Source organism: Tubulanus polymorphus, chromosome 10 (assembly GCF_964204645.1).
Source record: "Tubulanus polymorphus chromosome 10, tnTubPoly1.2, whole genome shotgun sequence".
Classification (NCBI taxonomy): domain Eukaryota; kingdom Metazoa; phylum Nemertea; class Palaeonemertea; order Tubulaniformes; family Tubulanidae; genus Tubulanus; species Tubulanus polymorphus.
The window spans coordinates 5835248-5939516 of record NC_134034.1 but is presented as its reverse complement, the minus strand read 5'-3'; the positions used below and the strand labels follow the sequence as shown (position 1 = coordinate 5939516).

Sequence of the window (104269 nt, the reverse complement as noted above, 5' to 3'; positions counted from 1 at the left end):
GTGCTGCTAATGGAACTTCACTAAAAGTCTTTGGTCATGTTCGCGCCTGTATTAACATTTTGAATAAACCGACGCCCTGGAAATTTGTAGTAGCCGAGATTTCAAACAAAGCCATTATAGGGATGGATTTCCTCGAGCACTATGATTGTAAAATCTATGCAGCGAGTCACAGCATTGTATGCGGAGATAGCCAAATTGATTACAAGAAACACTGCCATCAAGACGATAACGATGTCTACGTTAGGAGCCTGGAGAAAATAATCATTCCTCCTCGGTCTGAGAAAATAATCCAAGGAACCATACCTGACGGAACGATTCCATGCAAATGGTCAGTCATCGAGCGTGCACGAAACCAGTCAAAGTACAAATATGTGACGGCTAGAAGTTTGATAGATACCGGAAAAGATTACTTACCAGTCAGATTGATGAATCCAACCCCTGATCCAATTATTTTCTACCCAGGTTCTACCATAGGTGTATTGAGATCCGTCACTAAAGTCGCCCCCAAGGACTGCACAAATCATGTCAGGGATGAACAAATGTCGAACTCGGAAATGGTTCCAGATCATCTGAAATAATTAATTGAACGTAGTAGTGCGAATCTTGATACTTCTGAAGCTTTCCGTTTAAAGAAGTTGATTGTAGAGTATTCCGACATATTTGTGACATCAGATTCGGATCTCGGTGTAGCTCGAGGTATCCAACATGATATTGACACGGGTTATGCTCGACCTGTGCGACAGAAAGCTCGACAACTAGCACCAGCTAGACAGGTCTTAGCAGACGAATTAGTTAAAGACATGCTTCCGCGAGAGGTGATTGAACCTTCTACTTCGCCATGGGCAAGCCCTACCGTTTTGGTTAGTAAAAGAGATAGCAGTACTAGATTTTGCTTCGACTATCGAAGATTAAATGAACTTACTGTTAAAGATGCTTATCCTTTGCCCAGAATTGATGATTCTATCCGTTCGTTATCGGGTGCAAGGTAATTTTGTACCATGGACATAGCTTCAATTGCCAGAAGCTATCTGAAAAAGCCCGCGAGAAATCAGCACTTGTAGTGAGAAATGGACTCTATCAATGCAACAAAATGCCGTTTGGTCTATGTAATGCTGGATCTACTTTCGAGCGATTGATGGAGCAAGTTTTGGGTGGTTTGCAAAATGAAATCTGTTTAATATACTTAGACGACATGATAGTTTTTGGAAAGGATTTTGATTCAACTTTACATAATCTGGGACACGTATTTTCAAGACTAAGACATGCTGGTTTGAAGCTTAAACCGAAAAAGTGTGACTTTTTCAAACGTTCAGTACTATTTTTGGGACATATTGTGTCGGAGTCTGGAGTTTCCTGCAACCCGAGCAAGGTGGAGTCCGTACCCAATTGGCCAGTTCCACAGTGGCAGAATGACGTTAGATCATTTCTTGGATTAGCTTCCTACTACAGACATTTCTGCGAAAATTTCCGTACTATCGCAAAACCGTTACATAGACATACCGAGAAAGGCCATCTATTCGCTTGGGCTGATGAATGCCAAACGTCATTTTCTTCATTGAAGAGTATGCTTTCTTCAGCTCCGGACTTAGCTTATTTCACTCCAGGGTTGTCGATTCTTCTAGATACAGACGCTTGTGGAGTCGGCTTAGGATGATTTTTATCCCAAACTCATGATGGTGCAAGAGAGTTGTCGCCTATGGTAGCCGTACCCTATCTAAACAAGAAAGAAATTATTGCGTGACCAGATGAGAATTATTAGCAGTAGTCACCTTTATAAAGCATTTTCGACATAACCTATTAGGATCGAAATTTCTACTTAGACCAGACCACGGAGATGGCTCATGTCGTTCAAAGATCCGGAGGGTCAGGTCGTACGCTGGCTCACGGTTTTTGGCGGAATAAAATTTTGGTATACAACACCGTACTTCCGGGAAGAAATCACTTGAACGCGGATGCTCTGTCCAGAGGGGAATGTGCACACTGTCTTTCAGCTTCGAAGAGAGGAGACTAAGCCGTATCTCCGTGTAACGTAGCATCTAGTAGTCCACCCAATAGTGTTGGAATCTCTACTGCTCTGTCTAGCACAGGCCTAGTCACTATTTCTTGTCTCAATTTAAACGAATCTTTTCCTTGTTAGAGTATTGCTGAAGAACCAGAAAAGGACACCGAATTTTCATGGATAGAAGCAGCGCTGAAGAGTGGAAAACCATCGTGGCGGGATGTATCACATCGTGAGGATAAAAGTAAATTTTATTGGTCTAGGTGGCAAGATTTAGAAGTTTCCAACAGCGTTTTATACATCATTAAGGAAAGAGACGGTTTACCTGTATCAAAGTTAATCCGCTTACCTGAGATTTTCTGACGCGATGTGTTTTTCAGTCTTCACTTCGCCCACACTGCAGCTCATTTTGGTTTCCGTAAAACTCTAACTACTGTTCATTCTAGATATTTTAGGTATAGCATTCGGTCGGACGTCAAGTCATGGTGTAGTATTTGCCGGATGTGTGGTTCCAGGAAGACGTCTCCAAGGAAAATGAGAGCTCCATTAAACGACTACAGGGTAGGACTACCCTTGGAACGCATCGCTCTTGATATTCTCGGTCCACTTCCAATCAATGACAGGGGTAATGCTGTGATTTTGGTCATAAGTGACTATTTCACTCGCTGGGTGGAAGCTTATCCCTTGCCGTTTTTGATCCCTTATTGATGGTTTAGTCGAAAGATATAATCGAACACGATAAGATGGTCTGGCAATGACAATGAACAAGAACCAGTCTAATGGGGTTAAACAGATTTCTTCAGCCCTAAGCAAAATATATAGCCGGGAGCTACAGGACAGGTTAAGATCCGCGTTTCATCAAACTCGCAAACACCTGGCTCTCAGAGCATAACGCAACAAGAAAAACTACAACATGAAGGCCCTTGATCAGAGGTACAGAGTTGGCGATCTGGTCTGGGTACACAAACCAGCAGTCAAGGCAGGCCGATTGTCAAAATTGTCGTGTCATTGGCATGGGCCGAATGTCGTCAAGAGTTTGTTTAACGATGTCGTGTACGATATCTCTGAACTTGGTGCTCACAGATCGATTAAGGTCCATTATGATCGGCTAAAGCCATATGGTTCTGAGCCGACAGTCGATGATGATGTCGAAACGCAGACCCTGCAACAGCCGGTCGTTACATCCTCAGGCCGACAGACGAGACGCCCAGATCGCTTCGGCGAATGGCTCTTATAAGTCTTAGCAATTCAGGCTGCTAATTAATACTTGTATGTATTTTTATTTTCCAGTACTATGAAGTCGGAAATTAAAAAATGGTCGTGTAAATACTGAAAAATGAGCCGAAGCAGACATCTAAGGGTATGTGAAAAAAAACCGGTCGTGTGAATGAAAAGATCCGCAACTACTCGTCCAGAGCATACGATACCACGCGCACGCATATCAAAAAGAATCATCGAGACGATACCATTGGTAGAAGCATTTCAGAATTGATTAAAATCGGACGATTTAGCACCGATTGACGACGTGTCTGTTTCGGAGCCAGTTTTTCCGGATGAGTCAGGTCCGCCGCCACCGAAGACCTCGCTTTTGAATTTTGTTGCGGCCAAGACGAACCATTAATACAGAAAGCAGCCGTCACGCCTGAACGTCGTGTCGTTACGAAGAACCCCGTTATTGACAATATTTTAGCCACATCCGCACTTCCGTTCATAACTCCGTCATCAGAACTATAGAAATCTGCGACCATTTCTCGACCTTCCGTCACTCCGTCATCTGAATTACAGAAACCTGCGACCATTTCTCAACCTTCCGTCACTCAGTCATTAGAACTACAGAAACCTGCAAATATTTCTCAACCTTCCGTTATTCCGTCATCAGAACTCACTTACCATCATCCGAATGTCAAGAAACATGTACATTCAATGTACATGTCCACCATCAAAATTATGCAGCACCTAGATGATTTTCCTCAGTGTATATTCTGCATGATGTGCCGAGAAGTCGCCGGACTTTCTCAACGACTCGCCAAAAAGACGGGACAGAAGCTGCACACTCATGTAATGTTTGAATCGGAGATAACGACCGAGTTTACGACGACCCACGACATCGAGTGTGAACTCTGCAACATCTGTAGGGAGATTCATCAACGTCGCCGTGAAGAATGATCGCCCAGGCCTTCTTTTTATCGCGTTACATTGTGTATAGTTTTATCTCATGTTCTTTATTAGTACGGTTATGTTGTTAGTGAGTATTGTAATATATTAGTAGAGTATTAGTATGCGTTAGTGTTTAATTAGTGCGTAGATCGGATTCGGACGTTCTCTTGTATTTTGTAGTGTCCCTGCCAATTTTTAGCCCATGGAGTCTCATTTTTACTGGATGTATTTTTATATGTTTATAATCCTTTTTACTGTATTTGTTAACTCGGCCAGTTCACGCCTGCATGATATTCTCTGTAATTAGTAACAGCATACTATGCATAGTTAGTATCTTTTCATGTCATTTCTTGAAAAGGACTCGTAAGAGATGAGTCGAAATCGATCGAAATGTTTGAACACGTAAATAAACTTATTATCATCATAAAGATTGTGATAGTTGCATTTTTATTATTATTCAACTATCTGGAAACTCTTCCAAAATTATAACAATGAGTTATCCTGTGACTCGTGCATCGCTTGCTCGCATTATGCGTAGTAAAAGTTCGGAAGATTTATCAAGTCCAGACGGCCTTGTGAATAACGAGACGTCTATAACAGTTCAATGTGATGTAGGTCCTGTTAGTAGGCCCGCATCGTATCGGTCTAGTATGACCAGTAATCCGACAGGCCAAACGTTCTCTGGCGAGAGTCAAGAAGGAACGTGGTCTCGAAGTAGTGGTTCGGCGGATGTAGGTAGAACAAATTCTACCGGCTCCCGCAATGTAGAACCAAACGTGATCGGTAAGATGAAACCAGAACATTATTCAGGTGACGGATCATGGATCAAGAATACAGATTAGGATTTGAAACAGTAGCGAAAATTAATCACTGGTCAAACGATGTTAAAACCGACTTCTTATTCGCTTCATTACGAGGCGCGGCTAGACAATTAGTTTGTACCAAGCTGGTTAACACGGAAGATTAGAGTATAATAATAATAATAATAATAATAATAATAATAATAATAATAATAATGATAATAATAATCGTCTCTTATATAGAGCGCTATTCCAGGGACGAGGTCCATGTTCACTGCGCTGTCTCTCCGTATGCCCTCACAAATAAAAATGACTTCAGGGAAGGTTTGAACTGATCGATATTGTCTATAAGTTTGATTTTGTGTGGTGACAGATTCCACAATTTAGCACCATACACTGTGAAGCTCCTATCACCAAGACATGATTTTGTCCTCCTTAAATCAACGACTAAACCAGATGACGATCATCTGGTGGTTCTCGCGGACTGTCTCAGAACAATGAGGTCTTTAAGCTATTTAGGAGCCGCAACATGGATACACTTAAATACTTGAAGTGCAATCTTATAGTCAATCCTTTCTCTGACTGGCAACCAGTGAAGCTCACGTAATGTTGGTGTGATGTGTTGAAACTTCTTAACCTTGCACACAACTCGTGCAGCTCAGTTTTGCACACGTTGGAGTGGAGCTAACATGTTGCTGGGAAGGCCAGCTAAGATACCATTATTACAGTCGATTCGCGAAGTTACAAATGCATGTATCAACCGCTCGGTACTACACCTGTCCAGGTATTTTCTAAGGCGGCCGATACGGTACAGATTTGCGAACGCCGATTTGCAACCAGACTTTACATGCATGTCCATTTTCACATGTTTATCAATAATGACACCGAGATCTTTTACACAGTCTGACGTTGGTATCCAAACATCATCAACATAGATACCAGTCATGGAACCGATTCTACGCGACGATACTAGATTAACGACATCAGTCTTCGGAGAATTTAGGGATAGTTTATTTTCGAACAACCAACTCTTAATCTCACCGACGCAGTGTTCTACAGTCGAAACCATTTCCATGGTCTCTTTCCTATCTCCGCACTTTCAAGTTGATTGTCATCTGCATACAATTGGTACTGGACATCATTTTTACACATCACATCACCTAATGGGATGGTATAAATGATAAAAAGTATAGGTCCGAGCACGGACCCCTGCGGAACTCCACACTCTACAGGTGTAGGACGTGAACATTCATTAGCAACCATTACAGACTGCTTCCTCTCAGACAGGTAAGAGGCAAACCACCGTAGTACAGAGTCCTTCATGCCGCAGGATCTCCCGAGCCGATTTAACAATATTCTGTGATCGACCATATCAAAAGCAGCGGACAAGTCCAATAACACCAATATGAACTCGTTGCCTTTATCAAAAGAACACAAAATATCATTCATGACACGAAGGAGAACTGTCTCTGTGCTATGGCTTTGTCGGTAAGCCGATTGATTGGGATCATAAAGACAATTTGAAGATAAATGCCTTCTGAGGCGAGACGCAATAATCCGCTCGATTAATTTCGACAGGACTGACTAATATCATCACGCGTAATCCTTTAAATATGATAATCTACCGTAACGTTGGATATGATAAAACCTCACTGCAAAGGCTAGAAATCACTATAAATGTCCTAGAATTATCAAAAAAGATTTTGCAACGGCTGAAGATGTAAAGACTGGTTGCCAGGTATCACATGGTGGCAGCACTTTACGGCTCAATTTCAATTTTTGGTTCGAGTCTTGGTACCTTTCAGTTTTTTTTTAATTATGGATCTACAAGCGTAGTCCTTCTAAAATCAATTTTATTTCATAGTATTATTTCATATTGATCAGTGCAGCCTGCAATAAATTCACCTTAAGAGTCTTGAACTCAACAACAAAGTGATGACACCCGGCACCAGTCTTTTCTTCCATTAGCTGCTTCGAGCATCATCGCTAAATTTGTGATTTTTGGTAATTTTTTGACACTTTTAGTAATCTTTAGCGTTCAAAGTGGTGTTTAATCGAATCGCATTGTCAGGATATTATACTTATAGGATTACGCGTGACGATGTATAGTTAGTAAAATATCGCTTACGAAAACCTTGAAGCGAGAGATTCTTTTTGCAAATGAACTAGAACATGGCGGATTTAGGTTTCAATTTCCGGTTATGACTAGCGCAATCAAACAAGTAATTCCAGAACTTGATTTGTCGATACCCCGTATTGGGAAAATCTGTCCTCTTCGAAGAGTTATGCCTTAGTCATTCATCAATGCAATCAATTTTTATCAATCCAATCAATTGACTCTGCATAATGTCTTAACGTGACCTCTTACACTCTAGAATCATGGACATGGGTTTAACGAGGTGTGTACCCCAATATTAAACAAATTCCACAGGACAAAAACGTTGCATCAATTGAAAAATGGACTATTGAAGTAAAATTTCTTGAAAATTTCTAGCTTTTTATAAAGATAAGTAAGCATATCATATAGTGTGATTAGGGAATTTGGCCAGAGAAATATCGGGAAATTTTAGATTTCCTGATCTGTATGAATCTTAGTCGCCAGGGCAATGTATCAAACGGAACCAGTAGAATATCACAGAATATCACACGGGTACATCATACAACAATGTAGTTTGACGTTCGGAAATTTTCACAAAAAATTCCATCCGATTGTAGAAGCTTACCACCAACAATTCGGTAATTTGACTTTGTAGAGCATCGTTGTTTTTATATGTCATTCTCTCTGGATCTGAAGTCAATGATTCTCACAATCAATCTTTCGAAGATATCATTCAAGAATTCTAATGAGTCTGCTGGCATACATATTTATGTTGTTCCACTTGGTCGATTGTTAGACTAGCTCAAGGCCCTAAGGGTAAAGCTAGCAGTTGGCCTAAGGTTCAATCAGTGAACAGCTTTAAAACAACTGTGTTAACACATGGATGTTAAGCTTGCACCCCATGAACTGCATGGTCATTGGCCTATGTCATGGGTTCTTGCTGATTGTGCCAGGAACAGACTGTGCCTGGTGGTCATGGTAAGTGGATACTTTGTAACCTTGATATGGCTTAGAAATGATACCTTCGTTTCTCAACCCCTCTAATCTTCTCTATTTTGCCTCAAATCTCTGGAATACCTTTAACTTAGCATTGTATGTTGACTATAATCTCTCTCTGTCTAATACGGACTATTGGAACTTCGTTTGGACCTGGCTTGCATACATGTTTGAGAAGCATTATAGTGTGTAAGCCTCACCAAGCAACTCGTATTTACCCTGAGTTCGAGTTTTGATTTCTATGTCTCTGTCGTTCTATAAAAAGTATCTTTCTTATTGAAGTCATCTTCTGCCCTTGTATATCTGGTGCCTTACAATTTTGACCAAGGATTAATAAGGAGCATCATTTAAAAATGTTTGCATACTTTTGTATAATAGACAGATAATATGTGAATTTTGGCGAATGAAGTCATATCTCATATACGTTGTAAATATTCGGGGCAAGAGGTGATGCTTATATTTTCTTGAGTCTCAAATGATGGTTTTGAATAATGAAATGTATTGCATCTGCGTTTATTTCATGTCGCCTCATTGTTTAGGAATAATAATAGTCTAGTTACTCACACCTACAATCTACCTGCCATGCCTCATAAGAAAAGAAAAATAGTTAAACTTCTCAAGGGACAAAGAAATGTAAGTGTATATCAAAATTTGATATAGATTTGTCCTTTTCAAATGTTTATGTCGTAATATTTCTAATTATAAATGCATTTTATATAACACTGCAAGAGTTTGAAAATCATTTTTTATTTTCTAGTACCATCAAGCTGAATCTATGAAAAATTTTCTTACAATCTGCACAGAGGGACATTTGCAGGATGGAGTTGTTACTCCCTGCACTGATGAGCAGATGCGGGATGAAGTTGTTACTCCCTGCACTGATGAGCAGATGTGGGATGGAGTTGTTATTCCCTGCACTGATGAGCAGATGTGGGATAGGATTAAATACACATATGATAATACGATGCACTAAGATGCGAATATTTTGTTACCGCACAAGTACATTATTGGTTCATTTCATCAAGTAAGTCCAATTTTTGATGATGGATATGGTGGGATGCAGTGTACTTGTAATGCCATTTTTGCATTATACTCCCCCCCCCAATGAAAAAGCTTAATGCAAATGTACTGGATAATTCATTAATGGAAGGCCTTAAACTATTTAAAACTATCATGAAAGATAGGAATACTGTTTCCTATTTAGCATTCAATGAGTTGCCTGAATCCATTGATTTGTATGGAATGAACTTCACTGTGACTTATCATGCGCACATGAGCGGTAAAATTGGGGTATCTCAGAATGATTTCCTTTCCGATGTATAATCATCTTTTGATTTGACGTCGTATCTGCTGTTAATGTTCAACACAATAGCGTGTTCAATATTTTTTAATTTGGATCTAGGACACTATACATCATTCATTAAAGTGCAAGAAAATATGTATTAGCAATTAACCTTGTCATTTTGGTAAACATCATATTGGTCAACAATATTTCACTAACGAATTCCTCTACATTATCTTCATAGGTACCCACAACCATTTATTTGACCCTACATATGATCCCTGAACTGCCCAAGCCTTTTATACCAATTCTTTGCTCAAACTCATTTCTAGTACACTTTCATTCAAGCAAGTTTCATATGTAGCTAATTTTGTGAGTTGAAATAATTTTGTTCACATCATTTATGCCAACTCACTGGTAATTTAAACAGTGACCATTAAAAAGCATAAATCAAATGTATTTCAACCATATTGCTCCTGATATTCCATTGCAATATCACTAAGCCTCTCTTTGCCTCAGGAAATGCTTATTATTGTCGCCGATAAAACGTCGTCGATTGAATTAACCCTTTGGGGAGAAAGTATTGAAACTATACAAAGCGAATCTTCATATCGATTCACCAACGTTTCAGTGAGGAACTATCAAAACATCAAATCGTTGACAACTTCTCCAGGAACCCAGTTCGTACCGATTGCAAACATTCCTAACATCACTTTTGAATTGCCTCTACCAGAAGAGCACGTTATTGTGGGGGAAATAACGCACATCAAGATCGCGAAAAATTATAACTGTGCTGCGTGTAAAACAGTAATGCCTCTTCCTCCAGGGAAAATTAAATGTCCTTCATGCAAGATGAAGCAGTTACAGGCTAATTTAACTCCTTCAGTTGTTGCTACAATGCACATCAATAATAATCAGATTCGTTCAACAACATTCTCAGTGACTTTTTATCCTCATTAGGCAAATCTCAATTGATTGACCACCCTGATCAACTTGAGGATTTTCTCCTTACATGTGGAAAACTCAAATTTTCCATTGGTTCTGAAAGTACTGTTAACACTATACAACTTGAAACCATTGTGTATTCTTCTTTACCTATGCATGTTGCTGCTACCGCTACCCATTTACCATCATCAAAAAAATCTCCAAAAAACCAGCTCCTCTGGCTGACAAATCTTCAAAGAATTAGGTCAATTGTTTCTTACCAAAGCTATGATACTTATGGGTCCTGCTAAAGTACGAAACTACGAAATATGAAACGAAATTACGAAATATGGAGCGAAATTACGAAATACGAAACGAAATTACGAAATGGAAATTTTTTTGCCAGTAGTGTTAAAATACGAACCGAAATACGAAACGAAATGGTCACATTTCAAACACACGCCCATACTATGGTCAAAGCTCGTTATGACGCTACGGGACTGTAAAAATCTCGGCGGTGCATGTAAATGATCTTTTGAAAGTACCATATTCAAGAATTTATTTTCTTAAACTGGAGGGTTTTAAAAACGTCTACAATTAGTAGAAACTTGTAGGATGTTCTCAAAAACAAATAATGAATACGCTGCGCCATTTCCACGAACTCAGACGCGGTAAAGCATAGTGAAATGATAGGCCCTACACGGACTACATGACGATCTTTTTACCGCTTAACAGCGTAGTGAAGAGCAATTTGAAAAAAATTCCGGCCGTGAATTTTCTTTTCGAATCCGCATCCCCTGCAGAATCCAGACTTTTAAGCTCCTCAGCAGAGGAGAAACGAGGTATCAATTTTTTAGCCTAAACACTGCAGGATATATTTTAAGGCACACTTCGTTCTCTAACCCGTAATTTATTAATCGCTACCTTCCAGTTGTATATGAGCATACGCAGATCATTCTCCCTGATGGCATCGCTAAACTCAGTCGCGGCACGAAACCCTGCCACACTAGACCGGGTGCGCATGTTTAAGCCAGCTCCACGAATCCGCTGCTATAGCGCAAAAAATTACAAAATTTTCGTTTCGTATTTCATTTTATACTTTAGCAGGACCCGCGAAAAAAGGACCATTTCGTTTCGTAGTTTAGCATTTCGTATAGTATTTCGTTTCGTACTTCAGCATTTCTTAATTTCGTTTTGCATTTCGTAATTTCGTTGCATATTTCTTAATTTCGTAGTTTCGTACTTTAGAAGTACCCGATACTTATTGAGTACTGAGTACTACATTCTGTTGTGTCATTTTTCACAACCATGCAATATTTTAAGCAATTCGTGTCTAGTGTTACAGTCAGTAATTGCATAGTACAATTTTCTAGTTCCTGTTAATTTTCATGATACGTTGCAATACGCATTTTATGACTAAACTAGATGCTAAGTGTAATTTGGCTCATCTATTTCATGATTTAATTAGAAATTGATTGTCAAGTCGTTCGTCAGATCTTATCAATGTCAAGCCTAAAATGTCAACATTTTCTCGTTTATCGCTATGTTATCTAATCCAGATGTATTTCAGATTAATCTCCATTTGATAGTATGACACAATATTATATGCATTATATAAACAGGACAAATCGATCCGTCTTGATGCATATTGAAAATTGATGCATAAATTGTTTATCTACATGTAGTTATAAAGTAAACTTAAAAAAATAGCGTTAACTGCTCCATGATGGTTTTGCCATATTTTTCAAGTTGACAATAAATCTCAACTTAATTATTTAACTATAGAGAAAGAATGCTTATCTCTTCGTTCATTTCGAAGTGTACGTAACTAACGGTCTACCTGTCTATATTTTTATAGATCATAACCCTCTAGTTTTCTTGCAGAAGATTAAAAACAAAAACAGGAGACTAATGCGATGGGCGATGTTGGTGCAAAGTCACAACTTAGTAATTCAACACATCAAAGGTCGATATAATATTGTGGCTGATGCTCTATCGCGAGTGTAATCAATATAAAATGTATCATTATGAAATGTGCATTTTTGAGTTGTCTTGAGAATAACTCACTTTTGCAGAGGGCATGTTATATGGTTCATGTTAAATATGATACGATCGCTGATTCTGTTAATCATGTATTATGATACGTATGAATGGTTTCCGTCACTCGCAGGACTCGGTCACCTGACCTATTGGGAAGATAAAGGAGACCTGCGCATGACGTGGCCAGTTTTATAGTTGTTTCGAATAAATGTGAATGTAAAGAACGTCGTCGTCTAATAGTTTTCGTATTGTCAAAATTTGGTAATTTCTACCGTGACGCCATGAAATATCGGAGTTGAAACATGGACCAAAACCACTGGAAGATAAACTTAAAGCAAATTCTCAGCTCGTAAAAAGTACGTCTCATAACAAGTAGAATTAGATCTGCGTCAAACTGTTATTGCTGAGGACTTGTCTCATATCATCTTTGACGAAATTAAAAACATGCATAGAAATTGATTGGATCGAGCAATTAGAAAAATTCAAACGAGATTTAGAAGAAAGAGACAAGCGAAAAACACACATCATAATACACAATGCGAAGGGACCTTAAATTACTAACAGTATCGATCAAGAAAACTCTAATTGAATATCATATAAGACATAATAAAAGTATTAGGACTTGAAGGAAAAATCCACAAACCCCGGCATATAACACTGTTAGGTTAACGCAAAGACCATGGTACCCCAAGACCTTTACGGGTGATTTTTAGCACCACAGAAAAAGAAGGAATTTTGCAGGCATTCTTTAAACTACGCAAACGCAAGGATTGTGAATTTAAGATAGGAATAACTCCGAATTGGACACAAGAACAAAGACGCCAATACAAACAACAAAAAATGTGGTAGAGAGGCATGTCATATCACCAACAAAAGTCTGAGAGATGAGGAAGGTAGTACTAACGAACTGAAAATTGGTACCGAAAAGCTAGGAATAAAGAATATATTGAGAAATGATGTCAGGTATCAACCAGACGTTACGTCAGATGATGAATGGATTGACATTAACGCAAGTGAAACAACGGCGGCTCTTCAGCCGAGGAGTCTAATTCTACAGCCATATCTTTGCCATCCACACCACAGTACAATCAGGAAAACTTAAAAGCGCGTAGAAATAGATACAGAGAGCACTAGTATTTTCAACAGCAACACGAAAAAACTATTTTTATAGAAAATTTTAGACAAATCTTTGAAACGTTACGTAAGACTTATTTTATATAGCGGCACCCTCATAATGAACAGCAAAGAGAGGTAGTTTAAGTAGGTACTTATATCAGAAAGGACATTAAGACTCTAAAATAATGAGGCTGTCTGTACATGGGCCTATGGCCTTCTTTGTTGGTAAATAATGATATGATATGATATTGTATGCTCGTTGATTGAATCTAAACACTGTCGGATGTTTCAATGTTTCATAAAACGTCTAGTCAATCCAAACAACGCACAATCATAAATTCATTTCTCATTCCAGAAAGCAAAGCGAAGGGAAGAAGATTTACACAACAGGATCTCCTTAATGAGCATGTGATCTTCATGAAGGCCAAGACGAAGAAAATTGAAATGGAAATGTACCTCTTCATAAAAGAATCTGCATTGCGTATTCGACTGTTAAAATTGCGTATAGAATTTTCTTTATTTTTCAAAAGTTTCATATATTTGAATCGACTGGCACCTCTTGCAAATTTGAAATTTTGCCAGATGGCATAAATTCGTTAATCCTGAAATAAGAGTGAGGGTGTCTCTCATTACATTAGATTAATTGGCATTGATTTATGCCTAATCTAATTTAAAAGACTAGTTTTTAATTATGTCTAACAGGTGTGTCATTGAGGCACCACTTGTCCAATTAGTACACTAATATTTGAATTAATAAATGAGCTGAACAATGATATATTACATTTCTTCGAACCAATAATATTCAAGGACTTACTGTATAAAGTGGGACCATTATTGAAAACTTTCAGTAGACAGAGAATTGCAAACCGATCATCATCACTTCGAATAGACACTCGTATTAGCGGATCATTGATTATACAGAAGGATTTTTAAGAATTTAGATTGTACATTTAGATTATCCTGAACGCTCTAACTGTTTTACTGGGTAAGTACATAGAGATTATCATGATATATAATTGAATATAGAATTTAATTGCAGTAACATGGCAAATGATATATAACATATCATCTAAATATTTATGCTATATATTTTGCTATTTATTCTATATCTTTTGTGTAATGATGAACCCATTGAAGTTAAATTGCATCGTAGATTTTGGAAATTTCTTCAATCATGTATTAACTCCGATAACCCAGTATTAAGTTTTTGTGGCAATAGCAGTTGTCAGTAGCAGTTTAAATCATATTTCTAATAGATACAAATTTAACAGATTTCTATTCCAAACCAGTATTCCTGATATCCAGTTCTCACCATCCACAGTTGAATATATTGAAGCAGCCCAGCATATATTGACTTAGTTTATGTACTGTTCTATCCATCCCCTAACTTTCTATTCAGCCAAAATGAGATAAAAGACCTAATCAATTATTACTGTATCTATTAAGTCATGTAGCCTACATTTATATTTGAATCTATGTTCTTTAATTATTCAGTCTGTAAAAATGTTCTTCATGTGAATTTTTGCATTTTCGTATTCTTATCTTTCCTCTTACAGTCTGTACTTTTTGTACGAAATAAAGACTTATTATTATTATCATTATTTTTTAGAGATGGCTGGCAATAATGAATTTGGCGATGCATTCAGAGTACGTGAAAATTATACAGAAAAAAAACGTAGAACACAGTGGCTAGAAGGATTTAATTTTTCTCTCGAAATCGTTCGCCTCATAACGTCTAGTGATGGTTCCGGCATGATTTTGAATTTCTGTTCTCCATATGAACCAGACCGTGAAGTGTAAGCAAATTTTTGCAGATTTTCATCGGATTTATCGGGACATGATCTTTCATTTAGTTTTTCATATATGTTTTAGGAAAGTGTTTATTCAGGAAAGGGATGCGTATCACCCACATACCCTTGAGAGAGCCTTGGTTGAGAGCAACAACGAAATAGCAGGGGTATTGGTTCAAATGACGCCGATGGAACTACGCAGATACTGGCAGTTATCCATCCAAAAGTATTTTAGATCGTTTCATGTTGTGTACGGGTGAGTAGTTGAAAATATACCAGTACATAATGTCCATCTTCTATTGCTTTAAAATGATAGTTAGATAGAATCGCCGTATCGCTGAGAAATCGTGTCGCTCCTAACCCGGAAATAAGTTTTAGTCGATTTCGATCATCATTCAAATTCGCAGTATCTTTATCTTTATAGGCCTTGCCTCATTTGAACACCGAATTTAGTGATATCCATGAGAGATAATTCATATTGAATCGTATGTTCAATAGTAGAGAGGCCTGATTCATGTCCAAAAGCAAAGCCAAATCAAATAGTAGTCCCCTTTTAGACTTTCTGTTCGAATATCCACTTTTCTCTTTCAGGATATTTTTCGTCGTTTAAATTCCTACTGTACTCATAAAATAAGATATCGTCTCGTGAGGTAGGCTCAAAAATCAGTCATTTTTCAAATCGAAAACTTTTTCTTGGACTTTGAAATAAAAAAATTGATCAATCATGCATGTAACTTCAATAATTTCAGATTTTTCGTGGTCCTTCAGTGGCAGGCTGCCGTCGGGTGGGGCCCTTCAATATCGTCTAGTGAGGTAGGCCGAAAAATGTATTTCATACTAAAAAGTTCTCCTCGGGCTAAAAATTCCTTGATTAAGCTGTACTTTTGTTTATAATTTCAGATTTTTCGCAGTCGCAGTGTCAGTCTATACCAAAAAGTTAAAAATTCCTTGATTAAGCTGTAGTTTTTTGTTTATAATTTCAGATTCGCAGTGTCAAGAGTCCAACCGCAAGTGTTGATATTGATATCGTTTAGACTGCAGTCTAGCCATATTTTTAATTTAGTCAGGTGAGGTAAACCAACAATTTAATTTCGTATGCTAAGTTGAAAAACCATCTCATGCTTACAAATAAGCGGTTACTTTGTTACTTGAATTGGCATGATTTCAATTTCAGAATGGCAGAAAATTTTGACAGGAAAGTTGGTCAAGGCAAACGTAAGCTTTATTATGGGTCCAACCAGAAAAGTAAGAAAAATAAAGCTAAAGTAAAAAAAATGATCGAAGCAAGTACGTATATCAATACAATTCTTTTTATGTCCCAGTAGTTTCATTCTTCACTCCCAAAATGCCAACTATGAATCATGCCTATGCCTCGGCTGTTCCCATTGCATTTTGCTGGCAAGTTAGTTATTCATGAATAAGGTATACATTTTCGATTTTTGATTTGTAAGTATATTTGTTAAAAATATAATCTATAGCTGCATTCAAATGAGAGTGAAAAATAAACTTTGGAATTTGTTATTTAAATTAAGTTTATTTTCTGATTGAATAAAAACAATAATTATATTTTCTGACTTTTTAAGTTCTGATTTATTTTTCAAAAAGGAACTGATTTCTAAACATGCTCTGAATCAAAGTATCTAGGGATCATGAAGATCTTAAATGGCAATTCTCAAATAAATGTGTTTCGTGTATAGTCTACTCCTGTTGTGCCTATTAACCCATTCCCCCCTAAGCCAATATCAGTATTGAAACATTAATACGAGTCTCGTATGTATTCTTGGAAAACAGGCCTCAGGTTTACAATGTATACAATGCACATGTTCATATTTAAGAATTGTTCAGAAAAAGGAGGTGAAGTAATTATATTATGATGACTGCCAGTGAGTGAGACTGAGAATTTGAGGGTTTATGAGTGACAACAACCCACAATAAAAAAAGGGTAGAACTCTCACCACTATTCCATTGGCATTTATTCTGGATTGTTGTTAACTACAAACTTAAGAACTCAAATGAACCCTAGCAAGTGTAAAGACACAATGTTCTACGTATAATGTTATTGTGGGTCTTATATTTGAAATGGAAAGAAATTATGATAAAAATGGTTAGGTAAGTTGAATTATATTTACTAACTGGTGACTAATACTTCCTATTTATGAATATATGGATTAATGAGAAAACAACAAAACTAAATTAATTAGTACCATATGTACACTTCCATTGATCTTTTATTTCAACTGATAATGATCGACATTGGTTTATAAATGAAGGGACTCGTATGCATGAAAATTAATTCATTGAAATTGATTGTATTTTACCATCTATTGATTCAATAGGAAATGCAAAATGGGGAAATACGAGCCTATTGAGTGAAAGTGTGTCTAGCCAGTTTTCTCCTCAATCGCAAACTTCATTTGACGAAAAAGAATCAAATATTCAGCCTCCATTTACCAGTACTCCATTTACGTCCCCTGTTATGTATGTACCAAGTACCAACGTTGAAACATCTGTACCGACCTATCATTTCAAAGAGGATCGCAGCTGTCAAACGGAGAACACCGCAACTGAAAATAAACAAGAAATTAAGATCAAACTACTTGAGTCGAAAATGAGACGGATAGAAAGTGAGGAATTGGTTTTGCAATCAGAAAATGTAAATTTAGCAGAGCAAATCAAAATTAAAGATCAGAAATTAGAAGAGTTACAAAATCAGATATTGCAATACGAACAATATGAATCTCTAATCAGAAATAAAAGCTTATTAGAAATATGCGGAGGAAATATGAATAGCATCTTCGATGCTCGTCACTTAACGAAGTCTCGCCCTGAAAAGTTTTGCAAATTGAGCATCCCTAATGTCCCATCATCAGCGGCAAGTTCCCAAACTCTAGAAGCTCGAGCATTGACAATGAAAAATGTATTAGACACAATATCAGCTAAACCAATCAATTCATATCAGAGCAGCATCACGCTTTCAACATTTCTATCACACAATCCCAAATTATCTAAATCTGCAATAGACCATTCTCAACAATTACATCTACTCAAACCATTAACCGCATCGCAATCTGTTGAATTAAAACTTGCTCTGCGTCTGCCGATGAGACGACTTTTCGACTTGAAACGGGTTCTAAAAAGCTATGGAACGCCAATCTTTCCATCTGCAAACAAAATCCGACAAGAGATCTTGCAGAGGGGAAAATCTTTCACCCCCTATATCACTGTAGGCCAAACAGAATTAGAAGTTAATTCGAGAACCCATGAAAAAAAGACAGCTCCTCATGCAACTCTGACTAATTTGAAGTTACAAATTCAAAGAACTGTACAAAATCTATCTGACCGAAAGAAAATGAGTTTTCATCCAAATTTTCACAATGAAGTTTGGGTCAAAGTGGGTATTGACAAGGGAGGGGGTAGTACAAAAATGATATACTCGGTTATAAATGGGGAAGGGAACAACAGTGCAGATGCCAGCGAAATGATTGGCTATTTTGAAGGCACTGATATTGTTGAGAATATGAGAACGGTATTCGGGATTTTCAAAGATGAAATCGATGCTAATGATATCACTATATCAACAATGATTGATAATAGAAAATTAGATTTGCCTGTTAGGATGTTCCTCATTGGGGATTATGCATATCTGTGTAACTGCATGGGTCACCAGGGGCCCTCGGCTACCTATCCCTGTTTATGGTGCCAAGTAAAACTTGAAGATCTTAGGAAAAAGAACAGAACACCACACAATCCATCTTCCCATCCATATCAAAACCGTACTATCGCATCATATCTCGAAAATTCATCAAAATCACCACAATCATTCGGCCCAGAAACCTTGAGTATTTCATCATCAATGCTATTCAAACCATCAGACATGCTTCATCTCGTTCCTCCAGTTCTCCATATTTCCCTAGGATTAGGCCACTGTTTCTTTGAGATGATGGAAAACAAGTGCAAAGAACACGACCAGACAAACTTAAGGGAATCGAACCCTGAATTAAACAAAAAATGGCAAGACCAATCAGAAGTAGTTTCAAAATTAAGACTAGAAATCGAATCGAAACAATTGTCTTTTGAATCATCCAGCCAATTACTTAATCTCATGAAAATTTCCCACCGTAAAGGTTCATCGGTAATTGACTGCACGGCATCCATCTGCTTCATTCGCTCTATTGAAAATGCAAACCCAAATGAATATACATACTGCGTAGATTGCAACTTACCCTTTCATAAACAATGCGTATCGAATCCTGATGAATTTAGGTGTATAGAATGTTTTACTGGTCGCAAACCATCAGCAGATTCTATCATAAAAAAACAAAACATCATCATCACAAAGCTAAAAAAAGACATCTCAACTTTGAAAACACAAATAGCCCCGGAACAATCTCTTCTGAATGAAATTTTCAAAGAAATTAATAGTATTCAAGGACCGACCCAAAAAAAACTCAACAATATCCTATCTGAGATTGGTATTGATCGACAGGCCTACCATTCGAATAGTTTTGTCGGCAATCATATCCATAAAATGTTCAAAATCGATGAATCAAAAGGAATCAATAATCCGCGTAAATTATGTGAAGCACTAGAATTTGACCCAGCTACTCAGTCATTATTCCAACTTTTGTTTGAGAAATTTCACTCAATCTATACATTATATACGGCAAACCGTTTCCTTGAAAATTCTGAAGTTGAAGAACTAGGTAGGCTTTGTGATGATTTCGGTATGTGGTATCCGAACGCGTTTCCGGACACAAACATCACTCCGAAAATGCACATGCTAATTTATCATGTACCAGAATTTGTTCGTGTCTGGAGGACAATTGGCATGTTTGGCGAACAAGGACTGGAATCTAAACATGCTAGTGTCAATAAAGATGGACGAGTTTATTGCACTATAAGGGACAATATTCTACGAACCAAGTTAATCTTCATTAATCAGGGTCTATATACTACGAAAACGCTAAGTATCGAAACTGTTCCACGCAAATGTCTGTGCGGTGGATTTTTTATAACTAAACAAAATGAACGAAAATGTCAAAAATGTAGTAAGAGCTAAATTTTCAATCAAGTACCAAACATCTAGGCCCTATACTTTGTTATGTGCATTTTCGGAGTGATAGTAATATTTTCACCGTGATGTCTGACAGTAGAGAAGTGGATGGGAAATGGGCAACTTTATGGTTTTTAAACCATAGAGTTATGTTCGGGTTTATTCCCTCCCGCTCGCTCTACTGTCAGTCTATTAACTATTAATGTATTCTGTCTATCTATGTCTGTCTGTCTGTCTATCTATCTGTTTGTCTGACAGTAGAGAAGTGGATGGGAAATGGGCAACTTTATGGTTTTTAAACCATAGAGTTATGTTCGGGTTTATTCCCTCCCGCTCGCTCTACTGTCAGTCTATTAACTATTAATGTATTCTGTCTATCTATGTCTGTCTATGTCTGTCTATATATCTGTTTGTCTGACAGTAGAGAAGTGGATGGGAAATGGGCAACTTTATGGTTTTTAAACCATAGAGTTATGTTCGGGTTTATTCCCTCCCGCTCGCTCTACTGTCAGCCGTAGCCTATAGTCCTATACGAATAAAGTAAACAATTAAGATATAATCTGCTTACCAGTTATTACTTCGTACATGGGGCAGGGAGGTTAAAAAATCAGAATTTCGTGCTTACGTCTGTTCGTAGGCCTATGAGATATTGACTTACCGAGATATAACTGTGGCCACAGCCACATTATCAGCCAAATCATCTTTCCTGTTGGTGAATTCCATCCTTTTCTTAAAACATGAAATTCTGGTCCACTTATTTTCGACTGGAAAGTCTTTACGGCATAGCCAATCTGAGTTCAGTCCTGGTACAGTCTGCAATAGACCTATATTCGGATAAAAATTCATGTCACATATTCTGCCGAAACAGCTTCGGTGCATTAGGCCTTTTCATTTCAAAGTATCAGCATGAACTTTTTAGTATTGTGGAGCTGCGGTGACCTACGGCTACTACACCAGGTCCAGTCCTCCAGGACAGGAGGTCTTTCGAGTATCATTTTACTATTGAATGTCGAATTATCTGCCATTATACAAAGAGAATCTACCATACCTATTTATCATTTTGCGTAAAGAAATGGTTCAGGTGGTTTTGGTAAGCTACAAAGTCAACTAAAAGCCTACACACGTATCAGCAGTACTTACTGTCAGCTGGTCAGTCGACTCGAGAACCCGGAAATAGAACAGAAATATTGCATTTCAGAGGCAAATACAGCATCTATCGTACGCATTTACACCAATTAAGCCATCGTTATCTTCCTTCATCTGTTGCCAATATCAAATATGATATCGTATGCACATAATCCAGTGTTATCCTGTGAAATCTTTGAATTTGACGTCAAAAATTATTGAAAACATCGCCGACGGCGGCCATTTTAGGAAAATCACCACCAGGAGGACCACTGCGTATTTTTATAATGAAATATGATTTTATCAATCTAAAAACCACAAAAACAGATTTCCTGAATGAATATCTGTTAAAGATTTAGAACAATGATTGAAAATTCATATTATGACACACAGCGCAGCGCAAAAATATAATCAGCAAGTTCACGCACGGTAACTAAGGACGCGCACGTACGCCACTGTCAAGGGTCAAGGTCAAATTCAGCTGAAAGCTTGTACACTCGTGGATGGTGATCAGGATTATGCAATGCTATTGACGTATGCCAAGAAAGTGAGTAAAACATATTCTATGATTGAAATATTATTTCATCGAATTAAATGTAAGATGATATCATTCATTTTAAAAAAATCAGTTATGTATAAGTTGTGACTTTTTGCAGTTCAGAGATACAATTGGACTTAATGCAACAGATGAGGAAATTATGGCACATTTTGAGAATGTAGTCTTGAAATCAGGAGTTTTTGCTCATCAGCTGAAGAAAGATAGGTGCCATGACTCCATCTTCTTGGAAGTTTTAGAAATTGCGCTTGGCACTCTGGCAAGAGATAAGGTATGCATATATACACAAATTTTTGATATGTTTTTGGTAGTATTTTGGTATTTTTTTGCTAATTTTGGCGTGTACTTTACTACTAGATAAGTTCTATGATTAAAGTGGTTTCGTGCCATTTTGGAGGAAAACAAATGGATACAGGAATAGCTGTGCGTATTACGGAATTTTACAAAATAATGAAGGATCGTCAGAGTCATGTTCGCTTCACCCAGGCACAGCTTCGCAAAGATGCAAAATTGATGGGTGGAACAACAGGAACAACCAGATTTAATAGAAGAACCCTTTCTGCAACAACTATACCAAAAGACAATGTTCCTGAAGACCTATTTAAAAGAATTGCTGGTAAATTCTTATATTCCCTCTATTTTTCTTTCTTTTTGGAAAGTAAAAATCTTTGAGTACATGTATTATGAAGTACATTCATGTTGTAGAATCAACTGGTCATAAGATATCAGCAGATGAAGAAAACAACACAGTAATAACTACAGTCGAGAATTTGGACGAAAGCAAAGAAAACAACAACACAGTAATAACTACAGTCGAGAATTTGGACGAAAGCAAAGAAAACAACAACACAGTAATAACTACAGTCGAGAATTTGGACGAAAGCAAAGAAAACAACAACACAGTAATAACTACAGTCGAGAATTTGGACGAAAGCAAAGAAAACAACAACACAGTAATAACTACAGTCGAGAATTTGGACGAAAGCAAAGAAAACAACAACACAGTAATAACTACAGTCGAGAATTTGGACGAAAGCAAAGAAGAAAACAACACAGTAAAAACTTCAGTCGAGAATGTGGATGACAGAATTTTTACCGATTTACATGATGCCCAGGATCTAGGTAAGAAAGTTCTCATACCCGTACTCTAATGATGCATAGTTTTGTAGAAAGAGATGAAAATTCTCTAATTACTACGCATCTGTTATTTATATACATATTTATCATTAGTATTTATCTTATATTTACAGGTTTCGATGCACTTGCTATCAATTCGCCAATAGCACTCCGAGCGAAAAAACTTAAACCAGAAGGTAATGAATGATAACTGAAGAATATGTCACTTAACATAGATTGAATTATATATTTTATTTAGTTTCATAGGTACGCTATGCTTTTATCATATGGATATCACCAGTTGCTTCTCAAGTTGGCATGGTGTCCCTGGACCCCTAGTTAGGGGCTGTCCATAAAAGACGTCCACACAAAATATGGAAAATTTGACCCCCCCTGCCCCTATGTCCACATAAAATCCATATCACCTTGTCTACAAAAGGCCAAAAAATCAAACCCCCCTCCATCCTATAGCGTGGATGTCTTTTATGGACGGCCCCTTAGTTATTTCTCCTTATTTTTAGCACATATGCGAAAAACACTGCAATGTGTGGTGGCTAATAAAACCAGAAAACCCATTGAAAAAAAGAAACAATCAACGAAAATCAAAAAATCACAAAGCCATTGCTTCTGTGGAAAGGTATTTTACTTCCGCGTTCACTTGACGACTCGGAATGATGACAACGACAGCAGAGTTTATGCAATTTAAGGTGAGAATCCACTAACCAGGGAATGTTAAGCCTAGCGCACATCGACAAAGCGACTGGAGACAACTAGTTGCTAGTGAGCGAGTACCCCGCGCACATCGAAAATTTAGTAAAAACCAGCAACTGCGTGGCTCATGCCGGTCGCTAGGTCCATAGCGCACACATCGACAGCAACTGAGATGTGGTTTAGCAAATATTCTTGAGGGCATCACAAGTCACATGACAAATAGCTTTGTTTTAGTCAGTTACAACCATGCGTTGTTGATTATGGAGCGCTCACATCGACGGATATGAGAGCAACTGAGTACAACTAGTTGCTCAAAAGTAGAACATGAGCAACTGGGTGGAACTGGAGATAGATGGACGCTAACCAGTCGTAAGCTCGTTCACATCGACAAATTCGAGCAACTGATTGTATCCAGCCAGTTGCTTTCATGCGCCGAAAACTACCTGGCAACTAACTGCAGTTAAGGTTACCTTTCCACTGGGTGGTGCTATGATATGAGTACATATGTTAGCAAATGAGTACTCGGCAAAGCAATGATCATTGTTGGCTACCTACTTCCTTAATGCCTAGCCTTTTGGGAGATACGCCTAGAATAGATTTAGGCCCTTAATGTAGTGTTTAGAGCCATTGGAAAGCCTTAGTAGTTAGTAAGGGACTGGTTTACACTTATGTATACGACTATTTATTTCGATTACTTTCTTCCCAGCTATCAATCGTGGAATAAACTGGTCACTACGGTCTTCAATTCCTTTGCCGATTCTTGCAGCTGGTGGGAATATATTTTAACCACAGTGTACGTTTCAAATTAAGCGTCTCAGATGCTGTATGTACTTGACGTTTTGTGTAGGCCTAATTGTTTTTTTTTCTAATGTCATGTTTAAATATTTGGACCAGTAATCAGTCGTGCTAGTGTACATGCAGAATTTGATTTATTGTTATTATGGGATGATAGTTCACGAGCATCAAGAGTCCTACGATATACCCTTGATATGAAGCTTTTAAAAGTCTATCTTTTAAAGAGACTTGTTTTGGAGTAAACCGAATAGCCCTTAAAATACCAATACCACATGGCTTAACGGTCGGTGTCTATGCTCTACGATATAGTAGTATATCTACGATATAGTAGATGTTTCACGACAAACGCATTATTTAAATATTTATTATACTTTCTTTCACTCCTCTATTACATAACTGAGTAATTCTTACATTAGATTGCTTAATTACAGGTGGAAACCGGTCAGATGGCATGAAAATCGACTGTGGCTGACTAATTGACGCGCGCAGATAAAGTGTTGAGGTTTCAAAAGATGTCGCCAAAATGCTTGTATCATCAGGGGTAGACCAATTATCCGAAGATAAATGAAAACTCCAACTTGTTGATCGTCAGTTGATTTAGCTGTAATTATTTCGTCTGGATCAATCGACACATAATTCATTTCAAAATCTGTGTTCAGTAGAATTTCTTTCAATAAGATAAGAATCTATTTGTCTAATTTTTTACTAATGTATTCAGGAGTGAATTTTAATTTATCCCAAAACCAGAGAAAGCATTCTTCAAAAATTTAGAAAGTCCTAGACTCATTATAAAATTCTGTGAAGTCATTTAAAGTCTTTTCGAAACAAGCCAAGGGCTCAGGTGGCTAAAATTCAATTCCTCACTGTCCTATAATGCAGAGTACGACGGAGTTGACACACTGAAAAACGTTGCGCTGTGTAAGTATAATTTGGATAAGTCAGCAATATAATGACGGCCCTGCCCCGCGCGCTCGATCTGAGACATAAACAGGTTGGACTGTATTGCTTCGATGCTTTGACAAATGGACTCCTAATATCCACATATCCAGCATAATGTTGACCCAGGTTGCGCTTCTTAGCAATAGTCATATGTTATGGGCTAGAATTATTTCGATGAAATCTTCGTACGCTTCCCAGTTCGACATATGAACCAATTAGGCAGAAACCCGTTATCGGTGCTATGCAGCTATATTTGTTTTTATATTAATTTTGCACCGATTTAAAGGATTGATAAGTAGGCCTATTCTCGAAAATTGAGCTTTAAATCGGCGAGAACGACCGCCATCGCGACGTTTATGATGTCGTTGCACACATGCGCAGTGAGGCAGGGACGCGTCAATTATATCATAGGGGAAAGAGCAGCTTTTTGTTGCCAAGACACCAATCAAAAATAATTAGTTCTATCTACTTGTTTAGTTGTTAAATATTTTCCAGCAACTGCCGCACGCGTCAATGTGGTTTGGAAATTATCTGGACCTATGATAGCACAACCATTGCGGTCGGCCCGCGTAGTGAAACACGTGTTGGCAATGTATCTTCCCAATAAAAAAAAATCACCCAGATCACATGGTATACACTGCCCATTTTCATAAAGAGATAACAAACACGAACAAAATGGCATGTATGTACGCCGAAAATAAAGCGAAATATCCCAACAAGATCGACGTCAATAGAAAATAAATAGACTTGTCCGTAGGTAGTTAGTTAAAGGCTGGCTTATGTCGACAAGCAACGCGACGCCTACCGACTCCTACCGACGCAACTGAGAGCAACTGCGATCGCAGCACAGCTTATGTCGATTGCGCTCCGATTCGCAGCAACTGATGCCGACTAGCGGCATATGATATCCTCCCAGTTGCTTCCCTGCTTATGTCGGTTGCGATTACTAGCAACTGCAACGGCTCAAATGGTCACGTGATAAGCATTTTGAGAATAAATTTGAATTATTAGGAAATATATTTCTATTAGAAAAGCTATTTCTTTAAGACTTTGATCTTTCTGATTCTATTTTGAATACAACGTACTAGCGACATTATATAAAGATGGCCGCTCACACCATAATTATACCAATTTCGTTTCTAGATCTTCGGTCCAGTCCCCTGCCGTGCTGAAGGTTTGGTTTACGTTTTGAACTACTTGAATTTGAAAGTTTAATTACGAATGACGCTAACTAGCGGTGAAAATTTGTACTATGCATATGCGGTCTCTCATTGGCTGGAACCCCTGCGCTCAGTTCCGTCGCGTCGCAGTTGAGCTTATGTCGGCTGCGATCGAAAGCTACTGTCCGCCTGTAGGCCGGAGTAGAACATGGGCATAGAACATAGAATATCTAGCCGGATACGGCTTGCGACGAGCCAGCTTATGTCGAACCGATAGAGCAGCAACTGGCGGCCTCTCGTAGGCCGCTAGTTGCCGCTAAGCGGCGATAAACCCAGTTGCGTCGGTAGGCGTCGCGTTGCTTGTCGACATAAGCCAGCCTTAAGAGTCGCGACGAGAGTGGTCCAGACACAGGTGAAAATTTGCTGGAAGAATTGCCAATAAGCTGAAGCAAGAAAAAATGGCTATGAAAAACGTGACAGCGAAAACCTCTTGCGGACTCCCTCCAAAGTCGTTGGACGAGTCAACTTCGACGATAGTCGAACTTTTTTTACGGCATGGGATGGAATGTCGAAGTCAGATGCTTGCTCCTGGTTACATAAAATCAACGACTCCGTAAAATACCCGAAACTCCGCAAATAGCCTCGACACTCTCTAAACACTCTTTTTTCATGGAAAATTACCTGAAAGTCTCTCTCAACATTCTAGCCCACGAGACCCTGACCAAATTACGCCCGAGTGCTCATTCCTTAGCTGTTAAAACGGGCCGGTATACCTCCCCTACTTTGCCCTTGTTTCTCCCAAATTAGAAATGACCATAATCTATGACCATAATCGCCCCTTCGTTTCAGTATCTTGATTTGATTTAGTCATTTTGTCATCAGGGGGCGGGGACTCAGAAATTGCTAAGATTATATTCAATATTGTGAATGATTTTATATCTAAACGTGACAATCAATAGTAATCGCTCAACTTTTTTATTTTTATTGTTTGTATTTTTGTAAATGTGATTAACATAATGTGATTAACATAAGTAATCAACTGTTTGTACTGTTCAAATGTGTTTTTTTTTCTCCTGTTATTTTACCATCAGTGTCAGTGTCTCTTTGTCTTTTGCCATGTCTGTCCCATGTATAAATCTTTGTAATTATACGGAAGCAATAAATCTTGAATTGAATTGTTGGTACGACTGCAGCTTGGGTGTCCCAGAGGAGCATATTTGTTAGTTGAAATCATGTAAATGGAGAATGTTGATTTTGTAACATGTAAATAATGTTTAATTGAATTGGATGAGTTTTTAATTAGTAGCGCCACCAAATCGTTGTACTGAGTTATAGTAGACTTTGACTTAGTGTAATCGACTGTGATAGCGTGGTACCTTGTATATGTACTGTGTGTTGAAGACTTTGATTTTAGTGTAGACATCGTGGACATCGTCAACGTGGTACCTAATTACTATGCTTTATAGTATTATTGACTTTGATTTTAGTGTAGACAGCGTGGACATCGTCAACGTGTTACCTTACTATGCCTTAGAGTATAGACTTTGATTTTTAGTGTAGACAGCGTGGACATCGTCAGCGTGGTACCTTGCCTTATAGTGGACCTTGATTTTAGAGTAAACATCGTGGAAATCGCGTCAACGTGGTACCTTACTATGCCTTATAGTGTAGACTTTGAATTTAGTGTAGACAGCGCGGACATCGTCAACGTGGTACCTTACTATGCCTTTTAATAGACTTAGATTTTAGCGTGGACATCGTCAGCGTGTACCTTAAAAAAGTAAGTCGACTTTGATTTTAGTGAATGAGTTATATTTTTGGTGTTATGTATACTGATGATATTTACAGTGTAGAGATCGTGAACAGCGTGAATTATACTTAACATTTTAAATTAACTTAACATTAACCGGTGGTCCGTTGTATCAAGATAAAATGCTCACTCCTATTATGCCTACACCTCGCCCTAACCCTAATCATTGATCAAACCAACTATCTAAACATGACTGAATCCTTAAATATAAAATGTTAGCCGTAGGTTTTATGCTAATTAAGAAAACTGCGCAATTTATTGATTGGATCTACACTACGATATATGTATTTATTCTAATATTTCAATAAAAAGATTAACTTCTTGAAATCTATTCCAAATCGTTCTTATCTGTAAATTCACTCAATCTATTGACTCAGCGGGTGCTTAAGATGAGTTCTTAATAGGACAGATCCATTTTTAGCGTGGTGATAATACAGGATCATGATGTTTGAATGCCAAAATAATGTCCTGGTCGAATAAATTCATATTTGTTGACTGTATGTCCGCGTATGTTCAGGTTTCAAAGCTGAATCACGTTTGACGTTTACACAGTGGTTGCATATTAGGTTCAATTCTGTCAATGCATTTTATTATATGTATCAGTATTTCAATTTACTACAATTCCCATCATCCTAGTGAATGGCTTTGCAGAAAACCCGTCATCGCTGCTTTGCAGCTAATTTGATATTTTTAGGTTTCGTTTAACCCGGATACCTTATGGATAAATTTGGTATCATGCGAAAGCTTAGTTACTCATCTGTAGGTTATAGGGTGTTGTCATCTTGACAACTGGTGCAGTTTCCCGTAAAACTCCAAGGCAACAACGTCATTCATTTCAAACATCAACATTGTCCTCGTTATACCCAGGTTTCTCGAAAAATATAAATGCTAGCTGAAAAATTCTGTCTCCACGGGGCGACAGATGGAACAATAAGAGGCCGTTGCAACTTTTTTTTCAAAATGGTTGTCTTCACTGAAAGATGTTTTTCTGGTTTAGAATTCTTCTAGTTCTTCCTTAATGTAAGTATGCATTATTTGCATTCGTTAACCTATATGCATACATTTTACTTAACAATTGTCTACTGATTTTTATGACATCCAGTTTTATGATTAAATGAAAACAGCAAAAGTTATTTTCAAGAACAAGCCTATTTCCTGATTATTTGAACTGCACAATTTTACTAAAAAAAGTGTAGTAGAAGAAATTTGGAGAAGAACATAATTTGAAACTGTCCATATCATCAATCTATTTAATCTTAATATATTTGAACTAATTTAAAATTCAGCTCATCTAAAAGCATAACTATAGGCCTAGAATTGTTTGAACAAAAATCAGCCATTTTTACTATCAATATATATCATACTCTAATTTTAGATATTCGACATGGTGATCACAAATCCCTTAACGACAATTTCTATAAATGCTGGTTCGATCCGTGAAAAAGTCCACCGTCGGAAATGTGTGCTATGCCAAAAAGCAGACTCTGTGGATATCCAACAAGCAACGCCAACTACATATGTTGTCCTCAGAAAAAGTGCTGAGCAACGACATGATCATACAAACGTGATTTATCTAAGCCGAGTTCACACGACAACTAGTTAGGCCGTTCTAAATGGGTCCGTACCTGGTCCGGTCTCAATTTAGACCGGACCAAATTTTGGTGAGCGTTCACACGGCGTTTCGACACGCGGTGATAAAATCGCTCGGCACCGGGCCCATAAGATGTCGCCATCTGCTAAAATAATTAATTGCACCTGGATGAAGTCTTGCTTCCAGATTCCAAGTAGAGCAAGACATTCTTCATTTGACCAATTCGATCCTCTGTCGGGTTTAGACATTTTTGCGAATTCGATTTTATTCTATCATGATGAAAATATCATTTAAACACGGTTCAAAGCACGGCAGTAAAACGGATGATGATCGCAATATACGAATACGAATTACGCTCCAAACATTTCCATTGAATAGGGAGGAAAAGAGTACTTTAAAATAAGTACATAAACGGTAATAAAAGCATCTAAAACTTAATAAACTGGACTCACACTCTACCGCAGAGGTTGCAACATCTACCGCAGAGATTCAGAATTACGATTTAGACTGGACCTGGTACCAGTTTCTGTCCACACAAGTATATTTAGACCGGTCCAAAATCTTGTCCGGACCTGGCTCGCTCTTTTAAACCGTGCCAAATTAGAACGGTCTAAACTAGACCGGTCTAATTTGGAACGGTATTTTTGCCCGTGTGAACGCTTGGTCCGGTCTAAAATTGGACCGAACCAAATTTAGACCAGTCTAAATTTCGTCGTGTGAACGCGTGTGAAGTCCGAAAAGCAGAACATTATCTACCACAGAAATTGCTATTGTTCCTATACCAGTCGAACAATTGTAGAAAAAGTTGTTAAACGAAGTTTAGAATTGAGCAGAAGTGTACCCTACAGAAATACACGCACAGCGTCCGAAACGTGAAAAAACTAACTGGGATGTATGCTTCTTTTGTGGCAAACAGTCTTACAAAAAAGAGAAGAAATTATGCACTGTTAAAACCAGGAAGAAAGACACTTTAAATATTTGGATGGATATATGAAAGCTGTGGGTACTGGAGTGTGTAATGGGTAGCGTAGTGTGATCTGTGTACATTTGCGGCCAGTACACAGATCACATTGTTCAATGGGGTTTGGTCCAGGACTCGCGAGATTTTCAACAACACGGAAGTAACGTGTAATAAATGATGACTTGAATTGCATGACTACCTACCACCCCTCATTATTGTTGGAAAACTAAACGTTCGGCACTGACTAAAAATTTGTAATAACATTTTAGAAATGGCCAGAATTTTAACTTAGGTTCTATCTCATTTTTATTTTACAATTGCGATTGGTATAATATTTTTTTAAACGGCCGTTAAGGCTTCATGTTTCGTCTGCAATTCACTGCAAATAGTTACGCAACTACGCACATTTCAGTGTTTTTGGCAGCTGTACACTCAATCGGCACCGTTCGTGACTAGCTTCACTGCGGAATTATCATTAATTAACATCGCCATATCACATCATCAACTTATATTGTGCCTTAAAACCCTAACAGCCGAAATAATTGAAATGCACACACGATTTCTATCATTGAAAATTGAAAGAGTGGCCATGTTTGTGTTTGCTGCTTCGCATAAATCCCGCGCGGTGGCGCAACCGCGCGGAGTGGGGCCGATACGTCCAGTGCCGGTGCAAAAGTAATTTTTGATCGTGCTACTTCTTGTGCCGATTACAAGATGCTTCAGAAAAAATCCTGTGTTGATCTTGTAGCAAAGAATGCATAATATCATTATTAAATGTCTGTTGGTAAAGAAAAGATATGGCGTGTTATTGATGCTAAAGTTAGAAATGATCTGTGCCATGATGATGAAAATTTTGAATTAGAATCCAGTGATTCAATAATAGATCGTGAAGATTATGATAATACAAATCTCGAAGCAGTAGCTCAAATAAGTGGAGAACAGCCGAACGCAGGATTTGAATTTCTTGATACATCCGATTTTAGCTATGATGAAACATCTGAATCTGATAATAACCAAAATACTGTATCTGATCCTGAGTCTGATCCTATTTTGCATGATTCTGAGGAAAGTTCTTCCAGTGTAGTTGATGATCAAGATCAAAGTCTGCATCATCAGTTGGCTACATGGGCTATAGAGAGCAAGTGTACACAGGAGTGCATCAATTAATTACGTAAGATTCTTCGTGATTTCGGTCACCAATTACCAAAAGATAGTCGTACTTGATTGAAAAGGCCTAGGGGTATAACAACTACTAAACTAAGTGGTGGCGATTATTATAACTTTGGAATTGAGTACTGTGTTAAAAGTGTTTGAGTTCAACTAAATATAGACATGTGCAGGAGGAATCATTTCAGTTGATCATTAATGTTGATGGTCTCCCTTTGTATAAATCATCCAAGAAACAATTTTGGCCAATCCTTAGCTCGTTTTCAAGTTTTGAACCATTCGCTATTGCTCTGTGGGTTGGAGACTCAAAGCCGAACAATGTGAATCAGTACCTGCACGATTTTCTTTAGGAGTTTTCTCGTTTACAAGAATCTGGAATCACGATTGATGGAAGGAACTATGCAATATCAATTAAGTCATTGTTTCTGATGTCCGGCGAGAGGATTCATTAAATGTATAGTTAGTCACAATGGATACTACGCCTGTGAACGTTGCAAAATACGTGGCAAATGGGAAGGTAGAGTAGACTTCTATAGTTTCCGTACTCATACATCAAGAACGTATGAAAAATTCAAAAATTGTCAGTATAATGTTCATCAAAAAGCGAAATCTATATAAGATATCTGCTCGCCCTTGAGGTATCAGATTTATAATCTTTACCTTTCAAACTGTATGTTAATCAATATTCGAATTCCATTTATTCAAGAGAAGGACGAGCGGACCCGGACGGACCCACTGACGGAGAAACCCGCGTAGACACGAGGACTCGGGAGTCGGAGCCTCCAAGACTTTTTTTATTGAGCGTCGTCCTGTGACACCGCGAGGCCTACGGTTGCGTACGGGAGGCCTACCGGTGCAGACACAGCTGCAGGAGTTGTCTGTTCTGATGAGTATTTTATTAGCGATTTATCTTAATAGGCGACGCTTCATGGGTTCACTCACGTCACTAGCATCTGGGAGGTAGAGAAGCTAGAAGAGGAAATCCTTTGGTTTCCTCCATGAGATTTAATGCGCAAAAAAACCTGTCAAGCCTTCCTCTGGTGATAATAAGGTTATTGAGTTCAATCCTCAGTTAGAATGGTAATAAATGTCCTCACGAGTCACCCAAGTAAATAATCCTCCCTCTGCAGGGACTCGAACCTGATGGCATCACTACGCTCAGCCACGGCACGAACCCCTGCATCAGTAGACCGGGCGCGCAGATACATGCGCAGCTTTCCGAACGAAAACTGGCGGCACCAATCAGAATGCTCTTTGTATAATCGTTGAGGCAAATTTCAAGGAAGAACTATAAATGGGAAAACCCGGGCTAAAATAAAACCGGATTTCTGATTGGCTAAAAATCACATCATCTGAACTGCGCATGTATCTGCGCACACGGTCAATTATGGCAGGGTTGGGTGCTGCGGGAATCTCGATGCCATCAGGTTCGAATCCCTGCCGGGAGAGGATGAAGTAAATGAGAGTGCATAGATGTGAAAAACTGTGAACCAGGAATTTATAGGAGATTCATGAATAAGTTATATAAAATAAAAATCCTCTAGCTTTTTCCCCGACTGAGGAAATACAGCTTTGTCCAGCACTACAAGCATTTCCGGCCTCCGCAGCCGACCTGCGCAGGCATTTAGCTTTAAAGAGAATAATAGATACCAACCACATAAAATGAGCAGAATTCACCAATTACTGGCCTCTCCCACTAAAGGGAGCCCTCAATGCTTTTCCATTTCCAAAGACTTGCATGATGCCAAAAAAATACTTCCACTCACAAGATTCTCCAGGGAATATAAGGTCACAGAATCCGATAAATGCACACTAAAATCCAGTCCTCATCAGACGATAGTAAATCCGACATATAGTTAGGGAAAAAGGCAAAGATTCAGAATTTACATGTAGATATGATAATATTCTTTAAATACTATTTATCATAATACTCTTTTTGAAATGTTTATAAAACAAACAATATATACAGTACCCCAAGAGGTTATCTCTTATTTACAAGATTTATAGATGGCCAACCGTCCACCAAAGGAGATTATTAACTTATCCAGTATCTTGTGGAGAATGCTGTAGAAGATGCAGTGGAGATCCTTGACTTATTTTAATTCGGTTTATGTAAATGGACTATACAGACCTGTTCGTTCTCCGAACGGAATCCTGCGATTGAGGCGCTCTCCTGTTCCCAACCGAAAAATGGAATGCACACGAGGCTACTCTAAATAGTGATGCCAGGACTAATAACATATGCGAGGTGTGGAACAATAAAACCTAGTTGGACATAAGCACCCATCAGTGCAGAGAACAATTCTGTGCTTCCAACATGATAATACTGCAGTAACCTGTTACTCTAGAACAATAACTGTTACTCAAGAACATGATTAAGCAGGGCAACGGCCTGCGAAACGTCAACGAAAGAAATAAATGGACTTACAAATACGTCTCAGGAATCTGTGCTTGGACTATAATAACAGCCAAAAGACATAGGTCTATTCTTAACGTACTATTGGCCAAATGCGCATTTTAAGTTAAATACATATTATCCGTGTATTATATTCCAGAGATATATATATATATATATGTGCTAGTGACGGGTCATATTGCATTTTATATTTTCATATTAAAATGCTCTGTATATCAATTATATCATTTCTAAAAACTTCTGTATATAACAGGTGAACTGAAATCAGTATTACTCATGGACAAATTTAATGTATCGTTCCATTAGATTAAAGAACATTTTGACCAATACTGGTACCTAATGCTCTATATATATATTATAGGTTTTTGGATATTTCATAACTATATTACCTGTACATATCTATATTCTGGAAAAATCAACAGCGTAAAATTTGATTATTTCTGAAAAATATCTTTGTAGAAACACTGTATTCAATGTATCTCTCCTCTCCTGTATATATTCCCTCTATTTTTATAACTGTAAATCCTATTCATGTAAATAAAATTGATGTAATATATGTTATTCAGCGTATTTTAATCAAATTTTATTCAGCGTAGTCATAGAGGAAAAATGTCCACCCAATGGAGGAATTTTGTCCAGGAGAAGAAATAGCGGAGTTTTGTCTGGGTAAGTTCTGTTGGGAGGAGTTTTGGGCGTTCACCGGATCAGACGGGTTGACTATAGGATTTACGCTGGATTATAACTACACATTATAGAAGAAATTATCGGACAATGGAATAAACATATACTCATATTATACAAGATAAAGGCAAACTACAGAGTTAAGTTAAGTATACTTTTTATATTCCGGATTCTAGGAGCTAGGGCACAATCGTCAACATTATATACAACAATAGGTAAAACGTAAGATATCGACGAGAGATATCGGTTCTCAAAGTAGAAAAGCGTTTCAAAAACCAGGACTCAGAATCCGGGCCAAAATTGACATTTTTGGGCACTAAAAAGGTCATAGGACAGCCATCTTGAGTCCGATCGACCCAATTTTTATCATGCATACGAAAGATCAAGGTAATTGATCAAAGCGTCTTCAAAATTTCCCTCAAAAAGTTCAAAAACGTATAAAAAGTGCTGATTTTGGCAAACAACAATGGTTGCCAGTCGGCCATCTTGATTATGACAGTTTTTGGGCTGAAGATGTGTCTAGGGTAGATACATGTATAACCCAAATATCAAGACCTTACCTTGAAGCGTCTTCTAAACTTCCCAAAATAACTGGATTCCGTCTACGGACGGACGGACGAACGGACGGACGACGGACAAAAAGTGAACGCAATAGCCCGCTGGGACTAAAGTCCCAAGTGGGCTAAAAATTATTTACCTTATAAACCTTATTTCTCATTTTCCCCAAGTTAATGTTACACATAGCCGGCCGCCTTTGTATAAAATTTTTAAATAATTCTACTAACAAGTGATTTTTAGACCAGACAGCTAATAAAATGAGTTGGCTAGCATTTTTTGGAATTGAAGCAGAGGATTTTGAATCGCCTAGTGCATCCGGTTAACACGATCAGTCACCTCGAGCGCTGTATTAACCAGCCAATCACAGCTCTTTGACGGTAAACGTGATAGCAAAATGGTGACCTCCATCGAGTCAACTTTGTCAGCTAGTTGAATCAATTGCAGAATGCAATATCCGTGATAAAACGATACGAGTAAAATCCCACAATAAATGAATTAAGTGATAAAATGTTTATCAAAATATATAAGAAATATTTCGGGTGGTTACTACCACCCTTCCTCAGTCTAAAATGACTTGCCGAATACAAACACAGTATTAATACATGAAATATGAAATAAGACACGAATCGCTGCACATTACATTATGGGGACTAGAGCACTGACATAGCTTGGAATTTGGAAACAGCTAGTGCTAACTCCGAGGACGACAACGACACAAATACACCACAGACTTACGAAAAGGTACGCATACGTAATAGAAAATCACCGAATACCATTAAGCGTGACTAAAATCGAATGAACGCATTTCTAAAGAAACGAATGCAACAAAGCGACAAACAAAAAGATCCGGAGCCGAAAGAGAAATCACCACTAGTTGCAGCTGGCATTCAGACCGATCTTTATTCCGAAGCTAAGTGTCGCCAACTTTCTGTTTCTGCTACACAAACAAAAATAATAAAATCTACAGTTTCCGCAAACAGATCCGACTCATATCCAAAGCATTTCTTCAATCGAAATAGAATCCAACTGCGCATCAGTTCAAACTGAAAATGCTGAACTATCTGAGTTGGAGAAAAGAAAAGCTGATCCAATCGGTGCCGCAGAAAAATGTGAATTTTGCTTTAATTTCATTGACGTTTTTACAGAAGTTGATAAAACAGGCTATGCAACAATAGGCAATTATTATATTCAACCAAAACTGGAATTATGCGATTATAAAATTGAAATGCGTGAACTCGAATCATGTTTCCAGAAATTTAACGACATCTGGGACGAGTTGAGTCAAAATCACACGCATATGCAGGAGCAAATTAATGAATCTATGAATATTAATCGTAATTACGTTCTTCAGCCAGATTATTATTCAGCATAAATATAACACTAAATTCTTGGAACATTTCATCAACCAAACATAATGCGCATGGATTTAAATCTAGACAAATTTAACTGTGTGCCACTCAATGCAACCTTATGTTACTTGCTATGTTTTATTTTGATTTGCAATATCTTTATTAGTTATAGTGTATTTTCATTTACCAACAAATTAATTGTTCTTGCTATGTAACTCGCATTTGTATAAGCCAACTGAGATCTGTCTCATCACCTCAGGTTAACACAAACAGTCATACTTTACGTATGTGCGTATCACTTAATAACTAGCTGTATTTCTAATCATCTTATACATTCAAATACTCTTAGAATCAAACTGCCGACTTTATTCTAGATATAAATTGACGATCTACACATTTACACTTTCAATGTACTATTGCGCTATTGTCGCTGTTTGAAATAATATATAGTTACACCCATGAATTGTGAACTAAATGTGATTAATTGCATCTAAAAAAAAATTATGTAACTAGGAGCATAAGATTATTTTAAGAAAGTCAGTATCTAGGTATCTTAGCAAGTCATTCAGCATTGGCATTTTGGTTTAACCTCGTTTAAGATTAATCTGATCATATATATTTAATCATTATATTCAAACAATTCATGACTTATTCAAAATCTCAATTCATCTTTGTCGCCATACTATTTAATTTATCTTTAATTTGCCGGAGCAAATTTCTCGGCAGCAAAGGGGAATATTATAGTGTAAATTTCATATTTTCTTTGTGTACAGTTTGTTGCTACATGTTGCCTGTGAATTATTAATTAGCCTGTCATTTATCTGTCTGTCGCACCTCATTCCTTGTCTTTGTCTTGCTATGTCTCTGTCCTGCTCAAACTGTTCTATCTGTCGCACCTATGAAAAACATGTTATGTCTCGTCACCCGACAACCATTGTTAGTTTTGCACTCCTCAATTAATCTTGTACATATATATATATATAGCCGAAAATGTAACATTTAGTTAGTTAGTTTTGTCTTGTCTTAGCTACAAGCAAGCATACACCGCTTGGAGTTCCAAGTTGGAAATAAATTACGATACGCAATTTAGAGTAACTCAACTTGTCTCTCTGGACTTTCCAAACCTGTCAAAGGTTTCAGATGATAACGACTGAAGCAAGGTTATAAACGCGCCGCGATAAGTCGTATAATACCTGATTTATATTTATGGAACAGACTTAGATCCGGTGTTAAAAACTTTTGCGATTTTCACAGGAGGAGGAAATCTACCGAATTGGATTTTAAACTTCACAGACTTATCACCAACAGCCCATGGACTAAATATTGCAACCAGGATAATGTGGTCCACCTATCGTCTAAAAAACTTTCAGACTCTCACCTTCAAGTACTCGGACTTGGACTAAATATCTCGTTACCACACAACAAGAAACACATCATTGATTTTATGGAATCACTTGAACAATCACGCTCAGGGAGTTTTGAATACAACTTCGTTTTTATGAACATTTCCCAGATTTTTGACAATTTGACTCGTGTGCAACGTGAATTCTTTCCCAAATGTTTTATGATCGCGCTTTCAGAACTTAAATCCTTTAAAGAACTACAAATTTCTAAAGCTGACAAAGGTTGTAAAATAGTTATCCTTGATTCGACTGATTATATAAGTAAAATGAATGATATCTTATCTGACTCTAATACTTATAAGAAGCTCAAACGAGATCCTTTAAAAGATTGGCAAAAACATTTTAACAAAGATTTAGAAAACCTGTCTAAGAAACATCCTACTGATAAGAAATTCATTATGAAATTTACCAGCCGATTACCCAGTTTACCCTATGCTTACGGCCTCCCCAAGATTCATAAACGTCATGTCCCTTTACGCCCTATAATTTCAAGCAGAGGCTCTCCCTCTTATTATCTTTCTAAATCTATTGCCAAAATGCTTTCTCCCTTACTTGGGTCATTCTCTGGTTCTCATATCAAACATAATATGGATTTATTACAAAGATTACGTCACATTACCCCCAAGGGTAACAAGTTCATCTCTTTTGATGCAGTCTCTCTATTCACCAACATCCCTCTGGAACCAACGTTAGATTTCATTAAACGTAAACTTCCATCCTTAAATTTGAATTTTCCTGTCTCATTGACCTTTTCGAATTATGTGATAGAAGAGCCTATTTTCAATTCGATGGCATTTTCTTTGAGCAAATTTATGGTTTTGCTATGGGCAACCCCTCTCACCGATTTTAGCTAACCTCTTCTTAAAACATATTGAATCGGAAATTTTACCCCTATACACTGGGTTTGCGCCTCTTCTATGGCTCAGGTATGTTGATGACATTTTATGTTTAGTATCAACTGATTTTAACCTCGAATCTTTCTCGACATATCTTAATTCCCTTTATCCTTCCTTGAAGTTCACCTTTGCGTGGGAAATTGACGGAAAAATGCCCTTTCTGGATGTTCTCATACATAATTTTTATTCGAGATTAGGTTTCTCTGTTTTTCGTAAACCTACTAACTGTGATCCTACCTACATTTCTTCTCATTCACTTACCTTAAAGTGGCCGTTGTTCAAGGTTTTTTCCTTTGGGCTTATAGGATTTGTGATAAAACTTTTTAGATCATGAGATTTTGCATATTCAATCCAGTTTTAAAAAACTTGCATACCCGGACAAGATTTTAGTGAAAGCCCTTCACAAAGCCAAAAAAGTATTTTTCTTTCCTGCTCAACCCCGTAATCCTATTGACTCGTCTAAACCAAAAAACAAAATTATAGTTCCCTTTGTCCCTTGCCTTGACAAATTCAAACCGGCTCTTCGTCATTTAAATACCGATTCATTTTTCAAGTATAATAACAAAATTTCTAATTTTTGCTCCAATAACAATCTGAGCCCTAATGTCCATTGTGGAGTTTATAAAATTAACTGTTCTGATTGTAACCATTTTTACATTGGGGAAACTAGTAGGAATATTAAGGAACGTATTAAAGAACATAAACAAGATGTATTCCATGGGGTTAAATTGGAAAGCGGGGTAGTCTCTCATTCTTTGGTTACCGCACACAATTTTGATTTTTCTGGAGCCAATATTATTTTTCCCAACAGTAGTCACACTTAACGACATATAGATGAATCTGCTTTGATTACTACTCATTCAGATCGTTCTGTCAAACTCAATAATGGTTTCAGCCCCCATAATAAACTTCTTTCAAGTTATGTCAGTGCTCTAGTCCCCATAACGTAATGTGCAGCGATTCGTGTCTTATTTCATATTTCATGTATTAATACTGTGTTTGTATTCGGCAAGTCATTTTAGACTGAAGAAGGGTGGTAGTAACCACCCGAAATATTTTTTATATATTTTAATTAACATTTTATCACTTAATTCATTTATTGTGGGATTTTACTCGTATGGTCAGCTAGTGATAATGAAGCCGAACTTATAATTTCATGGGAAGAGAATTCATTATTATATAATCCTTCCCTACTAGAATACAGAGATCGCACCCAGAAGGAAGTGTGTACCTTCTTAGGTTCTTCCATTCGACATAGAAACGATCTTGTGAATTTTCAATCCTCGTTACTTCACCAGTGGATGTTGTGTTCATTAAATAAGAATCGAGTGGATTAGCAAGGGGGATCATCCAAATGATTGCTAGGTGCCTATAGGTACTTGGTTTCAGCATAACTTCGTCAGGGTGTTGATTAATGAAATTCGGTCAGTCGAAAACTGTTAAAATTGTATGTTTTTAGCCAAAGACATTGACAAGACAAAACCAAGACTCTATTGATATTGTCATACGCACTACATGTAGTTTGGAAACTAATTTAAATAGCCTTTTCAATTATATTTCTAACAACAAGATTATGTCTTACAAATAAAATATCTTAACCAGATACATTGAATTAAAACCAAGCTACTGATCAATGGGCTCATTGAGTCTGTCCTTGTATGGTAACAACAACCTGTCTTGAATCTGAAAAGACAAAACATTTTGCTGAAACATTCACACAAGAAAACAATGTAAACTTACTTCAACAAGTCTTGACCTAAAAGAAGTTCCATTCTACGTAATTCGACTATTCGAGAGCAACTGGCTATGTTTATATTAAAAATGTCCTTAATTTTCCATATAAATGTTAAGTTCGATATAATCCATCAATTATTCTAAAAAAAAACATTTTTTACATTTGGTGTCAATTGGATGGTTTCGTGAAGGGTTAGATCCAGTATTGCATTTATTGAGTGGAGATAAAATCGTTAGCGCAAAGGTCTCAAAAAGAACAAATCGAGGGTTTGGTGCGACACGGTGATAAGTGCATTTTTTTGGTCAAATTGAGTAATTGGTATCACAAGCTTCCTATGTATGTCCTGCTTCTTTTGAGAAATTTTATTCCCAATCTAATAATTGATTAATTAGTAAATTAATTATGTACAAATGGATTAAGTGATTTTTAAACATTTGTTTACTGCACAACTGGTTTAAGTGCATGTGGTTTTATGCAACAGAGTTATAAGTGTCACTTATCTCTATTGTGCATACAACTTATGTGTAGCTATAACTAAATTTCTTATCACTTAACATCTTGTGTATCAGGAGATTCATTGCTTAATCCTGTTGTTATGGGGTCAATATAACTATATACATGTATAGGCTTTGCAGTATATATTTTGCAAGCTGAGTAGATGCTGTTCAATTTTCCTTACTCATAATGGCTGAGGTGAGTGAAATTTTAGTGATATTTTAATGTAAAATCATGAATTTTGATTCACTAAATAAATTTTAAGATAAATTTGTGTGTTAATTCAAAGCATTCTGTATTAATGTTAAAAATAATCTTTGAAGAAATTTAACATTTATCATATATGCAACATATTTGAACCATGTAAAAAGACACAGCTTGTATTTCGCCTAATGTGGCTAGCTTAATACAATGCACAATATTACCATCCAATTCCCTAGGCTACAGACGAATCTCCGATCATGCGGCAATTTGTCATTAATACGTTTATGGTTTTTTAAATGAGATTTCTAAAGTGGTTTTTACAGAAATAGATTCTTTCTTAATATGTAAAACTAAACTTGTGCTTTCTGTCACAGATCGAATGGTCCGATAATGGAATTTCAGATTCTGAATTCAACGTCTCTGATATTTTGATATCTACAGTTATTTCTATCAATCACGAATCCTGTACTGGAAACGATGACAGTGGCAAAGATTTAATTCAAGATGGTAAGTTAATTATATTTGCTCAACAAAAAATAGATTATGAATATTAATGACCTTAATATTGCATAATACAAAACCAAATATGTAACCCCAATTATATTTTCTGTTTTGAGAATCAGAATGGAGTAGTGGATAAGCGGATAATAGAGTAGTGGATAATCAGAGTGGATAAGCGTCCATATGAAAATGAATCATCAAATGGTGATGATGATAATAATGATGAAGATTATCATCAGCCAAGCGAGATTTCAGACTCAGATTGCAGCATTGTCCTGGAAGAGACTGATGTCAACATTCGACTGAAAAAGGCTAAAGACCTGTCAAAGAAAGAATCGAAAATCAATCAAATGATGAAAAAATATCACTTAAAACGATTGGATAATCTATTAATTAGCAACGATATGAAACAAATTGAAAGTTATCCCGATGGTAACTGTTTCTTTAAATCATTTCTAAAGACCTGCGATGAGGCCGATCAGTTCAATATTGATCTGTTCAGGAATGATGTGTGTGATCATATTTCTAGTAACAAAAAGAAATATCTTGGATTCAGAACCGGTTCAGAGAAAAGGCAGATGCTAGGACTTGTTAAGGATATTCACAATATCAGACAAAATGGAATATGGAATAATGAGATCACAGATTGTATCCCATTGGCTGTGGCAAATATATTCAATTGTAGAATTCAAATATTCTCCAGCAGCGTACTCTCTCCTGTATGTGAGGTATGCCCATCAAATATGCAGAAAACTGAAAAAGAAATACCTGTAGTTCCATTAGCTTATCTTGCTGTTCCTGGCGAAGAACATTATTATGGCATTATATCAGTAAAAAGTCCAACATCTTACCAATCCATCATATATCAGACATGTATAATAAGATATAAACATCAAAATTTTATTAATGAAAAACAAACCAGGCTAGACCAGAGTAAACAAACAGAACCTTCAAACAATCAACAAACTATAATCGAGCAAATGGACCAAGAGGATGGTACAGCGATAAATAATGAAGCTGAGAGGCAAGAAGAATCACCGGTCACTAATACCGAAATGGATCAAGAGGACGGAACGATGATAAATAATCTAACTGAGGGCCAAAAACCTTCGTTAGTGACTGATGCTCAGATGGATGAAGGGGAGGGGACGTTGATACATAATCTAACTGTGACACAAGAGGGAGGTAACCCGCTTCAGAATGATGAACAAGACCTGCAACTGGCAACTAATGCAGGATTCTAACGCCATATAAAAGAGCTAAGTACCAGTCTCCAAAAAAGACAAAACGAGCAAGGAAAACTAAAGCTGACCCAGAACTGTGGAGAAGAAATGTCAATAAGAGACTGAAAGTGTCAGGTCAAGAATACATCTCGCGAACAAACAAAATTGTTGAAAAGAAATCTGTGAAAAATACTGACTGTAGTAAATGTCGATTTAATTGCAATAATCAGATTCCTGATGAGGTAAGGCGAGAGATTTTTGACTGCTTTTACAGTTTGGGATCGAATGACAGGCAACTGGATTTTATTGCTTCAATGGTCGACAGTGTAACACCAGCTCGTTCTAAAGGAAAAAGAAAAGCTTACAACCAATATAATCTCATGAATGGTAGTACCCGTCATAGGGTTTGCAAAAAGTTTTTCCTTGATACAATAGATATTTCCAGCAAGCCAGTGGAAACAGCAATGAAAAGAAAACAGCATGAGATTGTTGTCCCAAACCAAAATAAAAGGACGCCTCCCCACAATAAGATTAGTGAAAAGATGATCGATAATGTAAGAAAACACATAGAAATGTTCCCCAAGGTCGAGTCGCACTATACCAGGAAAGATACTAAGAAAGTGTATATCTCCGGTGACCTCAACATAAGCAGAATGTGGAAATTATATGTTGAGTACTGCAAAAAGAATAGCGAGACGTACGTTACAGAGTCAAAATACAGGAAGATTTTCTGTGAGGAGTTCAACATTTCTTTCTTTAAGCCCAAGGGGGACAAATGCAGCACTTGTCATCTTTATGAAATGAAATCTGAAGCAGGAAGCCTGGATGATGCCACAGAGAAAAAGTTTATCAGTCATCAAGAGAGGAAAATCGAAGCACGCTTGGAAAAAGAGAAAGATAAGATGAAGGCCATATTGAAGAATACACAGGAATACACAGCGACTTTTGATTTAGGAGCAGTACTGACTACACCCTGTTCTAAGGTGGGCGAACTATACAACTCGAGAAAACTGTGTATATAACTTGAGTGTTAATTCTCTTGGAGATGGCCAAGGCATATGTCATTTATGGGATGAAACCCAAGGCAAAAGGGGTTCAAATGAAATCGCCACATGTTTACACAGGGGCTTGTAAACTGGCTTGGATTTTACTTCCGGGTTGTTGATAATCTCGCGAGAATGGCGCTAAATTTAAACTGCAAATAAATTCAAAATATCACAGAAATACCTCGTGTTGATGTTGTTTATTTATCCACTATAGAGTTTTGATAAACAATTGGCTGTTAAGGATCAGTATCAGCGGGCGCGACACCTTACTATATTAAAATAACAAGGGATGAAACGGCTTCGCTTTTGCCTGTGACCGTATTGATGCGGCGGAAACCACTGCGCATGCGCAGCAACTTCCGAGCGCTTGTGAGCTGTCAATCAAACTACACATTATAGTTTTTCTACATCAATTCAAAAATTGATAATTTCCTTAGAAGTGTGATTGCCTTGGCTTGACATAGGTTTTTGAGAAGAATCAATTGAACTTGAACTGATCTTAACCTTTCGGAAAGTTGCCGCGCATGCGCAGTGGTTTCCGCCGCATCAATACGGTCACAGGCAAAAGCGAAGCCGTTTCATCCCTTGTTATTTTAATATAGTAAGGTGTCGCGCCCGCTGATACTGATCCTTAACAGCCAATTGTTTATCAAAACTCTATAGTGGATAAATAAACAACATCAACACGAGGTATTTCTGTGATATTTTGAATTTATTTGCAGTTTAAATTTAGCGCCATTCTCGCGAGATTATCAACAACCCGGAAGTAAAATCCAAGCCAGTTTACAAGCCCCTGTGATGTTTACTTCGTAATACAGCTTCAGTATGCCAATCAAACAGAATGGTTGATATAATCACGTACTACTCTGACACATGTGGTGGTCCAAACTGGAACCAATTCGTAGCCTGCTCTTAACTGTTGGCACTCAGAGAAAATCCACAACTTCAGACAATAAATCAGAAATTTCTAGAATCAGGGCACAGTCAGATGGAATGCGACAGTATGTGTTGTAAATTGAAGTCCGGTTTGCTGCTATAGAATTTTATTGTAGTCGAGTTTAGCTTTAGTACTGTAGGATTTGTAACCCTTCATTGAACCTCTCCATGCTTTGTTGTTACTAAGTCTAGTACATTATATATACAGTATATATTGAATATCTCACAGTTGAGCATTGGTCATTTTCGTAGAAACTTGCTCGAGGAGCTACAGTAATTGTAAGTAACGAATTTTTAGATTTGCTGTGGGTTAGTTTTCTTTGCATAAATTGAATTGATTACTTATATATATATTTTCATATTTGTAGCAAACCGGCATTATATGGCATAGTGCAGCATCGTTAGTTGCTAAAATAAACACGCTGAGTTTGAAATGTAGCTGTGCTTTCGTGTTCAATAGATTTTCGAGGATTCGTTTCGTCGATTTAGAACATTATAGTTTGAATTACTCGAAAGCTCATCATGACCGATAACGAAGATTCAAATACTAGTAAAAGTAAGTCGTTGAAAGCCACTCGTACAAGTCTCGCTGGTTGGCTTACTCGTGCTATTGATGCTGCGGATTCAGTTCGCATATCGGCGGCTGTTGAACCGGCAAAGCAACGTATCACTGGATGTTTGCAAAATCTGCAAACTGCTCACGACAAGTTCATGTCTGTACTCGAGAATGAAGAAGAAATCGAAACCGCTGGGCGTTGGATGGAGTGTTATTTCGATAAAGCTATGGTTGCTTTAGAAAGGTTAGACAATTTTGCTAAAAGAGACTCGTCTCTTGATCCGAATGCACCCATTTTCCAAGCGTCGTCTACATCTTCCGTGTCGCATCCAGTTGCAGAGGATCTTTCAGAGAATGTCGTGACGAATGCTGTAAACAACTCGTCGCTTAGGACCATTGATGCGTGGATCGATGATTTGGTCGAAGGAGTCGAAACTATAGTAAATGTGGAATCATCAACCTCACTTCAACCTCCCTGGAAGAAGCCGTTATCAAGATGGAGATTGATAGAGATTTACCGAAAGTTGGTCTCCCGATGTTCGACGGTTCACCACTTGTATGGCCAAGGTTCATTGAGCAGTTTTATGTGCAAGTACATAATCGTCCCGGGATCAAAGATTCCAGACGTCAAGACCTTCTGCAGTCGCATGTGAAAGGTGAGGCCAGAGAGCTCATTCAAGGTCTTGGGTTTAGTGGTTGTAATTATGCACGCTCCCTTAAGGAGCTAAAGTTTGTGTTTGGACACAGAGTACACGTAGCTAGGCTTATATTGAATCAATTACGAACGGTCCACCCACAAATTCATATGATTCAATATCATTACGTTCCTTTTACATTAGTGTGAGAGATTGCTTAATTACTCTAAAACAAATGAATTATCTTTCTGAAATTGGCAGTAGTGATTTATTACAGAAAGTTGTAAAACGTATCCCGATTGACAAGCGTTCAAAATGGAACGAATTCGTTAGACGTATATCTCGACAACGAGATCCTACATTGTTTGATCTAGAAAGTTGGCTCAAAGATTGTGTTGACGCTGACTTCGGTCCATTTTCATTACAACAAAATAGGTTGAAATTGAAACGTAATAATTTTTCTAGTAATGCTTTAGGATCACGGAAAATCAATGTGAATAATTCCACGAAACAGATGTCTAGCAGTTGCGTGTCAGGTGGGAAAATATTTGAATGTGTTATTTGTTCAGGTAGTCATTCTGTGAGTAATTGTGGAGATTTCATTGATAAATCGGTAGATGAAAGATTTGCTCTAGTCAAGAGATTACGTTTGTGTATTAATTGTTTGTCACCTGGTCATTTCATTGCGACTTGCAAATCTCTTTCTTGCTGTAAAGAACCAGGGTGTGGCAAGAGACATCATACACTGCTTCATGTTAAACGTAAAATCAAAATTAATGATATTGAACAAAGGAATCAAACTCAGAATCTAGACACTTGTAATAGTGAATCGCAAGCCAGTAGTAGTCAAGGTGTAGCACCTAGCGCAATAGAACGCAATATAGTTCTTGGTCTCGATAGTAATTGTTCTGACGTGTATTTTCAGGTTTTGCCGATTGTGGTTCAGGGTGCTAACGGAAGACGTATATCGACGTATGGTCTGCTGGATTCTGGGAGTGACGTGACATTAATCCGTGAAGATCTGGCTATTGATTTAGGGTTGTCTGGTAAAAAACAAGTATTGACTATCAACACACTTCACTCAAGAGATGCACAGTTATCTCGCCGTGTTTCCTTTACCGTTCGAAGCAATGATCCTTTGTCAGAAATCATTCATGTGTCCCAAGCATGGACTACATCTGGTAATATCAGTTGTCCACTTCAGAAATATAATGAATTTTCTCCTCATAAGTTGAAACATTTAGAGGGTCTGCGATTTCCTGATACATTCCCACGTCAGGTTAAAGTACTTTTGGGTGCAAATGTACCTAGGGCACATATACAATTAGAGGTAAGGGAAGGGACATCAAATCAGCCCTTAGCTATTCGGACTAGATTAGGGTGGTGTTTGTTTGGGAACATGTCAAATGACTTGTGCGATGTTCACGTCCATTCAATTGTTTCGGAATGCTCTCTTGTTGATGAAAATTCACTCTCACGACAAATTGAGAACTTTTGGTCAACAGAATCCTTTGGTGTAACTTACCCTGATAAGATTGGATCGGTTGAAGATCAAAGAGCTCTTAAAATTCTTGAAGAAACAACCCAACTTGTGGGTGATCATTATCAAGTAGGTATGCTATGGAGAGATGAAAATAGTGTTTTACCAAATAACTTTCCATTAGCTAAGAGAAGATTTGACTTGCTAACAAACCGCCTGTGTAAAGATTCTGTAATTAAAAATGGCTATTGTGATACACTTAATGGCTATATTTCCGCCTGGTATGCTCGAAAGTTGACTCCTGAGGAAGAAATTATTTCGACACCTAGAACTTGGTATCTTCCTCACCATTGCGAGTCTCGAGCACCGAAACTCGAAAAAATTTACCCGGCTTGTTCGGGTAGTGTTTGATGCAGCTTCGCAGTTCAGGGGTTCTTCGTTAAACAACTTACTAATGACAGGCCCTGATCTGTTAAATAGTTTGTTTGGTGTCTTACAAAGATTTCGTTTATTTGAAACAGCGCTTGTTGCGGACATACAAGCGATGTTTCATCAAGTGAGAACCTCTGAAAGCGAATCTGAATCATTGAGATTCCTTTGGCGGCCAGATGGCTCATATGGTTCTCCAGAGGTTTTTAAGATGTTGGTGCACATTTTCGGTGCTCGAGACTCGCCTTGTTGTGCGAATTACGCTCTAAAAAGATCAGCTCGTGATAACATTGATTGTTTTAGTAGCATCGCTGTAAATTCTTGCGAAATTTCTATGTGGATGATTTTCCTGGTGATAGCAAAGCGTTGCAATTAGCTTATGAGGTAAAAGATATTCTTGCTAAAGGAGGTTTCCATCTCACAAAGTGGATGTCATCAAGTAAATGGGTCCTATCCCAAATTCACCCTGAAGAACTTGCTAACCCTTCGTTAGACCTAGACTTAGGTGACTTATCAGTAGAACGGACTTTAGGTGTGAAATGGAACGCTCAGAATGATTCCTTTGTATTTAAACCTGTTATCAAAGATGTTAAACTTACTAAACGAGGTATCATAAGCGCTGTCTCATCCATTTTTGATCCATTAGGTTTCCTATCACCATTCATACTTAGGGCCAAGTGTTTGATTCAAGATATATGGCGGTCTGGGTTCGAATGGGATGAAGATATTTCTGGGGACTTATTGGTAACCTGGGATGAATGGCAAAATGAGTTGAAGTTGTTGCATGAGCTGAAAATTCCTCGTCACCATGAGTTGTTTTCTCCTTCTGTTAGTAATGTACAGTTGCATTTGTTTAGTGACGCGTCCGAGAGGGCATTTGGTAGTGTAGCATATTTGCGTTATTTGATTGATAGTTCATTTCAAACTACCTTTCTCGCTTCAAAAACTCACTTAGCTCCTACAAAACATCCTTTAACCATGCCGAAATTGGAGCTGCAAGGTGCAGTTATGTCGGTTCGTTTGGGTGAGGTTTTGAAGCGAGAACTGTCAGAAATTTGTGACATTGAAGTCTCTTATTGGACTGACTCACAAACTGTTTTACGATATATTCGTAATGAAAAAAAAAGATTCAAGATTTTTGTAGCCAATAGAGTGGGGGAAATTCGTGAAATATCATCGGTTAATCAGTGGATGTATATTGCATCCGAGTCGAATCCTGCTGACGATTGCTCAAGGGGGCTTTTAGCTTCTGATCTGACTTTTTCGCATCGTTGGTTTGCAGGTCCAGAATTTCTCCGTGTTCCTGAAAAGCAATGGCCGTCTCAGCCTGATCTAGGTATCATTTCAGATATAGATGAAAATCTCAAGAAAACTAAGCTAGTGAATAAAGTCTTAGCATTTCCTCAGGCTGAGCCAGTCATTGACTTAACGGGTCTTGTACAGCCGGAGGATTATTCTCGTTGGAACCCTTTGTTACGCAGAACAGCTTGGATTTTAAGGGCTATCAGGAATTACACGTTCCACGTTTGGGATATACAGCTGTAAAAGCAAAAACTTTGACAGTGGAAGATTTTGATTTTGCGGAAACATGCTTAGTTTCTCAAGCCCAACGTGACTCATTCCCAGAGGAGTTCTCTTTCCTTAAAAAGGGGAAGTTAAAGGATCATAGTTCTTTGCGCTGTCTTGATCCAGTTTTTGATGGCTCCTGTATCAGAGTAGGTGGAAGGATTCACAATGCTCCAAATGTTTCCGTAGAGGCGCGCCATCAGTTGCTTCTCCCTTTCTCTCATCATATCACGGAGCTTCTTGTACGAAAAGAACACCTTATTCATTTCCATGCTGGTCCAGAGCACTTGATTTCATTAGTTCGTCAAAAGTACTGGCCAATTAAAGCTAGATCTGTCGCAAAGCGTGCGATTTCGCGGTGCTTCAGTTGTCGTCGTCGATTAGCTAAGCCTAGAGTTCCTTTTATGTCGGATTTACCCGCACATAGAATTACTAGTCATTGCAGACCCTTTCAATTTAGTGGGGTAGACTATTTTGGCCCTTTATTCATCAAAAGAGGGCGTTCTACAATCAAAGTATGGGTTTGCTTATTCACGTGTTTAGTAACTCGTGCAGTACATTTGGAAGTAGCTGACTCAATGGAAACTGACACATTTTTACTAATTCTGAGGAATTTCATTGGGCGACGTGGTCAGCCGAGTCATATTTATAGTGACAATGGTTCCAACTTTGTTGGAGCTGAGAGAGAGTTAAGAGAATGTTTAACACAATTAAATCAATCTCGTATTTCTAATTTTTGTCATGAAAAGGGTATTAAATGGACCTTTAATAGTCCCTGTGCCCCCCATTTTGGTGGGGTTTGGGAGAGATTGGTTCGAACGGTAAAGGCGGCTATCAAATCAGTCCTTAAAGGACAATCATTTCCTGAAAACGTGCTGCGAACAACGCTTATAGAGGTGGAAGCATCTGTTAATAGTCGACCTTTAACTTATAATAGCGTGGATCCTGCAGATTTTACACCCATTACACCAAACCACTTTTTACACGGGGGTGCTAGTTCTGTCGTGGCCCTTGGAGTATTTCATGAGCGTGAAATCAACAGTAGAAAAAGATGGCGTCAGTCCCAGGTTCTGGCAGACCACTTTTGGCGTCGCTGGCTGAAAGAGTATTTGCCACCCTTAACCATGAGAAGCAAGTGGCTAGAAAATACAGAAAATGTCAAATTAGGTGACTTAGTGTTAATCAAAGACAAAGACATTCCTCGTGGTCAATGGCCATTGGGTCGTATTATTGAAGTTTATCCTAGTCCTAATGATGGACGAATTCGTTCGGTAAAAGTAAAAACCTCTTCGTCAGAATATGTTCGACCAGTAGTTAAGCTTTGCGTATTGGAAGAGAGTATTGTATAATTATCTTGATTAAATTTGTATTTGTATGTGCGAGATAATTACTTATATTTGATACGACAATAATATGTATTTGAAGTAATCATGTAATCTTTGTAATATGATATCGTTATATTTTCAAACACCGTCTGATACGGATGTTTAGGAGGTGCTGTGTTGTAAATTGAAGTCCGGTTTGCTGCTATAGAATTTTATTGTAGTCGAGTTTAGCTTTAGTACTGTAGGATTTGTAACCCTTCATTGAACCTCTCCATGCTTTGTTGTTACTAAGTCTAGTACATTATATATACAGTATATATTGAATATCTCACAGTTGAGCATTGGTCATTTTCGTAGAAACTTGCTCGAGGAGCTACAGTAATTGTAAGTAACGAATTTTTAGATTTGCTGTGGGTTAGTTTTCTTTGCATAAATTGAATTGATTACTTATATATATATTTTCATATTTGTAGCAAACCGGCATTATATGGCATAGTGCAGCATCGTTAGTTGCTAAAATAAACACGCTGAGTTTGAAATGTAGCTGTGCTTTCGTGTTCAATAGATTTTCGAGGATTCGTTTCGTCGATTTAGAACAGTATGCATTCGGCTATTGAGAAGGCAAAGGCAAGGACTGAGGTGTTTCCTTCTCAATGGAGCACAGTCATCACATATGCCAGGAAAGTTCGACCGTATATTGTCATACCAATGAAATACACGGATGTATTTGACTTCAAAGATTTTGTGAAATCCTGTATAAGAAACACCAAAATTGGCACACAAAAAGAAAAGGTTCATTGGCTTCAAATTAAATGGATACAAGTAAGAAGAGAATCGGCTTGTAGTCTGTTCGTGGGATACGATTTCGATCCAAAACTGATTGAGATTAAAGTGCAACCTGGTACTAGGGCGAAAAGTATTTCGAACTATTGCTTACAGCCAGGCTACAGCGTAAAACTGCCAATTTCTAGCGCAAAGAAAAAGGACCTTATTAAGCTTTGTGAGAAGGAAATCGTTCCTGAGGAGTACCACGATTACTTCTCAAAACTTCCCACGGGTAGTGTCTCTGATGACCCAGACAGTGACATCGATGACTGATGAATTGACAGTACATGGTGTCAGGTGAAAAGAAACTTTAGATATAAGATATTTGACATATAAAAATCATATGATTTAGGACATAATTGCGTTGAATTGTGGTGGAGATACTTGTAGTTAGTTAATCATTTTAATGCTTTTTTATATATTTTAGTGAAGTCATAAATGTTCATTTCCAAAGGTGTTAAGTGTCACTTAAACCGTTTGTACATAAATTAGGAAGTTGTATGTTTCATGCAACATGGTTATAACTGTCACTTGTCACCATATCGCGGAGAATTCAATAAAAAAATGTTTGTACGCAACAAGGTGTTAAGTACATTAATTAATATTTTACTAATTAGTTGTAGATTAATATTAATAAAATTCTGTATAAGTATTCATAAGATGGTGTTGTATTATTTTTAATTCAATTGGAATTGTATCTCATACCGGTATATGGACTCTGTGAATCTTCATCAAATCTTTAAATTCATTTTTCTCGAAAGTGTGAAATAAGCACTTATCACCATGTTGCACCAAACCCTCGAAATTACAAAAAATGTTAGCGCTTTTTCTCCAGCGAATGAGCATTGCCAAACGTTAGATACTTTGTTTAACTTAACAAAGGAGATTTTTAACTTCATCTTGTTGTTTTCAGAAAACAAGAAAGATTTCGAATGAAACCATAGGATTTCAGAGAAGCTAAACAACGAATACCAAATTTGCAATAACAACCAATCAGTGACAACGTGACATTTCTCTTGCTGCGTTCATTCCCCAGTATGAAATTTGAAATTTTTTTTTTCAACTAGTCTGTTGCAGAAACAACTCACGCTTTGAACGCCTGTGTTCGCAAAACCACAACGATTGCCATGTACCAGTAACTAGCTGTCCATTTTTAATAGGTATCGTGACACTTGAACCGAGCAAAGCATTCTTTACATGTGCTGGCTGCAAACAAATTAAATATATTTGTAAGCGGGTACTAAATACTTAAAACCACGCAGATTCTAGATAACAGAGATGGCATATCGGCATTCATACAGCATTAGTTAAGCATTATCTTCATTGCTGATTGTTCAAGATTTTAGATTTTCCACACTCATCAAACACCTTAATGTCAGGCATCGTAAATACTTGTACTACAGTACTATATCGTTAGCTAACATAACAACACCAACTAACCACAATTGTTCACTCAAACCTATTCATATTATATTCGATATTCATTCGATATAATAAACTTCCAATATCAATGAGTTGATCTTGAATCCAACCATTTTCCATTGAACCATAAATAACATTATTACCAGCCAAAAAGAGCGGATGTGTACCGGTGGTAATATTAGTTATAAATGAAGTGGTCAAATAATCGAAACTCATTTGTCATCCTATATCTATTATCACAGGATTGGCCTCAAAAGACATGGACGTCATGACGGTGTGTGGAACTTTACCCACTTACTCCTGTGAAACAGATCCGATCAGTACTTTCAAGGACTCGAATCAATAGCTGTATAGGCAGCTCCATATACATATGCATAAAGTTTATGTATAGGCAGCTATCTTATATCTCAAACTGAAGTCTATTTAAACATTACCATATAGAAGTATATAAACAGAAAGGTGTTCCCCTTACCATATCATCAGCACCTTCTGCTGTATGTTGGTAAGGTGCATTCTAAAATGAAAAGTAAAATAGAAATTGTGGTACGGGAATATACAGGACAAAGAACTAAGTATTTGGTATCATTTTCTTGTTTTGACTTAGAAATATTAATGATTCATTTAGAATAAATCTAAACTAACAATTTTTGACAAAAGAATTTTCCCATCACTTAACCCTAGTATTCACAGAATGTTTTAGTGTATTGTGATTCAGAAAGTTGGCAGTCAAAGGTCATTTATACTTTGAGGGATTTTAGAGAAATCATTGTTTCAAATTATGCCTTTTGGGTCAATATGCAGTGTAAGAAAGTTGTGATGTTTTGAGATTTCATTACATACTTCTGGTGCCAGCCTATCCAGCATCATCTCCATATCAGTCCTGAAAATATGTAGGAACATGTGTTTCTATGAATGGAATACAACCGTATACATCCATAACAGTTTTTTGGTCAAATTAGATTGCTTCCTTTTACCTTACATCCGGATCATATGACTAGAGAAAAAACAAAAAGGTACATATAAGAACCAACAAACCACGAGCAAGTGCCATCATTTACCAATTTTCATTGCAGTGTTCATTTAAACAAAATACACTTGCATTTAAAGACCGCTAGGACTGGAGTCTCACCTCATTAAGACACAAACTGGCTGATGTATGTTTCACTAAAAATAGAACAAAATTGTAAGATAACTTTCTTTTGCAAGTATGTCAGATTTCATCATATACATAGTGATGCATAAATGGAAGACACTCATCAACACTGCAAATACATTTAATTGTAGTCTTAGGTTAATGTTTGGGTATAGAAAGCCTTTCATGAGATCAAAACTTTGTAATATTTATATGCAGGTATCCATTCCAAATTGCTTTATTTTGTCAAGCGCACCAAGGAAACTACAACCAGCCTGCAGCTACTATTGTGGTTACAGCTATAAATACTTGAGAAATACACTGAATGAATTGGATTGAATGTGATTGTTTTTGCCAAAAAATATTGAACTTAAACATGAAATGCAAACCTGTGGCACAAGATTTAATTAAAATATACCTGCCAAGCAGCGAGCAAGATGCCTTGCTGATTTGAATGTCATACTATCTAGTTCATAACTTTTGAAGAGGGTAAAAGCAGCAGTTTTACGTACGATGAACCGGTTCTGAACTGAAAGACGCTAGCTGCCTATGCGCATGAATGAGTGCCGGTCTAATGAGCAGTGCTCAAAATACATTTCTAGTGATTTAAGATTTAAAATTAATATTTCTCAGTAATGGCTGATTGACTGAATGACAGCAAGCGATTAACACGCATTCTCGCGCGCTCTCCAAAACCTCACAGAAAGCTTGTATCATAAAATTCAACAATGGCAGCAAAAAACGAAATCAACGATCTTCGTGAAACCAATTTAGAACTGTACAACAAAATCGAAAAACTCGAAAATATCATCGATGGATTAGTTCAAAGAATCACAACTCTGGAATCGAAAACTACAGAACCAACTACAACGACGACAAATCGCACAATCACGGACACCCAAGACCAACCACGAAATGTTACCGGTATAGTTATCGCGGACAGCAACCGAAAATATGTGTCACCTTCTGGACTTTCTGAAAATAATCGTAAAACGATCATATATCCGTGTCCGACCCTCTCAGAGGTAAAGAACATCGTTGCACAACGAAACGAAGAAAAACCATGCAATCCAGATTCGATACTGATAAACTGTGGAACGAACGACTGGGATACGAAAACTGAAGCGAAAGTAGTACAAGAACTTAAAAAATCCGTAGAAGCAGTTAAGAAAACCTGGCCCGAGGCTAAAATCAAAATTGCGTCTATCCTACCGAGGAACGACAAATCCGAAGAAGAGGTCGCCAGTATAAACCAGGGGCTAGAATCTTTAACTAAATCGAACAATTATCAATTCTACAGACATCATGTTACCAAGGATGAACTATACGACAATAAACATGTAAAAAAAAGACAGTATCTACAAAGTAGCATTAACTTGGAAAGCAGCACTGAACCCACCCTCTTCTAGGAGATTCTCAACTACTCGACGTATGGACAACGCTGGATCAACCCATAAACTAAAATCGCTGTTGCTACAATTACTTGGATAAATCATCTCTCGGACTAATCAACGAACTTTTAGATTTTAATTTTTGAACTGTGATACTACTTCAACTGGACTAATACTACTTCAACTGGACTGTGTTTTCTGTGCATATTCTGTGCATATTTCTGGTTTGATATCTACTCTTTTTACTTGCGCATATACGTACAAACTATCTTCATTCTATCCTATATACAATCTCTCTATTCAATATTTCACTTTTATTCTTTACTCTACTTACTTTACAAACTCTACTCATCCTTCATCTCAAATAATTGATTCCAAATTTAATCCACTAATCACTAATTACCCATTCACCTGCCACATACCAAATTTGCCTTCTCATTAATATGACACCTCCTCACTCTGTGAGTCGAGAGTCGGCGACATAATCATAATTAAACCTAGTGTTTATTATTAGTGCGTGTTAATTATCGTCTGCACCTTTGTTATGGTCTCCACTCAAAACAAACTCAACCACCTTAGAGCTCAAATCTTAAACAATCACCAATATAACAATACAGAATTAAACCTAACTTCGCTTCTCAACGATCAGCATCAAAATCTATCTCTAAATCTAAATAGTTCACCTCACTACGACCTTGAATCTTTGAATCTATCCTATCTTAATGATTCCGACTTCAATATCCTTAGCTGGAACTGTAATGGTATTCTAGGCAAACTAAACGAACTTCAAAATCTCTTAAATATACTTGAAACCAAAAATGAAATACTTTTTGATGCAATAGCCATACAAGAGACTAAACTAAACTCCACAACAGAAATACTAATAAATCTTCAAAACTACAACTTCATATCAGATTGCAGAGACTCCCATGGAGTTGGGATAGGACTATTCCTTTCAAAAAACTTTCAGTATAAAGAATGCACACTCATTAACAAACCAACAACAGACCAAAACACACACTTTCAATGGAAATTCATCAAAATATGGAAACATAATGAAAAGCACAAACAAAAAATAATAGGAATTATTTTCAAGCCGCCAGCATCAAATACACTTAATTTCTTCAGGCTTTTGAAAATGAAATTGCCAAATTAAAATCCATCAACTCAGAAATACTTATTTGTGATGACTTTAACATCGATCTTATCAAATCAACTCAAAATCCACAAAGTTCCTGATTTTTTGAAATTATGACCACAAACTCATTGACTCCTCTTATCACGTTACCAACTAGGGTAACTCATCGAAGTGCCACTCTAATAGACAATATCTTCACCAATTCACACAACAACTATCACTCGGGTATCTTAACTACACCACTCTCAGATCATTTTTTCACATTCGCTTGCAGTCTATCCAAAAAACAAACAAATAATAGCAAGACCTCCAACACAAAACAGATAATCAACGAACAAGGAATGAAAAACATTTGTGAAAAACTAAGAACAACTAATTTCCAAGCACTCCTTTACGATGATGACACCCCAATTAACGATACCTTTGAATCTTTCTCTTCGACTATTAATCATATTATTGGATCTGAAACAATAACCAAGAAATTCAAACACAATAAATAAACACACCCAAAAATCCTTGGATAACGAAAGGTATAATTCAATCAATATACAACAAAGACAAAAAATATAAACATTTACTCTCGATAAAAAACCCTACTCTTCAAATAGTTGAAAAGAACAACTTTAAAATCTATAAAAATAAACTTAACTCTATTATCAGAGCAGCAAAAAAACAGCACTATCAAAAATCTTTAGAATCTGCAAAGGTAACATCAAAAACACATGGAAAATCTTAAAAGAAATAATCAACAAAACAAACAACAAGCAAGACATCACACACTCATTCAAAATCAATAACACTGATACAGACGACCCAGCAGTAATCGCTAACTCTGTCAACAGTCACTTCAACAAAATTGACGAAACCTTGGCTAACAATTTACCTAAGCCCCAGTTTTCATCAGACTTTTACCTAAATAAAGTGCCCAAATCTAATTCAAATTTCTTCCTCTCACCAGTTTGTGAACAAGATGTCATAGATGTTGTAAGGAATCTTAAACAAAAACACTCATCTGGCCAAGATAACATTTCAACGCATACATTAAAACAAATCATTAACTATATCTCTTGTCCTCTCACACACCTTATCAATCAATCTCTCAAAACAGGGGTTTTTCCAAATCATCTTAAAACAGCCAAAATAATTCCCCTACACAAAAAGGATGAGAAGGATCTAGTTAATAACTATCGACCAATATCGCTACTCAACTCAATATCAAAAATATACGAAAAACTCGTTCACCAAAAACTCTCAAAATTCATTGAAAAACAAATATTCCCAAATCAACATGGTTTCGACCAAACCACTCTACGGAACATGCCATTCTTGAACTTATCGACAGAATTACTAATTCCTTAGATAACCACAATTGGACCATTGGTATTTTTTTAGACCTCTCCAAAGCTTTCGACACCCTGAACCACAAAATTCTACTCAAAAAGCTTGAACATTACGGTATTCGAGGAACAGCCTTAAATTGGTTTTCCTCTTATCTTTCTGACAGGCAACACTACGTTTCATTTAATTCTTCAACCCCTTCAACACTCTTCACATCCCCCAAGGCTCCATCCTTGGCCCACTCTTATTCCTCGTATACATCAATGACATCTACCGCTGTACTGACCATTTAAACTACATTCTATTTGCAGACGACACAAATTGCATCTCATCTCATAAGAACCTCAACACTCCCGCACAAAATGTAAATACTGATCTCTTAAAATTAAATGACTGGCTTCTAGCCAACAGATTAACACCTAATCATACAAAAACTAAATACATTATATTTCATAACTACCAAAGAAAACCGTACTTGCATCACAATTTTCACATCAAATTAGGCGATACCGTTATAGAACGAGTAAAGCAAACAGACTTCCTAGGTCTAACGATACACGAAAATCTCAATTGGAAATCACACATCGAAAAAATACACAAAAAAATCTCTCGGATCACTGGAATAATAAACAAAACCAAGAACATACTCGACTATCAACACCTTGTTACACTTTACTATACCCTCATATATCCTCACCTAACCTACGGGCTACTAGCATGGGGTCACTCGCAACACAACAACAAATGCCAACTCGTCCAGAAGAAAATTGTCAGAATCATAACCAAATCAAATTATACCGCCCACTCTGATCCTCTCTTCAAAAAGTTAAACATTCTCAAAATAAACTACATCCTCATACAAAAAACCACCATATTCATCCATCAAACTTTACTATCGTCACCACATCATTTCAAAAACATCTTTACCATTGAAAACCTTTCTCCCACTATCAACACCTACATGATCACACATATTGTCTACCTCTAAATCAACCAAATACAAGCACTAAATCTTTCTCAAAAATTTTCTCAATTTGGGAAAACCTTCCCTTCTCAATGCAAATGCTGCACATGAATAAACATACTCTTAAACGCCATCTAAAGTCACATCTCACCTCCAAATACAATACGAACATAATCTGCAACAAACCAACCTGTTACAATTGCTCCAAATTTGCCATTACATCAACTTAGCTTCTCATTATTATAACAATACAAGTATTCCCTAAACCATTCTACTGTACTTATAAATTCTCTCAAGCACGAGCTCATCTGTTCCTTTTTTCTCTCTGTCTTCTTCTTTATTCTCTCTCTTTCATTGGGTGCCTGCGTTAGAGGCCTTTAAGGCTTTGCAAGGCCCACATTGAAAAGCGCGCTATAACATTTGTAAATTTTTTTTATTTTCTCGTTCTTTTTTAAATATGTTTAGCTTTCTTAGGATTTGATTGTTCTGCTTTTCCGTGAAATAAATATTGAATTGAATTGAAACTGTCGGATTGGACATATTTATTGAACATGTTTGACAATCCTATTATTCTGTTCTATGATCACTATTTCAAATCAAATAAAATTTTATAATTTGTCTTCTTAAAGTTTTCGATACGCTTTTATGTATGGTCATAATAGTTAGTTATGTATGTCTGTACCCTTAACCTTTTCTACAGCCAAATCGGAATCAGGATGTCCAGTTCGGTTGTGTCCAGTTCGGCAAAATCAGCACTTATGCAGAGGTTTTGAATGGGAAATGTTGAAGATGCTTTGATCGATTGTTACCACCAAACAATCTGACAATTGCCAAATGATATCTAACACTACATCTTCTTTATCCTATTTTGACACATTGATCACAAAGCACATTGATCGCTATATCGTGTTAGTGTTGATCTCTAGATAGCGCTCCTATAAAAAACCGTCGTTTATTTACTGATTTAATACTGACTTCGTCCGAATCTAAGTACGACATTTCAACCAACTAGTCAGAAAACCCGTTATTGCTGTTAAAAAAAAACCCGTTAAAACCCGTTATTATATTTTATATTTCAGTCGTGTGGTAATGCAGCAGATGAAGTCCAGGTGTGTGTTCATTCATTTCTTTTAGACAGATGTGATAATTGTGTGTATGTTTTTCAATGCGTTTCAGTCCGTTGGAGAATGTTGCAGATCAACTCTGAGGTGTGTTTTCACTCTGTTTTTTTAAGTCATTTCGGAATTCTCTTCTGATGAGACAGATGTGATACATGTAATAGTTTTTATGTTTTTCAATATATTTCAGTCCGCAGAATGTTTTAGATACATCTCACGCCACTGGGAATGCGGCAGATGAAGTCGAGGTGTTTTCATTCTTTTTTAAAAGTAAATTCGAAATTCTCTACCGATGAGACAGATGTGATGATAGATTGTATGTTTTTCAATATATTTCAGTCCGCTGGTTATGCCGCAGAGGAAGTCGAGGTGTGTTTTCATTCATGTTTTTTTTAGACAGATGTGATTATAGTTTGTATGTTTTTCAATATACATGTATTTCAGTCTGCTGGGAATGCTGCAGATGAAGTCAAGGTGTGTGTTCTAACATGATTTTTTTAAATTCATTTCGAAATTGTCTTCCATGAGACAGATGTGATAAAAGTTTGTATGTTTTTCAATATATTTCAATCCGCTGGGAACCTTGCAGATGAAGTCGAGGTGTGTTTTCATTCGTGTTTTTTCGAGATTCTCTCCTGATGAGACAGATGTGATATTAGATTGTATGTTTTCCAATACATCTCAGTTGCCGGGCATGTCGCATATGAAGTCGAGGTGTTTTCATTCTTTTTTAAAAGTAAATTCGAAATTCTCTACCGATGAGACAGATGTGATGATAGATTGTATGTTTTTCAATATAGTTCAGTCCGCTGGTTATGCCGCAGATGAAGTCGAGGTGTGTGTTCTTTTTTTATTTTAGACAGATGTGATAATAGTTTGTATGTTTTTCAATATACATGTATTTCAGTCTGCTGGGAATGCTGCAGATGAAGTCAAGGTGTGTGTTCTAACATGATTTTTTAAAATTCATTTCGAAATTCTCTTCTTGAGACAGATGTGATAAAAGTTTGTATGTTTTTCAATATATTTCAATCCGCTGGGAACTTCGCAGATGAAGTCGAGGTGTGTTTTCATTCGTGTTTATTTTGAGATTCTCTCCTGATGACACAGATGTGATAATAGATTGTATGTTTTCCAATACATCTCAGTTGCTGGGCATGCCGTATATGAAGTCGAGGTGTCTTTTCATTAAGGTTTCTGCTGCTCTTGCAGAATTGTCATCCATTGATAAAGTGCGCCCTGAAAAGCCTAAAATTATCGGACGACCTTGAGCGTCAACTCAACCGTAAATCACGGATTCGGACTCGTATCAGTCCGGACACGTCAATTCCCGCTATCTGATTCATATGTGAGCCATTCAAAAAAGCCATTTTGTTTTCACGTAATCGGACTGATATAAGTCCTGATCCGTCATTTCCAGTTTCTGTTTCATCTATCGCCACCATTTTGTACTACCAGTATAACTTCTGTTTGGCAGATGAACTCAACATTACCTTAATCGCTTCAAAGACGTCGACACAGTTGATGCCACATCATGTTCGAATCCAGACAATGCAATAATTTTGTAACCTATAATTCCCTCTTTGTGATTGAAGTAAATTTATGTTCATTGAGTATACGTGGTTAAGTTCGTTTTCAAACATATGTGCAATATGTGAACTATCACCGATTAATGAAAACAAAACAACTTTGTTAAAAATCTTTGTTTATTTCTGAATGCAAATTCCTCACTGAACAAATTGATGCATAAAGGTAGATCAACCTAGTATTAACGAAATTATGGATCACAACGCGCAAGGAGAGCATGTGCGACAGACTAGTTCATGCAACTGCCACCAGGGGACTTTGAAAGGACCATATCTTCTACATAGCCATTTCGGTACATCAATACGTTTTATGTGGTAGCCGTTGTATGTAGCTGGATCCACATTATCCAGGATATTGTTGACCCAGGTTGCGCTTCTTGGAGATAAGTCATATGTTATTAACTGATTACAATTATTTCGATGACGCTTCCCAGTGCGATATATGAACCAGTTAGGCAGAAACACGTTATCGCTGCTATGCAGCTATATTTCTTTTTTGAAGTCATTTCGATATTCTCTACCGATTAGACAGATGTGATAATAGTTTGTATGTTTTTCAATACATCTCAGTCCGTTGGGAATGCCGCAGATGAAGTTGAGGTGTGATTTCATTCTTTTTTTGTTTTTAAAGTAATTTCGAAATTCTCTACCGATGAACCAGACGTGATAATAGTTTGTATTTTTTTCAATACATCTTAGTCCGCTGGGAATGCCGCAGAGGAAGTTGAGGTGTTTTTTTCTTTTTTGAAGTCATTTCGAAATTCTCTTCCAATGAAACGGATGTGATAATAGTTTGTATGTTTTTTAATACATCTCAGTCCGTTGGGAGTGCCGCAGATGAAGTCGAGGTATGTTTTCCTTCTTTTTTATTGTTTTTAAAGTCATATCGAAATTCTCTACCGATTAGACAGACGTGATGATAGTTTGTATTTTTTTCAATACATCTTAGTCAGCTGGGAATGCCGCAGAGGAAGTTGAGGTGTGTTTGTATTCTTTTTTGAAGTCATTTTGGTATTCTCTAACAATTAGACGGATGTGATAATAGATCAATACATCTCAGTTTGCAGGGAATGATGCAGATGAAGTCGAGCTGTTATGGTAGGAGTTACTATTACAAAGTCACTGATCACAGGCGGGTGGTTTTACAGTCGCAACAAACTATTTCGACCATACAAATGGTTTAATCTGCAATTTTCATTTTCATAGGTTTAAATTTTTGTTTGTTAGTATAACTGAAACATGAAGATGAATTGGATAAATTTTTATGTGGACAAATATATAATCTCAGTTACACCTGAACTTATTTTGGATGATGATAATTTTTTTCTTTTGGTTGACAAGGTTAACTGTATTTGTGTTGTGTTATTGACTGAACACTGCTCTGATGTCAGATCTTCACGTTACTATCATTGTATCACAAAATTCTGTCACAAAGCTATTTCCAGTCAGTAATCGAAAGATCTTCAAAACAGAGAAATGCGTACTACTTGCTATCACCAACTGGATTCTGGGACGCTATACCTACACAACGCATCGCTAGTTTTGTTCATCGCAGAATCAACTAGAATTCGGGGATCCTCTGCAGATCATTCAAAATTACAGTTAACATATCGTCAACATGTGACTCTTTCGTGAATGACTGAGAATCCGGCCGTAACTGTCCAGCGTTTGCACATTTATCGCGCCCATCATTTTCAGTAAACATCCCCGATGATCGCAAAGGGAGTATATCAGAAATTATCAAATATTTCAAAAAAAACTCTTACACCCGCTCATCAAAATTTATTGTCTGAAGTCCATAGGATCGTCAAATTGATTCTCGTCATGCCAGCGACAAATGCGGAAAGTGAACGAATGTTTAGTGTTTTGAAAAGAGTAAAGACCTATTTGCGATCCACCATGAACCAAAACCGTTTAAACCACGTTATGATGCTTCATTCTCAGCGCGAAATTCTAGAAGGCATGGACCTCGTGGACGTTGCAAATGAATTTGTGGATGCGTCTGAACAGACTTCAGATATTCGGAAAGTTTATTAAATAAATCCATTGGTCATGTTTATATTCTGGTTATTTTTCATTTATTCCTTACAAATAAAAACTGTTCCAGATACTCGGAAAATGCTTCAAATTTTCCAAATTTTCTTGGGGGAGGACCCTCAAACCCAATATAAACCCAATATAATCTGAAATAATCTTGAATACAAATTGCCGGATCTATTTTTGCAGCGGATTTAACCCCATTTATCGGATCTTTCGATAATTCAATGACTGTAAAAAGTTCCAGGCCATGTTGAATTACCACCTCCACAAACCGATCTAATAAAGTACCTTCCCTAATGAAACAGTAAATGTGTTTGTCCAGATAGTTGTTTGAAATGAAATATACCTTATCACAGTTTGTCACTAGCATTAGTCACGTTACTGACTCCACATCCCACAGGCATGAATGCAGTACAGAACAAAAAACGAAATTCTTAGTATGGACTTTCCTAAATTTACATGAGTTATGTTTAATCAGCATCAAAATTTAACATTGGAACTCTATAAAGCAGAACAAAAGAAAAAGAGTGAAAATGGATTAGATTCAAATGATGGGAGAACCCTTTATACAGACAATTAGATCGAAAATAAGGACAGAAAATATCAAGAAAAAAAATGTCTTTTTTTCAAATTATGAATGGAAACATATCTATTTTCGGCATGAAGTTCAATTGGCCGAATTTCAGAGAATCCGTGCTCCAAGTAATCAAAAAGCCCAAGATGCCCCCCCCCCCTGATTGAATGAAGAAGATTTCATCAAAATCTGTCTACTGATACGATCTCCATCACACACAACTGAATGACTATTCACCACGAATATACATGGTAGTGGGTTTTTCCCGCTGACTAATAGACAACTTCACATTCATGGTGTGACGATTCCATTTATTTCATACTCCGTGTACGAAGTTTGTTAGACAATTTACTTTCGTATATTGAACGATTTCCAAGACACTTCACTTCCCCTTTCTCAATTCTACTGCCCATCTATAAAATCCTTTGCTTTTCGCGGCTGTCCGCGACCAACCCTGGCAGTTGAATCATTTGCCGTCCCAGGACAACTTTAAATAGTCCACGCGCGAAGCGCACTTTTCATATACATGCGCAGATCAATAAATCACATAGCAGCGAGTCTGTACCGCGCACATGTGTAAAACATGAATATACGTAAAAGGGCATGTGTTCTTCCGAAACGAAATATAGTTCCAACAACTAATAAATAACTAAATCAATAAATAAGCAACGGATTCCGATGAAATTCAATAGTAGAGCTTTTCTTACTGTATTGAATGTTTTAAAAGTTCCGAAGAGAAACTAAGCCTCAATTGGAAGTTATTTTGTACCAAAGGAAGAAAGTTTCATATGCGATAACAAAATGGACTTCGCAAAAGCGAAAGTTCATAAGAAGCCAACAGATATAGAAGATGTGAACAGGTAGTCATACCCAGGTACCAGCTCATTACATTCAATCAATTTTCTTGAACTCATTACAAACTCTTCCATGATAGCGTTTAAATTGTATCACCTCATTGATTCAGTGCCCCTACACAGTGACCATTAAAATGATTATAATTCATAATGATCTCTTAATAGGCCTTTTCATGATTTAGAAGATTTATACCAGTAGCCTCATCATGCCCAGCAGCCGCTTGTAATGTAACCAGTTTCATTGAAAACTAAACCTGGGCAATGCGTCAAGGCAGGTTTTCACAAAGCTAGCAATAGTGAGTAGATCAATAACCGCAAAGCAACTACCGGGTAATTAAGTGACACATGTTAGAAGCGCATACATCTTCAGTGGGTGGTCGGTTGGTTGTATTTTCTCAAAAATAAAATTTAAGAACGTAGAAAAAATTGTTTTCTCTGTCTTTACGAAAGCATGGTCTGTCTGGTTTAAGGCGGAGACTCTTTTTAGGATGGTGTCCCAATTATGCGGGTGTTAGCTGTGCTATCGTATCGTATCATTCTTGCAAACCAAGGGAAGGCTTTTTTAAAAGCCTATTACTATGAATGGCATATATGAATATCTTACGTGCGCAAAGCCCTGAAACGAATAGTCAATGTTCACTTCCCAGTGATAAAGATGCAAGCGATAACTGAAGTTCGATACCTTGTCAATAAGGCCCCTGACACCTTCCATACAAACAACTATGCAAACGATGTCAGTGGATGGAGCGATGATCAAGTTTGACGGCCGTTTAGCCTGGAAACAATAAATGCCAAGAAATAGGTTAAGAGGGATATGAAAGTTTGGAACAGATTAAGAGGGTTATGAAAGTTCGGTGCCTTTGTGATTCCATTAGCGGGTACTGTTTGCAATGTCTACACGAGGGCAGAAAATGACAACTTACCAGACAATTGCAAAGGTTGCACTGTCATGATGAACTTGGCGGACCATTATAACAAGAGGCCCACAGGCCTTATACCTTCATGGCGCAGTAGAAGAAGAATGATCCAGTATTCAAAGTTTTACAGTAAGATTGACATTGTAACGATGAAACAAGTATATAAAAAGTCAAGATGGTATAGGCTATGTGGCGATGATGTTCATTTTCTGTTCATTTATCCTTACAAGACAAGAAAAGCCCATTTTAGCTGCCCCAAAGATCACACAATACATGAAAAAATGCATGAACAATTGGTGTAGGCATTGTGCTGAAACGAAATCCAAGATGGATAGCAACCCTGGCGGCCATACTTGAACTCAATTTTCAATTAGGGGTAGACATCTCACCTACCAAAATTCTTACACCTTGTATCATGAAAATGTATCAATAATTGCAGGCCATTTCGTGCTAGAAATTAAAGATGGCTGAACTGGCAGCCATGTTTAAAAGCCGATGACCTCCATATACAATAGGCATGGATAACTTACCTACCCTGATCCTCACGCCAAATTTTACGTAAATCCACCAAGAATTGGGGGCTGCATTGTGCTAACAAGAAATTCAAGATGGTCACCCCAATGGCAGCCATATTTGATCACCCATGACCTTTTTTCACAATAGGGGAGGACACCTCGCCACACCCAATCTTCAAGCTAATTTTCAAGAAGATTCATCGCAAATTAGAGGCGAATTACTGTGTCGAATTCAATTCAATTCCAGAGGCTTAGGAATATGCAATAGGAGTCATTTAAGATTCGACTTTTTGAAAAACCAGCACAGACGCCTTTTCAAATCACATGTAATTCAAAAATTCAGTGCTTCTTAGTTTGATGTCCCTGCTTTCATCGCACATGTGCTTTATATTACTGTTTACATCGAACGTCTTCGACAGCTGATATAACCGCACCCGTGTCTGTCAATCATCTTAATTGATTCATATACTAAAATGCTCCATATGCAACTAGACAGAAACTTTCTATATGGTCGGGTTGGCAACAATTTCGGTCGAAGACTCTCAGTGACATTTACTAACTATACCATTCAACACAAGGCCACTGCCACGTGCGAATGAAACTGGTGCGCTGATAGAACTCATAGATGCCGCGACAATCTGTAGCTACTCTGATGGGAAATTGTCTCAACAACATATCTAAACATCATATTGCAGCGCAATTATGACGTAGGGTTAACAAGACGATACCCGTACAGATGCAGGACTGTAGCGATTTAACCGCATCGCAACATGCATTCGATTCCGATTCCAAGTATAAACTACATAATGTTGGTCCACCAGTACGACGTTTTTTAATGCAAATTAGTATTGTTTAAAATTCATCCGCATATCGATACAAAAGTTTTTTTCGTCAAGATGACACCGGACGGATGCATAATTAATTCTGTTCAAATAGTTTCAAACGAATCTTTTTCTATCAATTTACCACAAAAGCAAGTAAATGAAAGCAAGTAAATGAACAATATAACAACTTTTATTCGTGTAATAAATGATATTCATTTAAACGTTATGGAAAAATATTCCCAGATTTTGAATCTAATTGAAATACGTAACATTTCTGGATAAACGTAACACCGTAATTTCACTTTCATTTACGTAATGATTCTGGGGAAAACAGAATGGTTCCCAGGTCTGTGAATATGGGGATCATCAGGTGACCTTCGATTAAGACCTAATGGTCGACGTCATGGAACACACAAGTGCTGTTTTTTGGGATACGATGTCACGTAGTAGATTCTAAATTTTATTTCACACTGCACTACATGTTAGTCAAACTCATCCGAGGGACCACATAAGTCATAAGATAACTCCACTCCCAGAGAACATCATCAAGAACAATCAGCATCATTATATTCCACTTTGCGAGCTGAGTATGTATGAATCGATGAACGGGTACAAGGGCCAAGCGATATTGAAGATGTATTGCCCAAAAAAGCAGACAAAATGGGGCATTATGGTGAAAAGCCTCGTTTGCCCGCATTCCGGGTATTCATTGAATGCAAAGCTATACTGCGGCAGAGACGTTAACGGAGTTTGCGAGACTAGAATTTCTGTTACCAGCCAAACCAAATGTAGCGGCTCCGATTGCTAACAGGGGTCACCACTTAACTGCCGCAGACTCTTTACCAGTATTCCATTGGCTGAAAATCTTTACGAGAAAAGATTCCTCTTTAGCGGCACAGAGAAGTTGAATACCACCTCAGGCCGAGACATCCGAGGTGTGCAGCATTACAATTTAGGCCTACATGATCAGATGAACAACTACTATATCACCAATGCCTATGTATTGGAAAAACTGAAAATACCAGATATCGACAAAAGATATTCCCTGATGAAATTTTGCGAAGAATTACTTCTCCATCTTATGGGAACATTACCCTGTTACCCCCACCAGTTTAACGTGGACGTGCAGCCCAGGGGCCTCCATTAAAACGTCTGAACATTCAATTTCACCAAATAGGTGTGTGGTTTCAGTCTGTAAAATATATCTTTGATACTTGCGTCAACCAGCCAACACTTCACCCAGACAGATTCGATTTCTACCATAGCGGAAGAAGATTGTAATTCGTAAAACACTGAGAACAACGTAATTTGTATGAATTAACATAAATATAATAAATGAAAAAAATGTTTAAAAAAGGTCATACATAAAAAAAAGAATTTAGATTTTTTGGGATTCGAACCATATTTTCACCCCCAAGGACAGATGTTGCTTTTGGACCCCCAAAGTCTAATGTTTACAACAAAAACTTGTTCTGAAGCTTTTTCAACTTTACTAGAAAGAACATGACAAGGATGAGCTTTTTGTGACCCATAATATTTTGAAGATTGACCCCCTCCAACAGCCCTCCATCGACCCGGACCTAAACAAAATGGCTTGTTATTCGCTATTGTTAGATATACTAGCTATTCCCTGCCATAAGCCATTATAATGGCTCATGGCTGGGAAAGAGTTAAGCGGTACAATTTCACTATTCTACTAAATACTATATGTACTCGGATATTTTATACAAAGCTATATTGCGGTTACAAATGAAGACTAAAGAAAAGCTATTGGAATGATCATGTACATGTCTATTGTAAAGTTACCCTTTAGAAGAAATAACTGGTCTGCCAGTTTAGGGCAAAAACATGCTATTAAGGCTCTAAGTGTAAATCGTTATGAAGAGATATTGTCTGTATGGACAAGCAATGATACTACATTACAGAACTAGGGGTCCAGGGACACCATGCCCATTTGGGAAGTGGTTTCAAGTGCTCAACAATCATACAAATTCAATGCGCCCTGGCGACCATATACAAAAACTTATGACCTTGAAACTCACCACAATCATAGAACATGTCACGAGCTACAATTATGCAATTGACTGCAATAACAAAATATGTCTAGGTACCAATATAAAGTGGAAATTATCTCGCAATTGATTATGGAAACAAAATATGCCTAGGTATAATAAGGAAATACTAAGTTATTCTAGTGACCATTAAGAATAACCAATTACCATGAAACTCACTACTATCATAGAACATGTTATGAACTACAACTTAGCAATTTATTGTGGTGACAAAATATGCATAAGTATCAATATATGAAAGTACAAAGTGATTAAACTATGCAGCGTCCCCTAGTGACCGCAAGTGAACAAACCCAATGACCGTGAAACTTACCACAATCATAGAACATGTCACGATCTGATTTAAATTCTTATTTTATAAACCTCAAGCATGAGGGAGATAGTGTACTTATATACTGTTTTTCTTTCTCTATCTAGCCACTACGACTACAACTTCACCGACTATGACAACAGCGATCGATAACCACCATTGCTTGCTTTTTCCAGAATGGTGCAAACTCTGTCCGAAGGTGAAAAGAAGTAGATCACCAAAACCCTCTTCATGAAAACCAAGAGTTAGAAGCCGGAGATGGATCTTAGATGCGTGAATCAGCTTTGGTGGAATCCTCCACAGCCATTGGTACCTGACGTCGAGCTTTACTTGGCCTATCGCCTGTTCGTGTGGATGCGTCGACAACTGTGGCATGTTCAACTTAGATGTTCAGTCGTAATATGACAGTGAGAGAGTAGACAACAGCAGGCTTATACAAGCAGTTGCGGCAGAGCACTTGATATCGATTCGCATTATTTCATCACAACAGAAGTTTGGAATGTCAGAAGCCCATGTTAAAGTGTCACTTGCAGACTACAATGTGTTAATTTAAGGATAATTTTTCATTAAATATTTTGTCTTGTATTTATAGAGGCATATATGTTGGAAAGACTACAGGGATCATTTAACAACTAGGCGTCCGTAACTAGCTGTTACAGTTCCCCAGTATACTAACACAGACATATGGGTGTAATAATAAAGTTGTATGACTGCTTTATCAGAGAGGTCTGGGTTACAGCACTACCCAGATCCAGAAGCTGCAGGGGCAACATGGCGAAGCTTACCTCAAGCGTATCTCACTGTATCTAACAGAGCGTGAAGGCTTGTCTAAGGCTGACCATCCACAGCCTTTGAACATCCCGCAGTTCCAGTGGCTCATGCTTGTGTACAGCAGTGATGTGTTGGTGAGATTGGACGAAGTCAAAGCAACCATTACATCCCTGTTTGGTTGAATTCTCAAAAGTGACTTGACTAAGAAAATAGTCAAGAAGTTTGTTGGTCATGCCAAGTGGACCACGATGCAATGTACCAATGTAGGGAACGAGCATGGCCAGGTCCTGATGTCTGCTTTTAATACTGGCGAGGGCTATGGTCAAATGATCGATGGCCTAATCAAAGGGTATGATACTGCTGGTGTGCTACCCCTGAGGTGATTTACACTGATCGGGAATGTTGTGGCCCTAGGGTCCTGAAAACAAACCAAGCCCCTTGGACAGATATCATTATCATATTGAATGTTTGGAATTTCATGCAGCAGTTCTCTGCAGGGTGTACTACAGATTCATATCGGCTTTACGCGAGTTTTATAAGAGGCCTTAGCCGGTGTTTCTTTGAGTGGGACCCTGAGGATTTTGACTTTTAAAGAGAGCGAAGCGTGAGGAATTAGCCCTGAAAGAGCCTATCACTGGTCTCAGTGACCACCAGTTAGATGAGAAAATTTCCCTGGCTGAGTTTGCTCGACAATGTACGACATGTGGAAGAGATACTACTGTGCGCCTACTCTGTCAGCTTATAGCTCTCTTTTTCAGCGACAAAGGGAAAGACTATTTCGGTATTCCGCTCATTAACAATGAGCGCATGGCGGAGATCTATAAGTCTCAAGTTAAACATTTTGCCTACCTGCAGGAGCCACCTAGCGTTCAGTTGTACATGCTAACCGGAACAACCAAGAAGGGACCGATGACATTGCCTATCTACAGATGTGCTCATGGTCCGACGTCATTAGAATCATTCCACCTTCTTCAAAATCGATTCATTACAGGTATGATAAACAATTTAAACATACAAAATCTTCTCTTGTAGCTTCCTCTAACTAATCAGTCAATCGTATGATCCAGATGTACCTAGTCAATGGTTTAGCAAATTGGCACGAGGATCAAGCGATCATAGCTATTACTCAAAACAGATTTCCTCCTTAAGTCAAACTCTCCTTAGGAAGAAGCTTTTACCAATATTCCAAGGGTGATTGCTTTACACTGGTGAACCTTTAGGTATTGGTCATCTTTACGGCCATAAGAGAAGTACCAGTGTCTCTTCTGACCAAGAATTGAGTGACAGCCCTGTTGATGAGCCGCTGCCTCTGTATGTTGTAGAAGACTTAACAATCACTGTGCCAACTGATGAGGCTAAAGACTTCTGTAAGTCATAATGTTCTTAGAAAATTGTTTGAATAATAATTCAATTCATTTCAGTTCTGTTAAGTGGGGTCCATTCCTATAATTGATTCCTGTTGATTTTGTGACAAGCCCTCAGACAATCACTGAATCCATTTCATTTTGACCTTAGGATAATGGTTTTGTGTATTATTTTCATTGTAGTTTCTCTGAGTGACACCATCAGCACCCTAAATTCTTTCAGTTGTCACCATGTCCACGGATACTCCGATGGTAATGGAAAATTCACTGAGCATCAAGAGCCCAATGATGGTGTGCCAGAATGACTATTACCGATCCTTGATCCTCCAGAGCTGCAACCCTTTGAACTATCCAATGTTCCATCTATATTGAATGTCCCCCAGAGGAGTTGAAGGTTTTCTATCAAAATGGTTTTCATTAAAGTAGTGACAGTATTGTCGATGTTGTTGATGTTGCCATTGTACAGTACATTTTCAGATTCATCTGATTACAACAGGATATAATTTCAAAATTTTTTTTTTTTCGGGATTCTTTGGACCAGACGGTATTGCTGGATATGGAAATGGCTGAGAAACTGGTAAACCTAGATGAAAATTCACTGGCTCTAACAAATAATAAATCTCATGAAATCATCAATCTGTGGCAAAACTTGGACGAATATGACAAGAGCTCCATCATCAAACCACGCCATCAACCGACTCTCAGTGAAGGTAGATTTCGAGCTACAAAGAAACGTTGTGGCTTGCCTTTGGAGTTGAAAGTTCACAGGGTAAGCTTAATCTACTGTTTCATTTCTCTAGGTTTCATTTCAAAATTACTGAACTAATCATCATTCGAAAGTCACCAATTGAATATTAAATGATATAATCTTTGAGCTTAATTTTGACATTACAATAGATTTCACAATTTGAAGGGCACATGGTTTTACCTAAATGAACTATTTGTTTAAGGTGATTGAGTGTTTATGATAACTTTCAAAGCTTATCTGGGACCAAATTCAGCAATTGCTCAGTGGCCAACTTGAAATTGCTACATGGAGACTACAATATGGTGAAGCTCTGTGCCAAGTATCCAGCCTCAAAAACTGTTGCAGGAGTGCGAGTTACATAATGGATTCTTATCTCACATGCGTTCAAGCATATCAGTGACGGCGTTGTCGGAAATCCTGTGGTAATGCATCACTCAAACATTCAGCTTCAAGAGTTAAATATGATGACCATTACCCAATGGTTGGTTAACATTCTATGCCTCACCTCTTAACCATCTAAATAACTATTAATTTCATCAATGTTCATAAATGTTTTAATGTTTTTAGATTTCATATTAGGTAGAATCAACGTAGGCAGGGAATTCAAATCCCGAATCCTCCTTTGGCAAGCCAGTCACCATTGTTGATTGCTTGTCAAAAACACCTTCTGTGCTACCGAGGAGATCCACTGATAATCGCCGTACGAGTAAGCTTCCTACGGACACTGCTGGAATTGAGAACCACTCCTACTGCAACTGCAACACTCGCAGTAGCTGCCAGAACAATAAGTACACGTTCTGCAGAATGCCATTTGTTTGTCCGGCCCTCATCAGTCACTACATACAGATATTACCAAAGATACTACTACACAGATGGATTGCTCACAATTCATGACAGGGAAAAGACCAGGACGTTCTACCAAAAGTCATCCACTCTGAATCTATGGGAAATATACAGGTTGTTCCTAACCAACCTTGGGTGAGTTGCAGAAAGTACACACCACGAACAAAAAATACTTGTCCTTAGTGAAAAAAGGAGAGATCCAAACCGTCCCATCAACAGTTTTTTTTGGAAAATGGTTCTGTGGTGAAACGTCAACGGTGACGCTGGAAGAGTGGAGACAGGAAATGCAAGCCAGAGGATACAAGAAGAAATAGAGCTCGATTTGTGACATGATTCCTGGACTGGAGATCAACTGTGCGCATCATGTTGATATGGGTGTGCCAGGTAAAATCTTGCGATCGGAAATTACTCGATTTTGGCATCTTCAAGCAGCTATCAACCTATTGGACAGACATCCAGCATTTGGCAAAAATGGTTTTTCCAGACTTTGCCATACAAAAGGCGAACGTCTGAGGGGGTAGGTACAGACAGCAGATTGACAGCTGCACAAATATGACTTTGTGGTATCTTATGTGAAAATTTGTGAAAAATCTAGGGACAGGTGAAATAAAAAATTGTATTCACAATTCTCCTTGGATTGAAACAAGTTTTTGAAAAACCCCTCTTGTTTCTTCACACTGGACTGATTGTTTACAATGTTAGTTTATCTATACCAATGAATGAATGAACGATTCTATCTCCCCATCATTCTCCTCGACCTGTGTTTTGACAATATGCGTGAAACCATCTGTGAATCAGAGTCCTTCTATCCAAACTTTTTTGCATTGATTCAGATACCCTGCGCCGGGCCTATCTGCCAATGCATAGGAATTATTTGCCCAGGCAGTTAAGAGTGCACAGGAAAATCAAGTGTCGTCAGCCGAAAGGCCACTTAAAAGGTGAAAGCCAAATGATGAAGGGGTAAATTTCTCAAATGGAAGGCGCCAAATTCAGGAGTAAATCCACATGAGGTATTGTTGTGCAAGGACAGTGATGACGAACGGAACGTACGAGATCTAGTTCAGAGAACAGAACCAATGAAAATCGACAAAGTGGGTCACTTACACTCAGTAAAGGACTTACGATCCGATGATGATGCCTGCAGGCCATCAGTTTAACAGAAATTAGGGAGGGTAGCTGATAGAGGTCAAAAGACATGTCAAAGGAAATAATTCGGAAGAAAGATTATCCAAGACCAGAAAACTGTAGCAGTTTCGTTGTACCTTGGGTAAATTCCAAAATATGGCAGCTGATGGATATGTTCAAGGGAGGTACAGACCTCTCATTATCAAGGCAGGGGCTGAGGACCTGATCAATGGTATCAAGGTATCAACAGTGATACTGAAACTGACCGATTGCCCTGGCCTCATGGGGCATAGTGCTCATGAAACCTACTGGGACACAAGGAACTCATTAACCCTCTTAGGGCGAGTCTCGACTATGGTCGAAACGGTATTCATGTCCGGCAGAGCCGAGTCTCGACTCAAGTCGAGATAAGCGAGACCACATTTTTCGTCGTTTCGTGTGAATTTAGTTTACAAGTTAGCGTTTTAGTTTTTTCACAAGCCGATAGAGCGCCTCTGTGGCAATGTTTCAGTAAGGCATCGCGACCTTCTATGTCCTACAAAAATACTCGAAATATTGAATTGAAGATTACATTACATTTTGCGGACGAAAATACTTAGTAATATGAATGTCGATGACGTTATCGACGAACTTTTTGCGGATCAAGATTCAAATGGTTATCTTAGCGGGTATAGTGAATCTGAAGATGACAATGGTTGTGTTAGTGAAATAAATGAATCGGTTGCCTATGACGAGGTCGCGTCCGACCAGTCTTTTGATGATGATGGTTCTCGGATAGAATCTCAGCAAAATGAAAATGAAAGTGACAGCAATGAATGACTTAGACGGTAATGACGTTTTATTTACCATGTCTGGTTCAAGTAGTGAAAATGATGGTGATGGCAGTCCTGGTAGTGATGATAGGTCTAGAGTAAGTAGGCCTAGAGGTAGGCCTACTACTAGGCAGCCTTTGTGTCGTGGTGGCGCTAATGCGTTCAGACGTAATCGGGGTGGTGTACGTACACGAGGTGGCGGTATAAGACGTGGTGGTGGTGTGCGCACACGTGGTGGAAATAGAGGTCAACATCAAGTCAATAGGCCCGTTAGAGGTGGTGTGGCTATGACACGAGGCACTAGGGTGGGTCGTGCAAGAAATCGTGGTGTAAGGCGTAATAACGGTGAGTAGGCACTATACTGAAAATTTTCTATACTAGTGTTTTATTGAATTACAAAATTGAAAGCACTAAATATTGTCAATATATTGTTATTTACAATTACAATACGGAATAACTGCGGTCTATTTATCAGTGTGTATGTATTTTTTTTATAATTCCAGCTACTGAAAGAAATCTACCATGGATTGATGATGATGGTTCTGTTCCGTCTTGGTTGCCCCCATACCAATGTCCAGCACCGGGTATGCCAGCAATCGATACTGACGGATTCACGCCAAAAGATTTTTTCTTGGCAAACTTCCCAGATGATTTGATCGATACAATCGCTAGAGAAACTAATCGTTACTTTGAGGAGTGGAGAGTGAATAACCCGAATAAAAATCGAAAACTGCAGGATACGTGGAAAGATCTTACAAATGAAGAACTGCGGGTATTTCTATCGATTATTATAATTATGTGTTATATATCAAAACCGGTAAAAGAATTTTGGACGACAGACTGGATTTCAGAAATGCCTGGTTTCCAAACACTGATGAGTCGGGACAGATTCTGTTGTATAATGCGATTTTTACATCTCGTTGATAATTCTAATCAGTTACCGAGAGCTGATCCGAATTATGACCGTTGTTTCAAGGTGCGTGCCTTTATAAATAAACTTGTCGAAACATGGCAATCTGTGTTCTTTCTGGAGCGTGAAGTTTCTGTTGATGAATGTATGGTCGCATTCAAGGGCCGCGTTTCTATGCTTCAGTACATGCCGAAGAAACCAACGAAATGGGGCCTGAAAGCTTGGGTATTAGCCTCATCCAAGAAAGGTTACGTCAATAACTGGGTACTTTACACCGGAAAAGAAGGCGACCAATTTGCTAAAAATCTCGGGAAATTGGTCGTTGAAAATTTGTGTGAAATGTTACCGAGAGGGCATGTTATTTATTGTGATAACTACTTCATGAGTTATGAACTAGCTAAAAGCCTCGAAGACAAAGGGATAGGTTGTTGTGGAACAGTAAAATCTAATCGTGTGAACAACCCCCCAGAAATAACTGCGTTCAATTCTAAAAAGAGTAAAACTATTCTCGTGCAAGAATCGCCAATTTTCAAACGCTGCGGTAACATTCATGCCGTTGGATGGTTCAATAAACGTCCAGTTACTTTGTTGTCTTCCATTCATCCCTCGGGGGTAATAAACAAGCGAATTCGAGACCGCAATTTGGAAGATGGTTTTTGTCAGATCGAGAAACCCGTAGCAATAGATGCATACAACACATTTATGGGTGGCGTTGATGTAAGCGACCAGTTGAACTCGTACAGTGCATGGGATCGGCGTTCGCTGAAATGGTGGAAGAAAGTGTTCCTTCATCTATTTGTGACCACATTATCAAATTCGTGTATTATGTACAAATGCGTAACACCAGTAAAAGACCAAATGCGCCCTCTCACCTTCAGGTTAGAGATAGCTAAAGGTCTACTTGAAGGTTATGAGCGCCCATTGTCCGTTCCCGGGCGACCAAGCTTGAATCCGCCAGAAATGAGATTGGCGGGCAGACATTTCATCTCCAAAGGTGATAGAAAACCAGACTGTGTTGTGTGTTGCAAACGTGCGGAAGGCAAATACATCAGGAGGAAACAGACATCGTATTTCTGCAAAACTTGTGTACCAAATATTCCGTTGTGCGTCATACCATGTTTTGAACTTTTTCATACTGTGCAGGACTATAAACGACATTATGAACTGAATCACTTACAATAAAGAAAAGAATAAAACATGTATTACACCTTGTCGCTTCGAATACCAGAAAATTCTAATAAAAATACTATTGTTCAAAGCAGCGGTTTATATTTATCTTTATCTTCTCAGTGCTTGGGAAAATCACCATTTAGTTACAAAAAAAAAATTTTTGAACATATATATGTATCATGACACTCTAGCTACTTCAAATCAGGTGAAAAAAAACACTATAATATTCACATATATGGAGATTTTATTACTTTTTTGCATCACTTGTACTTCAGGATGGATTCTGTGATTTTGAACTATTTGAGCAGATTTTTCAAAACGCTGTAAAAATCTTCATATTCAAGATAGAGTCATGGTTTATACACCAAATGAAAGGTTATTTCCATAGCTTTCTTTTGTTCGCTGGACTTATTGTGATTGGAGGACTCTACCACTGCAAAAAATTGGAGTTTTGAGAAAAAATTATTCCGACAGATTTTCCCTTGATAGAAAAAAAAATTAGCACCGAATAATAAAACTTTTAATATCATTTAAAAGTTCAAGAAATTTGCTACAAAAGTTTCAATAAGTGTTTATGGTTTTGATGAGAATAAATTGGCGTAAATTGGGCTCGAAATATTCTCTCTGCGCATCAGTGCAATACTGAAAATCAATTCAGCCTCACAGTGTATTACACTGAAAGTTAATCCAGTACCAAGAGGGTTAAGCCAGTGCTTAAAAAGAAATATGCATCCAGGATATGTGCTGACAGTGTAAAAATCACAAAATGCGTTCAGGGATGATTTTGCAAAACTGTTAAAAGATGTAAAACAGTCAGATGATATAAGCTGGGAATCTAGCTACTCAGAATTAATGGCCTCAAAACAACAGCAACCGGGATTAAGAAAGAAAAACTGGAAAGGCTGGGCTCAGGGACCCAAGCAGTACAGCCAATAATCCCGATACCAAACCTGACACTCGGGTTTCTCTTGAATTCTATAACAATGACAGTCTCCCTGACACCCAGGAAAGCGAATAAGATAAGAGACATATGTAAGGCTGGTATAAAGCAAGATGGTTTGACAATAAGATCTTGTGCCGAGTGATTTGGCTCATAAGTTTCGGCAAATCCAGGGGTTGAATATGGCAGCCTCCACTACAGAAGGCTGAGCAGGGAGGAAATGAATGCATTGGAGAGAAACCTTAATCTTAACTCAGAACTGTGGAACTGGACCCTGATACACATGCTATCAGAGGATGTGGAGCCGTATACGACAGCTATGCTATTATAAATTGCTAATCAGGATCATTGTTATGAAACCCGCATACCCCTAATATCAAACATAATTTCTTAAACATTTGAACATTGAAATTATATGTTTACAAACCGTAGATAGCTTCGTCATTTCACAAGCATTCCCATGTCAGGGTCTTACTTTTATATCAGACTTCCGCATCGTGTATACATCGGCCATTTTTACCAAATAATCTCTGATTTATCATTTCCATTTATGCCTGACGCGTCTGATATAATCATACATCCATTACTATCAAAATACATCTTCTCATGATATTCAATGGAATATAATATTTCGACTTTCAAACAGGGCTCAGCCTATAATCACAGGCAGACATTCTACATCTTTGTCAATAATATTTTGCCAAATAGCACGTATGTGTACACATTAACCTGTGACGTTTTGCACATCGATTTAATGTTGTGATTTGTAAAATGACGCTGAATGGTTCACATTGTTTAGGTTTCATAATGGTGACGTTTTATAAGGCGTAAAAAAATACAAATACAGAGTTTTGAATACTGAATTTAATAAAATGATTTTTAGAGAAAATTATGAAGCATTTTAATATATTTTGTAGATGAAGATATCCGTAATGTGTATCATTTCAATTAGTACCGGACAAGATGGCTGCTTCAGTTTCTTTAGATCCAGGGAAACATCAACTGAATGGTAATCATTTTTGAATTTTCTAGGCTTATACATGTATCAAGAGCCTAGTACAACGAGAACAAATTTTAATTCAGCACAGGCCTAAGGCATTGATTTTTGTTTTTTTTTCAGATTGTGATCGTATAGACCTAGTTGGTAAAAAAACTGGACAAAAGCTAATTAAAAGTTAATAATTCATGGCTGACATCTGGAATATAAATTACATTTCATTAAAGGAATAAAGGTATTTCATTGGGTATTCATTGGCCCATTATGTTGGTTCCTTGGACATTCATTGGCAAAAAATATGGGCCAATGCAGTGCCGTAGGCAAGTCCAATGTTGCCCCGATATTGGTAACCATCATTGGGTCAATTATGGTTACCAACATCGGAATGATATACAATGTTATGTGGCGTGGCCCATAGAGTGCATTGGTTGTTTGCTGATAGGTACAACTGGGGCCTGCCGCTTCCATAGAAGTTACTTGACTTAGATTTCAACTTTACTGGTACGATAATCGCGAATCGCGTTGGATTGCCCAAGCATGTGATGCTCAGAGCATGAAGAAAGGTCAGGTTCATGTATTAGTTATAGTTGTGTTGCAGTGGAAGGATAAGAGACCAATTACTATGATCACAAATACACATGCTGCTTCTGAAATGGTAAATGTGCCTGCTCGACGACCGACAACACGTGTGTCACTGATTACAATGCACACATGTGAGGCATTGATTTGACAGATGAACTGACAGTGTATTACAACTTTGAAAGGTCTTCAAACAAATGGTGGCCCTAGTGTTTCTTCAACATTCTTGAGTCCACAATTATGAATTGCTACATACTTTATGAACTGGACAAACTGGACCGTGGTGAAACAAACATTATGATGACGAAAGCATTTCGCCTTCCATTGGTCCAGTCTCTCGATCCAGTTGTGCCACCGGCTCGAGTTATACCAGCTGATTTAATCCAGACCAGCAGCGGGATGGCATTCCTCATTTTCTTGCCATGCAGGAAAAGCCGAAGAAATGCAGTGTGCAGCGACCGGTCATTTGGGAGCAAAATTCTGAAACGAGACGAGGTATGTTTGAAGTATGTGCCGAGACCATCCGCACTTTCACCCGAGTGCATGGCACGTTATCATACAGTCAACCTCAGGAACCGAGCCAAATGGTTAAAAGTTTCATTCCAAAAACAAGTTGAAGAAATTGAGAACCTCCAGCTAATACTCAAAGATGTCCTATGGTCATGTGGTTCCATATTGGCTGAACTTGTGGCTCCCCACATTAAAGTTCTGATTATTGAAATTTGGCCTGGAACAACTGTTCACACTGGTGCCAAATGGGCCCACGAGTCTGTTTGGCCTGGGCCAAATTTGGCCCAACCAAAAATGTCGGACCAGGCCTGAGCCAAATTTTAGCACCAGACAAATGATTGCGTTTGAATTGCAAGTGGTACCGGAAATGGTCCACTTCGCTTTGTTTGAGCATTGTTTAGTATCGAGTGAATGGTTTGCGTGTGAACGCGCTCTCTAATTAGGCAAGGGCCAAATTTGGCCCGAGCCTGAACCGTGTCAATTTAGCCCGGGCCAAATCGTCTCCGTGTGATTGCGGTTATATTATAGAATCAGCTATTATCATAGATAATCCCAATACTGTTAAATCTAATCCAGGTACAGGTTCCTCCCCCCACGACAAACTCTTATCTAAGTACATATAACACGTGCGTACAGACAATACTAAGAATAAGAGATCTTGAAGCTGCGCTCACTTGTCGTGACCTTTAAAGAAATCGATATTATTCGGTGTGCGCGAACCAATCTATCGCACGCGATTGTGACCTTCACCTGAATGTGGAGTCATCCTCGCTAGATGCGACAGTTAAAAACATCGCAAGTTATCATGATTTGGTTTCTTTTCAAGCCATTTCAGTCGATTTAAAGGATATCATTTGTGAAAGTAAGTAAATAATTACTCTTGGGGCCGTTAAGGGTCTATATGTGGTGCAGCTAGACCCAATAATCGTAAAAATAGGACTGAATTTGTTTAGTTACTTAAGGGTTCTGATACTCGAAAATGTTTCAACTTCAAATTCTTAAACTTGGTCTATACAAAGAACTCAAATCAAATTGAGTTCTACGGTATATATTGATGTGGCATGTGGGTTTGTATCAGTACCACTTACCATCAATCACCTAGGCCCATTTTCTTGTGTTTTAAAGCTTATAACTATGATAAATTGGCCCAAGACTAGTCAATTTCCTGAGTTTTGTGTATTCCAGGCAGTTGAAGCAGGGATGGGATGTGATTGCATTGAATTGGGAGTAAAATTTCCAATATTGACAGGTAAGCCTAGAAGGCGGGCGATAATCCACCCAATACACATCCCCTTCTCCGATACTTTATCAAAGGGTAAACCTTCATTCGATCGTCTATCGCCCCGTGTTATAGTATACTATATTATGGTAACCCTTCTTCGATACTCATCGATGGGAGGGCGGTATATCGGGGGTGGACTGCATATGGTCAACAGGGGGCATTGAATTTTGTGACAAGTGGTCATGCTGTCCCTGAGCCCCTAGTTCCGCTGGTGGACCACATCTCATAATAGGGGATGAAAATAGGCGCTAATCCTGGCCCCGCGTTGAGGTCATCAAGTGGTGCTTTAGTGTACTATGGACTGAAAGACCAGAAACGCTCCATGTGATCTGATTACTTCTAACCTTTACCAGCCTATTTCATTTTTCAGTTTATCCATCAAGCCTCACAAAAGAACTACTAAGGAATTGCATACGGATTATCCCGAGGTTACCATCATAAAATCTGGAAAAATAATGCCTATTAAAGTTGTAAGAGAGAAACTAAAAGAACCGGTGGTGTTTTTCAAATCGTCAGTGGGCAGTCAGAAATAAAACGAAATATTCCTGATTCTAGCTCATCTAATTTAACTGAGCCTGAATGTTCGGACTGTGAATTAGGTCTTGATCCAACTGAGAATAAGTCAATACTAATACACTGATATTCAATTAAATTAATTCATTGAGAGAAATCCATTTCTATGGTACATGTAATTTTAAGCTCCGCTGTGACCAAAGGTCAGCTGAGCTGATGGGTTAGAGTGATACTGTCATGTCTTAGGGTCCATCCGTCTGTACGTCAACTTTGGCTTGAATTTGCTATTAGTGCTACAGTTCTAGTTTTTAATCTTGTCCAAACTTGTTATGAAGCTGATACGGGCCAAGGGCTAATAAGTTACAGAGCCGTTTTCTCAACTTGCTCTCTAGGCGGCGTTGTGCGGTGGCGCTTGTAAAATCTTTAAATCACTACTTGACCAACAATTATAATCTGACCTTGACAAAACTTGGAAACCACCCCCCTCCTTACTGGTTGCCGCAGTACAACTGTCCGAATCCAGGTGAGCCCAAGTTCGATACAAAGGACTACACGCCAATTGACTTTTTCACAAAAGCTTTTCCGGACACTATTATAGACATGCTAGTGACTGAAACAAATCATTATTTTCAACAATATCAAAACAGTGGAAATACTACAGATAGTGTTCTAGAAACCTGGTATAATGTCACTAGTGACGAAATGAAAGCATTCCTGGCATTGTTGTTACTGACGGGATATGAAGATCGGGGATCTTTTCGTGCACATTGGTCTACTGATCATCTGACTGATAAACCAGGATTCCGAGCCGTAATGAGCCGCAATCGGGTTTTGATGCTATTACGATTCTTGCACCCTGTGAATAACGAAACACAAATTCAAAGAGGACAGCCTGGTTATGACAGGACATTCAAGGTCAAGTCTTTGATTGAACAGCTAGTTCGCGCATGGAATGACGCCTTCCATATGGAAAAGTTTCTGTCCGTGGATGAAGGCATGATAGCCTTCAAGGGTCAAACTTCTATGTTGCAATACATCAAGAGTAAGCCTGTCAAGTGGGGCATGAAAGCATGGTTACTGGCTGGGTCCAAAACTGGTTACGCCCACAATTGGACGCTGTACAAAGGAGCGGACGGTGGTCAAGTTGACCTTGGGTATCGAGTTGTTATGGACGCATCGCAGAATGTTCGGGCTGGCATTCATAACAGGTGACAATTTCTTCACTAGTGTGAAACTATTTGTGGACCTAAAAGATCGAAACATTGGTGCCTGTGGTACAGTTAGGGCGAATCGCGCAGGAAATCCACTAAAACTGAAGCAATTCACGGCCCGCACCAACAAACGACAATTGCAGGACATGTCGCCTTTGATGTTATGGCATAACGCGTCGGACATGTCGGATTTGAATGATCAATACAACTCCTATTTCAGCATACTACATCGTTCAGTGAAATGGTGGAAAAAGGTTTTTTGTCACCTGCTTATCACAGCAGTAACAAATGCATACATAATGCACAAGGTGTCCAATGCTGCTGATGCATTGACCAGTAGACAGTTTCGTTTGAAGTTATGCCATGAACTTATTGCTGACTACCAACGTGCACCTCATCAACCTGGTCGTCAGATTCGGCATAACGATGCACCACAGCGTTTGAATGGAGGAGCACATTTTATGGAAAAAACTAATGGCAGGCCTGATTGTGTTGTGTGCACACTTAGAAGGAACAAAAAGTATGTTCGCCGGCATCAGACACAAAGGCAGTGTAAAACATGTGTACCTGTACCTTTGTGTGACGTTCCATGCTTTGAGATTTATCATCGTTTTGTGGATTATAAGCTGTATTGGAGGCAGAATCACATGAATAATCAGTAAGGTGAGACAAATCATGTTTATTTCAGTCTCTAATGTACTTTTATGCTTTATTTCTTGAACAGCTAATGATTTTGAGACAAAAAAGACAATTTTCGTCAGAATTTGTACGTTTTTCATGAATTTTCCATAATTTACCCCAAAAAAAATTTGTCAAAATATGACAAATTTGGTATCATTAGAAAGCTTATAAAGAACTGTGCAAAGCTGTATCTCTAATAGGCTGGAAGCTACAAGCATTTGAATATAGGACGTTTTCGCCTTGCAATTACCATAAATTTCTGGGACTGGGATAGCATGTGTAATAATTAATCCGGGTCTCAAAGGGTTAATAGGTCAATGTGATGCAAAAAAGTTCAACACTGCAAATGTCAAAGTCTACCAATAGCTTTGACCAATCATCGGTTGTGGCCTGCATCTCCTTCCCAGCCAACATACGCTGCATCATTTGATTTCCTCAAACTTTACGACTCTCAAATAGAAGGTCAACTATCAGCAAGAGCATTTGCAGACACTTGTGCTGTGATTAATGCTTATTCACTTGACCACGTAAAGTAATACACCCCAAGTACACATCTCCTGTCTATATTTCATTGTTAACTAAAAATTTGATGTGTATTATTATATAGATCTTGCAGTTGTATAGACTGCTGACAAGTGAGAGTCTGAGTAGATTTAGATTGATAGTTTGTGAGGAATATCTGTTGTGAACATCTTACACTTATAAGCGGTGCTTGGCTTGTCCTGAGATAGGCTTCTGGCTGCATTTCTTACACTGGTTTGCCATATAAAATAGACTCTGCCTTAACCGGGACCATTTGGACCTTCATTTTGATCGAATGGATTACCGGATGACAGAGTCTTCTGTATTCTGAAATATTTTTTGAATCAATTTTCATCTTTCTAGGATAGTGGTAAACTTGGTGTTTGCTGATGCTAATTTTGGATTGGTTCGTAAAAAGAATGCAGGAAGGAGTCATTCTACCCCACAAATCTTGAGACCAATACTATTAGACAAAGGCAATGTAGATTACTATGTTTTGAGATGTTGTGATACATCCAAAGTTGATGATGGTGTAAATATTTTGGTTTTTAAAAAAAATTTTGATTGTACACAATATATAATTCATTATAATTTATAATGTGGTTTATTTTGGCAAGAAATGCAATGTTTGTTTTTAGTCCATTGTTTTAGGTCGACTGCCAGTGCATTCTGGTCCTAAGAAGACTTTTATCAGGTAGGTCTATGTACACCAAAACTGACTGAGCAAGGCCGCCTGATACGTTCTCAAGTCAGGTTGAAATAGACATTAGACTAGTTGCCCGTTAATTCAATGCAATTATCGATATATCCAAAACGAAAATAACTTCACTGATCCTTGCTTGTATCCATATTATATATTTTATCATTCATTGTCGACAATATTACGTAATACCAAAAATTCATTAAGACTATGAATTTTTGGTAATACATATGTGTATTTTTCAAGGCATCAACAAACTTTCAACGTTAGTTTTCTTTTTAGAAGTGTGATGCTTTTTAAAAGATGTATTTTATTATATTGTGTCTGTGTACTATCATTGATTGTTGTAACTAGTCTTTTTGTCTCATAAACTAACAAGCTATGGTAGTTGGTAAAATTGGGGAAAATTATCTTGTTTCTCATTGTAGATTCAGATGCTGCAGAGTTTAGGCCGCTTGAGATCATCAGAGGTTTGTATTCTTATAAATGTTTAAGCAAAAAAGATATTGATTTGCTAGGCTGAATTATTCTTTCTTTTCTTCGATTGAACCTAATATGGCAAAAAGAAAAGCCGAAGTTGTCACAAAGAAAACAGGGAAATCAGGTACGGTTTTTAACATTAAGTTATGCAGTCTTTGATGAAAAAATAATGTATTGCACATAATCAATAAACAAATTTTTCTCTTTCAGTAAGCAAAACTGGAATCAAGAAAAGGAAAATAATTAATGGTAGTCTATACATGCTTAAAGAAATATTTCAAAGCAGCAAGGCCAGCATTATTGTGTTTTATAAGGCAAAAAATTGATATCTTGTTTGTCCTCTGCAATAAAATTTGTAATCAGTTCTGTAACTGCCGGGTCTGTTACCTTGATCATGGTTTCGAAAAAAGTAAAAATAAAGAGTAGATACATAATATACAGAGTAGATATGTGGCCAGTTGCATCAACTTTTATCAATTTTTCTTGCCTTATATCACAAATAGAATGTGCTTTTTTCCAAGTAATGCATTACTCCGTTATTTCTAAATCAATTGATATGTTTTAATGGAATTGAAACTGATGGATAATGTTAGTATTATTTCTTATTAGTTGATAGTATGAGCCATGAAGAAGCCCAGTCACCAACTGAAGAACTTCTGTGCCCAGAAGCCACTGAAGGTACAACTAAGTCTTTTTGTCTTATAAGCTAACAACCTATGTTAGTTAGTAATATTAGGATAAATTATCTTGTTTCTCGTTGTAGATTCAGATGCTGCAGAGATCATCAGAGGTACGTATTCTTATTAATGTTTAAAATATAATAAAATGAGATATTATTGAATTGCTAGGCTTAATTATCATTTCTTTTCTTCAACAGATCCTATGACAAAAAGAAAAAGGGGAAATCAGGTACGCAGTCTTCAATTCAGTTAATAACAATCACATACATGAAGTTTTGTTTTTAAAAAATGATTGAGTTTTTCCTTTTCTTTTTAGCAAATAACTCCGGAAAGAAACCAAATGATGGTATGTATTTATGAAGAAACAGCATCTTAAAGATCATATGCTCTCTAATCCGGACTCAGCGGTTTTATGCTTTGTGATAACCTATTAGATATCATTTTAAAACCCTGAAAGATTGTGGTAGCATTTATATTGATATTTGTCTGAAAAATGGTCATTTAAAAACGTTTTGCTTTAAAGTGTTAGTTCCAATTCTGACCGTCACTAATTGGCGGTGGCGCTCGAACTGTGACGTAGGTTCCGACAAACAGCAGATCAGAGCTCGCGTTGAAACATAGAAGTGTAACACTTCGGGGAACCGAGGCATCGATACCCATCCGATACTTATCCTTAAAAGTCAATTATTAATCAAATATTTATAGTGGATAAATAAAGGAATATATATAGATTGTTCATTGTCTTATTTTGAATTCATTTACAGTTCGAATTTAGTTGGCAGTAGGATACAAATATCGCGAGATTATCAAACCAGGAAGTAAATAGATACTACCAGTACCACTCCACATTCATTCTCGCGATATTCGCTACTACGTTCGTTCATTATTAACGCTTTTAATCACTCGTTTCATCACTGTTTCATCTAATTAATAATCTGTTTGTCGGGTGACTGCATCATGGTATACTGCGCGGCCTTTGGTTGCAGTAATGGAACCGCGTCCGCCACAGAAGTGAGCTTTCATTTATTCCCTTAAGAGAAAAAACGATGTCAGCAGCGGATAAATGCTTGTGGAAGGAAAGACTGGAAGCCAACAAAACATTCAGCACTATGTGGTGCACATTTTACTGACGACTGTTTTGTCATCCCTCCCTCTGTGGCCAAATCAATCGGCTTCACACCAGCGAGGTGTTACTTGAAGAAGGGAGTAGTACCGACGTTGTTTAATTTGCCTTCTAAGTCTAAGACATCTGATTCTGACAAAGGAAAGCGGAACACCTCTGCAGTAGAAAAAAGAGATAGAATCTAGGTAATTTTTTTGCAATATTGTTATAAGTAGCCAAACGATGGTACGTAGGCTTAGGCCTTAAATTTGTTCATCTGCGTGGCTGTTGTATTGACTTTTCTACGAAGTCGAAACAATAAAGTTTTTTTCATTACTTTTCAATCCAGATTATGAAAGAATTGTTCCCTTCGGCAACAACTCCGAGCACAAACACACAAGTCAAATCAATCGGCTTCACACCAGCGAGGTGTTACTTGAAGAAGGGAGTAGTACCGACGTTGTTTAATTTGCCTTCTAAGTCTAAGACATCTGATTCTGACAAAGGAAAGCGGAACACCTCTGCAGTAGAAAAAAGAGATAGAATCAAGGTAATTTTTTTGCAATATTGTTATAAGTAGCCAAACGATGGTACGTAGGCTTAGGCCTTAAATTTTTTCATCAGCGTGGCTGTTGTATTGACTTTTCTACGAAGTCGAAACAATAAAGTTTTTTCCATTACTTTTCAATCCAGATTATGAAAGAATTGTTCCCTTCGGCAACAACTCCGAGCACAAGCACACAAGATGTTGAAAGCACATCATATGATGAGAATTATGAAGATACGAAAAACAATCTCATTCCTGTTAGTGTTTCGAGTTGCACCTCTCCTGAATTGAATACGCCTACTGTCACACCATTAAGACAAATCATCAACATCGATGACTATGCGCTTCCGATACGGACTGTTGGAATGCAGACAATAATTGTAAGTTTTTGATTATGGCTGTTATTTTACTTTTTGATTGATATCTAACAAATTCGAAGTAGAACGCTGCAAATTTGATGTAATTTGATTTTAGGAAAGACGTCAAATAGGGGTATAATGTGTATGCAGCACATCAGTAGGTTCTACGCAAACTCAAGCTGCTAATAATAGGCCTATATTCCATGATGACTCTACTGATTCTGAATCTGAAAATGAAGACGAGATGGAATGTGACGAATATTTTGATCCAACCTGGAATCCAGAGTGAGTACTTATTATTATTTATTGAATTATCTATTGCAGAAAATTGAACTAAAAACATGAAGTTTACTGCAAGTACATGTATGCCAAACCAATGAGAGCCCTAGAAATGCATGCTTAGTGAAAGTCTGTACAAGAGTTTAACACAGAAAATTGGTCAATCTACAGAAAAAATCTTTTGGTTTGTTTTTTTGAATGAATGCAACTTGAAATCCAATACCCCAAAAACATTTTCAGATTGTCTTGAAATGCCCAATTAAACTTGCTGCAATTAGAAATATTTCGCTTGTCACTTGTTGCAAGTTATTTCAGAGGCTTCTTCGCTTAAGTTTAAGTTTCTACACCGATGTCTTATGGCTATCATTATAAGTTATCACCCTAATTTCTAGTCACGAAGTTAACGTCCTTATATAATCCTCAATATTACAAATCCAGTAGATGATTTCGACGATTGAATCGACGGTCCTGAACGCGGTCACGCATGACGACCGCCTTGAAGACCTTATTAATCTTTACGAATGGACGATCCTCCACACATTTCACACCATTAGAAAGCGAAAGTTCTAAGCTTTTTAATGATATATGGCATCGGCAAGTAGACGACATAGTCCGGCAGCAGAGCGACATGGAAGAATGGGAAGAAGCACATCTACCTCGACGGCCATTGTTGAGCGACCAGCGAAGCGTCGCGGAGTGATGCAACACATCAAAGTCGGCAATGCATGAATATAAGACGCACGGTTTTTTAGTTTAGTCAGTTACTCGGAGATCATCCTTTAACGATGTAAGTCGGTCCGGGGACAGCGCCGCCTGGCGGCGTTTCGGGTCTTGCACCCGTTCGTCTCTGTTCCTTCTTTCCGAGTTGAAAATCAAGGGCCTTACGCCCACAGAATCCCTGCTATTGTAAATACGTTGTTGGCCTACGCATTATTATTCGCTAATACTTATGTATTACGGCGAATTCAATTACTGTTTATTGTGTATATATAAGGCTGTAAGCCTTAAGCTTTAAGCATTATAGCTACCGTCCATACTTATGTATTACAAGACGGGTTTCGGTCGTGTTTCCATTTCCGCTATAGGATCTTTGAACTATAGTCCGTCAATACTTATGTATTAGGGACGGATTGATTCGTATCGTTATGTATTGCGTCTTATCTTCTCTCCCCCTTCATACTTAAATATCTAACACGGGTCTAATAATCGTTTGCTCTTGATATCTTTATAAGCTATTGTCGTCTTCGTTGTTTTTCTAAGTATGTAAGCATTTGCAGAGTATGAACCTATCCTGTCTTTGAGCATGACGTATGTTGGTGGTTAAATAAAAGCTGCTGTCGCAGTACGTAAAATTATATTGACCTTTTCGTATGAGTATGTTGGGTAGTAAAACCGTGGATTTGGTCTAAGCGTCCATGGTCTGCGTAGAGGCTCGCTCTCGGAACGGATAGAGTCCAGCGGAACGTAGTGCAATCCCGTTCGGGTGACAGGCGGTGTCCGTTTATTCCGCTTTCCAATTTAGGCTCGAGCGAGGAAATTCCACGTCGCAGGGGTGGGTGACGTGGTGGGTGACGTGGGTCACTACTGGATTTAAGTAGTTCGTTACCTAATCGTTGGTGGTAAGCTTTTTACAAACGAATGAGCTTATACCAACCGGATGTGGTTTGTGAAAATATCCGATCGTGAAACTAAACCACAGACAGGTTACTGACTAGATTAAAGGAGACTCTATGCAAACCCTTCTTATGTTCATTTGTTGTCCGTGATTTTTGGGAATCTGTTAAGACCTAAGTGAGGGTTGTACCCCTAAAAGTGAGCGACAGAGAAGCAGGTCTCATCCCAGTGCTTCATCTAGCCAAAAATAGAAGGGCGGTCTGCCCCGCTCCCGAAAATAGCCGCCCTTGTGCCCTTCAGATGTGTCCCATGCTCGCCCTTGTGCCCTCATCACTTGCCATAGGTCCGCCATCCTGCCCTTGTCAGTCACGAGTAATGAGTCAGGGCTTTCAAAATAAGCCGACGCATCCGACTGTTAGTAAGTTTCCTGCGACGGCTATGAAATATCTCGTATGATATCAACGATAGTAGCTCATGTGATCAGTGGTTATATTCAAATGTACTGCAGTCAGTGTGCATCGTGTGAAAACGTGCCTCAGACGCGTGGCCTAGTTTAAGTTTCCAGGAAATTGGCTGACTTCCGAACTACTGCCAATCATTCTAGCGACTGCCATTGTAAAGCTGGTAGTGTATATTCGATGGATTGTTTCGTTTTGAACACATCGTGATGCTCTGGATCTTTTTATCTAGACTATTAGACAAATTTTATATATACAAGGTGAAAAACTTTGTTCGGTGAACCCGCAGAGAGACTCGCACAGACAATTAGTTTGAGTAGCCTAATAGCAATAATGTGTTCTTAAGCTGGCTGCTTACCAATTATCAACAGTTACTCGCCAATCACTAACACTATCAATTTAAACCAATTAATTTGATATTTCTAAGATTAAAAATATGCAATTTCATGTAGGCCTATACACTATTGCTGGCTCTTTTTCGCTGTATTTGCTACTTGAGATTGCTTTTTTCTGCAATTTTTTTGTCTGCAACTGGTTTTCCCAGACCTGCCAACTTCACAATTTTTTTTGTAGTAACACAATACAATTTTGATAGTAGTTTTCTTATTTCAGTCAGTAGCAGGCAAAATCAAACATTCTAGTGATAGTAGCAAATCATTGATTGTCAGTAGCAGCCGAAACGACCAGATAATACCAAGAAAAACACGAAATAATGATAAAATTCTGTTTGTATTTATTAAAAAATTGATTGTTAAACTCTCCTTCACATTAGATTTTTTAACATCTTTTTAAAGAGTCGTGTAGCATGATCTGATACTGCAAAAGCTATGTTGTGTTCGACCAAAAAATTAATAAACATCACCTCTTAGGGTTACCAATTCGTCTGCTGTTGGAGTATTTGATGTGAAATAGCGAGTGATTTAACAGTGCATAACTATTTGATATTTGAGATGGAACAATGCACAGATACTTGGACGTATATTCTGCACTGAATTTTTGATTGGCGACACGGGTTTTTTTTTCTGTTGTTCGTTACTAGTCCCTTGTTTGGATTTTCTCTTCCTCGCAGTTACTTCACCTTCTTCCGATTCGCTTTCATCATCATCGGAATTCGATTCGTTTGCCGAAAAATCCAAATCAGACAACGATGCCGCCATGTTAACAGGTGAACACTAAATCCAACCTCCGACTATCACATTTCATGATCGCTTATTGATAACTGCGCATGCGGACAAACCAAAGACTACCGTTCTGTGGATAGGATTTAACAATGACAAAATTGATGTGAGCGTATTCGATTGGCATTCTAACGGAACACCGGAGTGAAATTGATTATTATGTAGCACCGGAGTTCTACTGGTTTTACCGTAGCAAACTCCGCCGAAATCGGAGACATTGGCAGCCCTGTTTTCCAAATAATTTTGAAAGCCCTATCTAGATTAACTTTTGTTCAATGACAGGCATAGGTGTAAGGATGTACTGTGGTCAAGTGAGTCACTCATGGCAAAATCAGAGTTAAACATAGTTTCTAGTCCTCAATTGTAGTAGGGGTAACTAGATTCTATGCAATAGGGAATATTGCAGGTTGCCCCTAAAACGGACGTGAGTGCGTTATTATGTGCCCTTGCTCCGATGGAATCACGCACAAAAATGCCCTTATTTGAAATCAGCACCCTGCCCTTTTTCAATGCTAGATGAAGCACTGCATCCATAAATTGGACTGGAGGGGTGGACATTAGGCATAAAGCTAACGAGTAGGCCTGCATTAATGTCGAGCATGAGGCGTGGAAAAGAAAAAACTCGGCCACATTACTTACCAGTGTACACAGGGATTGGACGCAGCATTGTCATCTTAGTCGAATTCAGGCCGAAAATACTAAAAAAGACGATTTTTATGCCGGCTGTCCAAAAGAGGCATCATCCTTGAGAAGATGGATCTGTCGATAACAACCGAACGTCACGCTGAACTGTACCCCAAAAAATACACCAATACTGTTGATGTTCGAATCCCAGAATAAACGACCGCAGTAGTGTTAACCCACGCGCCCTTCTGGCGGTGAGTATGGTTACTATAATATAGTATACTATGACATGGGGCGATAGACTATCGAATGAAGGTTTACCCTTCTTTGATAAAGTATCGGAGAAGGGGATGTGTATCGGGTGGATAATCCAAGGTACTCAACATCACCCAGGGTTATCATTTATGACTGTATAAGATACGCCTAAAGCCTTCATTACATTTCACAAGCCCTTTCTTGTTTTATATTACAGACAAGACACTAAAAGAATATTTTTCAAGGTGACGTATGAAATTATTCATGAGTAAGTTTATCATATGCAATCGCATGAAAGACCTGCTCGCAGGTAATATCATGTGTAAATAATTTTGCGGCTTTTTGAGTGTAAACTACACTCTGCTTTCAGATTTGCTGCTTGGGATCGACAACATAATTTTTTTATAAGGAACCAAATTGGTGTTTACCGACTACCTGACTACTTTTATTTGACTAATAAGTGCCGGATTGAAAAAGACTAGTTTTGTACGATGGATATTATCGTGATTATCTGTGTTGATAAGCGTGTGCATTGATCCTTTAGAGACTTTTTCTGTTGGATAGTGATTGGACTGATTATTGAATAATTATGACGATTCCATTTCTATATTTTCAATATTTCAAATAAAGGTCTTTTTTTCATTTTTAAACCTATTTTTATCTTAAAGAAAGACACATTATAGAATCAGCTATTATCTTAGAAAATCCCAATACTGTGAATTCAAATACAGGTTTCGCCCCTCACAACAAACTCTTATCTAAATATATAAATATATATATATCTGGTTTGAACATATCTTCTTCATAATTCCTATGATTGTATCTATTTGTCCTATTCATATATCTTTGTAATTGTTTCTTAGCTATTGGTTCCCTTCTTTAGTAACCTCTATAATTTTGAATTACTGTAATTCATTATTGTGTTTTTTGTTCCGCTGATGGTGAGGCTGAGGCAATGCCTCGAAACTGTAAGGAAAATAAACTGTTTTTACAGATCTAACTGTGGGTTTATATTTGTTAACTCAACACTGAGATTGATATCAGTTAATTGCAGTCAATACAGATATATAGTTCGTCATATTTTATTTATTTTAAATAAGGCCGACCATTTGGACAGAAATCGCACATTTGTTGCCGAAAATTTGAGTTCCGGGTTTCTAAAACACTAATTGACCCAATTGTAGAATGTTGATCGAAATTCCGAAAATTCTACGAACTAGTGGTGAATGTTGGCTTACGATATAATCAAAATAGGTTCGGATCCCACGTTTATTAACGATGTATTCGAGTCACTTCGGGTACGTATCTCTCAGCACTGGCACGAAGCTCAGCGCAAACTATTGATTAAAACAATACGACATTAGCTGGGACTAAAGTCCCGAGCGGGCTAAAAAACCACTGTCACACATTAAAGAGCTATGTGGTCAGCATCTTCACCCGTCAAGGGATTCGAACCCACTACGCTAAAGCTGTTCGCCAAACCCCTTGACCTCACGAGTCGTTGGAGTCGTTACTAGCCGACCAGAATCCGGTCGTACCAATCACAGCGCTTGTAACAAACAACTTTAGGCATCAATTGGTTTTCCCGTTAAATGGACCAATCAGCGAACGTTTTACTGAACAAGGAAGTATTTTGCAAATCGATATATGACGTCATGCGCAACAGCGCCAGTAATGAAATCACGCTTCGTGAGGCCAGGGGGCTGGTGGAAGCGAGTTCGGGAGAGATACCGGACCCCTGGCAAGCGAGGATGTGTGGTCAGCGGGTTTTTATTTTTATTAGAAAAAGATGATTAATGCTTTGCATATGCGTGCAAGCGCATTTGATTAGGCAGTTTTTCATAATGCAGACATGCGGCATTTGATTTTCTTGAGAAGCTAGGGTATATTTTGTGGCCAATTGGAATCTCTTTATTTCCTTCTTATTTCATCATGATCATTTATGAACCAAACTTCTATCATTCCCAAGCAGGACAGCACAGTACAAAGGCATATTGAACAGCATAAAAACAAAATATTTCTATAACCAGGAAGTAAAAAGGAAGTGTGTTGCAGAACCTATAGTACGTGCTGCCCCTAGAGTCAGGTATGTATTGAACTTCCCTATTGATTTGTATAAGGGATTTACCATTTTTTGCTAGTTTATGATAATTCCGGTTCGGTGTCCGAATCTGGTTTTTGGTATCGTACAGGGCCTATAGTTCAAGGTCGTGTGGAGGTGTTCTTTTTTGGGGAGAATAGTTTTCCCGGGCCTTTTTGCCGTCAAGTTTTTTATTACGTATAGTAGATTTATGGCTTCACTGTCGTTAATGATGAAAGGCTGGACCCCTAGTTCTAATCGTGACCTCATCATCTGAGTCTATAATACACTCTCCAGGCAACGATCCACCTACCACTCCGATTGCTGGCTTGACTCTACCGCCTGGAGTCCCATCTGCGAATAACGAGCTACTTTTCTTCATGATGTTTACTAATACTTCTAAGGCTTGTCGTTAATCGTATTATTCAACAACGTAGAAAATAAAGTTATGCATTCATTACTAGAAGCCTATGATTTTGTTTGTTAGTCTTAGGTCTTAGCCCTTCAATTTGCATGACATTTCATTGCACTTACAGAATATATTACAGAGTCCAATCTTAACTTTCTTGATATCCTGAATTTTTTCTATCTCACCGATGATGAGGTAACAACCGCGACTCCTTGAAGGAAGCTGTATTTCATGCTGGAACCAAACTGTTGCCATAGCCAAATCAATTCTGAAATGATGGGTGTGGATATAAATGATGGAAGGTGGCAATAATTATTGGATTCGAATTTCAAATCTGACTGGATCCCTTGTCCCATTCCATATGCATTATTCTAGAATCCAAACTAGAATATATTTTAACACCTTGCTAAATTACATAACATCTTTATTCAAAATGAAAGCTTTTCAAGATCAAGACATTACATTCATGCGTCTTCAAAACTTCCCAAAATAACTGGATTCCGTCTACCGACGAATGGACGGACAGACAGACGGAAAGTGTACGCAATAGCCCACAGGGACTAAAGTCCCAAGTGGGCTAAAAACGAAATTTTGTCAATTCAATTCAATTCAATTTATTGAGGCCTATTTCTTCAGATATTTTTAGGTGGTAATTAGTGTGGAAACATGGCGGACCGGTCGTTTCAATCGAGGATATCGGCCCTAAATTATCAGAATTTTGACTTGGAAAAAAATTTCGATCAAAAGTAATTTATTTTGACTCTACAGACCTCCCTGATTAATAATATACAGAATATACAGAAATAAAAATTTTTGGGAGGGGGGTACGAAAGTGCAATAGCGCCGAAATTTTCAACCTGAAATCCTTACTTCTGGTAGTTATTTACCCAATCGTTGGTGGTAAGCTTTTTATAATCAGATGGGCTTATACCAACGTTAGGGATGACAAGGGCCAAAACACGGTTAAAATAAATTGCCCATGGGCAATGTGTGGTTTACCTTGAAAGCTAGAGGTTGTTTGGGGTAAAGGCATTGCTTGAAAAATCTTTAGGCCTATAATTCGTGACTTCAAAGTTCTATATTGTATTCCATCTTTCTCAAAGAATTATTTTGTAGTCAAATAAGACCAAAAATATACCTTTGTAGGGTACATACAGGTAGGCGCGGCAGGGGAACTATTTAATATTTTCAAAGAAATATTTTTCACAATATGAAAAATTATTCAAACAAAATTCATATGATGTCACATATCAGAGGGTGGCTGAATATTTAGTCTTGGAAACCTCTTGCAATGTATGCCCGCGGAATCTAAACCGGCGCAGTAAGAAATCGGCGTATTAGATCGTTTTAAATCCTGGAATTTACTACTACAATATTCAGACCACGACCTATACTTGTAGTTTGCTGCTTAATATTTTCAGGTCACAAGAAATTACAATTTATTATAACTTATATCAAACAGAAAACATAGCGCTCATCTTCTGTTGATGAAATGTCAGACGCGCCAGCAAGCAGCGTTTACAGTATCACTATAGTAGTGTATACTGTACGAGCGTGTGTTTGTGTATGCAACAGTCTATAGCACTCCGCGCGCACGTGGAGGCCTTGTGTAAGTGAATGTTCGCTCGCACTTCAAGAGTCAACCAAATCAATCACCGGGTATTAAAATGAAACAATACCTATGGCGGATAATAATTACATTCTCATCAGCAATGAGCATTTGAAATTTGCACGTATATCGCACCTAGTCCAATGAAACGTTCGCCATTCTATGGCTTTCCCATAATTATTTTAGTAGTGCCGGAATTCCCCGTATATCCCAAAAACAGCCAATCACATTCGCTCGTAGAGACAATGCCCCCCAATCGAGATCATTGCAATTTTATACGCGAGAGCTAAGAATTTTCCCGCCAAAAACAGTTTATCGTAGAATTTTAACAAAGTTGACCATGTACATCGACGGAGGTTCGTCATGTCTTCAAGCGCATCGATTATACGTAGTTTAACCCGAGAACCAATGAAACAAATGCTCACATAAAAAAAGTCCGCGATTTTACATGAAGTTGGCTCAATGCCAACTTCATATCGCTAACAAAGGTAAACCAAAAAGTAACACTTCAAAAATATACTTTCTATTTACTTCAGTCCACAATTAATGGCTTTATTCACAAACTAACACAGGTACCTTTCGAAATAATCCAATTTCATGTATGTTTCGAGCGATTAATCAACATTATTTTGAGAAATTAATTAATTTTTCCACAAATTCCACCATTGGCTGCCATTTCTGTGTATTGCATAGGCCTACATGTGGCATGATAGACAAGGAAACCTACAAGGATTTAAATAAAACTTCCAAAACGAAACGAAAATTTGTATTTTTGATGGTTTTTCAATATTTATATCAAATCTTCGTGGTTTCCATAATAAATAATGAAATAATAAATTCTGGTTGAAGAAAAGTATGAATTAGTGTTGATTTCTTAATTTTTTCAATTTCATTGTTTCTTTTCGTTAGTTTGTGTTGTTGTCCTGGCCTCAGTCCACAGGTGCCAGCACCCTCCACAAGTTTTCAAAATGGCCGCTGTTGACTCGACAGAAATATACTCTCACTTTACGGCCGATTTGCACATGGATTAAGATCGTCAGGTGAGGTGTTATAGGTATCAAACAAACTACAAATCTGTTGTGCGTTGATTACAACAAAAATTAGACCGATATCTTAAGAGACAATGAAATGACCGGCAAATTACTCGTCAGTCAAATTGATTGACGAAAATTGCCTGCAAAACTGACCTTCCCATTCCTGACTGTGGTTTGTGAAAATATCCGATCGTGAAACTAACCCACAGACAGGAATGGGAAGGTCATTTTTGCAGACTATACTTCTTGGTGCATTTCACTTGACTCATCCTCCCCCGGCAGGGATTCGAACCCGATGGCATCGAGATTGCCACGGCACGAAACCCTGCCATAATCGACCGTGTGCGCAATACAAGCGCAGTTCAGATGATGTGATTTTTAGCCAATCAGAAATCCTGTTTTATTTTAGCCCGGGTTTTCCCATTTATAGTTATTCCTTGAAATTTGCCTCAACGATTATACAACGAGCAATCTGATTGGTGCCGCCAGTTTTCGTTCGGAAAGCTGCGCATTTACCTGCGCACCCGGTCTACTGATGCAGGGGTTCGTGCCATGGCTGAGTGTAGCGATGCCATCAGGTTCGAGTCCCTGCAGAGGGAGGATGCACTTGACTAAAATTCTATTTTCTATTGTCTATCTGTCCATTATTCAGTATGTATGTATTTCGATGCCTTTTAAAATAAAAGTTAATTGACTTGTAGTGTAAGAGTCAATACATTTTGAATTGAATTGGTATCAGGTAGGGAATTACGGTCAAAACGTCATGTCAAAACGTCCTCTTCCAAAACATCCTCCGGTCAAAATGTCCTCTGTCAAAACGTCCTCATCTGTATAAGGGACCTATGTCCTCTCCACACTCAATCAACGGTAGTTGAGAGAGGACAGCACCTCACGATAGATGTCACCTTAAGGAACCTTGATGTTTTAAAATGTGAACTTTTTTTAGATATATTTAGGTCCCCCCTCCGATAGAATGTAATTAGTATGTTGTAAATACAAAGTGGCTATATTTACGGCGTCGTAAAGCGGTCGTAAATTCTATATTTACGACGGTTTTATATTGAATTTAGGATTATGGTCTAGAGAGGAGAGGATTAGGGTTAGGGTTAGAGTCCGTTTTACCTCCTAGGGATAGGATTAGGGTAAGGTGAGGCTATATTTAGTTAAAACATTCGACCGGTTTCCAACGAGCTCGGTGGTTTAGTGGTATTATGCTGCGCTAGTAGGGCTACTTGCCCGGGTTCGAGTCTCGCTCGATCCGCTCTATTTTCTCTCGATTCTCCACACAGGGGTTTGGCGATGGGCTTGGATTTTATTTCCGGGTTGTTGATAATCTCGCGAGAATGGCGCTAAATATGAAGTGCGAATAAATTCAAAATATCACGGAAATACCTTGTGTTTATATTGTTTATTCATCCACTAGGCCTAGTAAGTTTCGATAAACAATTGGTCGTTAAGAACCATTATCAGACGGTCGTCACGCTTTACTATATAAAATAACAAGGGATGAAACGCCAGGCCTCCGCTGTACTTAAATTTTCAGCCAGAAAGTTGGGACAGTCACGTGACATTCTGATGACGTCATCGCATTTAAAACTTCAACATGAAAAGTTAACATATTCACTGACTGATATCAATTGTCAGATTATGATTCATATGAAATAAATAACTTATAAAGAATAAATTATGATGAAATATATAATTCATAGTCAAAAAATGCATTTGAATGTAAGTTATTCTCAAATATTTTTCGTATCATAGTTTCCATCTTAGATGCTTCAGGTTCGCATTCAGTCAAATAAGAAGCGTTAAGTCACGTGACTGTCCAAACTTTCTGGCTGGCACGACTTGAACTGAGTTTCCTCCCTTGTAACCCTTGTTATTTTATAAAGTAAAGCGTGACGACCGTCTGATAATGATTCTTAAAAGACTTAATGACCAATTGTTTATCGAAACTTAATAGCGGATAAATAAACAATATAAACACAAGGTATTTCCGTGATATTTTGAATTTATTCGCAGTTCATATTTAGCGCCATTCTCGCGAGATTATCAACAACCCGGAAATAAAATCCAAGCCCATCGCCAAACTCCTGTGATTCTACACACTTGCCTTGAATTTTCTAAGTCACGCACCCTAATGTCTATTTATTAATTGATGAGACCTGTTTTTCTGGGATATTTTGCTTACTTTTTGGGGTACATACCTCATTTATGTCTTAACAGAATGCCAAAAATCGCGGACAACAACTGAATATCTGATATATTTCCAGTTCTGTACCAATTAGATGGATTGGCAAAAAGACTCCTTAAGTCCAGTTTAATGAGAGAGAAAATCCTCCATTTTGTCAAATTTCTTGGATTTGAACATTGTTACCATGCCTACGCCACCCTGATTTAGTTGTTGAGACCCCACAAGAAAAATAACTTCATTTCGTAGGCATGGTGACAATGTAAAAATTCAAGAAATTTCACAAAATGGAGGATTTTCTCTCTCATTCAATTGGACTTAAGGAGTCTTTTTGCCAATCCATCTAATCGGTACAGAACTGGAAATATATCGGATATTCAGTTGTTGTCCGCGACTTTTGGCATTCTGTTAAGACATAAATGAGGTATGTACCCCAAAAAGTAAGCAAAATATCCAAGAAAAACAGGTCTCATCAATTAATAAATAGACATTAGTGCGCATGCGCAACCTGAATTAGCCAATCAGAATGAATCGTCGTAAGTGTCGTCTGTTTACGGCCTCGTAAAAATAGCCTGAGCGTTGTAAATAACGTTTGTCCTATGTTTCAAATACTTTTAATTTCTGTTTTTGTAAATATTGATCGATGCCTCATACGCCATCTATACATAAAAGGTCATATAAGCCTATTCAGCTTAGGCCTAGGCCTAACTCGCCATAACGCGATTTAACAGTAGTAATCAACCTATGCGCCCTATATGCATTAACAGAATTTATTGTACGCTAAAGTTATTCTGGCGTGAGTGACGACGTTTTGACCGACGAAAATGAGGACGTTTTGACTGACAACGAGGACGTTTTCACCGGGCCCTGGGCCCCTGGGGGTAGGCATGCGATTGCAAAAACGTTTTGACCCGACACCCAGGTCCTATAGCCCATCAGATTATAAAAACTTTAGCCCTAGTACGCAGCTATGGGCAATAAAACTCCAAATACCTGCAGAAATGAAGATGTTGTTTCCAATTCCAGTGAGATAACAAGTCCTGCTTTAACAGCCGACTACACCGAAATACTATCTAACCGCGGACTCTTTCGAATTTTGGTGAATTAGGGGTGGCTCCGATGGCAACGCTACAGAGGGAAGTGAGGTTTCAGCTATAACCCGCCAGGATCGCGAGTGGCACTGCTTTTGCTAATCAACTTAGCCAAATTCATTAGGTCATTAAGACCGGCTTAGATGTCTATCCCTCCAATAGTATATATGGTATTGTAAATAATTGATGTATATATATTTTGTTACGTTTTCATTCTCTAAATTTCAATCACTTCAGTGTTGTTTTGTAAATATTTGTATACATGGGTAATAGTTTTCCTCCATATACCATGGACATGGTACCGGTAATGGTTGGAGTGTAAATAAATCGTAATCGTAATCGTAATCGTGCTAGTTTACATCAAACGAATAAACATTGCATAGTCGACAAACACTAATTGAACCGGTTGATAACAAACGAACTAACGTGCGTAGGGCCTACTTAGGTAAGTTATTCTTTGCAGCAAGTAAATCCCGTTTCTATATAAGCCTATTGAAACTTAACCGATTTTTATTTCTTTTTCAACCACAAAATCTGTGTTTGACATTCGGTGAGACCTGGAGAAATGGCGGGAAGACAAAGTGTTTCACCCCCTAACAAGAAGCAGAAGACGAACAACTTAGAAGCAAAGTTCGCGATTTAGAGAAAGTTGTCGCTGATCAGGACGCAATAAGCCTTTTTACAGTTTCCAGGCGCCATTTTTGGGGTACCCGCCGGGTCCGCATTGTTGAAATTTTTGTCCCTATTTTTCTCCGGTTTAATTCTATTATTTCGTTCATATCTCTGGATTTGATTAAGATAGAAACAAGGTAAAAATATCGATGAACTCGGCTGATAATAAACTTTTTTATGATATCACTCATTTGTTAAGTTAATGCAACAATGCGCACCGGTGAAGTTATAAACATTGATATCGTCTTCCCGATAATTTAACTTGAATTATTGCTCATCTCATTCAAAAGTTCGTAATTCTTACAAATTTTAATCTACATTTTTGAAGTTTTCAGGATCATAGCCATCTATATGTGATTTGCATATTTATATCAAGAAATTTGACAATTCAACCGGTCCTACTTTGTTAAAATCAAAATTTTCAGTAACTATGGAAACAAGGGCACCTAGTTAAAATGGTAAATAGAGATATATTTCTAGTAACACAGGGACAGACTACGGGTTTGGAGGGTCGGTAGTCCGGACCCCTGCTCCTTCCCATTAAGGTTACCATCTTTGTCAAGACAGTGATCGCATAAAACCTACAAATCTGACACTCATCCTCCTGCAAATTAAATTGTTTTGGATGTATTTGTTTCAACACCGAGGAGCACCCTACCCGCAGCCTTAATATACGGAAATTGTCCTTATTTTTGGACCCCTCTCCCAATCATCTAAGATAGTCAAAAAAGTCGAAATAAGTCTTCTAGTGTCAGGCATTTAAGTTTCATTGATCTCCCGTCAATATTATATTGTTTCACAGTATATTGCATCAAGGAAATATGGCCGTTGGCAGGTGATTCTGGAGCAAGTTGCTCAAAAGTTAACCATCAGAAATACCATGGTGTAATGGCGAGCACTCGCTCCTCGGTTAAATACTGGTACCCGATTTGAATTTTCAGCAGCAGCTCCACGCAAATGGAGACAGCCATGGCTGTGTCAAACTTGACGCTTGCAAACCGTTGGATCGGGTTTGCTTTTTTGAGAATGTTCGATGTTCGATCTTTATTACTGATCGTGGACACGAGCTGGCAGGTGTCTCAAATTGAATTTGAATATATTAGGCTTAGTCGATTGTGTTGGAAAGATTGGAACTTTGGAATATATTAGTATATATTGAGGAACATAACATTCGTTTACTTTCTGTCAAAATTGATCTCGTGCGTTTGATAGTTGTTTTGAGATTTGGCACATTCTCAAGGTCTGTATTCAAGGTCTGTATTAGCCCACTTCACGTAAGTAGCCATGTA

At 37.9% G+C, this 104269-nt stretch overlaps 1 protein-coding gene and 3 long non-coding RNA genes across 6 annotated transcripts; 1 reads left to right on the top strand and 3 right to left on the bottom strand.

Moving 5' to 3' along the window:
* Window positions 1-436: 436 nt before the first annotated feature.
* LOC141912303 (uncharacterized) lies at window positions 437-2004 on the bottom strand. Its single transcript, XR_012620137.1, has 4 exons — window positions 1795-2004; window positions 1501-1714; window positions 923-1028; window positions 437-569 (listed from the first exon to the last, which is right to left on the bottom strand). It is a non-coding gene; the product is annotated as an uncharacterized LOC141912303 (long non-coding RNA).
* A 13646-nt stretch (window positions 2005-15650) lies between these two features.
* LOC141912364 (uncharacterized) lies at window positions 15651-16213 on the top strand. Its single transcript, XR_012620149.1, has 3 exons — window positions 15651-15852; window positions 15952-16015; window positions 16186-16213. It is a non-coding gene; the product is annotated as an uncharacterized LOC141912364 (long non-coding RNA).
* Window positions 16214-17422: 1209 nt separating this feature from the next.
* Window positions 17423-21623, bottom strand: LOC141912110 (uncharacterized). Its single transcript, XR_012620125.1, has 4 exons — window positions 21396-21623; window positions 20914-21079; window positions 19426-19506; window positions 17423-17766 (listed from the first exon to the last, which is right to left on the bottom strand). It is a non-coding gene; the product is annotated as an uncharacterized LOC141912110 (long non-coding RNA).
* A 19276-nt stretch (window positions 21624-40899) lies between these two features.
* On the bottom strand, window positions 40900-102347 carry LOC141912060 (UPF0047 protein YjbQ-like). Of its 3 annotated transcripts, XR_012620115.1 has the most exons (9): window positions 102211-102347; window positions 96509-96651; window positions 54997-55031; window positions 54842-54861; window positions 54708-54747; window positions 54340-54381; window positions 53534-53651; window positions 41072-41172; window positions 40900-40925 (listed from the first exon to the last, which is right to left on the bottom strand). XR_012620115.1 is itself a non-coding variant. In XM_074803240.1 (8 exons), the coding sequence occupies exons 2-8, from the start codon at window positions 96636-96638 to the stop codon at window positions 41129-41131; spliced, it is 429 nt and encodes a 142-aa protein (XP_074659341.1). In that variant the 5' UTR covers window positions 96639-96651; window positions 102211-102347; the 3' UTR covers window positions 41035-41128. The 3 variants fall into 3 exon arrangements, 2 of the variants coding, with proteins under 2 accessions (XP_074659341.1, XP_074659342.1); XM_074803240.1 differs by lacking the exon at window positions 40900-40925 and having other exon boundaries at window positions 41035-41172; XM_074803241.1 differs by lacking the exons at window positions 40900-40925; window positions 53534-53651 and having other exon boundaries at window positions 41035-41172.
* Window positions 102348-104269: the final 1922 nt, after the last annotated feature.

What these genes read in the sequence shown, in the direction of transcription:
- LOC141912060 (XM_074803240.1), bottom strand. Translation starts at nt 96,638, where the DNA reads ATGGCAACAGTTTGGTTCCAGCATGAAATACAGCTTCCTTCAAGGAGT. An exon ending in TGGATAGGCTGGCACCAGAA is followed by an intron (nt 54,382 to 54,707) that starts GTATGTAATGAA and finishes TTTTCATTTTAG; the next exon opens with AATGCACCTTACCAACATAC. An exon ending in CGAACACAGGCGTTCAAAGC is followed by an intron (nt 41,173 to 53,533) that starts GTGAGTTGTTTC and finishes TTGTCTTTTCAG; the next exon opens with ATTCAAGACAGGTTGTTGTT.